General features: G+C 40.0%; 2 protein-coding genes and 1 long non-coding RNA gene across 4 annotated transcripts; 2 read left to right on the top strand and 1 right to left on the bottom strand.

The window, feature by feature from the left end:
- Nucleotides 1-3,893: 3,893 nt before the first annotated feature.
- Nucleotides 3,894-4,902, bottom strand: TAS2R42 (taste 2 receptor member 42). Its single transcript, XM_061417845.1, has one exon. It carries the CDS (start codon nt 4,900-4,902, stop codon nt 3,973-3,975), a length of 930 nt encoding a protein of 309 aa, XP_061273829.1. The 3' UTR covers nt 3,894-3,972.
- A 55,581-nt stretch (nt 4,903-60,483) lies between these two features.
- LOC133248100 (uncharacterized) lies at nt 60,484-85,208 on the top strand. The gene is made up of 2 exons (XR_009736611.1): nt 60,484-60,558; nt 83,306-85,208. It is a non-coding gene; the product is annotated as an uncharacterized LOC133248100 (long non-coding RNA).
- LOC133248099 (basic proline-rich protein-like) lies at nt 78,184-98,759 on the top strand. Of its 2 annotated transcripts, XR_009736610.1 has the most exons (5): nt 78,184-78,309; nt 79,186-79,221; nt 80,164-80,417; nt 95,244-95,446; nt 96,885-98,759. XR_009736610.1 is itself a non-coding variant. In XM_061417847.1 (4 exons), exons 1-3 carry the CDS (start codon nt 78,246-78,248, stop codon nt 80,385-80,387), a joined length of 324 nt encoding a protein of 107 aa, XP_061273831.1. In that variant the 5' UTR covers nt 78,186-78,245; the 3' UTR covers nt 80,388-80,417; nt 81,532-81,624. The 2 variants fall into 2 exon arrangements, 1 of the variants encoding a protein (XP_061273831.1); XM_061417847.1 differs by lacking the exons at nt 95,244-95,446; nt 96,885-98,759 and adding an exon at nt 81,532-81,624 and having other exon boundaries at nt 78,186-78,309.
- The last annotated feature ends 45,420 nt before the right edge of the window (nt 98,760-144,179 follow it).

Below are 144,179 nucleotides of genomic sequence, written 5' to 3'. Positions count from 1 at the left end.
CTTAATAGAACATAGATTACTCTAGACAACATATCCAGTGTCTTATATGACAGAATTGAGAATGACTGTGTGATAAGCAAGCACCTCTTCAAAGGATGTCCCTGGCTCAGAGGACATGGAATCTAATCAGGATCTTGCTAGGAGAAGCCACCTATTGAGAGAGAACAGATAAATGACATGAGACATTAGGAAATCTGCACACCTCTTTCTCAGACATCAGTGAAGTTATGTGTTTCTATCTGATCTGCACATTCAGCAGGGTTCAAGAAAACATGCCCTGATGTGCTTGATTTATGTCTTACCAGATGGGCTGCCCAGGTAGTGCTAGTGGTGAAGAATCCACCTGCAATGCAGGAGACTTCAGATATTTAGTTGGATCACTGGGTGGGGAAGATCCCCTGGAGAAGAAAATGGCAAGCCACTCCAGTATTCTTGCCTGGAGAATCTCCCCATGGACAGAGGAGCCTGGAGGGCTACAGTCCATGGGGTTGTAAAGAGTCAGACACGACTAAAGCGACTAAAAATGAACTGACTTCAGCACTAGTCTTACGGATCAATGATAACACTCTTCCATCCATAAAAAGTTTATTTTTCCCCTCCTACAAGTTGCTTGAGTGAACAAACTGAAATGAAAACGATTACACCCAGATTCTTAAAATGAACATTTATTTGGTGGATGAGAAAAGGGTGGTTAGTGAGAAATCAGTGTTAATCTCCCTCTTACCCCAACATTTTTTGTCACAGGGTAGGTTATTATCTGGAGAAGGAAATGGCAACACAATCCAGTATTCTTGCTTAGAGAGTTCTGTGAACAGAGGAGCCTGGTGGACTGCTGTCCATAGGGTCACACAGAGTCGGACATGATTGAAGCAACTTAGCAGCAGCAGCAGCAGCAGGTTATTATCATTCAGTCTTTCTTCTCCAGATTGCATGGGACCAGCAACATACATATTGGGAGTGGCTGTTCTTGTATTGTGGCTTGTCTGCCACTGAGTCACCCACAGAGGCTCTTTTTACAGGGCTGCCAAGCTTGATCTCATCTGCTATTCAAGCATACTGCTTATAATATCTATACACCAATTGTAATTACTCTAGCCTATGGCCTGGTCTTTTATTAGTCCTTTGGTATACTTCTTTTACAAAAATAGGGCTCTGTTCCTTATAATTCCATCTTCCTAAGGTTGCTGCAGAAGTATGGGCTTACTACTAGTTAGACATTTACACTGCAGGTTCACTTATTAGAAGCAAAGTTTACTTATTATTTTATATACTTTACCAAAGATAAATTTAGTAACTAAAAAAAACAAAGGTAAAACTTAGATGTTACTTTTGGTTATTATCTTAGAAAGAGTGCAAGATTATCTTTAAGTAATTTATATGAAAGACTATCCAAGACAAAACAAACTCAACTAAATGTATTCAGCTTGATTTGTACATTACTTTTTACCAATCCAAGATAACTACAATGATAATCTTTGGTAAAATACTAAGTTAGTGTCCAAAACAATATATGTACATTTTATTTTGTAAAATGAAAGTTACTTTTTATAACAGACACTCTATTTTTTTTTAAACTTTTTATTTTGTTAGAGTATAGCCGATTAATGTTGTGATAGTTTCAGGCAGACAGCAAAGTAACTCAGCCATACATATACATGTATCCATTTTCCCCCAAACTTTCCTCCTATCCAGTCTGCTACATAGCATTGAGCAAGACACTCTATTTCTTATCATTAAAACCATCATCAGAATCATTATTGTAACTGATACATAAAAGCACCACAGAGTCTAGACGTGCTAGCCATTTCAGTTCATTTCAGTTCAGTTCAGCTGCTCAGTCGTGTCCGACTCTTCGCAACCTCATGGACCTCAGCATGCCAGGCCTCCATGTCCATCACCAACTCCCAGAACTTACTCATATTCATGTCCATTGAGTCGGTGATGCCATCCAACCATCTCATCCTCTGTCATCCCCTTCTCCTCCTGCCCTGAATCTTTCCCAGCATCAGGGTCTTTTCAAATGAGTCAACTCCTCACATCAGGTGGCCAAAATATTGGAGTTTCAGCTTCAACATCAGTCTTTCCAAAGAACACTCAGGACTGATATCCTTTAGGATGGACTGGTTGGATCTCCTTGCAGTCCAAGGGACTCTCAAGAGTCTTCTCCAACACCACAGTTCAAAAGCATCAATTATTAGGTGCTCAGCTTTCTTTATAGTCCAACTCTCACATCCATACATGACCACTGAAAAAACCATAGCCTTGACTAGATGGACCTTTTTTGGCAAAATAATGTCTCTGCTAGCAATGTCTCTGTTGGCAAAGTAATGCCTCTGTTTAGTTTCCTACATATGATGTTTGAGGGTGGACATAAATATTACTAATTCTAACATCATTCCTAGCTTCAGGGAACAGCCCTAAAGCAGTGCCTTACCTATGGCTTTATTAAGATTAACTTACAGGTCACATATTTATCACCATCTAATTGCAGCTTTTTGTTTCTTTACTCTAATACAATCTGAAGATTATATCAAAGGTAAACCTTAACAAGGATTATTTCTAATAATTTCCATTATATATACAAGTATAGGATCTGTGCAATATTAAAATTCATACCATCATTTTGAAATTTTATAGTAAACTTTTTTATCCTTAACTTTATTTACAATTTGTAGTCACCTTATATAAATTCAGATAATTTTAGTCAAAACAACACTATACACATGCACAACCAAAATTTACACTAAACATGTAATGTTCTAATAAAAAATTTCTGTGTCTTTACTATTGACCTGTTTCCATTTGTTTCTCTAAGAACTCTACTGATCAGATTACAAGAAAATGTATCTGCACAGACAAAAATATATTCTCAAACTGTAATTATGATATTTTTGTAAAAGCAGTAGTGTGATTTTGAATTAAGGATAATTCTTCCATATATGTTTACTTCTATTACATAACATGATAGAAATATTGACTTCTACCACTCTGAAAATACATACCCCTTATCCTGGAATTTAGCAAAATTAGTAAGTGCCCAGATACATCATTTATGATTTGGGGTTTCAAATTAAGATTAATATTATAAGCATGTTTTGAACTTCTACTTAAATATAATTTATTTTATTTTGTACTATGAATATAATTCTTTTTCCCAAGGGAAATAAAAGCGATTTATTTGGATAGATGTCAAAAAGACTTCTGATAAAATTTCACCCTCAATCCAGATATAACCATTAATAGGCTTGGTCTAGGAGAACACTTCTTGAAGTGATAAAAACTATTGAAACCTCAAGATGGAGATGTCTGGTAACCTTGCTGTTTTTCAGTAGTGTTCTTATAACACTGATTGATGTAGGCATAAAGGATAAAGAAATATGGTAATTGATACCACATTGTAATATAAAAACAAACGAATATTGGAAAGGAAGAGGTCTTTTTCATTTTTTTGCAGATAACGTCTATATTGGCAGCAGCACTATGAATATCACTCTTATTCTGAAACATCTCATTCTTTTGTTATCAGTAAGACTCCCAATAACAATGCAAAGCCTTTTTTTCTTTTTAAGACTTTTGAGCTATGAGGTTATGTTTTTCCAACCTATGACTTTAGCTGCTTAGTTAACTTTTCTATCAATATTTTATAGATCTTCTACTTAGTCAAGTTTAGGATTTATCTTAATTTCTAAAGAGTTACAAGCCTCTTCTCCCATATACGAGTTGAAATTACACACATCTTTTTCAGAAATCTAATTTGACTCTCTTTAAAAGAATATTTGAAACTTTTAAATATTGGTAACCAATGAACATGTGTGAATTATCATCAAAAGCTACCTGTTCTAGGGAAAATTTCAGTTATGCTCAACAATACCTAAAGGAATCCAAGAGGAAAAACAAAATAGTAGAAATGAAAATTAACCCTCAAAATCTCCTCATAAAGTTTTCATCTTTGAAAAGACTCTGAAAGTGTTTCTATAAAGCCAATGGATTTTGTCTTTTCAAGGAGCTTTTAAGATGCTTCAGTACCTTCAAGGCTATCTGTCTTAACTGGCTATTTCCCAGAATCAACATGAACGAGTGGCCTGAAGGAAAGACATATAGTGCTAACATGATGAACTTTGTGAACTTATTGTCCAAAAACCTATGAAACATCCAATTTGCCAATTGTGTAAAAAGAAAATGAACCATAATAAGGAGGAGGAACGACGTCACCATTTTCATGGCTCTTTTATGGGCCTTTGTGCTGAAGTCCCTGGAACCCATAAAATTGAGCTGCAAATTTCTGGTGTGTTTCACCAAGGACCAAAATAAAAAAAACAATGAGAGCAGGGACAGAACAATAGGAATGAAATAGGAGAAACTAAGAAGACTCTCGCTTTTAATATAATGAGTTTTACTTTCAACTAAAGTCCAATTGCCTTCATTTATTAAATTCCAGAAGAGATCATTAAATGTTTCTAGCAAAAGAATATCCAAAATCAGAAAGACCAAAGAAAATGCAAGCATCGCAAGAATGACTCTGTTCATTCTCCACTTCAGCCAGAAAAAAAGAGAGTGGGAGAAATGAGCTATCTTAAGGAGATAGAAAATACTTAGACAGGTGACAAGCCAGGTAGTCAAATGATTAGATATTCTCCAAAGTAAAGTAATGGGTTTTGCTAGTTTAAAAATGGCAAATACCTGTGAATCTAGTCCCATCATAAGTGACTCCACAAAAAACACCAACAGTTGACTGATTCTGGAGATAGCCAAGCCAGTGAGAATGAAGTCAAATAAAGATGTCTTTTGGTTCTTAACACATTCAGAGCAGAGTACCAGTCCAATGAACACATTGCCTAGAATTCCGATTAAGAATTCCACTCCTGATAGTATCAGAAAGATTGTACTCAACCCAGGGAACATTTCCACTGGAAGAAATCCAGATTTCTAATACTACGTGTCAATGAAAAAATTAGAATGAGGCTACAGCAGAATAGGATCCATTTCTGATCCTTATCTTCAGTGCTTTTATTGCAGTTCCAGTCTGAAGAAGAATTCTTGCTGTTGGATACAGTCTCATACCTAGAAAACCTTTCTGCTTTGATTGTAATGCCAATATCAATCCAGAAAGATTTGCTAAGTTTTACAGTCTTAAGTACTTTCATGGAAATGGTTTTATTTCTTTGAGAGAGCTACTAATTTTCAAGCCAAATAGTTTGTCTGTCCATTTATCATGGGCAGAGACTGAAATTTTCCACTTGTGGTGGTGATGAAAATGTTAAAGGCAAATATGCATGCAAATATGGAGAGGTTCTTTTTCACTGATTGTACTTTCCTCCTCACCAGAAGTCCTATACCATTTGGATCAAAATATCTTAGCTTGCTTTAGAAATAAGCTAAATAATTTAGGTATCATTCAATGATTATATTTTATGAGTGCCTACTTTGTGTCAGAGTTTTTTCCAAATACAGAATAGATTAATACAAAAAAGAAGAAAGAAAGCATTAGGAAATCTATAAAATAGTCAAAACACAGAAAGAAATAACAATATAGAAGTAAAAATAAAATGTAATGTGAACATGGAAAAGGTAACTACAAACATTATTGTCAGGAGAGAAAAGGAGGTGATATTTGCCTTGGATTTTTAAGATATTTAGAATTTCATGAGAAAACTGGCAAGTAATTTGGACTGGTTGAACAATTACAAAAAGACACCAAAACTCACACTTTTCTGAAATAAAAGTCTAACTGAAAGTTTACTTTTAGTAACATGCACAATTAAATAGTAGGCAAAGAATAGATAGAAAACTGTTTTAGTTTAAATAAGAAAATAGTGAACAAATGTATCTGTTCTATATTCTAGGAACAATAATTTTGACCAAAGCCATTAATGCATTAGAGTGAGCTTTACAGCCTTTGTATCTTGGTGTGTTTGCAGGTATTCTATTGTTAGTGTTAATTATTCAAGCATTTAAGTGTTGCCAGATAACATCCCCCTAGAATGAATAAAATCATTAAAAAATTCAGCCTTTTCAATGCTGCTGTCACATGCCTCAGTTAAATTCTACTAATTTTTAAAGTGTATTTTTGAAGAACAATGATGTATAATGAACTGTTAGTAAGTTATTTTGTACAAAAAATATTTTTATTTAGGACAAATATTTAAAATTATAAGAAGAAAGAAAGAATGGAAGAAAAGGGGAAGGAAAGAACAGGAAGGAAGAAGGGAAGGAAAAAAAAGAGGAAGGAATTTATTGGCTAGAGCAAGAAATTTGTGTATATCTGTGGCAGATTCATTTTGATAATTGGCAAAACTAATACAATTATGTAAAGTTTAAAAATAAAATAAAATTAAAAAAAAATAATAAATAAATAAAAACTAGCAATAAAACTGCCATATGACCCAGCAAAAAAAATAATAAAAAATAAAAATAAAATTAAATTAAAAAAAAAAGCTAAAAATAAAAAATAAAGTCAAATGAATAAAAAAAAAAAAAAAGAAATTTGGTTCTGTTTTCAAGAGGAGAATGGTACACACAACTATTAATAAATTAATGTCTAGAGATAGAGAGAAATTCACAACAATGAGAAGCATCCGGGAAGTAGAATCCATAAGACTTGGTGATGGATTTGGGGGTTATAAAAAAGGAAGAGAAACCAACAATGACGGCAAGCTTGCTTTGCACCTGGATATGTGAAATACAGTGACCTGAGGGAATCGTTGGAGAAATAACAGGTTTAGAAGCCATTAGGGTAGAAAAACAGAGAAGGCAATGGCAACCCACTCCAGTACTCTTGCCTGGAAAATCCCATGGATGGAGGAGCCTGGTGGGCTGTAGTCCAAGGGGTCGCAAAGAGTCAGACACGACTGAGCGACTTCACTTTCACTTTTCACTTTGATGCATTGGAGAAGGAAATGGCAACCCACTCCAGTGTTCTTGCCTGGGAAATGCCATGGACAAAGGAGCCTGGAGGGCTATGGTCCATAGGGTTACAAAGAATCAGATGTGATTGAGTGAGAACATACCCTTTAACCAACACACTGTCCCCACTGAGATCAAAATTTATAATATGCCAAATAATGACCGTTCACTTTTATCTTTCTGCTCTCATATTGTTCCAGTGAACACAGAAACAGATACATTTTCAAAGGTAGTACTAATCATTTTACCTTTTATTTACCATTACCTAGCCTCATAAAAACCACTGAAATAAAAATCTATTCATTCATATCAGCAAATATTTATTGAATGCCTACTGTGTTCCTACCATGGAGAGGAAATGGCAACCCACTCCAGTATTCTTGTCTGGAGAATTCGCAGACAGTGGAGCCTGACAGGCTATGGTCCATTGAATCACAGAGTCAGACACGACTGCAGTGACTTAGCAAACCCGTAACATGTGTTAAATGTTATGCTAGATCTGAGGCCTCTTTTCCTAACACTTTTATTTTGATTAGCTCTGTTTTTTTCAAAAAATTGCATGTGTGGTATTTCTGGATCCTGGCATTTCCATAAAGGACTTGGTTTTACCTTCACACTAGAGCAATAGCGTCGCTGACAACATAAAGGTCACAACTCTTTCTCTTTGGAGATCTGTAAATACTACTTCCTTGTCTTCTAACTGGAGACCATCCAGCTATCTTCCCTTGGTAGGCAACCTTTGTTTTCATCCAGAAGCATGTGTGGTTTTTCTCTTTATCTTTGGAACATAGTACATTTGCTAGGATGCGTGAAAAAGTATGTTTATTTATTTTTTCAGTGTGCTTATCCAGGGCTCAGTAGTCCTTTTGAATTGAAAATCAGTCTTTCTTTCCACTCAGGAATATTTTTTCTAGTTCTTTGATTATCCTCTATCATTTATATTATCTCCATTTTGATCATTTCTTTTCATTCCCCACATCAGAATAAATGGCTAAGCTGAGGGATAAATAACCACCTAGCACAGCTATGTTTCTCTTGATTGTAAAGTAGCTAAAGATGTTAGAAAAATTTCCAAATAAAAGAAAAAGAAGAGAAAGCAATCAAAATGCTCATGGTCTCTCGTTGGCCTCTGTCCTTTGAGCCAGATGTCTGCTGTTTTCTCCACAGAGGGTTAACTGACAAGGAACGCAAGATGTGAGAAATCCTAAGTGAATAGACTTCAGGTTAACAAGAATCTGATCAACAGAAAACTGGGTTTCACTCACAGTGACCTTCCAATTAGAAGGTCATTTAAAAAGTCAAATTAGAAGAGAATACAATTCTCTTGTATTTCATTTTGATGACAAATCAAAATGAGAATGGAGTAATCACAGTTCAAGCATACACCAAGGGTATAAAATGACCATTGAGGATCTAATCTCAGACACCTCTGTCTCACTGAAAACTGGAACTTTCTTTGAACTGTACCAGATCCAAGATTATCACCAGTGGTATTCAGAACACCTGCCAGCTACAACCTTATGGTCTCACCATTAATAAGGAATGTGCAAAAGATTCAGAATACTTTGGAAGTGGTTTATGAATTGAAGCAGTGTATATGTTTACCATGAGTTATTCAGATAAATATTTTCCAGTGTTTATCTGGGTTTAAGGAAATACATTGGAGAAGGCAATGGCACCCCACTCCAGTACTCTTGCCTGGAAAATCCCATGGATGGAGGAGCCTGGTAGGCTGCAGTCCATGGGGTCGTGAAGAGTCGGATACAACTGAGCGACTTCACTTTCATGCATTGGAGAAGGAAATGGCAACCCACTCCAGTGTTCTTGCCTGGAGAATCCCAGGGACAGGGGAGCCTGGTGGGCTGCCATCTATGGGGTCGCACAGAGTCGGACACGACTGAAGTGACTTAGCAGTAGCAGCAAGGAAATACATATTTATTTTGAAAATTTAGATCAAATGCCTACCAGGTACAAGGCACAGTACTGGGTATGGTTCAAAGGCTCATATAAAGAAAACCATATTCTGTCAGTTCTAAGCATAATATTTCAGCCTGAAGTCCTGAAAATAATACTTAATCATTATTATCATTAAAATGCTTTCCCATGTATAAAAGCAATATCTTAAGAGTATGAGGAAAAATTACTTTACATCATTAATTATAATGGTTGTCACATTTTAAAGCTTCTATCCAGTAATAGCTACAGGTAAATATCTCATATACCCTGTATGTGCATGCCACATAAGAAGAGGATGGGAACTATCTGCTCCCATAAAGTGTGTTAGTCACTCAGTTGTGTCCGACTCTTTGCGACCCCACGGACTCCGCAGTCCATGAAATTCTCTCCAGGCCAGAATACTGGAGTAGGTAGCTTTTCCCATCTCCAGAGAATCTTCCCAACCCAGGGATCAAACCCAGGTCTCCCACACTGTAGGCGGATTTTTTACCAGCTGAGCCACAAGAGAAGCCCAAGAATACTAGAGTGGATATCCTACCCCTTCTCCAGTGACCTTCCTGACCCAGGAATTGAACCGGGGTCTCCTGTATTGCAGGCAGATTCTTTACCAAATGAGCTATCAGCTCGCGTGAAAGGAGTGTTTTATTGCTGAATTATAAGTGCATGAAGATCATAAAAAGTGGACTGACTTTTAGTTCATTGTATTACAGTTTTTAAATTCTCTAAAATCAGCCTTTTATTGTTTGTAGTAAGGACACTCAACTCTCATCCCTCCACACCCAATACTGTGATGCCCTCTACCTTAAGTCCTCCACAAAACTAAAGCTTATTTTATATCTCCATTGTACATAGAGGCAGCAGTAAAGTATAGGAAAGTCATTAGGGTTGCTGATGTAATTTCACTGCATGAGCTGAATACAATTATCCCCATGAAAGCAGTAAGAATACAAATAAGAGCTGACATCTACTGGGCTCTTGCTCTGTCTAATCAGTGTCTTCACTGTTTAATTATTTTACTTGTCTCAGTTCAGTCGCTCAGTTGTGTCCGACTCTTTGCGACCCCGTGAACCACAGAACACCAGGCATCCCTGTCCATCACCAACTCCCAGAGCCTATCCAAACTCATGTCCATTGAGTCGGTAATGCCATCCAAACTCACATCCTTTGAGTCGGTAATGCCATCCAACCATCTCATCCTCTGTTGTCCCCTTCTCCTCCTGCCCTGAATCTTTCCCAGCATCAGGGTCTTTTCAAATGAGTCAGTTCTTTGCCTCAGGTGGTCAAAGTATTGGAGTTTCAGCTTCAACATCAGTCCTTCCATTGAACACCCAGGACTGATCTCCTTTAGGATGGACTGGTGGATCTCCTTGCAGTCCAAGGGACTCTCAATAATCTTCTCCAACACCATAGTTTAAAAGCATCAATTATTCTGGGCTCAGCTTTCTTTATAGTCCAACTCTCACATCCATACATGACTACTGGAAAAACCATAGGTTTGACTAGATGGAACTTGGTTGGCAAAGTAATGTCTCTGCTTTTTAATATGCTGTCTAGGTTGGTCATAACTTTTCTTCCAAGGAGCAAGCATCTTTTAATTTCATGGCTGCAGTCACCATCTGCAGTGATTTTGGAGCCCCCAAAAATAAAGTCAGCCACTGTTTCCAGTGTTTCCCCATCTATTTTCCATGAAGTGATGGGACCAGATGCCATGGACTTAGCTTTCTGAATGTTGAGCTTTAAGCCAACTTTTTCACTCTCCTCTTCAACTTTCATCAAGAGGCTTTTTAGTTCCTCTTCACTTTCTGCCATAAGGGTGGTGTCATCTGCATATCTGAGGTTATTGATATTTCTCCCGGCAATCTTGATTCCAGCTTGTGCTTCTTCCAGCCCAGCGTTTCTCATGATGTACTCTGCATAGAAGTTAAAGAAGCAGGGTGACAATATACAGCCTTGACTAACTCCTTTTCCTATTTGGAACCAGTCTGTTGTTCCATGTCCAGTTCTAACTGTTGCTTCCTGACCTGCATATAGATTTCTCAAGAGGCAGGTCAGGTGGTCTGGTATTCTCATCTCTTTCAGAATTTTCCACAGTTTCTTGTGATCCACACAGTCAAAGGCTTTGGCATAGTCAATAAAGCAGAAATAGATGTTTTTCTGGAACTCTCTTGCTTTTTTGATGATCCAGTGGATGTTGGCAATTTGATCTCTGGTTTCTCTGCCTTTTCTAAAACCAGCTTGAACATCTGGAAGTTCACGATTCACGTATTGCTGAAGCCTGGCTTGGAGAATTTTGAGCATTAAAAAATGGCATTTAATTTGATGTGCTTTCCTGACTATTTACATATTAACAAAATAGGAGATAAATTTAAATTTTTAAATTTACAATCAGAAGCACATATAATGGAGAAAAAAGGCAGAGAAGTTGTAGCATACTAGGGAGATTGGTTTTAGGAGAAAGCAATTTGAATTCATGCTTTTTATAACAGCTCCTTACTACAACCCTACTTGTTCTAGGTGCTCAATTGTGTCCAGCTCTTTGTGATCCCATGGACTGTAGCCTACCGGCTCCACACTTGATGGAAGCAAGAATACTGCAGTAAGTTACCGTTCTCTTCTCCAGGGGATCTTCTCGACCCTGGGTTCAAACCCAGGTCTCATGCGTTGCAGATAGATTCTTTACCATCTAACCCAACTTAAGGTAATAAGTCAGGAGACAATGCTTTTTAAGCTACAAACCATAGTGATAAAGCAAATTGTAAGTGAGACAAAATTTGGAGGCAATAAAACAGACAAAGATGTAGTAAGGGCTGTGATTTAGCAAATGAAAAATGTAGAAAACCAGCTATAAGGAAAGCTGAGAAGCAACCTGATTTGTATTATAAAATATGATGAGGATGAAGGTGAGGTCAGAAACTGATTGGTTGAAAGACACATTGGGGTAATTTGATTTGGAAAGCCCCTTCAGGTTTCCACACAGCTGTGCAGCTAGCCCTCCCTTTGCAACCAGACTTTCCTTCTCTGGAGAGGTCACTTGTCTGGACTTGGGATTGGACACACTAAAGACAGAGAAAGAGTTCTGAAAACTGCAGATTCATTCAGTGTTAATGTCCTCAAAGTTGAAACAGAAACCTCTTTTCCTCCCAATCCCCCAAAATATTAGAGCCAGGGTTATTCCCTCCAGATGGATTGGAAATGTCTTCTTTAGGGATTCTGAGTGGATGTTTTAAAAATACCTAAAGATACTTTGTTTATATGCCAATGATAAGTTTCAAAATACAATTTTAAAAAAATACACACACTACAGCAACAATCAAAACTACCAAAAATATCCAGGAATTAGTTAAGAATTTACAGAATTGATTTGTAACAATACTTTAAAAGTCTACATGTGGGGCAAGTTCTTAATTAATAAAGTGACTTGCCTTGTTTCTTTTTAAAAAGACTAAACATTGTAAAGATGTTAGGCCCAAATCAATTGAGAAATATAATATCAATACATTGTTTTTATTAAAGATATTTTTAAATTATCATGATGTTCAACTGAAAAACTAAATAAGAGTAGCAGGAAAAAGTCTGAAACATAAAATCAATGGAAGCACAAATTCTATTCACACATTGAAAGATGACAAGTATGCGGTAAACGGAAAAATTTGGCTTTGATAGAGTAAACCAACAATACAAGAATGGAAAGTACAGATAGAAGAATATGTAAGAACTTATATGATAAAAGTGAATTTCCTAGTCAGTAGGAAAAAGATAAATGATTAAGTAGAGTAACAAATGACCAGTCATGTACTCAAAATTGAAGTTAGATTGATATATATTTTTTGATTGGGGTATAATTGATCTACAATGCTGTGTTAGTTTCAGGTGTACAGCAAAGTGAATCTGTTATACATAAACATATATCCATAGATTGATATGTTTCTGTAACATAGAAGCTGTCCAATAGTAGGTTTTAAATTTCAAAGCAAACTATTCTAAAGCATACTGGAAGAAAAATTAAATATATACAGATAAATTGCATGTAGATAAATTATGTACATATAATATATTAAAAATATATAGATATCTTAGACCAGAAAGTCTTGTTACAAGCATGCAATAAAATCAGAAGCCATAGAGAAGAAAATTCATAGATTGAATACATAATCAAATTTAATTTTAAATGGCACTGAAACATGTATAATATCATATATGAAATGAATCGCCAGTCCAAGTTCAATGCATGATACAGGATGCTTGGGGCTGGTGCACTGGGATGACCCAGAGGGATGGTACGGGGAGGGAGGTGGGAGGGGGGTTCAGGATGGGGAACATGTGTATACCCACGGCGGATTCATGTTGATGTATGGCAAAACCAATACAATATTGTAAAGTAATTAGCCTCCAATTAAAATAAATAAATTTATATTTAAAAAAATAAAATAACGAAGCTAACATTTATTCAGCCTGCATTATATGCTGAGTATGATGTTATTTCATTTATTCTTTACACCAGTGTTATGTTATATATTCTATTATTTCCATTTTTCAAACAAAGACACTGAGGTTCATCAAAGAAAGTGATCTGACCAAGATCATATAACCTTCAAGTGGTGCATGAAGCCAAATCCTACACTGATTATTCCTAACTGGTCATCCATGGGTTCTCTAGCCAGGGACCCACAGTCTGACGCCCTCATTACTCCAAGATCAGGAAGTGGAGGGAAGTAATTTTTGACAACTTCAGAAGTGATAGGTTCTTCAGGCACAGGCAGCTGAGGCTCAGGGATCTCCAGTGGGAAGGGGAAACCCTGATATCCAGGTGACACAGGGTGCAGGCTAAAGTCTGAATGAAGTAGATCTGAAGTCTTCACTGGTGACAAGACCCTACACGATCTGCCTACCACCTGCACCCAGCCCCCCTCATAGCTGGAAGATCTGCCCCATAGTCACACTTTTATTGTTGCACTGCCCTCCAACTGTTCCTCCAACACTCCAGGCTCCTCCAGCTTCACAGTCTTGAGGGATGGTCCCTCTGCCTGAAATCCACATGTTTCACTGCTAAGTACCACATGTCTTTCTGCAAAAGTTCCCTGATGTCTACCCAACCTGGTCAACCATCTCCTCCTTCCCCAATGTTTTTCCCTCCTTAGCACTTATTACTATCAAACATAGATTAGATTGGTTTTGGTTTTGTCTGTTGTCCTTCTTGCCCCTAAAAGGCAAATCCCATGAGAGCAGGAGTTTTCTCTATTTTGCTCACTTCTGTATTCCTGTGCTGTGCTTAGTTGCTCATTCATGTCATACTATTTGTGACCCCGTGGACTGTAGCCTGCCAGGCTCCTCTGTCCATGGGGATTCTTCAGGCAAGAATACTGGAGTGGGTTGCCATGACCTCCTCCAGGGGATCTTCCCAACCCAGAAATCGAACCAAAATCTCCCGTGTTGTAGGTGGATTCTTTACCAGCTGAGCCATAAGGGAAGCCCAAGAATACTGGAGTGGGTAGGTAATCCCGCTCCAGCATAACTTCTAGACCCAGGAATTGAAATTGAACTGGGGGGCTCCTGCATTGTTGGCAGATTCTTTACCATCTGAGCCACTAGGTCCTAACACTTAGGATATTCCTGAGAAATAAATTAATAACATGATTTTTTTTAAAGGGATCACTTCCCCAAACTGCAAATATTAGTGACTCTCTCTTTGAATTTTTTAAAAGTCTTGCATAAAAACCGACTGAGAAACAAGAAAATAAAAGGTGCTTAAAAATTATTTTTTATTTTTTTCTTTGGCTGTGCCAGGTCTTGGTTGTGGCAGGCAAAAATCTTCACTGCAGCAGGATCTTTAGTTGCAGCATGCAGGGTCTTGAGTTGTGGCATGTGGGCAGGATCAGTTCTCTGACCAGTGATCAAACCAGGCTCCTGCACTGGGAGCTCGGAGTCATAGCCCCTTGGTCACCAGGGAAGTCCCTAAAAGCTACTTCTGATCAGACTAAGATGTCCAAAACATCCAGCCAGTAATCACCAAAATGAGTCGAGGACCAGTATAAGAAAAGCAGCTGAAACAGGGATTTTGCCCACTTCAGGTACAGCTGAGTGTGAGGGTCCTATATGAGGTCTGAAGGGGTGGAAGCTGCTGTGTCACAAACACCCCTACAGCTCCCTTACAAACAGAGCCCTACAGTGAGCAGAAACTGCCAAAGTAATCAAAATTGAGCAGAATAGAGATAAAACAGACAAAGAGAGACAATCCAGACAAAAATGTAGGATAAGAACATGGCCAGGAAATGTCACAAAACAAACCATTACAATTTTTAAAATGATTTTTGTGTTAGATTTCAATACATGGTATTTAATGTTATTGACTGATTGATTTTGGCTGTGCTGGGTCTTCTTTTCTCTAGTTGCAGTGTGCGGGCTTCTCTTGTTGCAGAGCATGGGCTCTAGGCTCCTGGGCTTCAGTAGGTGTGGCTGTGGGCTCAAGAGTTGCAGTTCCCAGGCTCTAGAGCACAGGCTCAGTAGTTGTGGTTCATGAGCTTAGTTGCTCCATGACATGTGGGATTTTCCTGGACCAGGGATGGAACCCATGTCTCCTTCATTGGCAGGCAGGTTCTTTACTACTGAGCCAACAGGGAAGCCTCTACAATTTTCAATAACATGAGAAGAGTTAAGCTTTGTGAAGATAGGAAAGTTGTCTATCTGACCCATGCTTCCCTATAAAAGTTTAAGTATATATAAAAGTGATTTCATGTACCAATTTTTAACTCTAAAGAATGTAAGTCAAATCTCCTACAAAATTTTAATGAGGAAAAATGAGAATAATAAAAAGAATAACATCCCTAGGGATAATGAAAATACTTCAAAAAGATGAACACAGAAAAGATACAATAAAAAACAAAAACTCCAGAACCTTCTAATAGAAATGAGATAACAGGACTCAGGGAAGAATTAGAAATAAAAGGAAAAAAAAAATCAAACACTTCCTAGTCAAAGTCTGAAATAGAAAGAAAATGAAAATAATGCATATGACAAAAGTGCCTAAAAGAAATAAGAGCTGAAAAGGAAAAAAAAAAAACAAAAACTTAAAATCAAAAGGAATGAAGAGATTAATTAATTAAAAAAGGGATTTTAGAGAAAGTAAAAATTATTGAGAACTAGCCAAAGAAGAGCCAACCTACAGTTACTAGGAGGCCTTAAAAAAGGAAAATACAGCAAGGTAATAGAATAAATTCTAAAAGCACTAACTCAAGAAATGTTCCTGAAATTTCTTTTTAAAAGTTTTTTAAATTAAATTTATTTATTTTAATTAGAGGCTAACCACCCTTATGGCAGGAAGTGAAGAGGAACTAAAAAGCCTCTTGATGAAAGTGAAAGTGGAGAGTGAAAAAGTTGGCTTAAAGCTCAACATTCAGAAAACGAAGGTCATGGCATCTGGTCCCATCACTTCATGGGAAATAGATGGGGAAACAGTGGAAACGGTGTCAGACTTTATTTTTGGGGGCTCCAAAATCACTGCAGATGGTGACTGCAGCTATGATATTAAAAGACGCTTACTCCTTGGAAGGAAAGTTATGACCAACCTAGATAGCATATTCAAAAGCAGAGACATTACTTTGCCAACAAAGGTTCGTCCAGTCAAGGCTATGGTTTTTTATGTGGTCGTGTATGGATGTGAGAGTTGGACTGTGAAGAAGGCTGAACGCCAAAGAATTGATGTTTTTGAACTGTGGTGCTGGAGAAGACTCTTGAGAGTCCCTTGGACTGCAAGGAGATCCAACCAGTCCATTCTGAAGGAGATCAGCCCTGGGATTTCTTTGGAAGGAATGATGCTAAAGCTGAAACTCCAGTACTTTGGCCACCTCATGCGAAGAGTTGACTCATTGGAAAAGACTCTGATGCTGGAAGGGATTGGGGGCAGGAGGAGAAGGGGACGACAGAGGATGAGATGGCTGGATGGCATCACTGACTCCATGGACATGAGTCTGGGTGAACTCCGGGACTTGGTGATGGACAGGGAGGCCTGGTGTGCTGTGGTTCATGGGGTCACAAAGAGTCAGACACGACTGAGCGACTGAACTGAACTGAACTGAATTACTTTATAATATTGTATTGGTTTTGCTATACATCAACATGAATCCACCACAGGTGTACATGTGTTCCCAATCCTGAACCCCACTCCCACCTCCCTCCCCATACCATCCCTCTGGGTCATCCCAGTACACCAGCCCCAAGCTCCCTGTATCCTGCATCAAACTTGGACTGTCGATTCATTTCTTATATGATATTATACATGTTTCAATGCCATTCTCCCAAATCATCCCCCACCTCCCTCTCCCACAGAGTCCAAAAGACTGTTCTATACATCTGTGTCTCTTTTGCTGTCTCCCATACAGGGTTATCATTACCATCTTTCTAAATTCCATATATATGCATTAGTATACTGTATTGGTGTTTTTCTTTCTGGCTTACTTCACTCTGTATAATCGGCTCCAGTTTCATCTACCTTATTAGAACTGATTCAAATGTATTCTTTTTAATGGCTGAGTAATATTCCATTGTGTATATGTACCACAGCTTAAACTAGAAGTTGAAAGAACAAATTTGCCAACTGAGAATACTGACCCAGAACAACAAACATGAAGCCATGTCTTAATATGGTAATTGGACTTTAAAGAAAAAGAGAAAATTCCTTGAACATCTATAAAAAACTGCTAATGACTTACAACAGGAATAAAAATAGATTATTCTAAGAGTTCTTCACAGTAACACTCTTTGATAAAAGAAAGTGGAGTAACCTATTAAAGATGTGGAGAGAAAGCAAGTGTGATGTTTCTATATGAAAAAATAACACTCCAGTAAAAGGGTATAAACAGTTTTTAACTAAGGGACTGTTGTTCTCATGAGTCCTTCTTAATGAATTTATTGGAGAATGAGTCTCAGACAACCAAAATGCCTAGGGAAAATCAATATAAATATTGGTAGAGCATACAGTTATTTGTAGAACTAAAACAAATGAAAGTTAAAAGAGAGAAAATAATGGCTATATGATCTGACAATCCAGTTAAATGGAAAACCCAATTAAAAATAGGATAGGGAAATGGAGAGAGCATATGCAAAAAAATAAATTAAAATTTAATACTGTCAAAAATCGTGCAGCTGGTGGTAGTATTAATATTGTTATTCTGAGGCTACTTATGTAATGTGACAATATTCATTATCCATGGTTTCCCTAACTTTTTTAGTAAGTCAAGAATTCATATATTCTCAGACATTATTTTTAAAAGCCTCCCTTGCAAGGTGAAATTCATATGGTAACATCTAGTGTTGTATAATATTTCTTTGAGTAGAGAGCAGAGCAATGACAGAAGAGTCAGAATGACTGAAATGTCCACCTCATTGCTTATTTTAAAAGAACAGTCTTTGCTATCTGTTTTTTAATAGGCTCCAAAGACATCACAGTTGTCATATGATTTAATTTGAGGCCATTAACAATCTCAATATCTAGGACACTTAAGGCATGGGATCAGACATTCATTTCTCTTGGCCTTGGCTATTTGATAATCTGCAGTCTTCCAAGGTATAACGCCATCTTTCCCCAACAAGGAAAGGTCATGCTTTGGAACACTCTTGTTTCTCATGGCTGACTGTGACCATCGTTGGCAGAATTACTTTCCCCTGATCTGCTGCAACATTTAAGCAGGCATGTCCAAGCTTGAGAAACAACCATTACTTCTGTTCTCAATTCAATAGCAAGATTGACCGTTTCATGTAAGAGATTCCATCATTCAGGAAATTTATACTCTGAGATGTTGCTGCTGTTGTTCCGTCGCTAAGTCGTGCCTGACTCTTTTTTGACCCCATGGACAGTAGGCTGCCAGGCTCCTCTGTCTATGGGATTTCTCAGGCAAGAATACTGGAGTGAATTACCATTTCTTTCCCCAGGGGATTGTCCTGACCCAGGGATTGAACCCTCATTTCCTGAACTGTCAAGCAGATCCTTTACCACTGAGCCACTAGGGAAGCCCCAAAATCTGAGATATGAGTCTTTAAAAATTATCATCCATGCCCTTCTCTTTATTGATTCTTTCCTATAAATTACTAGGAAATGAATCTCTTTAGGAAACTCTGTCAAGGCTTCAGTTCCCTTCCCAAATCTTCTGACAACACTCACTATCTTTTCAGGATTACTAAAAAAAAAACTGGTTAAGTGTCCTTTCAGGTTGTCGTGTACCATCCTCTGATTATCACTAAAGGAAAAATGACTATTGCATTTTCACACTCATTTCTGTACATCTATTATGTGCTTGTTTCAGACCATTTTCCCCAAAATTTATGATCATTGTCTGCAAACAGCTGCAATTTTCTCTAGACCTATAATCTTAGATGTCTAGAGACTTTGGTGACTGTTAGATGTTAGAACAGAAAAAACATTCAGTATTTTAACCAAGAGATGAGTGCACTAGAGTTCTCTCTTTAGTATTGTTAGGAGAGGCAGAGTGTTGAAGATGTGGGCTCTCAATGCAAGTTATCTCAATTAACCATTGCAACATTTCCTTGAAGGCCACCTCCTACTCCTGATATCCACTCAATTTCAATACTGAGCCATTCTTACCTCCTTAACTGTCTCCTCTTGCATGTACTTTTAACTCTGAGGGTTTCCTTCCACTTCTCTCCATTAATCTACAGCTTATGTTACCTTCAGGAAGTCTTTATAAATTTCTACTTCTCAGTTAATAGTCTCAGCTAATGATCTCTGTTAATATTTTCAGTTAATGCTGTTAATTTTCATAAATGTTATGAAATCATTTTTTTGAAAGTATTTTCTATCATTTCAGAGAATTTGGGTCAAAAGGAAATGTAAATATATGTGTTCTATTTCATTTTCTTGATCAAATCTCATGACAAAGATATATATATATATATATATATATATATATATATATATATATATATATTCATATGGGCTTCCCTGGTAGCTCAGCTGGTAAAGAATCTGCTTGCAATGCAGAAGACCTGGTTCCACTCCTAGGTTGGGAAGTTCCCCTGGAGAAGGGATCAGCTACCCACTCTAGTATTCTTGGGCTTCCCTAGTGGCTCAGACAGTAAAGAATCTGCCTGCAATGCAGGAGAACTGGGTTCGATCCCTGAGTTGGGATGATCCCCTGGAGGAGGGATGGCAACCCACTTCAGTATTCTTGCCTAGAGACAGAGGAGCCTGGTGGGCTACAGTCCATGGGGTCACAAAGAGTGGAACACGACTGAATAACTAAGTATGTGTATATATATACATATGTATACATACATATATATATATACAGCCACACCACTTGGCTTGTGGGATCTTAGTTCCCTAAGTCACGACTGAGTGACTAAGTATGTGTATATATATACATATGTATATATATAGCTACACCACTTGGCTTGTGGGATCTTAGTTCCCTAACTAGGGATAGAACCCAGGCCCTCTGCTGAGCCCTAACCACTGGTGTGTGTGTGTGTGTGTGTGTGTGTGTGTGTGCGCACGCACACGCTCAGTTGCTCAATCATGTCCTACTCTTTGCAATCCCATAGACTGTAGCCTGCCAGGCTCCTCTGAACGTGGGATTCTCCAGGCAAGAACACTGGAGTGGGTTGCCATTTCCTTCTCCAGGAGATCTTCCCCATCCAGGGATTGAACCGAGTCTCTTGCATCTCCTGCATTAGCAGGCGAGTTCTTTACTTCTAGGGCCACCTGGGTAGCCCCTCCCCCCCCAACCACTGGACCATGGGGGGCTTTCCTCATGACAATGATTTTCGTGGTTACATTAAATGATTGAAGAGCAGCAAGATTGTTCTCAATGTTTTTGTTACTTTAAAAAAACTTAAAGGAATTTATAAGCATATATATTTGTTCATTTTTTGTTATGTAACTGTTACTTCATAAGAAACACTGGGCTGGAAGAAGCACAAGCTGGAATCAAGATTGCCGGGAGAAATATCAATAACCTCAGATATGCAGATGACACCACTCTTACGGCAGAAAGTGAAGAGGAACTAAAAAGCCAGATCATGGCATCTGGTCCCATCACATCACATCAGTGATCATATTCACATCAGTGGCTGACTTTATTTTGGGGGGCTCCAAAATCACGGCAGATGGTGTTTGCAGCCATGAAATTAAAAGATGCTTACTCCTTGGCAGGAAAGTTATGACCAACCTAGATAGCATATTCAAAAGCAGAGACATTACTTTGCCAACAAAGGTCCATCTAGTCAAGGCTATGGTTTTTCCAGTGGTCATGTATGGATGTGAGAGTTGGACTGTGAAGAAGGCTGAGTGCCAAAGAATTGATGCTTTTGAACTGTGGTGTTGGAGAAGACTCTTGAGAGTCCCTTAGACTGCAAGGAGATCCAACAAGTCCATTCTAAAGGAGGTCAGTCCTGGGTGTTCTTTGGAAGGACTGATGCTAAAGGTGAAACTCCAATACTTTGGCCACCTGCTGCGAAGAGTTGACTCATTGGAAAAAGACTCTGATGCTGGGAGGGATTGGGGGCAGGAGGAGAAGGGGACGACAGAGGGTGAGATGGCTGGATGGCATCACTGATTCGATGGACATGAGTTTGAGTGAACTCCGGGAGTTGGTGATGCACAGGGAGGCCTGGCGTGCTGCAATTCATGGGGTCACAAAGAGTTGGACATGAATGAGCGACTGAACTGAACTGTTACTTAGATATTTCTGCTTATACAGAATATTTTATTGTCAAAATAGTGATAGCTTTATGAAAATAAGTGGAATTTTCCTTTTTCTCTATGTTGTAGAGTGAATAGCACAGTTGTCTATTCCTGTAGATTTAAAAGAACTAACATTTAAAATGATATTGAACTGTCCTTTTTTTAGTTAATTAATTGGCTAATAATAATGATCAGCCAATTTAAAAAATATCTACTTTACTTACTGATTTAGCTGTGTCAGGGCTTAGCTATGGCACATGGCATCTTCGTTGCATCGTGCAGGATCTTTGTTGTGCTGAATGGTCTCTCTGGTTGTGTCCAGGCTCAGTAGTTCAAGGTGTGAGCTCAGGTGCCCTGCAGTATGTGCTATCCTAGTTTCCCAACCAGAGATCACACCCACGTCCTCTGCATTGAAAGGTGGGTTCCTAACCACCAGACCACCAGCGAGTTCCTGAACTGTCCTTTTTTAAAAGGGGTAATTTTTAATACTTTTGGGGCTTCCCTGGTGTTTCACATGGTAAAGAATCTGTCTGCCAAGCGGGAGACCTGGGTTCGATCCCTGGGTTGGGAGGATCTCCTGAAGGAGGGCATGCAACCCACTCCAGCATTCTTGCCTGGAGAATCCCCGTGGACAGAGGAGCCTGGCAGGCTACAGTCCATAGGGTCACAAAGAGTTGGACATGACTAAATATAGCAGAGCACACAACTTTTTAATAACTTTCTCAATATCATCTGTTGATATTGGTCTATTCATATAATCCTGACTTAATTGTATTCATTTATATTTATTGATAGTCTTTTTTATTCAGAATTTAAAATCAGTTGGCATAGAGTTGTACCATAAATTTTTTAACTGATTTCATTTAATCTCTCATGGGTTCTTCTATAATTGACTTAGCTTACTGTTTTATTTATTTACTGCAAATAACAGTCTTGGATTCATATAAAATTCGGTTTTCATTCTGACTTCAGCTTTATATTTTTGTCTCTTCTATTGGGTTTATGTCTTTGTGTTCCCTTTTTCTGTTTTCTTGAATTTAATATTTATTTCACTTATTTCCCTAATATCTTGTTTAGTAGTAAAAGTATTGAATTCCATGAAGTTTTACAAATAAAATGTTGCTTGAATTTTTAACACGTAGGTTTTAGCTTAAAATTCTAGACTTATTCCTTACAGATTTCCCTTAAAATCAAGTAGGGAAGGGTTGTTCATGATAAAGGATATTAGTCAATACATTTCTAATGAAGAAAATGTAAAATCAAAAAAGGCAGATTGTCACTTAGAATAAAACTTGAAGGATTGTTTGGAAGTCTCAACAAAGATTAAAGAACTTACGCTTCTCCAAGCAATTAATTGTTTCTACTTTCCTTCAACCTTAAACCTCATCCTTGGTGGGTGGTTTACATACCTCCTCTTCTGGTGTGTTTTTTTGTCTTGTTTCATTTCATCTAGGGATACAGTTTCTGATATTTATTCTGTTGTGGTACATTGATAACTTCTATTCACTCTCATTTCTTACGAAGTTGGGAAAAGTTCCTGAGTTGAAGGACATTTTTACAATGGGGATAACAAAACTGGTATTTAAAAGGAAACCTGACATTGGGGTTGTTGACATCAATAGAAAGTAAACATTTGGATTTCACTGAGCATTTCCATCTATCTTCAAATCACGTACAATGATGAGGATCTGTCCTGGTATATCTCTACAATGTCACGAAGCCCATTCATAAACTTATCTGAAAAAGACTGACAAACATCATGGATGGAGAAAAGAAAATCTGAGGAACATTCCTTCAGAGCCAGATTCATGATAACTCCAACTCTACTCACCATACTTCTATTAATGAATGTTGAGTATGATTTTATTTTCTTACCTACTAGATGACACTAGATTTTGCATAAACTGCTACTTGAGTAATTCACTTTTAAATCTAATAGAGAACTTCACAAACAGTTGATTGTATCTTTTTTTTTTCCTTCCAATTTTATTTTATTTTTAAACTTTACATAATTGTATTAGTTTTGCCAAATATCAAAATGAATCCGCCACAGGTATACATGTGTTCCCCATCCCGAACCCTCCTCCATCCTCCCTCCCCATACCATCCCTCTGGGCCGTCCCAGTGCACCAGCCCCAAGCATCCAGCGTCATGATTGTATCTTTGAACTTGGAGTATTCCCAAACTTGATTTCAGTATCTACCAAATGTGATAGAACCCTCAGCTTTATGTCCTCAAATTAGTAAATATTCTAATTCTTCTCAAAATAGACATGTACTTCATTTAATTTTAGCAAGTCTTAATAAGAACTTTTGGAAATTTTATTTGCTCTACCAGCTCTAACTAGAAAAGCTTACATTGTTCTCACTGCTAATGGCATTAAGCTAGAAGTACCTACATAAAGGCAGTTTGGAAAAAAATGACATGGAATATCCACTCTCTCTTCTACCTACCCCGCCCCAGAACAGCTCATCAACCAAAGGGAAGCCTGTCTTCGAGCAGGACCACTCCTTCCAAGCCCCTACTCAAGTTGGCTGCCACTTCCCTCTCTTCCTTATCTCTGATTTTTTCCCACCAGAAAGTTCTACCAAAAGTCACCAATCAGGACTCATCTTCTCCCCTTTCCTTTCCAAATTGTTGTCTGAGGAAACCAGAAACAGTCATCACAATACCGTAAGAGGACCTGTTTTTCCCAGGAAACTGCTCCTTTTCTCCCATGAAGCCCAGCTGAAACCATGTGCCTCATCAACTAGCTACATAGCTTTCCCACATTGCCAAATGTGGATACAGTCCCCATTCTGAAATAAATCCCTTTTTATGCCAGGAAAAGAAACCAATCTGCCCAGCCACCCTTCAAGGGCACAGTTATCTGTAGAAAACTCCAGTTATCAGGAAGCCTTCCTGTAATGTTATCTGCAACCCATCAGAAAGTCCCAGACTTGTATGCATAGCAAGGGACCTACCTATCCACACTGGTCAAGGGACCTGTTCTGTTGGATTTCCAGCTCACTATGTATATGGCTTTCCCTCAGATACCCCAAGCACACCATCATAAAATTTCACTAGGTGGCCAGAGTGTTAAATGAACCTGTTTCTGCCAGTACAGGAAACATAAGAGATGTGGGTTCAATCCCTGGGTGAGGAAGATCCCCTGGAGGAGGGCATGGCAACCCACTCCAGTATTCTTGCCTGGAGAATCCCATGGACAGAGGAGCTTGGTGGGCTACAGTTCATAGGATCGAAAAGAGTCAGACATGACTGAAGTGACTGAGCACACACACAAAAATTGAACAATATAAATGCTACACTAGTTCTGAAATAAGTGGCAGGTGATGATATTGATGAATCTCATTCTAAAATAAAATGACAAGCAGATAACTATTCAACATAATAGAATACTCAACTGAAAAGAAGAATGCAGATAATTTTTTTTTTAATTTGGAAATACAGTACTTCTGAAATACAAGCAACAGGATAGTGAAGAGGAGAAAGGCCTGATATAGATGATCAAATACAGGAATTCCTCCAAAATGCACAGGAAAAAAGCTAGACATAAGAGGGAAAACAACACAAGGAGAATTGATTCCAGATAAAATATCAACAAATAAGATTCAGATAGATAATGGGGAGATATAAGTGCAGAATACTGCACGGAAAAAATACTTTGTTGGAGAACAAAATGAGAAAATAGACTCTAGTGTAGAAACTAATTGCAAAATAGAAGATTCATGACATGCAATTGAGGCTTTAAAGCGGGTATCAGACTATCTTGCTGGAGTACACAATTGCAATCACTAAATTATCAGGGGGTAGGGAGTTAAAAATACTTTCTAGAAAAAATAAAACCTAACCAGAATCTTACAAAAGATCCTAGAAAAGGGAAGTGGCTTGGAAGAACTCTTAGAGACATGAAATGACATGATCCATGACCCAATCTAGGAGCTATGTATTCATTGATTTCTTCTGCAGGAGGCCCTGGGTCAGGAAGATCCCCTGGAGAAGGGATAGGCTACCCACTCCAGTATTATTGGGTTTCCCTGTGGCTCAGCTGGTAAAGAATCCATCTGCATTGCAGGAGACCTGGGTTCAATTCCTGGGTTGGGTAGATCCCTTGGAGAAGGGAAAGAAAACCCATGCTAGTATTCTAGACTGGAGAATTTCACGGACTGTATAATCCATGGGGTTGGAAAGAATCAAACATGACTGAATGACTTTCACTCTTAGACTCTGTCCTAGAAACTCTGTGGTGGATTTCCTATCTATATTTGCATTTAGTAAATACAACTTTCAAGAATTTTAATAAGAATAGAAAGCCTTAAGTTACATTTTTTTTTTTCTACAACATAAAGGTTTCCCAATTAGAGCCAGGGAATCTTGGATGATGGTTGGGGGCTTGAGTAGGTTGAGAGCCACCCTTCTGCCATGCATGTGAGTCCAAGTATGAGTTTTCCATGTATTTCTCAAAGTTAAACCAAAATGATCTCTATCATAAACATGTTTTGCTACATATCAGGTGGTGCTAGTGGTACAGAATCCACTTGCCAACGGAGAAGACATAAGAGACGGGGATACATGAATGATGGTGCTTCAGCCATAAAAATAGCCAGAAGTATTGATCAGTTCCATTATGGGCAAAAGGATCATTGCCAACAAACACACACACACACAAATACACATACATCTATACCCCATTCATGAGAAACACTGGGCTGGAAGAAGCACAAGCTGGAATCAAGATTGCTGGGAGAAATATCAATAACCTCAGATATGCAGATGACACCACCCTTATGGCAGAAAGTGAAGAAGAACTAAAAAGTCTCTTGATGAATGTGAAAGTGGAAAGTGAAAAAGTTGGCTTAAAACTCAGTGTTCAGAAAACTAATATCATGGCATCTGGTCCCATCACTTCATGGGAAATAGATGAGGAAACAGTGGAAACAGTGGCAGACTTTATTTTGGGGAGCTCCAAAATCACTGCAGATGGTGACTGCAGCTATGAAATTAAAAGACACTTACTCCTTGGAAGGAAAGTTATGGCCAACCTAGACGGCATATTAAAAAGTAGAGACATTACTTTGTCAACAAAGGTCCATCTAGTCAAGGCTATGGTTTTTCTAGTAGTCATGTATGGATGTGAGAGTTGGACTATAAAGAAAGCTGAGCGCTGAAGAATTGATGCTTTTGAGCTGTGGTGTTGGAGAAGACTCTTGAGAGTCCCTTGGACTGCAAGGAGATCCAACCAGTCCATCCTAAAGGAATCAGTCCTGGGTATTTATTGGAAGGACTGATGTTGAAGCTGAAACTCCAATACTTTGGCCAACTGATGCAAAGAGCTGACTCATTTGAAAAGACCCTGAAGCTGGGAAATATTCAGAGCAGGAGGAGAAGGGGATGACAGAGGATGAGATGGTTGGATGGCATCACTGACTCAATGAACATGAGTTTGGGTAAACTCCGGGAATTGGTGATGGACAGGGAGGCCTGCGTGCTGTGGTTCATGGGGTCGCAAAGAGTTGGACACGACTGAGTGACTGAACTGAACTGTACTGAACTGAATATACCCCACACATATGAACAACACTTTGGTAGAACAGAGAAACAGACCACTAAACAGACTGAAAATCACATGATGACAGAACAATTCTAAAATCTGCTCTGATTGCTTGGATATCCTTCCTTCAAAATCTTTGCCCAAGTCACATCCTGTACCTTTAAGAAATGACACACTGATAACACCTAACCTCTCAATCCTGTTGGGCTAAGTCCCAACTCTAACCGTGTCTATACAGCGACAAGTTCTGCCCAGTGTGAAACTCAAAAGATAACATTGTTCTGGTCCCCTTTATAAAGGAAGCTGCCTGGTTTCTCCTAGCCCAGAACTGAGAACATTCCAGAGCTTCCTCCAAGATGCTGCTGATCCTGCTTTCAGTGACCTTGCTGGCCCTGAGCTCAGCTCAAAGCCTGTTTGATGGTAAGAGAAGGAAAGGGGAGAGTCCTGAGACTCTGCTTGGGGCTTAAGGGATGGCACTGCAGTGAGGAAGACGGTAAGAGAGGGCAAAAATGAAAGATGAGGTACAGAGTTCTTAAGACAAGGATAAAGCCCTTCACATCCTCATTGACACCAAGGCCTCATACTTTATTTAAAGTGCAATTCCAACCCAATCCAGAATTTTAACCAGAGGAATGACAAGGTAAGTTTTTAACAAAGATCTCTCTATGTGTTATGAAGGATGCATTGGAAAAAAATAAAGACTGGAACAGAGATGTTTCTTTGTGAAGATGTTATGGTAATCAAAGTAGGCAGTAGATGAGGGTGACCCTGTTAGGAGGTGCCAGATGGATGGAGGAGGTGAAGCCCATTCAGAGCTATTTCAGAGAAAGAGACTAGGATAATCTCTCTATCTCTCTCTCTCTCTCTCCCCCCCCCCCATCTCCCTCTCCCTCTCCCTCTCTCTCTCTCCATGTAGATACAGAGATCCCAGGAACCAGTGGTCTCATTTTACCCCCATCCATATTTAATATTTCAGTACATTGCTCCCAATATGGGCAAACTTGTATCCACTTGTTTACTGCTGGTTGCCCCACCTTGAGAAATATAAGTAAAGGATTTCATGAATGGATATCTTAGAATTCCCATAGGATATAAGTCAATATAAGTAAAGGATTTCATTAATTGAGAGGGCAGAAGTCCACTAAAATATGACATTGAAATAGCCCAGCACTTCACCTAAATTAGCATTATGGTTTGAGGGATCCTAGGCTTCCCTTGTAGCTCAGTCAGTAAAAAGTCTGCCTGCAAGGCCAGAGACCCAGGTTCAGTTCCAGGCTCAGGAAGATTCCCCTGGAGAAGGAAATGGCAACCTACTCGAGTATTCCTGCCTGGAGAATCCCAAGGACAGAGGAGCCTGGCAGGCTATAGTCTATAGGGTTGCAAGAGTCAGACACGACAGAACAACTAAGCTACACACACACAGGGAGGACAAAACTGCCTTTTCTCTTAGAGTTTGTGATTGATCCTCAGCACAGGAGCAACCCTGCCATTGCTTCATGTCTGCTTCCCTTTGCAATAGCATCACAGACAGTGACTGACAAGTTAACTTCAGGGATATAGAGATGTAGTTGAAAAGTCCCATTCCCTGTACAACAGCTGTGAGCCCTGAACTTACTTTACACTTCATCTTCTGCTTCTTTCCCTAGAAGGCATCAGCGAAGACTTCCCTGCCCCATATATGGCAAGACTTAATTAGTTCTCATTCAACTGTTTTTTTTTTTTTTTTTCCATTAGCCACTTTTCATTTTTCCGGTGTCCTACTATCATCTTTGTCTTGTCAAGGACTGATTAATGCTAGAAACCCTTCCCAGGTGGCTCAGAGGTCAAGAATCTAGCTGCAACACAGGAGACGAGGGTTCAATCCCTTGGTTGGGAAGATTCTTTGGAGAAAGAACTCCATTCCATTCCATTCCATTGTTCCTGCCTGGGAAATCCCATGGACAGAAGAACCTAGCAGCCGAAAGACCATGGGGTTGCAAAAGAGTCAGATACGATTAAACAACAACAGCAATTAGCTCGGATGACACAGGAGAATTCTGCCTATATACCCTCAGACCAGAAATAACTGTTTAGTACCAACCACTCATCTTGTTCCTTCTTCCCTAATATTCCTCTCTCTAAATATATGGTTTAAGAAGAAATGTAAAGAAATGGAGTCTGGGTCCCTTTGTCCCTGTAATTAATTTTGCTCACTGTTATTTAGTCACTCTTAGGCAAACCATTATTTATGTTTCTCTCTATCTTTCTTTATTGTTGCTTATCAGGTCTTAAAAGAAGTGAATTCCACATATGCATTCAACTGGCCAGACTTGAAGTCACAGATGTCAGTTCACATCACTGACCCAAAATATAACCAGCAACATAACTGACATTGATAATCCATTTGCTTTCTTTTGTCTTTGGAAACATCCTCTGAGAATTCTAAGATATCCAATAACTTCATTTTTGCCAAATTGAGGACACCTATTTGTCTCAAGAACACAGAATTACTATTCAATATCACTAGTATGTGAGTGAACAGGAACCCTGCAAAATGAAGCTGAGGGTAAGAGGGAAATTGGTAGTTCACAAGCAGGTCCTAGGAGAAAGGGAATGTCTGATAAGGTGACCAGAGATCAAAATAAGAGGGGTGCCTTCCATCACCAAGTTCTTCTATTCCTGTGCTGTATCCTACAGATGCAGAAAACCCGGACCAGGGCTCCCCTGAGCACTTTCAGAGATCTACTGAGGGACCTGAAACACCACCACCTGGAGCCCCTCCTAATGGTGAAAACCTAGAAGGTGAATCTCAGCTAGGTCCAGCCTCACAAGATGGTGAACCTCAGCAAGGACCACCCCCAAAAGGTGATGGACCTCAGCAGAAACCACGTCCACAAGGTGATGGACCTCAGCAGAGACCACCTCCACGAGATGGTGAACCTCCGCAGAGACCACCCCCACCAAAGCAACGTTGTCATCACCATCCTCCCCCACTTTCTCCTGAAAGACATCACAGACCACCACCCCCAAGACGTGGACCACAAAGATCTCCCCAAGGCCCACCAACCCAGTAATCTGGAATTCAATGACAGGTATGACTCAAGCTCACTTTCCATAAAGGTCCTAACTACTACAAGTTTCACACTTTATTATGTCATTGAATCAACTGAAAATATGTGGAAATTGCCTACTCCTGGATTCCAGTCTAAATATTTCTGTTCAGATATTCTGGAATAAAGTAGCAAGACCTTGTATTTATTACATGCTATCCAAGGTGATTCTGATTTTAAGAAAGATGGACCATAGATTGCCTTTTCCCTGATGACTACCTGTCGTAAAGTGGGTTGGTGATGAGAAAGTAGAGCTGTGTTCTCCCTTGTCCTCTCCTATCCTCCTCCTCAGGCTCAATGACTTCTCTTCTCAAGTTTCCACCTGCCAGGCCTCTCAGGTCCTGTGTGCCTGATAAATGACACTTTAATTTTTATGCCTGTAATGTTACCCAGTTTTTAAAATATTGACTTTTGATTTAATATATGCTCAAAGTAAGAAAAAAGAAAACAAGACAAAAGTATGAGGTTAATTCTTAACAGCATATTACATCCTACCTTCCCACTTCCTTCCCCAAAGGCCACCACAATTAGCTCCTTTGAACATCCCCTTGGGAATATTTAGACTTCCCAGGTAGCTCAAATGGTAAAGAATCTGCCTGCAATGTGGGAGACCTGGGTTCGATCTCTGAATCAGGAAGATCCCCTGGAGAAGGGCATAGCAACCCACTCCAGTATTCTTGGCTGGAGAATTCCATGGACAGCGGAGCCAGGCGGGCTACAGTCCATGGGGTTTCAAAGAGTCAGACACAGCTGAGTGACTAACACACACACACACAAACATATGCTATCTTTTTATTTGCAAATGCTATACTATTTTATTTACATATCTATAAGTTCTTATCTCAAATAACATATTTTGGGGGATCTTTTATTTTTATTGAAACACAGTTGATGTACAATATTATACTAGTTTCAGATGTACTACTTAGTGATTCGACATTTATATACATTATAAATTGATCACTACCAGAAGTCTAGTAAGCATTTGTTAAATAACTTATTTCTTAGAAAAATTCCATATCATTTTGTAGAGCTATATGGATCTGTTTGCTCCTGGTTTTATTTTCATTTTAACTATATTCTATTCCTTTGTCTGACTGTGCCATGATTTCTTTAACTAAAGCTCTATCAATGGACACTTAGGCTAACCTCAGTTTTTTGCTATTATAGGATATGCTGCAGTAACCATCTTTGTAAATATAATGTATGTTTGAACATTATAAATAGCAGCCTAGAGACAAACAGCCTAAGAAAAAACTTTCTTAATCTTGCAAGCAACAATTTAGAACTCACTGTCTGTTACATGCATTCTAATCATAAACAAGAACATTTAGAAGATTACAGGACATGGAGGAAGAAGAGAAAGTGAGAAGTTGGGCTCTCATCAACTTCCTTTCAGTTACCAGCAGGGCTATGAACTCAGTTTCCAATACTCTCTGAACTTCCCTTTTTTTTGTTTCAGAAAATATGAAGATATGTGTCCTTCAGAAAGCCATGGAAGAAGGCAGTCTATCTTCCATTTATCAATAAAACAATCAGCATCTAATTTCTAAGTGTCATGTCTCATTCTGGGTGTTTGTGAGTCTGAAATTTGAGGGCCGTGAACCCAGCATAGGAGCATCAAAGACCCGTTCTCATCGATAGGTCCGGATGGCTTCCTCTGGGGCCACCTTCCTAGGAAACATTTTTCCTTCGTTCTTTGCTTGAGGACAGGAGTGTGTATCTCCTTTCAACCTGCTTTTGCCTCCTCCTTCCCCCTAGAACCATTACTCATAAGCCATATACCTCTTCCTCTCCCTCCATGGTTTCTATGGCATTAGGCCATATTTATTTTCTTTACACTTTTAACTAAGACTCTAGTAATGTTATGGAAATAAGGAAAATATTTCAAATGTAAGAAGTTGCACAGAATGGAAATTCTTAAAATTTCCGAAATAATTGATGCTATTGCTAGGGAAATGAGTGGTTCTAGGTCCTTACTCTCTGGAGTCTACTATATCCCACCTCCATATTTTTTTTAAACATTTCTCAGTTTTTTCCCTCCTTAGATCCCCGGCCTTTCTTTAACAAAACCTGAGTATATTTCATAAAGGAAGTGGTATGCTCCAAAGGAATTTGGAGTTCTTGAGACTTGAGTTTAAATCCTATCTCTTTATGTTAGCTCTGGACTCTTAGCAAGCTGCTTCAGGCCTCAGAGCCTTTGTTTACTCATCCATACAGTGAGGATAATAATAATATCTACCCTAGAGGATGAATATAATGAGTTAACATACATAAAGAAAACCATTTACATCAACAAGTTAACGTTATGGGGAGAAAGAGGATGTCCTTCTCTAGATTAAAAATGAAAAAACTGAATGTGGGAAGGAGCCAGATTTTAAGGAGCCAAAAGCTTATATAATTTAGATTGCTCTCTGTAAGGTAAATAGTTGTTGTACAGTTGCTAAGCAGTATCTTACTCTATGAGACCCCACAGACTGTAGTACACCAGGCTTCTCTGTCCTCCACTATCTCCCAGAGTTTGCTCTAACTGATGTCCACCGAGTCAGTTTTGCTAACCATTTCATCTTCTGTCACCCCCTTCTCCTTTTGCCTTCAATCTTTCCCAGCATCAGGATCTTTACCAATGTATTGGCTCTTCTCAACAGGTGGACAAAATATTGGATCTTCAGCTTCAGCATCACTCCTTCCAATGCATATTCAGAGTTGACTTCCTTTAGGATCCAACGGTTGATCTCCTTGCTGTCCAAGGGACTCTCAAGAGTCTTCTCCAGCACCACAATTTGAGCATCAGTTCTCTGATTCTCAGCCTTCTTTATAGACCAACTTTCACATCAATACATGACTAGTACAGTAAATAGGAAAACAGTACAAAATGATTAATACAAAATTCCCAGGCTTCTCCCAGGGCATTAAAAGAGGCCTGTGAAATAGGGGATCCCAAATTTTAAGTTGCATCAGCTTTGTAGAAAATGTAAAACTGACCAAATATAACACATAAACATTGTTCAAGTCCTCATTTAAATAAACCAGTATTTGTTGGACAAAAATGTACATTTTTCATATAGCCAGGATATTGTGAGTATAGACTAAGTTTAGCTAGAAGCAAAGAAATTTAGTGAAAATTTAAGAAAAATACAAACTTTTTATTTCCCTTAACATAAAGTTGAGTTTCCATCTAGATTAGTTTACTAAAAAGACAAATTGTATTCCTATAATGTTAAGAGGTTCATTTGAACAGTTCTCAGGACTGTTAAGTGGTAGGTTTGAAACTATGGAACTTTGCTGTAGAAAGCTATATTTGTTAATTGTTAAACAGAAAACAGGGCTAGTATACTTAAAATTATTATTCCTATGCTTGAAAAATATGTTATTTACTCATCAATCTTGTAAAAATTACCCAATTGATTCTGAACTCACAGTCATGTTTTATTTGATGCAGCCAATAAAAAAGCACTGTGCAGATTCTTCTCCTAAAATTATGAACATAGCTAACAGTTGTTTGCCTAGGAAAATAACTTAAAAGTGCAAAAAGACAAAACAAACAAAAAACAACGGAGCAGCAAAGGCTGATTTATACAAGTTCTTTTAATCTATCAAGGAATTTGCTCTTTTAACCTAATGATATTGAAATATTGGATATTGGAATGCTATCAGAATGTTAAGCCAGGAAGTTACAGGATCAGACTAGACATTTAAAAGATCATTAAGTTTTTATTTTAAATTAACAAGTTGCCAGTCCAGGTTCAATGCACGATACTGGATGCTTGGGGCTGGTGCACTGGGACGACCCAGAGGGATGGTATGGGGAGGGAGGAGGGAGGAGGGTTCAGGATGGGGAACACATGTATACCTGTGGCGGATTCATTTCGATATTTGGCAAAACTAATACAATTTTGTAAAGTTTAAAAATAAAATAAAATTTTAAAAAATTTAGTACATTGGACACCTATATTTATTTATGTTTTTACCAATGCCCAAATAAAACTATAATAATGAAATTTTAAAGTAATTAATGGCCAAGGATAAGAAGAATGTGAGAGAAGACAGCAAACAAAAAAGATGAACAAAATTCTGGAATTGGAATGACTAGATGAAAGTTAACATGGAAGTGAGAAGAGCAGTGCAGATCAAAGTACTTCAGAACCCCTGAGATATTGCCTCTTTTAGAATATTGAATTTCCCTCTCCAGAAGTTCATGTTTATCCACATTTAGTGAAGAACTTGTATTTCTAGTTGTTTGATCCTAGAAATTTTGATTTGTTCTTGTAAGTAAGGTTGTTCTCTCTTTCATTCTCTGTCCATTGAATCTCCTACTAATTTTGATACTTACAAAGTACATGGTGTGGGAAAGTCACTCAATCAGATTATGCCTTTATTCTTTGATCTGAAACGTGAACATGATGCCAAAAATCCAAAGGGATCTTGTGAAAGGTTTCAGCTATATATATGAAGCACTTATGGCTCTGCTGGACACAAAGGAATGATCAATAGACATGTAGCTATACAGCTGCTCATGTAAAGAAGCTTAATATGGGAAAAGGTTAACTTGTCAACCTGCATCTCTGATGCTGTTGCAAAGCAGAAAGACATGAAGGGATGGCAGGGTTGCTCCTGTTCTGAAAATTAACCACAAACTCAAAAGAGAAGAGGTCCTTTTGTCCTCCCTAGGATCTCTCAAACCCTAATGGTTAAGTGCTGGAGCAGTTCAGTGTCATATTTTTGTGTCCTTCTGCCCTCTTTCTTCATGAAATATTTTACTTATATTAACATACTTTCTCAGGGTAGTGGGACCAGAAGTAAATACATGGATACAGTCTGGCCTATATTCAGCAGAGCACATAGAAATATTAAATGTGGGTGGGAGTAAAATAAAACAAATGGGCCCCGGAATCTGTATATCTCCATGTAGAGAGAGAGGGGTTTATTACTGTAGTCTCTGTCTCTGAATTACCCCTGAGTGGCCATCCAGCCATTGATATCCCCTAACAAGGCCACTGCCTACTTTGATTACCATAAGTCTTCATGAGAGAACTTCTCTGTCACAGAGAGGCTTTTGTAAAAACACAAATTTTACTTTGTCATACCTCTGGTTAGGATTCTGTATGGGGCTGAAATTGCGCTTTAAATAAAATGTGAGGACTTGGTATCAATACAATGTTAAGGGCCTTATCTTTGTCTTAGGAACTCTGCAGATCATCTTTCCTTTCATTTATGTATGCCAGCAAATTTGGAAAACTCAGCAGTGGCCACAGGACTGGAAAAGGTCAATTTTCATTCCAATCCCAAAGAAAGGCAATGCCAAAGAATGTTCAAACTACTGTACAATTGAACTCATCTCCCACGCTAGTGAAGTAATGCTCAAAATTCTCCAAGCCAAGTTTCAGTAGTATGTGAACCATGAAATTCCAGATGTTCAAGTGGGATTTAGAAAAGGCAGAGGAACCAGAAATCAAATTACCAACATCCGTTGGATCATTGAAAAAGCAAGAGAGTTCCAGAAAAACATCTACTTCTGCTTCACTGACTATACCAAAGCCTTTGACTGTGTGGATCACAACAAACTGTGGAAAATTCTTCAAGACATGGGAATACCAGACCACCTGATGTGCTGCCTGAGAAATCAGTATGCAGGTAAGAAGCAACAGATAGAACTGGACATGGTACAACACACTAGTTCCAAACTGGGAAAGGTGTATGTCAAGGCTGTATATTGTCACCCTGCTTATATGCAGAGTACACCATGCGAAATGCCAGGCGTGGTGAAACAAAATCTTGAATCAAGATTAATGGGAGAAATATCAATAACCTAAGATATGCTGATGACACCAGCCTATAGCAGAAAGTGAAGAAGAACTACAAAACCTCTTGATGAAAGTGAAAAAGGAGAGTGAAAAAGTTGGCTTAAAACTCAGCATGCAGAAAATTAAGATAATGGCATCTGGGCCCATCAGTTCATGCAAATAGATGGGGAAACAATGGAAATAGGGACAGATTTTATTTTCTGGGCTCGAAAATCACTGTAGATGGTGACTTCAGCCATGAAATTAAAAGACACTTGCTCCTTGGTAGAAAAGTTTTGACCAACCTAAACAGCATATTAAAAAGCAGAGACATTACTTTGCCAACAAAGGTCCATGTAGTCAAATCTATGGTTTTCCCAGTAGTCATGTATGGATGTGAGAGTTGAATGCTAAGGAAAGCTGAGCACCAAAGCACTGATGCTTTTGAACTGTGGTGTTGGAGAAACTCTTGAGAGTCCCTTGGACTGTTAAGAGATCAAATCTGTCAATCCTAAAGGAAATCAGTCCTGAATATTCATTGCCAGGACTGATGCTGAAGCTCCAATATTTTGGTCACGTGATGTGAAGAACTGACTCATTGCAAAAGATCCTGATGCTGGGAAAGAATGAAAGCAAGGGGAAAAGGGGACAATGGAAGAAGAGATGGTTGGATGGCATCACCGACTTGATGGACATGAGTTTGAACGAACTCCAGGAGCTAGTGATGGACTGGGAACCTGGCATGCTGCAGTCCATGGGGTCGCAGAGTTGGACACGACTGAGCAACTGAACTGAAGTGATGTCCCTTTACCAGCTTCCTTGCTGCAATGTGATCTCCCAAGTCCCAAACAGAGTCTCAGCATCATCTCCCTTCATTCTTACCAGAAAATGGGCCTTGAACTGAGCTAAGGGCCAGCAAGGCCTCATAGAGCAGGACCAGCAGGTTCTTGGAGGAAGCTCTGGAATGTTCTCAACTCTGTGCTGGGAGAAACCAGGCAGCCTCCTTTATAAAGGGGACAAGAACAATGGAATCTTTGAGTTCTATACTGAACAGTCCTCATCATGGTTTATAGTTGGGACTTAGCCCAGCAGGATGGAGTGGGTAGGCTCTGCCTAGTGTCTCATTTTGAAAATGTTCAGCATGTGAGTTGTGCAAGGTTTTTAAAGGACCGGTGTCCAAGCAGTCAGCACAGATGCTAGAATTATTCTGTCATATTTGTATGTTCTGTGTGTTCCCTGAGACTCTTTCTCTGTCTCCCCTCTGTGTTTTTCATGTGTTTATGTGTGTATGTATGTTTATGTGTTGGCAGTGATCCTACAACCCAATGTGAAGTTGATCAATATCTCTGGCCATTATTATGACCAAATCCCCATCATTCATGGTATTTGGGTACCTATGTATATGATACATAGCAGAACATTCTGATGATATAGAGTTATTTCTGTTTATCTTTGAAGTGTGTGTGGAAAACCCATGCTTGTGCACACATGGAAGGCAGAAGGTTGACCTTCAGTCAGCTCAGGCCGCCAGAGGTCATCTAAGATTCCTCGGTTCTAAAACCAAAGCTTGTCATTTTTGAACAAAGATAACTTAAGACTTTCTATTGTTATTAATAGTCTTTGGATTTATAATATTAAGGAAAATAAAAATAGATACAAATACAACCATAGGATATCTAGAACAGAACAAGATGAATGCAGTTATTTGAACGTGTGTGCTGAGTCTCTCAGCTGTGTCCAATTCTTTGCAATGCCATGGACTGTATGTAGCCCGCCAGGCTCCTCTCTCGATGGAGGTTCTCCAGGCAAGAATTCTGGACTGGGTTGTCATGCCTTCCTCCAGGGGATCTTCCCAAATCAGGGATCGAACCCAGGTCTCCTGCAGTGCAGGTTGATTCTTTACTATCTGAGCCTCCAGGGAAGCCCAGTTTTTTTGATAGTTCATATTATTTTATGTTTTTAAGACTTTTTCCATGCTCTTTCTCTTTTTTGAAATCTGGGAGGTTCTAATTGGCTTTATTTCTGCTAGGAAATATTTTTAATCTCCCCTGTCCTGGCCCCCACTGATAATTTAGTGGCCACAATTATGCATTTCAACAAAACAGCCTGATACTCCCTTCAAAACCTTAAATGCATTGTCTTGCTTGATTTGTTGTTTTTCTGTCAGTCTGCATGTTAGAAAATATTTTTTCAGGTTGTTATTCAATACAGGGAAATCTCTCTATAATATTCTGACACTCATTTCTCCCCATTCTCTGTCTGAAGCTTTTTTGCTGCTATTTCCTGGTAAATCAATTCTTCTCCTGTTTATTAATTTTTTATGTGTAGCTGTTTTGCTATGCATTTGGGGCAAATTTTTACCTAATGACTTCATGAGGATCTATTCTATTCGTCACTATTCTTTTACATTTATTTCAAAAATTCAGCACAAGCTATTGTGTTTCCAAAATATTTTTAAATAAACTTTATTTTTTACCATTTATGTATTTGCCTGTACCAGGTCTTAGTAGCAGCATGTGGGATCTAGTTCCCTGCTGAGGAATTGAACCTGGGCTCCCTACATTGGGAGCTCGGAGTCTCAGCATCTGGACCACCCGAGAAGTCCCCCAGATATTTTTTGATTACCTGAATTCCACTTTTCAGTTGCTGGTTATTCTATAGTGTTTAGTATTTAACTTCTCATCCTGTTTTTTTCTTTTTTAGTAATTAAGATTAGTTAATATGATCAGTAGGAAGTTATTTCAGAACTAGTATAGAGTTTATGTTCTTGTTCATATTTTGACTTTCAGTTCAGTTCAGTTCAGTCACTCAGTCCTGTCTGACTCTTTGAGACCCTATGAACCACAGCATGCCAGGCCTCCATGCCCATCTCCAACTCCCGGAGTTCACCCAAACTCATGTCCATTGAGTCAGTGATGCCATCCAACCATCTCATCCTCTGTCGTCCCCTTCTCCTCCTGCCCTCAATCTTTCCCAGCATCAGGGTCTTTTCAAATGAGTCAGCTCTTTGCATCACGTGGCCAAAGTATTGGAGTTTCAGCTTCAACATCAGTCCTTCCAATGAACACCCAGGACTGATCTCCTTAGGATGGATTGGTTGGATCTCCTTGCAGTCCAAGGGACTCTCAGGAGTCTTCTCCAACACCACAGTTCAAAAGCATTAATTCTTCAGCGCTCAGCTTTCTTTATAGTCCAACTCTCAAATCCTACTTGACTACTGGAAGAACCATAGCCTTAACTAGATGGACCTTTGTTGGCAAAGTAATGTCTCTGCTTTTTAATATGCTATCTAGGTTGGTCATAACTTTCCTTCCAAGGAGTAAGCATCTTTTAATTTCATGGCTACAGTGACCACCTGTAGTGATTTTGGAGCCCCCCAAAATAAAGTCAGCCACTGTTTCCACTGTTTTCCCATCTATTTTTCATGAAATGATGGGACCGAATGCCATGATCTTAGTTTTCTGAATATTGAGCCTTAAGCCAACTTTTTCACTCTCCTCTTTCACTTTCGTCAAGAGGCTCTTCAGTTCTTCTTCACTTTCTGCCATAAGTGTGGTGTCATCTGCATATCTGAGGTTATTGATATTTCTCCGAGCAATCTTGATTCCAGCTTGTGCTTCTTCCAGCCCAGCATTTCTCATGATGTACTCTGCATATAAGTTAAACAAGCAAGGTGACAATATACAGCCTTGATGTACTCCTTTCCTATTTGGAACCAGTCTGTTGTTCCATGTCCAGTTCTAACTGTTGCTGCCTGACCTGCATATAGGTTTCTCAAGAGGCAGGTCAGGTGGTCTGGTAGTCCCATCTCTTTTAGAATTCTCCACAGTTTATTATGATCCACACAGTCAAAGGCTTTGGCATAGTCAATAAAGCAGAAATAGATGTTTTTCTGGAACTCTCTTGCTTTTTTGATGACCCAACTGATGTTGGCAATTTGATCTCTGGTTCCTCTGGGTTTTCTAAAACCAGCTTGAACATCTGGAAGTTCACTGTTCATGTAGTGCTGAAGCCTGGCTTGGAAAATTTTGAGCATTACTTTACTAGCGTTTGAGATGAGTATAATTGTGCGGTAGTTTGAGCATTCTTTGGCATTGCCTTTCTTTGGGATTGGAATGAAAACTGACCTTTTCCAGTTCTGTGGCCACTGATGAGTTTTCCAAATTTGCTGGCATATTGAGTGCAGCATTTTCACAGCATCATCTTTCAGGATTTGAAATTGCTCGAATGGAATTCCATCATCTCCACTAGCTTTGTTCATAGTGATACTTCCTAATGCCCACTTGACTTCACATTCCAGGATGTCTGGCTCTAGGTGAGTGATCACACCATTGTGATTATCTGGGTCATGAAGCTCTTTTTTTGTACAGTTCTTCTGTGTATTCTTGCCACCTCTTCTTAATATCTTCTGCTTCTGTTAGATCCATACCATTTCTGTCCTTTCAAGCCCATCTTTGCATGAAATGTTCCCTTGGTATCTCTAATTCTCTAATTTTCTTAAAGAGATCTCTAGTCTTTGCCATTCTGTTGTTTTCCTCTATTTCTTTGCATTGGTCACTAAGGAAGGCGTTCTTATCTCTCCTTGCTATTCTTTGGAACTCTGCATTCAGATGCTTATATCTTTTCTTTTCTACTTTGCTTTTTACTTCTCTTCTTTTCACAGCTCAGGCCCCCTCAGACAGCCATTTTGCTTTTTTGCACTTCTTTTTCTTCGGGATGGTCTTGAATCTGGTCTCCTGTACAATGTCACAAACCTCCATCTATAGTTCATCAGATACTCTGTCTATCAGATATAGTCCCTTAAATCTACTTCTCACTTCCACTGTATAATCATAAGGGATTTGGTTTAGGTCATCCCTGAATGCTCTAGTGGTTTTCTCCACTTTCTTCAATTTAAGTCTGAATTTGGCAATAAGTTCATGATCTGAGCTACAGTCAGCTCCTGGTCTTGTTTTTGCTGACTGTATAGAGCTTCTCCATCTTTGGCTGAAAAGAATATAATCAATCTGATTTCAGTGTTGGCCATCTGGTGATGTCTATGTGTAAAGTCTTCTCTTGTGTTGTTGGAAGAGGGTGTTTGCTATGACCAGTGCGTTTCTTGAAAAAGCTCTATTAGCTTTTGCCCTGCTTCATTCTGTACTCCAAGGCCAAATTTGCCTGTTACTCCAGGTGTTTCTTGACTTCATAGTTTTGCATTCTAATCCCCTATTTTGAAAAGGACATCTTTTTTGGGGTGTTAGTTCTAAAAGGTCTTGAAGGTCTTCATAGAACCATTCAACTTCAGCTTCTTTGCATTACTGGTCAGGGCATAGACTTGGATTGCTATGATATTGAATGGTTTGCCTTGGAAATGAACAGGAATCATTCTGTCATTTTTTGAGATTGCATCCAAGTACTGCATTTTGGACTCTTTTGTTGACTATGAGGGCTACTCCATTTCTTCCAAGAGATTCTTGCCCACAGTAGTAGATATAATGGTCATCTGAGTTAAATTCACCCATTCCAGTCCATTTTAGTTCTCTGACTCCTAGAATGTCGATGTTCACTCTTGCCATCTCCTGTTTGACCACTTCCAATTTGCCTTGATTCGTGGACCTGACATTCCAGGTTCCTATGCAATATTGCTCTTTACAGCATTGGGCCTTGCTTCTATCACCGGTCCCATCCACAACTAGGTGTTGTTTTTTTCTTTGTTTCCAGCCCTTCATTCTTTCTGGAGTTATTTCTCCACTGATCTCCAGTAGCATATTGGCCACCTACCAACCTGGGGAGTTCATCTTTCAGTGTCCTATCATTTTGCCTTTTCATACTGTTCATGGGGTTCTCAAGGCAAGAATACTGAAGTGGTTTGCCATTCCCTTCTCCAGTGGACCACATTCTGTCAGACCTCTCCACCATGACCCATCCATCTTGGGTGGCCCCATACAGCATGGCTTAATTTCATTGAGTTAGACAAGGCTGTGGTCCATGTGATCAGATTGACTAGTTTTCTGTGATTGTGGTTTCAGTCTGTCTGCCCTCTGATGCCCTCTATCAGTACCTACTGACTTACTCAGATTTCTGTTACTTGGATGTAGGGTATCTCTTCACAGCTGCTCTAGCAAAGTGCAGCCGAAGCTCCTGACCTTGGAAGTGGGGTAGCTCCTCTCAGCCACATTTTTAGGTAGGTTGATAAGAAGTCCAGGATCCCTGAGGAGAGAGGTGTCTGGGGTTTTAGAGGAGGAGATAGGAGTCTGGAATTCTCAAGGAGGAGGAAAGGACAAACTTTTTTTTTTCTCTCCATTCCTTAGTCTTAGTCACATAAAACTTTTTCTTTCTTCTTCTTCTTTTTTAAGCCTGGAACTGATGATTACACAACAAGCAACTCAGTTTAAACTCTGTTTATATGGATTATATAACAACAATGTATCCTGCTTGAGGACAGTTTCTCCTTCCTGAAAACTTTCTGACTGGTCCTGAAATTCTTAGAGTGTATATTATGGGAGTATGTCTGGTACAATCTTTCTATTGTTAACTTCTAATCCTGTTATCCTAAAATATAAATTGTGGGAGTGGGTCTGGTAAAATTTTTACAACCTTGAGACATTCTTTTGATTTATTGTAATAACCAGTTTAAAAAGTATATAACTCCCTTGCTTAGACTCATAAGGGGGGCACTCTCTGTCCACCTTTTGATGTCTATATCAGAAGCTTTCTCTGTCTCTTTTCTTACTTTAATAAAACTCTGCTACACAAAAGCTCTTGAGTGATCATGTCTGGTCCCAAAGCCAAATCTTCTTTGGAGATCATGAATCCAACATTTTTTACTGTAGGCTATCATCTTGGGGGCTCATTCAGGATCTTCAGGACAAGGTAAGAACACTCAGAGCTCTAGCCTCTCTGCTTTCTCAGTATACACATTATCTGCTTTACTTTACTAACTCTTCAGTGTGCTTGTGTGAGTGAATGACACACCCTGCATGAAGCAAGTTATGAGCCCTGCTCTGTGGTTTGCAGTGCCTCATAAGGACTGAAAGCAGCCCCCAAAAGGGGAGCCTTTATGTCAGGGGTTTATACCGACCTGCCAATGCCAAGGACACCTGCAAGCAAAGGGACCAGAAATGGGCAAAACGTGTGGGCCAAACTTTCCTTTCTTGGTCAGCTTTTCCTGCTCTCTTTGACCATTTCATAATTGTGTGGGAATTTAGAACTACCAACCTGATCTGTCGGATCATAGACTTTTAATGGACTCGTGATTCATGCTGTTACTATATACTTTTACTTAGATCCCAAGCTTGGTAGTTATGGAACCCAGACTTGCTAGGAGCATGTTTAGGAACTAATTGGAACTAGTGAGTCTTTGTCATAGCTGTTCATCCAGACTGGATGGAAGCTCTCCTAGCAAGCATGAGTTTTCTAAGAAAATACGTTTGAAATCCCAGTTTGGAAGTACCATGGGCTTCTTCCTTTGGTAGCACTAGCTCTTAGTATATTAGATAAAGCTCTGCAGTGGCTTACTGATGTGGCAATGATTCATCACTTCTACTGCAGTCAGGACTGTACTCAGGAATGTGAATGGGCACATGGAAGACAGAGGCTTCCCCTAGTAGTACAAGCTTGGGAAACATTCTGTGAAACTACTCTGCCAAATCAAACAAAGGTTGTGGTGGTATGGAAGTAGAAATCAATTCGGGATGCCATCAGGTCTACCCCAGGTGCATCTCCACACAACCTCAGGTGGTAGAACCTGAAGGGACTAGTAAGGCGTTTGGGTCGGTAAGGGACTGACTAAGTCCAGCCAGGGAAGGGAAGCTTCAGTGAAAACTCTGTCTACACCCCAACCTATAGCAGGGAGGGGCACCACCAGTGGAAGGAAGCAAAGGCGCTGGTCGCTGCTGTTTTCTCTCTTACAGATGAAAGCTACTCTCAAAGTTCCAGACTCACACCCTTGGATTGTGTCCTGAAAAATGGAAAAGTTTGACCCCCAGAGTTTAAAGAAGACATGCCTGACTTTCTTCTGCAAATCTGCGTGGTTTGCATCATCCATTGGAGGGCAGCAGACAATGGCCAGTTGAAGGGTCTCTTAATTACGATACTGTTTTACAACTAGACTGGTTCTGAAGAAGACAAGGGAAATGGGTAGAAGTGCCATTTGTGTTACCCTTTTTCCTTCTGCAAGATATGCCAGACTTATGTCCTAAGGCTACAGATTTGGATGTAAAGCCTTCAGATCCCTCCTGTCCTCCTACACTGCCTCTGCCTCTGTACCCAGGTCTCACAACTGGGCAAGCTGAAGGTCAAGGAATCCCTCCAGGGAGGGGTGCTTCTGTCTTGATAGAAGTTCAAACAACCCCAGGTCCAATGCAGCCTCAGACTACTTTGGTGTCAATAGGAACTCAGACAGTCAAAGTAGAGGAGGTACAGACAACCAAAAATAAGGATGAGACATAGGATGAGAAAGAGGATGAGGAAAAGCAGATTTCTCTAATCTATCCCTGGGAACATATGCGAAGGGTAGCTAGAAGGGCCACACAACTTACCACCTCTTCAGGAGCCTCCCCCCAAGAAAAATAACTAATCCATAAAAATCCATAAGCCCTTTTCTTACCTTGAGGTACAACAAATAAAGAGAAATCTGGGAGACTATCTAGAGGATCCTGAAAAATACATAGACACCTCTGCAGGACTAACTTTACTTTATGAGCTTACTTAGAGAGACTTAATGTATGTATGTATTGGGACACATGCTTACTCCTGACTCGAGAGCTCCAGTTTTGGGAGAAGCTACTGCCTTTGGAGATGGATGGCTTGAGTGTGAGGCAAGGGGAAAGAGGGACCCTCCTCCCTACAGGGAGCCGAGCAGTTCCCATAGCAGAGCCAGATTGGGATTATCACAAAGAGAAAGATAATTTTCATGAAGAGAAGACAGCATACATAAAGGACTTATTTTGGGATAAAGCATGGAGCTCTGGAAGAATAGAAAGTGTTTCAATGGATGGAACATGGGGGAAATGGGAGAGGGATTAAGACATAATTTCAATATGTATTGAGATGAAACTTTGTATCCAAAAGCCTTTAGAACTAACTTCTAGTAAACAGGTAATGCAGAGGATAGAGAATATGAAGTGAAATAACCACATAGCTTTCCCATATTGCCAAATGTGGATACAGCCCCCTTTCTAGAATGCATCCATTTTTGTGCCAGGAAAAGAAAGCAATCTGCTCAGTCACCTTGCAAGGGCACAGTTATCTGTAGAAAACCACAATTATCAGGAAGCCTTCCTGTAATATTATCTGCAACCCATCAGAAAGTCCCAGACTTATATGCATAGCAAGGGACCTACCCATCCACACTGGTCAAGGGACCTGTTCTGTGGGATTTCCAGCTCACTATGTAAATGGCTTTCCCTCACATACCCCAAGCACACCATTATAACATTTCACTAGGTGGCCAGAGCGTTAAATGAACCTGTTTCTGCCAGTACAGGAAACATAAGAGATGTGGGTTCAATCCCTGGATGAGGAAGATCCCCTGGAGGAGGGCATAGCAACCCACTCCAGTATTCTTGCCTGGAGAATCACATGGACAGAGGAGCTTGGCAAGCTACAGTCCATAGGGTCGCAAAGAATCAGACACAACTGAAGTGACTGAGCACACACACACAAATTGAACAATTATATAAAGGCTACACTAGTTCTGAAATAAGTGGCAGGTGATGATATTGATGAATCTCATTCTAAAATAAAAGGATAAGCAGATAACTATTCAACATAATAGAAAACTGAAAAGAAGAATGTAGATAATTTTTAAAAATTTGGAAGCACAGTACTTGTGAAATAAAAGAAACATAATAGTGAAGAGGAGAAAGGCCTGATTCAGATGATCAAAGAAAGGAATTCCTCCAAAATGCATAGCAAAAAAAGCTAGATAAGAGAGGGGAAAAAAAACAAAAGCAAACAGAGAATTCATTCCAGATAAAATATCAACAAATAAGGTCAGATAGAGAATGGGGAGATATGAGTATCAAAATATTGCACAGAAAATATACTTTGTTGAAGAACAAAATGAGAAAACAAACTCTAGTGTAGAAACTAACTGAAAAATAGAAGATTCATGACATGCAATTGAGGCTTTAAAGGGGCTATCAGACTATCTTATTGGAGTATGTGATTGCAGCCATTAAATTATCCAGGGGTGGGAGTTAAAAATACTTTCTAGAAAAAGAAAATCCAACCAGAATCTTACAAAAGATTCTAGAAAAGAGGAGTGACATGTTAGAATTTTTAGGGACATAAAATGACATGATCCACGCCTCATTCTAGGAACTATGTATTTATTCATTTCTTCTGTCCTAGAGTCTGTGGTGGATTTCCTATCTACATTTGCATTTACTCTGGGACTTCCCTGGTGGCTTAGATGGTAAAGCGTCTGTCTACAATGTGGGAGACCTGGGTTCGATCCCTGGGTGGGGAAGATCCCTTGGAGAAGGAAATGGCAATCCACTCCAGTACGATTGCCTGGAAAGTCCCATCGACAGAGGAACCTGGTAGACTATAGTCCATGGGGTTGCAAAGAGTCAGACATGACTGAGCAACTTCACTTTCACTTTCCTTTCCTTTTCTCAATATCATATCTTGCAAGAATATTATTAGGTATAGAAAGCGGTTCAGTTCAGTTCAGTCGCTCAGTCATGTCCGACTCTTTGCGACCCCATGAATCGCAGCACGCCAGGCCTCCCTGTCCATCACCAACTCCCGCAGTTCACTCAAACTCATGTCCATCGAGTCGGTGATGCCAGCCAGCCATCTCATCCTCTGTCATCCCCTTCTCCTCCTACCCCCAATCCCTCCCAGCATCAGAGTCTTTTCCAATGTCTTTTCAACTCTTCGCATGAGGTTCCCAAAATACTGGAGTTTCAGCTTTAGCATCAGTCCTTCCAAAGAACACCCAGGACTGATGTCCTCTAGAATGGACTTGTTGGATCTCCTTGCAAGGGACTCTCAAGAGTCTTCTCCAATACCACAGTTCAAAAGCATCAATTCTTGGGTGCTCAGCTTTCTTCACAGTCCAACTCTCACATCCATACATGACCACTGGAAAAACCATAGCCTTGACTAGATGGACCTTTTTTGACAAAGTAAAGTCTCTGCTTTTGAATATGCTATCTAGGTTGGTCATAACTTTACTTCCAAGGAGTAAGCGTCTTTTAATTTCATGGCTGCAATCACCATCTGCAGTGATTTTGGAGCCCCCAGAAATAAAGTCTGACACTGTTTCCACTGTTTCCCTATCTATTTTCCATGAAGTGATGGGACCAGATGCCATGATCGTTTTCTGAATGTTGAGCTTTAAGCCAACTTTTTCACTATCCACTTTCATTTTCATCAAGAGGCTTTTTAGTTCCTCTTCCCTTTCTGCCAAAAGGGTGGTGTCATCTGCATATCTGAGGTTATTGATATTTTTCCCAGCAATCTTGATTCCAGATAAAGTCTGACACTGTTTCCACTGTTTTTCCAGTGCTTCTTCCAGCCCAGCGTTTCTCATGATGTACTCTGCATATAAGTTAAATAAGCAGGGTGACAATATACAGCCTTGACGTACTCCTTTTCCTATTTGGAACCAGTCTGTTGTTCCCTGTCCAGTTCTAACTGTTGCTTCCTGACCTGCATATAGGTTTCTCAAGAGGTCAGGTGGTCTGGTATTCCCATCTCTTTCAGAATTTTCCACAGTTTATTTTGATCCACACAGTCAAAGGCTTTGGCATAGTCAATAAAGCAGAAATAGATGTTTTTCTGGAACTCTGTTCCTTTTTCCATGATCCAGTGGATGTTGGCAATTTGATCTCTGGTTCCTCTGCCTTTCTAAAACCAGCTTGAACATCTGGAAGTTCACGATTCATGTATTGCTGAAGCCTGGCTTGGAGAAAAGTGGTAGGTCACGTTTTTTTTTTTTTACACCATAAAGATTTCCCAATTAGAACCAGGGAGTCTTGGATGATGGTTGGGGTCTTCAGTAGGTGGAGGGTCACCCTTCTGCCATCCATATGTGCCCAAGTATGAGTTCTCCATGTATCTTTCAAAGTTAATCTGAGATGATTTCTATCATAAACATGGTTTGCTATGTATCATATACTAGGTATGGGGCTTTCCAGGTGGGGCTAGCAGTAAGGGACCCAGATGCAAATTTAGGAAGATTAAGAGACACAGATAAACAAATAAATGATGGCATTTTGGCCACAAAAATAGCCAGAAATATTGATGAATTTCACTGTGGACAATAGAACCATTGCAAACACACACACAAATATATATACATATATACCCCATACATATGAACAACACTTTGGTAGGACAGAGAAACAGACGACTAAACAGACTGAAAACCACATGGTGACAGGACAATTCTAATATCAGCTCTGATTGCTAGGATCTTGTTCCTTCAAAATCTTTGCCCAAGTCACATCCTGTACCTTAAGAAATGACACACTGATCACACCTAACCTCTCAGTCCTGTTGGGCTAAGTCCCAACTCTAACCATGTCTATACTATAGTGACGAGTTCTGCCCCGTGTGAAACTCAAAGATAACATTGTTCTGATCCCTTTATAAAGGAAGCTGCCTGGTTTCTTCTAGCCCAGAGCTGAGAACATTTTCAGAGCAGTTTCAGAGACCTCCTGAGGGACCTGGAACACCACTCACAAGACCTCATCATAATGGTGCAAACCTAGATGGTGAACCTCAGCTAATTCCACCCCCACAAGATGGTGAACCTCAGCAAAGTCCACCCCCACGAGATGATGGACCTCAGCAGGGACCATCTCCACCAGATGGTGAACCTCCACAGGGTCCACCCCGCCCCAGCACTGTTGTCATCACTATCCTATCCCACCCCCTGCTGAGAGGCATCACAGACGACCACCCCTGAGGAATGATCCACAAAGACCTCCCCACGGCCCACCATCCCAGGAATCTGGAAGTCAGTGAGTGGTATGACTCAAGCTCGCTCTCCAGCAAAGTCCTAACCCCTACAGTTCTCACCCTTTAGTGTGTCACTGAATCAGCAGAAAATATGTGGAAATTGCGTAGTCTTGGGCCCTAGTTCTAAAGGTGTTTATTCAGATATTCTGGAATAAATAGCAATACCTTTTGTTTATTACACGCTATCCAAAGTGATTCTGATTTTAAGAAACACTGACCATAAACTCTCTTTTCCCTGATGACTACCTGTCATAAAGTGGGTTGGAAATAGAGCTGTGTTCTCCCTTGTCCTTTTCTCTCCACTTCCTGGGCTCAGTAACTTCCCTTTTCAAGTTTCCACCTGACCAGTCTTCTCAGGGCCCTTGTGCCTGACAAATGATACATTAATTTTTATGCTTCTAATGTTAGCAAGTTATTAAAATATTGACTTTGGAATTAATGTATGCTCAAGATAAAAAACAGAAAAAAAGAAAACAAGAGAAAAGTATGAGGCTACTTCTTAATGGAATATCACATCCAGCCTTCCTACTTCCTTCCCCAACGGCCACCACAATTAGCTCCTTTGAACATACCCTTGGGAATATTTAAACCTCCTGGGTACCTCAAATGGTAAAGAATTGGCTTGCAATGTGGGAAACCTGGGTTCAATCCCTGGGTCAGGAAGATCCCCTGGAGAAGGGCATAGCAACCTACTCCACTATTCTTGCCTGGAGAATTCCACGGTCAAGGCGCCTGGCAAGCTACAGACCACGGGGTTGCGAAGAGTCAGACACGATTGAGCAACTAACACAAACATATATAATCTTTTTCTTTGCAAATGATATAGTATTTTATATACAGATCTATAAGTTGCTTATTCCAAATAACATAATTTTGGGATCTTTATTTTTATTGAAATACAGTTGATGTACAATATTATACTAGTTTCAGGTATTCTACTTACTGATTTGACATTTATATACATTACAACTATATTTATATATATTATACTACATTTATATGCATTATAACTATTATATACATTAATATACATCATAGCTTATAATAATAAGTTATAATTATTATAAATTTATAACTAATATAACTAAAGTTATATTATAAACTTATAACATAACTTCACTGCCAGAAGTCTAGTAAGCATTTGTCAAGTAACTTATATCTAAGAAATCTTCCATATCATTTCATAAAGCTATATGGATCTGTTTGCTCCTGGTTTTATTTGCATTTTAACTGTATTCTGTTTCTTTGTCTGACTGTGCCTGTGTCAGTGGACACTTAGGCTGGCCTCAGGTTTTTGCTATTATAGGGTATACTGCAGTAACCATCTTTGTAAATATAATGTATGCTTGAACATTATATATTTATAATGAGATAAACAACATAAGAAAGTTCTACTTCATCTTGCAAGCAACAACATAGAACTCACTGTGTTACATGCATAATAATCATAAGAAGATTAGAAGGTCCGGGACAAGGAGGAAGAAGAGAAAGTGAGAGGCTGGGCTCTCATTGACTTCTTTCCAGTTACCAGCAGGGCTATCAACCCAGTTGCCAAAACTCTCTGAACTGCCTTTTTTTTTTTTTTTTTTTCAGAAAATATGAATTTACAGGTCTTTCAGAAAGCCATGGAAGATGGCAATCTATCTTCCATTTACCAATAAAGCAATCAGCATCTAATTTATAAATGTCATGTTTCATTCTGGATATTTTTGAATCTGAAATTTGAGGGCCATGAACCCAGCATAGGAGAATCCAAGGCCAGTTCTCATTGATACGTACAGATGGCTTCCTCTGGGGCCACCTTCCTGGGAAAGATTTTCCCTTTGTCCTTTGCTTGAGGACAGGAATGTGTATCTCTTTTCAACATGATACTGCTTCTTCCTTCACCCTGGATTCTTTAATCATAAGCCAGGTACTTGTTTTTCTCCTTCCCTGGTTTCTATAGCACTAAGGCTATGTTTTATTTTATTTTATTTTATACTTTTCACTAAGACTCTAGCAATGCTAAGAAATGAGGGAAAATATTGCAAATGTAAGAAGTTGCACAGGATGGAAATTCTTAAAATTTCCAAAATAGTTGATGCTAGGGAAATGAATGTGGTTCTAAGTCCTTACTCTTGGAGTCCCCTATATCCCAGCTACATATTTTTTTTTAAACCTTTCTCCTTTTTCTCCCTCATTACATACCCTGCCTTTCTTTAACACAACCTGAGTGTATTTCATAAAGGAGGTGGTATGCTATATTTTAAATAGTAAGGAATTTGGAGTCCTTCAGACATGAGTTTAAATCCCATCTCTTTTTGTTAGCTTTGGACTCTTGGAAAGCTGCTTCAGGCCTCAAAGCCTTTGTTTACTCATCCATACAGTGAGGATAATAATAATATCTACGCTAGAGCATGAAGAGTAATGAGTTAACATACCTAAAAACCATTTATATCAATAGGTTAATGTCATGGGGAAAAGGAGGACTTCCTTCTCTTTAGATTAAGAAATGAAACAAGTGAATATGGGAAGGAGCCAAATTTTAAGGAGCCAAAATCTTATATAATATGGATTGCTCTCTTTAAGGCAAACAGTGTTGTTCAGTTGCTAAATCATGTCTTACTTACTCTTTGAAGACCCATGGACTGTAGCACATCAGGCTTCTCTGTCCTCCACTATCTCCCAGAGTTTGCTCTAATTCATGTCCATTGAGTCAGCTATGCTAACCATTTCATCTTCTGCCACCCTCTTCTTCTTTTGCCCTCAATCGTTCCCAGATTCAGGATCCTTACCAATGTGTCGACTCTTCTCAATGGGTAACCAGAGGATTGGACCTTTACCTTCAGCATCAGTCCTTTCAATGAATATTCAAGGTTGGTTTCCCTTAGGACTGACTGGTTTGATCTCCCTGCTGTCCAAGGGACTCTCAAGAGTCTTCTCCAGGACCACAGTTGAAAGCATCAGTTCTCTGATGCCCAGCCTTCTTTATGGCCCAACTCTCACATCCATACATGACTAGTACGGTAAACAGGAAAACAGTACAGAGTGATGAATACAAAATTCCCAGTCTTCTCCCAGGGCCTTGAAAGAGGCTTGTGCAAATAGGGGATCCCAAATTTTAAGTTGCATTAGCTTTGTAGAAAATGTAAATCTGACCAAATGTAACAGGTAAATCTTGTTCAGGTCCTCAACAAGCATTTAAATAAACCAGGATTTGTTGCACAAAAATGTACAAACACTTTCTATTACAGTCAGGAAATTTTGAGCATAGACTAGGTTTAGCTAGACAACAAAGAAATTTCATGAAAATTTGAGAAAAATCCAAGCATTTTCTATCTTTTAACATAAACTTGAGTTTTTATTGAGATTTGTTTACTATAAAGACAAACAGATTTCCTAAAATGTTGAGAGGTTTATTTTAGCAATTCTCAGGACAGTTAAGTGGTAGGCTTGAGACTATAGGACTATATTTCTTAACTGTTAAATAGAAAACAGGGTTGATACATTTAATATTTTTGTTCCTATGCTTGAAAAATATGTTATGTATTCATCAATCTTATGAAAAGTACCCAACTGATTATGAATTCACACTCATGGTTTATTTGATGGAGCAAGTAAAAAAGCACTGTGCAGATTCGTCTTCTAAAATTATGAACATAGCTAACTGTTGTTTGCCTAGGAAAATAAGTCAAGAGTGCAAAAAGACAAATAAATTTAAAAAAAAATGGAGCAGCAAAGGCTGATTTATATAAGTTCTTTTAATCTATCAAGGAATTTGTATTTTTAACCTAAAGATATTGGAATGCTATCAGAATGTTAAGCCAGGAAATCACAGGATCAGACTGGACATTAAAAAGATAATTAAGTTTTCATTTGAAATGTAGTACATTGGAAACATATATTTATTTATGTTTTTAGCAACGTCCAAATAAAGCTATAATAATGAAATTTTAAAGTAATTAATGGCCAAGGATAATAAGAATGTGAGAGGAGATGACAGCAAACAAGAAAGATGAAAAAATTCTGAAATTGGAACGACTAGATGAAAGTTAACAGAGGTAGTGAATGTGCAGAGGATGAAACCAGACATGGAAGTGAGAAAAGCAGTACAAATCAAAGTACTTCGGAATCCCCGAGATATTGCCTCTTTTAGAATATTGCATTTTCCTCTCCAGAAGTTCACATTTACCCACATTTATTGTAAAACCTGCATATCTAGTTGTTTGATCCTAGAATTTTTTTTTTTTGTATTAACATGTTTTTTTTTTTTAAATTCTTCCAATTTTATTTTATTTTTAAACTTTACATAATTGTATTAGTTTTGCCAAATATCAAAATGAATCCGCCACAGGTATACATGTGTTCCCCATCCCGAACCCTCCTCCCTCCTCCCTCCCCATACCATCCCTCTGGGCCGTCCCAGTGCACCAGCCCCAAGCATCCAGCATCGTGCATCGAGCCTGGACTGGCAACACCATACACAAAAATAAACTCAAAATGGATTAAAGATCTAAACGTAAGACCAGAAACTATAAAACTCCTAGAGGAGAACATAGGCAAAACACTCTCCGACATACATCACAGCAGGATCCTCTATGATCCTAGAATTTTTTATTTGTTCTTGTAAGTAAGGTTGTTCTCTCTCTCATTCTCTGTCCATTGAATCTCCTACTAATTTTGATACTTACAAAGTATATGAATGTGGGAAAGACACTCAATCAGATTATGCCTTTATTCTTTCATCTGAAATGTGAACATGATGCCAAAAATCAAAGAGCTCTTGTGAAAAGTTTCAGGTATATATATGAAACACTTATGGCTCTGCTGAACACAAAGGAATGATCAATGGACACATAGCTATACAGCTGTTCATGTAAAGAAGCTTAATATGGGGAAAAGGTAACTTGTCAACCAACATCTCTTATACTGTTGCAAAGGAAGACATGAAGGATGGCAGTGTGGCTTCTGTGCTGACGCTCAACCACAAACTCAAAAGAGAAGAGGTCCTTTTGTCCTCCTTCAGTTCAGTTCAGTTCAGTTCAGTCGCTCAGTCGTGTCCGACTCTTTGCGACCCCATGAATCACAGCAGGCCAGGCCTCCCTGTCCATCACCAACTCCTGGAGTTCACTCAGACTCACGTCCATCGAGTCAGTTATGCCATCCAGCCATCTCATCCTCTGTCGTCCCCTCCTCCTCCTGCCCCCAATCCCTCCCAGCATCACAGTCTTTTCCAATGAGTCAACTCTTCGCATGAAGTGGCCAAAGTACTGGAGTTTCAGCTTTAGCGTCATTCCTTCCGAAGAAATCCCAGGGCTGATCTAGGATCCCTCAAACCCTAATGGTTAAGTGCTGGGGCAGTTCAGTGTCATTTATTAGTGTCCTCTTGCCCTCTTTCTTCATGAAATATTTTACTTATATTAACATACTCTCTCAGGGTAGTGGAACCAGAAGTAAATATGTGGATACAATCTTGTCCATATTTGGCACATAGAAATATTAAACATGGGTGGCAGTAAAATGAAAAAACTGGGCCCTGGAATCTCTGTATCTCCATATATAGAGAGAGGGATTTATTTCCATAGTCTCTGTCACTAAAAGAGCCCTAAATGAGCATCGCCTCCTCCAGCCACTGGTATCCCCTAACAAGGCCACCCTCACCCACTGCCTATTTTGATTACCATCAGTCTTCATGAGGGAACTTCTCCATTCCTGTCTTGTCACTGTCAGAGAAGCTTTTATAGAAACACAAATTTTGCTTTGTCATTCCTCTGGTTACAGTAGTGTACCGGGCATAAATTGTACTGTAAATAAAATGTGAGGACTGGGTATGAACATCATGTTAAGGGCTTTATCCTTGTCTTAAGAAATCTGTGGGACCTAATTAACCTTAAAAGCTTCTGCACATCAAAGGAAACTATTAGCAAGGTGAAAAGACAGCCTTCAGAATGGGAGAAAATAATAGCAAATGAAGCAACTGACAAACAACTAATCTCAAAAATATACAAGCAACTCCTACAGCTCAATTCCAGAAAAATAAATGACCCAATCAAAAAATGGGCCAAAGAACTAAATAGACATTTCTCCAAAGAAGACATACAGATGGCTAACAAACACATGAAAAGATGCTCAACATCACTCATTATCAGAGAAATGCAAATCAAAACCACTATGAGGTACCATTTCACACCAGTCAGAATGGCTGCACAAATAGTAAATGCTGGAGAGGGTGTGGAGAAAAGGGAACCCTCTTACACTGTTGGTGGGAATGCAAACTAGTATAGCCACTATGGAGAACAGTGTGGAGATTCCTTAAAAAACTGGAAATAGAACTGCCTTATGATCCAGCAATCCCACTGCTGGGCATACACACTGAGGAAACCAGACACATGTACCCCAATGTTCATCGCAGCACTGTTTATAATAGCCAGGACATGGAAGCAACCTAGATGTCCATCAGCAGATGAATGGATAAGAAAGCTGTGGTACATATACACAATGGAGTATTACTCAGCCATTAAAAAGAATACATTTGAGTCAGTTCTAATGAGATGGATGAAACTGGAGCCTATTATACAGAGTGAAGTAAGCCAGAAAGAAAAACACCAATACAGTATACTAATGCATATATATGGAATTTAGAAAGATGGTAACAATAACCCTGTGTATGAGACAGCAAAAGAGACACTGATGTATAGAACAGTCTTATGGACTCTATGGGAGAGGGAAAGGGTGGGAAGATTTGGGAGAATGGCATTGAAACATGTAAAATATCATGTATGAAACGAGATGCCATTCCAGGTTCGATGCATGATACTGGATGCTTGGGGCTAGTGCACTGGGACGACCCAGAGGGACGGTATGGAGAGGGAGGAGGGAGGAGGGTTCAGGATGGGGAACACATGTATACCTGTGGTGGATTCATTTTGATATTTGGCAAAACTAATACAATTATGTAAAGTTTAAAAATAAAAAAAAATTAAAAAAAAAAGAAATCTGTGGCTCATCTTTCCTCTCATTTATGTATGCCAGCAAATTTGGAAAACTCAGCAGTGGCCATGGGGCTGAAAAAGGTCAGTTTTCATTCCAAGCCCAAAGAAAGACAATGCCAAAGAATGTTCAAACTGCTACACAATTGCGCTCATCTCACACGCTAGCAAAGTAATGCTCAAAATTCTCCAAGCCAGGCTTTAGCAGTATGTAAACCATTAAATTCCAGATGTTCAAGCTGGATTTAGAAAAGGCAGAGGAACTAGAGATCAAAATGCCAACATCCCTGGATCATCAATAAAGCAAGAGAGTTCCAGAAAAATATCTACTTCTGCCTCACTGACTAGGCCAAAACCTTTGACTGGGGGATCATAGCACACTGTATAAAATTTTTAAGAGATGGGAATACCAGATACCTTACCTACCTCCTGAGAAATCTGTATGGATGTTTAGAAGCAACAGTTAGAACTTGACATGGAACAACAGAGTGGTTACAAATTAGGAAAGCATTATGTCAGGGTAATATTTTGTCACCCTGCTTACTTAACTTCTATGAGAGTACATCATGTGAAATGCCGGGCTGGATGAAGCACAAGCTGGAATCAAGATTGCTGAGAGAAATATTAATAACCTCAGACATGCAGATGATACCACCCTGATGGCAGAAAGCAAAAAAGAACTGAAGAGCCTCTTGATGAAAGTGAAAGAGGAGATTAAAAACATTGCCTTAAAACTCAACATTCAGAAAACTAAGATTATGGCATCTAGTCCCATCACTTCATGGCAAATAGATGCGGAAACAATGGAAACAGTGATAGACTTTATATTTGGGGGCTCCAAAATCACTCTAGATGGTGACTGCAGCCATGAAATTAAAAGATGCTTGCTCTTTGGAAGAAAACCTATAACCAACCTCGACAGCATATTAGAAAGCAGAGACATTACTTTGCCAATGAAGGTCCATCTAGTCAAAGCTATGGTTTTTCCAGTAGTCATGTATGGATGTTAATGTTGGACCAAAAATGAAACTGATGTCAAAGAATTCATGTATTTGAACTGTGGTGTTGGAGGAGATGCTTGAGAGTCCCTTGGACTGCAAGGAAATCAGACCAGTCAACCCTAAAGGAAGTCAGTCTTAAATACTCATTGAAAGGACTGATGCTGAAGTTGAAACTCCAATACTTTGGTCACCTGATGCAAAGAACTGACTCACTGGAAAAGACCCTGATGCTGGGAAGGATTGAAGGCAATAGGAGAAACAGGGGACAGAGAATGAGATGACTGGATGGCATCACCAACTCGATGGACATGAGTTTCAGCACGCTCTGGAGGTTGGTGATGGAAGGGAAACCTGGTGTGCTGCAATCTGTGGAGTCTCAGAGGGTCAGATACTACTGACTGACTGAACTGAACTGATGTCCCTTCTTTACCAGCTTCCACACTGCAATGTGATCTCCCAAGTCCCAAGCAGAGTCTCAGCATCGTCCTCCTTCATTCTTACCAGAAAATGGGCCTTGAACTGAGCTAAGGGTCAGCAAGGCCACTGAGAGCAGGACCAGCAGCTTCTTGGAGGATGCTCTGGAATGTTCTCAATTCTGTGCTGGGATAAATCAGGCAGCTTCCTTTACAAAGGGGACAAGAACAATAGAATCTTTGAGTCCTCTACTGAACAGTCCTCATCACTGGATAGACATGGCTTATAGTTGGGACTTAGCCCAGCAGGATGGAGTGGATAGGCTCTGCCTAGTGTCTCATTTTGAAAAGGTTCAGCATGTGACTTGTGCAAGGTTTTTGAAGGAACATTGTCCAAGCAGTCAGCACAGATATTTGAATTATTGTCATATTTGTATGTTCCATGTGTTCCCTGAGACTCTTTCTCTGTCTCCCCTCTGTGTTCTTTATGTGTTTATGTGTGTATGTATGTATATGTGTTGGCAGTGATCCTACAACCCAATGTGAAGTTGATCAATATCTCTGGCCGTTATTATGACAGAACTCCATCATTCATGGTATTTGGGTACCTATGTATATGACATGTAGCAGAACATTTTGATGATGTAGAGATTATTTCTGTTTCTCTTTGAAGTGCATGTGGAGAACCTATGCTTGTGCACACATGGAAGGCAGAAGATTGACAGTCAGCTCAGGCCCCAAGAGGTCATCTAAGATTCCTTGGTTCTAAAACCAAAGCTTGTCATTGTTGAACAAAGATAACCTAAGACTTTCTATTCTTATTAATATTCTTGGGATTTATAATATTTAGGAAAATAGATACAAAAACAACTGTAGGGTTTATAGAATAGAACAAGATGAATCCATAGTTCTTTGAATGTGTGTGCTGATTCACTCAGTCGTGTCCGACTCTTTGCAACCCCATGGACTGTATGTAGCCCACCAGGCTCCTCTGTCCATGGAATTCTCCAGGCAAGAATACTAGAGTGGGTTGTCATTCCCTCCTCCAGGGGATCTTCCCATACCAGGGATTGAACCCAGGTCTCCTGTAGTGCAGGCTGATTCTTTACCATCTTAGTCTCCAGGAAAGCCCAGTTCTTCGGATAGTTCATATAATTTGATGTCTCTAAGACTTCTTCTATGTTCTTTCCCTTTTTTTTTAATCTTCTGTAAGATTCTCTTTGGCTTTATTTCTGCTAGGAAATATTTTTAACCTCCCCCTGACCCTGGCCCCCACTGATAATTTAGTGCCACAAGTATGCACCCAACACGACATCTGATATCTCTTCAAAATCTCAAATGCATTGGCTTGATAAGCCCTTTTTCTGTCAGTTTGAATGTTGCCAAATGTTTTCAGGTTGTTTTCAACACAGGGGAATTTTCTCTACAATATTCTGACACTATTTTCTCCCCATTTTCAGTCTGAAACTTTTTTCCTGTTTTTCCTGGTAAATCAATTCTTTTCGTGTTTATTTTAATTTTTGTATGTAGCTGTTTTGCTATGCCTTCAGGGAAATTTTTACTTAATGACTTAATTAGGGTCTATTCTATTCTTCACTAGGGTTTTTTACATTTATTTGAAAAATTCAGCACAAGCTATTATGTTTCCAAAATATTTTAAAATGACATTTATTTTTTTATCATTTATTCAGTTGGCTGTACCAGGTCTTAGTTGCAGCATGTGGAATCTAGTTCCCTATCCAGGGATCGAATCTGAGCCCCTAGCATTGGCAGCTCGGAGTCTCAGCCCCTGGACCACCAGGGAAGTTCTCCCAAATATTTTTTGATTACCTGCATTCCACTTCTCAGTTGCTTTTTATTCTACTGTACTTACTAGTTTTCTACTCATCCTTTTTTTAATATAATTAAGATTAGTTAAGATAATCAGCTGGAAGTTATATCAAAACTAGTGTAATATTCTTGTTCATATTTTGACCGGGGCTAGTGTTAATGTTAGAATGGTATGCTTGGGGTTTCAGAAGGTGAAAGTGAAGGTGAAATTCACTCAGTCGTGTCCAACTTTTTGTGACTCCATGGACTGTAGTCCATGGAATTCTCCAGGCCAGAATACTGGAGTGGGTAGCCTTTCCCTTTTGCAGTGGATCTTCCCAACTCAGGAATTGAACCAGGGTTTCCTGCACTGCAGGCAGATTCTTTACGAACTGAGCTAGAAGGAGGGCCACATAACTGGAAGTCCTAAACACAGTACCCTTGACCAGTGTGGATGAGGGGCTCCTTGCTCTACATATGAGCATCTTCATCTGTGCCTTTGTGAAACTTGCAGATAATTAGCACAGGAAGGCTTCCTGATATTTACAATGGGTTTTTCTACCTTGCTCTTGCAGAGTGACAGTGCAGATTGGTTTCTTTCCCTAGCATAATAAAGGATGTATTTCAGAAAGGGGACTGCATCTGCAGTTAAAGGAAAGCTATGTGGCCATGTGGTGAGGCAGAATGCTTCCAACTGAGTTTGGTGGACTAAAAGGAGATAACAGGCCCCCTTTATTGTATTGGGATGACTGTCTCCGGTTTCCTCAGACAATAATTTGGAAAGGAATGGGGAGAAGAACAGTCCTGACCAGGTGACATTTGGTAGACCTTCTAGTGGGAAAGGAGGGTCAGAGATAAGGAAGAGAGCGAAGTTGCAGTCAACTTGAATGGGGGGTGGGAAGGAGCAGTCCTGCTGGAAGCCAGGCTTCCCTTTGTCTTTTGATGACTGGAAAAGGGCAGGTGATTCTTCAAAATATCACTCAGTTCAGAACATTTTACTAACCTTCTACAATGTCAACAACACAGGGAAGAGATTAGTGTGCTGTGACGGAAAAAATATCAGCCTTGAAATCACCAAAACAACAAAAACAGATGAAATGGAAGAGATGAAAGAGAAGGCTGCCATGCAGGAAGGATGGGGAGGACTCAAAGAGCATGATTGCAGCAGAAGCTTGGGTACCTGAAAAGGAATGGAGGGAACCAAGCAATGCACTTGCCTAATATGGACGCTTAATTTAACATGTCCCCAGGAGAATTTCTAATTTTTTTCCCTAAAACCTGCTCTCCTACAATCTTTTCTCAGTTAAAAAGAGCTGTTTCATCCTTTTGTTTAAAACTTGGGGATTCATTCTTTTTTTTTTTTAATTTTATTTTATTTTTAAACTTTACATAATTGTATTAGTTTTGCCAAATATCAAAATGAATCCGCCACAAGTATACCCACGTTCCCCATCCTGAATCCTCCTCCCTCCTCCCTCCCCATACCATCCCTCTGGGTCGTCCCAGTGCACTAGCCCCAAGCATCCAGTATCGTGCATCGAACCTGGACTGGCAACTCGTTTCATACATGATATTTTACATGTTTCAATGCCATTCTCCCAAATCTTCCCACCCTCTCCCTCTCCCACAGAGTCCATAAGACTGTTCTATACATCAGTGTCTCTTTTGCTGTCTCGTACATAGGGTTATTGTTACCATCTTTCTAAATTCCATATATATGGGTTAGTATACTGTATTGGTGTTTTTCTTTCTGGCTTACTTCACTCTGTATAATAGGCTCCAGTTTCATCCATCTCATTAGAACTGATTCAAATGTATTCTTTTTAATGGCTGAGTAATACTCCATTGTGTATATGTACCATTCTTAACTATTCATCCCCAATACTTGCCAATCAGCAAGTCCACTTGGCTGGACCATCAAAATATAGTCCGAGTATGAGGCCATCCTTAATCTCCACCACAGGAATCTGGTGCAGAAAATGTTCCTTTCTCTCCTGGAGGTGTATAATAGCATCAAAGTTGGTCTCACTAGCATTCTTGCCCTCCGCCTCATCCCATATCAGTTATCCACCCAACAACCAGAATGATCTCTGAAAAAAAATGTAAACAAGATTATATCAAGTTCTTGCTTAAGATCCCCCAATTTTTCCCTTACATATGTAATCAGCTATGCATTTCCTTGTAGCTCAGTTGGTAAAGAATCTGCCTGCAGTGCAGAAGACCCGGGTTCGATCCCTGAATTAGGAAGATCCCCTGGAGGAGGAAATGGCAACCCACTCCAGTATCCTTGCCTGGAAAATCTCATGGACAGAGGAGCCTGGTGGGCTGCAGTCCATGGGGTTGCAAAGAGTCAGGCACAACTGAGCAACTAATACTTACTTATACATTTCCTACCTCAGCGTTCAATAACTGTATTGATCTGTGACAGAAAAAGAAGCTCCAAAAGGGGCAGAATATGACTCTTGTTGCATCGAATCCTCCACCTCTAAAAAGTCCAGCTAACAGATGAACGTGAGTCTGGGTGAACTCCGGGAGTTGGTGATGGACAGGGAGGCCTGGCGTACTGCGATTCATGGGGTCGCAAAGAGTCGGACACAACTGAGCGACTGAACTGAACTGAAATGAACAGATTTGAAAGAACTATCCTTGGTTGTTTCACAAAATACCAGCTTTTTATAGGTAAGTCAAATACCCATTGATTCTTGCAGAACTATTTCATTTTTCTGAGATATTTTGTATACTGCAAATAGCATTCTTTTTTTCCCCACCAAGATCATTTTAGTTTCAAATGCAAGAAACCACGCTAAATTTACCTTTAGGAGAAAAGGAAAATTTAATATGAAAATAACAGGGACCTCAAATGAGTGAATCAGTGGCTCAAAAATGTTACCAAAAGCCTTCTGTCCAGGGGTCTCCAAACTTGGACTTTGGACCAGTACTGGAGTACTGGTGTGTACTTGGTGTGTTAGGAACCACACTGTACAGCAGTAGGTGAGTGCTGGGCAAGTGAGTAAAGCTTCATCCATATTTACAGCAACTCCTCATTCCTCTCATTACCGCTTAAGCCTCATCTCCCATCAGATGGGCTGCAGCATTATATTCTCATAGGAGGGAGAACCCTACTGTGAAATGCAGATGGGAAGGCTCTAGATTGCATGTTCCTTATGAGAATCTAATGTCTGGTGATCTGAGGTGGACCTGAGGCAGTGATGCTGACACTGGGAAGTGACTGCCACTGTCTCCCATCATCTGTCTAGTCGCAGGAAAACATACTTGGGGCCCTCACTGGTTCTGCAATATAGTGCATTGTATAATATTTCATTATATGTTAAAATGTAATAATAATATAAATAAAGTGCACAATACATTTAATGTGCCTGAATCATCCCCAGAACATCCCACCCCACACTGGTCTGTGGAAAGGATGTTTTCCAGGAAACTGATCCCTGGTGCCAAAAGGATTCTGGACTGCTGCTTTGATCAATTACTCTCTTTTACTATGTGGCTGCCCATGGCTCCATACCTCATCCTCTCATCTTAGGAACTCATTCCTATATTTTCCTATGGAAGTATTTCCTACAATTAAATCTCCCTCTCATTCTTTCTTTCACTTTCCACTGTATTTCCTAAGTATGCTCATACTCCTGTTTCTTATCTGTGCTGATGCTCATTAAGTGTAGGGGTTTGTGAAAGTCACTGATCTTATTATGCTCAGATTCCCTCATATGAAAAGTGAACATGAGGCAAACAAATCAGGAGCGATTATGAAACTAAAGAGCTAATGAATTTTTAAGATTTGTGTCTGTGCTGGGCACAGAGGAATGATCATGGAAATTTAGCTATACAACAGCACATGTAAAAATTTTGTTATGTGACAAAGATGCAATTCAAGTCAAGGACAGAGATAGAGTTATTCCATAGAGTTTAAGAATGATTATCCAATTATTTTTAAACACTAATTTTAGAGCATTAGAGACAAAGAACAAATTTATTCATAAGAACCTGAGAAGGAGGATGGAAGAAGATCAAGAGAGAATCAAAATCTGCTTCCTCATTACTGAACAACTTTAAGATAAGCAGCTTGGGGTCCATGTTTTTCAAAATCGGATGCACCATGGATATCTCGTCAAAAACACAAAGTTCTACTACCCTATTCCATATATCTGAACAGAAATCTCTAGAACTGGGATTAAGGACTATGCAGTTTCTTTGTGGTTCCAGTTGATTCAGTGACTCATTAAAGTTTGAGACTTGTAAGGGTTAGGGCCCTTGATGGAGAGTAAGCTTGAATCACACCTGTCATTGAATTCCAGATGACTCGGGTAGTGGGCCTTGGGGAGGTCATGGTGATTCATGCCCTGGGAGTGGTGGGTCCTGATTCTTCCTAGGACAGGTGTTTGAGAAGAGCAGTGACCAAGACCTCTTTGTGGTAGTGGTCGCTGTTGAGGGTGACCATTTTGTGGGCATGGTCTCTGCTGAAAAATCACCTTCTGGTGGAAGTGATCTCTGTTGAGGTTCAGCACCTTGTGGGAGTGGTTGCTGCTGAGGTTGACCTTCTTGTGGTTGCGGGTTCTCTGCTGAGGCTCACCATTAGGATGGGGTCTAGATGGTAGTGCACCAGGTCCCCCAGAAGGTGGTCTCTGAAACTGTTCAAAGGAGCCCTGATCTGGGTTCTCTATATCTGTAGAATACAGCACAGAAATAGAAGAACTTGATGTTGGAAGGTTCCCCTCTCAATTTGATCTCTGGTCACCTTATATAGTCTCTTTCTCCCAGGACCTGCTTTTGAACTATCAACTTCCCTCTTACCCTCAGTTTCATTTTGCATTATTCCTGTTCATCCATATGCTAATGATATTGAATTGTAATTCTGTATTCTTGAGACAAACATGTGTCTTCAATTTCACACAAAAAAAGAAGGTGTTAGATACCTTAGAATTCTCAGAGGATGCCTCCAAATACAGAAGAGCTAAGGGATTATCCATGCAATCATGTTGTCATGTCAGTTATATTTTGGGTCACTGACATAACGTAACAACTATGATTTCAAGTCTAGCCAGTTGAGTGGATATGTAGAACCATCTGCTCTGAGACCAGGTGGAGCAATAATAAGAGTGAGAGAAAGACAACATGAGGGCCCACACAGGAATCACTGAATAACCATAGGCATATTATATAACTACAGGGACACAGTTGAGTGGAGAAACATAAAGGAAAGGTACCCAAAGTCCATTTCCTTGCATTTTTCCTTAAACCATATATGCAGAAGACATAAGAGATGTGGGTTCAATCCCTGGGTTGGGAAGATCCCCTGGAGAAAGGAATATCAATCCACTCCAGTATTCTTGCCTGGAGAATCCCCATGGACAGAGGAGCCTGGTGGGCTGCATTCCATGGGATCACAAGGATTCTGACATGACTGAAGCAAAATGGCACCACAAAGACAGAAATATTGGGAAAGAAGAAAATAGTTGAAGGGTTGGTTCTCAGGAGTCATTTCTGCACAAAGGGAAATGGCAGCATACTCCTGTGTCATCCAAGATAGACATCTGAGCTATTCGAGTTAGGGCCATGCTCATAGTCCTGAGATCAAGATTGGGTAAAGGGTTGCCTATGTCTTTAGGAGCTCAGACATTAATCAGTTCTTGATCAGAGACTAATGCTAGTAAGACGCCAGAGAAATGAAAAGTTTTTAAGGAAAAAAAAAAGAATTGATTGAGGATTAATTGAATTTTATAATACATGCAGCTGAGAAACCTTCACTGTTGTCTTCTAGGAAAAGAAGCAGAAGATGAAAGACAAAGTAAGTACTAAATCCTTCAGGGCCAACAACTATTCTCCAGGAAAAGGCGTGCTTCAAACACTCTTATATTCCCTAAGTTAACTTGTCAATCACTATCTGTGATGCTTTTGCAAAGGGAGGAAGACCTGAAGGGATGGCAGGGTTGCTCCTGTGCTGAGGATCAACCACAAACTCAAAAGAGGAGAGACCCTTTTATCCTCCCTAGGATCCCTCAAACCCAAATGCTAATTTAGGCTAAGTGCTGGAGCATTTCAGTGTTGTGTTTTCATACATCTCTGCCTCTTACATCTTTTAACATGCTTTCTCAGGGTGGGGCAACAGGTATTAAACTTGTGAATACAATCTTGACCATAGTGGACACAGTGCATTGAAACAACGGATGTGGGTGGGAGTAAAATGAGAGCACTGGGCACTGAAAACTCTATATCTTCATGTGGAGAGAGAGGGATTTATTATGATAGTCTCTGTTTCCGAAATAGCCCTGAATGGGCTTCACCTCCTCCATCCATCTGGCATCCCCATCCATCTGGCAAGGCCACCTTCATCCCCTGCCTACTTCAGTTACCATAACATCTTCCTGAGAGAACTTCTTTGTTTCAGTCTTGCTTTTTTGCAAAGCATCCTTCTTAGCACAGTCAGAAAGACTTTTGTAAAAATGTAAATTTTGCTTTGTCTTTACTCTGGTTTAAGTTGTGTATTGGGCTCAAATTGCACTTTAAATAAAATGTGAGGACTTGGCATCAATGAGGATGTGAATGGCCTTATCCTTGTCTTAAGAACTTTGAAGGTTCACCTTTCTTTTCACTTATGTCCCCTCCTTACCAAGCTTCCTCATTGCAGTGTCATCTCCCAATCCCAAGCAAAATCTCAGCAACCTTGCCCTTTATTCTTACCAGAAATGGGGCCTTGAGTTGAGTTCCGTGGTAGCAAGCCCACTGAGAGCAGGATCAGCAGCATCTTGGAGGAAGCTCTGGAATATTCTCAGCCCTGTGCTGGAAGAAACCAGGCAACTTCTTTCACAAAGGGGAGCAGAACAATGTTAACCCTGAGTTCTATACTGAACAGTCCTGGTCACCAGGTTTTGTTGTTGTTCAGTTGCTCAGTTGTGTCCAACTCTTTGCCCACCCCATGGACTGCAGTATGACAGGCTTCCCTGTCCTTCAGCATTTCCCAGAGCTTGCTCAAACTCCTGTGAGTTGAATCAGTGATGCCATCCAACCATCTTGTCCTCTGTCATCCCCTTCTCCTCCTGCCTTCAATCTTTCCCAGCATCAGGATCTTTTCTAGTGAATCAGCTCTTCGCATCAGGTGGCCAAGGTCACCAGGTAGACACAGTTATAGTTGGGACTTATCCCAGCAGCACGGAGTGGGTAGGCTGTGCCTACTGTCTCATTTCCAAAAGATACAGCATGAAACTTCGAGGGAACTATGTCTAAGCAGTCAGCACTGATACTAGGATTGTTCTGTCACATTTGATTTTCACTGGGTTCCCTGGGACTTTGTCTTACCATTTGTTCTTCTTGTGTTTATGTGTCTGTTTCGGGGTTGACAGTGATCCTATAGCCCAAAGTGAAGTTGGTCAATGTCTCTGGCCATTAGTATGACCAAAGTCCATCATTCATGTATTTTGGGAACCTGATATATCATATGGTGCATAAGATGTATAGCAAAATAGTTTAATGATCATCTCTGTTTATCTTTGAAATGTACACATGGAAAGTAGAAGGTTGACCCTGTGTCTGCTCACACTCTGAGGTTGTCTAAGAGTTTTTTTGTTCTAATAGAGAAGCTTGGTGTTGTTGAACAAATATGACCTAAGACTTTCTATTCTTATCAGTATTCTTGGGATTTATAGTATTTAGGGAAACAAAGGTAGACACAGAATCCACCACAGGCTATCTAGGACAGAACAAGATGAATACCTAGTCCCTTGTATAATTCATGTTATTTTATGTTTTTTAAGACTTCTCCCATGCTCCTTCCCTTTTATGAAATCTTCTATAAGAGTTTGTTTGGCTTCATTTCTGCTGCAAAATATTTTTAACCACCCTTTGACTCTGACCACCACTGACAGTAGTGGCAACAATTATGTTCTTTAACACGACAGTCTACTACTCCCTTCAAATCCTCAATTGCATTGCCTTGATCCTCTACTTTCCTGTCAGTATGCATGTTAAAAAAATGTTTTTTCAGATTGTTATATAACACAGGGAATTTTCTGTAGAATATTTTGACACTCATTTGTCCCTATTTTCTGTCTGAAATTATTTGGTGATATTTTCTCTGCTTAATCAATGCTCCTTGTGTTTCCTTTAGCTTTTATATGTGGTGGCTTTGCTGTGCATTTGTGGGGAATATTTATTAGAGCACTAAATTAGGACCTATTCTAGCTTCTCTGGTTTGGTTCATTTTAATTTTAAAAATTTGGTGACAAAAATTTATTTGCAAAATTTTTTTTATTATCTGCATTCTGCTTTTCAGTTGCTTGCAAATCTGTTATATTTAGCAGTTGTCTCTCCCTCCTTTTATTTGGTGACTGGAATTGTTAATATTATCAGTTGGAACTTATTTCAGAACTATTAATACTATATCTTATGTTCTTATTCAGATTTTGAGTGGGGCTAGTGGTAATTTTAGAATGGTGTACTTGGAATATCAGGAGTGTCACATGGCTGGAAATCCTAAGAACAGTGCCCTTGACCAGTGTGGATAATCCAGTAGTTTCCTTTCCCTGCATATGAGTGTTCTGATCTTTCTGAAAGGTTGCAGATAATATTACTGGAAGGCCTCCTAATACAACGGATTTTTCTACAGATAAAAAACCCTTGTGCCCATGCGGGGTGATTGCAGATTGTTTTCCTTCCCTGGCATAATAATGGATGTATTTGAGAAAAGGGACTGTATCTGCAGTTGGCAATGTAAGAAAGCTATGTGGCTGTGTGGTGAGGCAAATGGTTCCAGTTGAACTTGGTGGAAGAAAGGGAGTAGTTTTAGGGATAAGCAGAGACCCCCTTTATGGTATTGGGGTGACTGTTTCTGGTTTCCTCAGACAATAATTTGAAAAGGAAAGTGGAGACAAACTAGTCCTCACTAGGTAGCTTTTGGTAGACCTTCCATCAAAGGAGATAAGGGTCAGAGATGAGGAGAGGGAAGTGGCAGCCAACTTGAGTGGGGGCTGTGAAGGGGCGGTCCTGTTGGAAGGCAGGCTTCCCTTCTGCTTGGTGAGAACTGGAAAAGAGCAGGTGACTCTTCAAAATGTCACTCAGTTCAGAACCTTTCAATAACCTTTTCCAGTGTCAGCCACGCAGTAAGAGATTAGTGTGCTGTGACAGGAAAAATATCAGCCCTGAACTCACCAAACAGAACAAAAACATAGGAAACGGAAGAGCTGAAAGAGAAGGCTGTCCATCAGGAAGGGCAAGGAAGAAGCAAAGAGCATGACTTCAGCAGAAGCTTAGGTAACTGAAAAGGAACAGACGCTCTCAAGCAATGGATTTGCCTCCTGATACAGACGCTTAACTTGACATGTGCAAGGAGAATTCCTAATTTCCTTCCCTGAAACCTGCAAACTTTTCTCAGTTAAAAACAGCTGTTTCACACCCCAAGACACATATTAACCAAATTAATGAAGAGCAAACTCAAATAACAAATATTAAAAGCAGCAAGGGAAAAACAACAAATAACTCATAAGGGGATTCCCATAAGGATAACAGCTGATCTCTAAATAGAAACGCTTCAAGCCAGAAGGGAATGGCAGGACATATTTAAAGTGATTAAAGAGAAAAACCTACAACCCAGATTACTGTATCCAGCAAGGATCTCATTCAAATATGAAGGAGAAATCAAAAGTTTTACAGACAAGCAAAAGCTCAGAGAATTCAGCACCATCAAACCAGTTCTTCAACATACACTAAAGGATCTTCTCTAGACAGGAAACACAGAAAAGGTTTATAAACTGAAAACCACCCCCCACCCACCCAAAAAACAACAACAACAACAAAGTAAATGGCAACAGGATCATACTTATCAAAAATTACCTTAAATGTAAATGGGTTGAATGTCCCAAATAAAAGACAAAGACTGGCTGAATGGATACAAAAACAAGACCCTTATATATGCTGTCTACAAGAGACCCACCTCAAACCTAGGGACACATACAGACTGAAAGTGAAGAGCTGGAAAAAGATATTTCATGCAAATGGAGACCAAAAGAAAGAAAGAGTAGCAATACTCATATCAGATAAAATAGCTTTGAAATAAAGGCCATGAAAAGAGACAAAGAAGGACATTACATAATGGTCCAAGGATCAATCCAAGAAGATATAAGAATTATAAATATATATGCACCCAGCATAGGAGCACCACAATATGTAAGGCAAATGCTAACAAGTATGAAAGGGAAAATTAAGAGTAACACAATAATAGTGGGAGACTTTAATACCCCACTTAACACCTAGGGATAGATCAACTAAACAGAAAACTAGCAATGAAACACAAACTTTAAGTGATACAATGAACCAGTTAGACCTAATTGATATTTATAAGACATTTCACCCTAAAACAATGAAAACCACCTTTTTCTCAAGTGCACATGTAACCTTCTCCAGGATGGATCACATCTTGGGCCTTGGTAAATTTAGCCTTGGTAAGTTAAAAAAAATTGAAATCATCTCAAGCATCTTTTCTGATCACAGTGAGATAAGATTAGATGTCTACAACAGGAAGGACTGATGCTGAAGCTGAAACTCCAGTACTTTGGCCACCTCATGAGAAGAGTTGACTCATTGGAAAAGACCCTGGTACTGGGAGGGATTGGGAGCAGGAGGAGAAGGGGACGACAGAGGATGAGATGACTGGATGGCATCACCAACTCGATGGACATGAGTTTGAGTAAACTCCAGGAGTTGGTGATGGATAGGGAGGCCTGGCGTACTGCGATTCATGGGGTCGCAAAGAGTCGGACACGACTGAACAACTGAACTGAACTGAACAGGAGAAAAACTAGTAAAATACAAACATATGGTGGCTAAACAACACACTTCTGAATAACCAACAAATCACAGAAGAAATCAAAATATGCATAGAAATGAATGAAAATGAAAACCCAAAATCTATGGGATTCAGTAAAAGCAGTGCTAAGGGGAGGGTTCATAGCAATACAAGCCTACCTCAAGAAACAGGAGGGAAATCAAATAAATAACCTAACTCTACACAAAAGCAACTAGAAAAAGAATAAATCAAGCACCCCAGAGTTAGTAGAAGGAAAGAAATCTTAAAAATTAGGGCAGAAATGAATGCAAAAGAAACAAAAGAGACCATAGCAAAAATCAACAAAGCCAAAAGCTTGGCTCTTTGAAAAGATAAATAAAATATACAAACCATTAGCCAGACTCAACAAAAAAAAGGGGGGGGGGGGATCAAATTAACAAAATTAGAAATGAAAATGGAGAAATAACAACAGACAACACAGAAATACAAAGGATCATAAGAGACTACTATCAGCAACTATATGCCAATAAAATGGACAACTTGGAAGAAATGGACAAATTCTTAGAAAAGTATAACTTTCCAAAACTGCACCAGGGAGAAATAGAAAATCTTAATAGATGCATCACAAGCACGGAAATTGAAACTGTAATCAGAAATCTTCCAACAAACAAAAGCCCAGGTCTAGACAGCTTCACAGCTGAATTCTACCAAAAATTTAGAGAAGAGCTAACACCTATCCTACTCAAACTCTTCCAGAAAATTGCAGAGGAAGGTAAACTTGCAAATGCATTCTATGAGGCCACCATCACCCTAATATCAAAACCTGACAAAAATGCCGCAAAAAAAGAAAACTACAGGCCAATATCACTGATGAACATAGATGCAAAAATCCTTAAAATTCTAGCAATCAGAATCCAACAACACATTAAAAAGATCATACACCATGACCAAGTGGGCTTTATCCCAGGGATGCAAGGATTCTTCAACATCTGCAAATCAATCAATGTAATACACCATATTAATAAATTGAAAAATATGGGGAACACATGTATACCTGTGGCGGATTCATTTTGATATTTGGCAAAACTAATACAATTATGTAAAGTTTAAAAATAAAATAAAATTGGAAGAATAAAAAAAAAAAAAAGGAAAAAAAAAATAATAAATTCAATTAAACATAAAAAAAAAAAAAAAAGAAAAATAAAAGCCATATGATTATCTCAATAGATGCAGAGAAAGCCTTTGACAAAATTCAACATCCATTTATGATAAAAACTCTCTAGAAAGCAGGAATAGAAGGAATATACCTCAACATAATAAAAGCTATATATGACAAACCCACAGCAAACATTATCATCAATGGTGAAAAATTGAAAGCATTTCCCCTAAAGTCAGGAACAAGACAAGGGTGCCCACTTTCACCACTACTATTCACCATAGTTTTGGAAGTTTGGGCCACAGCAATCAGAGCAGAAAAAGAAATAAAGGCAATCCAGATTGGAAAAGAAAAAGTAAAACTCTCACTGTTTGCAGATGACATGATCCTCTACATAGAAAACCCTAAAGACTCCACCAGAATATTACTAAAACTAACCAATGAATATAGTAAAGTTGCAGGATATAAAATCAACACACAGAAATCCCTTGCATTACTATACACTAATAATGAGAAAATAGAAAGAGAAATTAAGGAAACAATTCCATTCATTTTATTCAACGAAAAGAATAAAATACTTAGGAATATATCTACCTAAAGAAACTAAAGACCTATATATAGAAAACTATAAAACACTAGTCAAAGAAATCAAAGAGGACACTAATAGATGGAGAAATATACCATGTTCATAGATTGGAAGAATCAGTATAGTGAAAATGAGTATACTACTCAAAGCAATTTATAGATTCAATGCAATCCCTATCAAGCTACCAACGGTGTTCTTCACAGAGCTAGAACAAATAATTTCACAATTTGTATGGAAATACAAAAAAAACTCAAATAGCCAAAGCAATCTTGAGGAAGAAGAATGGAACTGGAGGATTCAACCTGCCTGACTTCAAGCTCTACTACAAAGCCACAGTCATCAAGACAGTATGGTACTGGCACAAAGACAGAAATATAGATCAATGGAACAAAATAGAAAGCCCAGAGATAAATCCACGCACCTATGGACACCTTATCTTTGACAAAGGAGGCAAGAATATACAATTGATTAAAGACAATCTCTTTAACAAGTGGTGCTGGTAAAACTGGTCAACCACTTGTAAAAGAATGAAACTAGAACACTTTTTAACACCATACACAAAAATAAATTCAAAATGTATTAAAGATCTAAATGTAAGACGAGAAACTATAAAACTCCTAGAGGAGAACATAGGCAAAACACTCTCCAACATACATCACAGCAGGATCCTCTATGACCCACCTCCCAGAATATTGGAAATAAAAGAAAAAATAAACAAATGGGACCTAATTAACCTTAAAAGCTTCTGCACAACAAAGGAAACTATAAGCAAGCTGAAAAGACAGCCTTCAGAATGGGAGAAAATAATAGCAAATGAAGCAACTGACAAACAACTAATCTCAAAAATATACAAGCAACTCCTACAGCTCAATTCCAGAAAAATAAATGACCCAATCAAAAAATGGGCCAAAGAACTAAATAGACATTTCTCCAAAGAAGACATACAGATGGCTAATAAACACATGAAAAGATGCTCAACATCACTCATTATCAGAGAAATGCAAATCAAAACCACTATGAGATACCATTTCACGCCAGTCAGAATGGCTGCGATCCAAAAGTCTACAAGCAATAAATGCTGGAGAGGGTGTGGAGAAAAGGGAACCCTCTTACACTGTTGGTGGGAATGCAAACTAGTACAGCCACTATGGAGAACAGTGTGGAGATTCCTTAAAAAACTGGAAATAGAACTGCCTTATGATCCAGCAATCCCATTGCTGGGCATACACACTGAGGAAACCAGAATTGAAAGAGACACATGTACCTCAATGTTCATCGCAGCACTGTTTATAATAGCCAGGACATGGAAGCAACCTAGATGTCCATCAGCAGACGAATGGATAAGAAGGCTGTGGTACATATACACAATGGAGTATTACTCAGCCATTAAGAAGAATACATTTGAATCAGTTCTAATGAGGTGGGTGAAACTGGAGCCTATTATACAGAGAGGGGGAGGCCAGAAAGAAAAACACCAATACAGTATACTAATGCATATATATGGAATTTAGAAAGATGGTAATAATAACCCTGTATACGAGACAGCAAAAGAGACACTGATGTATAGAACAGTCTTTTGGACTCTGTGGGAGAGGGAGAGGGTGGGATGATTTGGGAGAATGGCATTGAAACATGTATAATATCATATATGAAACGAGTCGCCAGTCCAGGTTCGATGCACGATACTGGATGCTTGGGGCTGGTGCACTGGGACGACCCAGAGGGATGGTACAGGGAGGGAGGAGGGAGAAGCGTTCAGGATGGGGAACACATGTATACCTGTGGCGATTCATGTTGATGTATGGCAAAACCAATACAGTATTGTAAAGTTAAAAAAATAAAATAAAATAAAAAATAAAGGAAAAAAAAAAAGTCAGAGGAACCAGACATCAAATTGCCAATATCCGTTGGATATCAGAAAAGCAAGAGTTCCAGAAGAATATCTATTTCTCCTTTATTGACGATGCCAAAGCCTTTGACTGTGTGGACCTAACAAACTATGGGAAATTCTTCAAGAGATGGGAATACCAGACCATCTGACCGACCTCTTGAGAAACCTGTATGCAGGTCAGGAAGCAACAGTTAGAACTGGACATGAAACAACAGACTAGTTCCAAATCAGGAAAGGAGTACATCAAGGCTGTATATTGTCACCCTGCTTATTTAACTTATCTGCAGAGTACATCATGAGAAACGCTGGGCTGGAAGAAGCACAAGCTGGAATCCAGATTGCCGGGAGAAATAGCAATAACCTCAGATATGCAGATAACACCACCCATACGGCAGAAAGTGAAAAAGAACTAAAGAGCCTCTTGATGAAAGTGAAAGAGGAGAGTGAAAAAGTTGGCTTAAAGCTCAACATTCAGAAAACTAAGATTGTGTCATCCGGTCCCATCAACTTCATGGCAAATAGAGGGGGAAACACTGGAAACGGTGGCAGACTTTATTTATGAGGTCTCCAAGATCACTGCAGGTGATGATTGCAGCCATGAAATTAAAACACAGTTACTCCTTGAAAGAAAAGTTATGACCAAACTAGACAGCATATTAAAAAGCAGAGACTTGACTTTACCAACAAAGGTCCATCTAGTCAAAGTTATGGTTTTTCCAGTAATTCTGTATGGATGTGAGAGTTGGATTCTAATGAAAGCTGAGCCCAGAAGAATTGATGCTTCTGAACTGTGGTGTTGGAGAAGACTCTAGAGAGTCCCTTTGACTACAACCAGTCCATCCTAAAGGGGATCAGTCCTGAATATTCGTTGGAAGGCCTAATGCTGAAGCTGAAACTCCAATACTTTGGCCACCTGATGCAAAGAACTGACTCATTTGAAAAGACCCTGATGCTGGGTAAGATTGAAGTCGGGAGGAGAACGGGATGACAGAGGATGAGAAGGCTGGATAGCATCACCGACTCAGTGGACATGAGTTTGAGTAAACTCCGGCATTAGTGAAGGACAGTGAGACCTGCATGCTGCAGTCCTTGGGGTCACAAAGAGTTCGACATGACTGAGTGAGTGAACTTAACTACATAGGAATCACAAAAAGTACCATTTTGGATTAAAGAGGTAAATGTGATTTATTGCCTCAAAACAAATGTGTGTCTACATGATGTTGAAGTAGAGAAGCAGGAAGGGAATATATGTAATAGTGGGATGGGGAATAGGGGTGTTTATGGTAGTAAGATAGGCAAAACAGTCTGAACCAGGACATAAAACACATAGACATAAAAGAAAAAAGAAGCTTAATTACATCAAAATTTGAAGTATTTATTTAAAAAAACCCAAAAACAAAATTAAAAGACATTCATATTAGGAACTAGGAGCAAATATTTATAGACTATATCTCATGCACTGTGTAGATATCCATAACATATGATAAACCCAACAATAATAATACTTCAAAAAATATGAAAATGAATAAATATGATTACACACCTGGCACACTAGCTGCTAGAAGAGACTGTCAGCAGGATTGCCAAACCAAATGGGTTTTTGATCATTGTTTCAAGTTTGAAGCTCTTTGTCTAGAAATGTGCTGAACCAGCCTAGACTAAGCTGAGAAGCTAAGGGTGAAAGCTGTGTTCATGCCTGGGTGTATGCTTCCTTACTCTGAAGTCATCTTGAAAACTGTTAAACTATGAGATGGATGGTGGCCCTACTCATAGGAGTTGTGCACGGCTTTAATCTACATTGACCTCTACACTCACACAGCCATCTCAGCCTGACTCGTGTACTGCTGAAACCTGGAGGCAGCAATTCATACTCCAGGAAATCTGACCTTCACTTATTCAGATTCATCACCCAACCAGGAACACACTACAGAGGCTTTGGCAGGGTCTGATCATTGGACCTTTGCTGTCTTAAATGATAGTGATTATTGCTCTTTAGGTATTAATACTGTCTGCACTCTGTATTCTTGGAACAGTTTAGCCTCATATACTTTATTCAAAATGTATCTTTCTACCAGTCAGAGATAGATATGAACTCTAAGTACACACACACAAGGACACATAAAAAGGTCAATAATCATACAAAAGGAATTTAACTGTAGCTGATATCAAGAAGAGACACAATTAGATTAAGTATTTTTGTGCATATTAGAGTTATAAAAAGATAAAAGTAACATATCAAGGACTTGAGAGGATGTGAGCAAGCCAGTACTTTCATGAACTGCTCCTATTTCTTTAAATTATCATAGTTATCTTTGAGAGGTTAACACTTGCTACCTGCATACATTTTGACCCAGAATTTAAATTTTGGTATACACTGGTTATATACAGAGTATTCTCCATAAAATACACAAAAATGGGACTTCCTTGGTGGCACAGTGGATAAGAATCTGCCTGCCAATGCAGGGGACACAGAGTCAATCTCTGGTCCAGGAAGTTCTCACATGGGGCGGAGCAACTAAGTCTGTGTGCCACAATTACTGAGTCCACATGTTGTAACTGCTGAAGCCTGTGGATCTAGAGCCTATGTTCTGCAACAAGAGAATCCACTGCAATGAGAAACCCACACACTGCAACGAAGAGTAGCCTCTGCTTGCTGTAGCTAGAGAAAGCCCACATACATCAAAGACTCAGTGCAGCCAAACATAAATAAATAATTTTTTTTTAAAAGATAAGTCCACCTGGAGGAAAAGTGAGTCATTCGTTAACCATTTCAACAAAATCCTTCTTTTAAGGATATCTGCTTCCTTCCTTCTTCCATGTCTTCATACAACTAGGAGGGAGATATGTGTTCCTTTAGATTCCATATAGAAGAAGTTATGGTTTTATTTCTCTTTGAATTCAGAGGAAGAGCCATTGAAAGTTTCAGACCCCGCTATGCTGCTCATAGTGGTGAGCAGAATCTACAGACACTTGGACACGGAGATGGTGAGAAATGCCTTCTGCGGCTGTCATCGCTGGAGACCAGAACCTGGGAGACACTCTCAGGCAAAAGACTGAAAGCAGTGCAGGAGATTTACAAATACACATTTTGATAGACAATTCCTTGGCCAGGCTTTCTCTCTGGGCTTTCTAAAGTTTAGAGTTATTGTGATTAAAGAATCAAAGTTTTGCCCAGCTAAAAGAGGCATCCACAATTTTAACCAACACTATGCCTCCCCAGAGAAATTCGTATCATTGTGCTCAAAGTTGCAAAGACATGATCTTCATTGTCGTGGTGTTTGTACCAGCAACCAAAAAAAAAAAAATTTCTATAAAGCTTCTTTTTATGAAGCCAGAAGAATAAGATACTAGAAACTTGTGTGAATGTATTGCTGATTTTAAAGCAAACTAATGTATATGGGGAAAAAATTTTTTTTCAACTCACCTGTTAAGATCAGAGGAAAAGTTTAGCAACTGTAAAGAGGAATGCAGATAATCAAAAAAAAAAAAAAAAGTTTGGAAACCCAATACCTCATTATGAAATTTTTAAATAAAAGTCAACAAATCTAGTGAAGAATAGGCCTTAATTAAACAATAACACAAAAATCCTCCAAAATGCATAACAAAAAATAAGCTACAAATGAAGGTTAAATACAGTGGCTGGATTAAGGAGCGAAAATATCAAAAAATAAGTTTCATGGAGACAGTGGGGAGAATGAGTGTCAGAATATTCTAGACAAAATTCCTTGTGTTTAAGAATAATCTGAGAAAACATGTTCTAACATGGAAACTCACTGAAAAATATAAGATCAAGGCAATGAAACCAAAGATTTGAAAGGAATATAAGACTGTCTTTTGGGAGTTCATAAGTGTGGCTATTAAATTATCAGTGGAAGACAGGGAGGTTAAAAATATTTCATCACAGAAATAAGCCAAAAAGAATCTCACAAAGAATCTAGAAAAGAGAAGAAGTCCTAGAGATATAGAATAACATGCTCCATTCAAGGAGTGTATATTCATTTCCTTCAGTCCTACAAGTCCTGTTGTAGATTTTGTGTCTACCTTTGCTTTTACTAACTATTGTAAGTCCTAAGATATTGAAAAGAATAGAATGTCTTAGGTTACCTTGTTGGACAACTCCAATAATTTCCTATCAGGGACCAGATAGACCTGGATGATATCTGGTGGCCTGAAAATGCTGAGGGTCAGCCTTCTGCTGTCCACGTGTGCCCAAGGATGCTATCCACATATATTTCATAAATAACTTGAAATGATCTCTATCATCAAAATGTTTTGCAATGTATCATATACATAGGTAAACAAATACCAAAATGATGGAGTTTGGATGATATGAAGGCCAGAGATCACAGCCAAAACACACACAAATAATACTTGGAAGGACAAAGAAATGCATTCACCAAAAAGACTGAAAATCAAATGATGACAGAGCAGTTCTGTATCTGTGCTGAATGCTTGGACATTCTCCCTCAAACGCTTTGCCCACATCACATGTTGTATCTTTTAGAAATGACACAATAATAACATTCTATCCATTCCATCCTGCTGGGATTAGTCCCAGCAATAACCCTGTCTAACCGGTGACAAGATCTGCCCAGTAGAGAATTCAAAGATACCATTGTTATGATCCCTTTTATAAAGGAACCTGCCTGGCTTCTCCCAGTGCAGAGCTGAGAGCAAATCCAGAGCTTCTTCCAAGATGCTACTGATCCTGCTCTCAGTGGCCTTGCTGGCCCTGAGCTCAGTTCAAGGCTCAGATTCTGGTAAGAATAAAGGGGGATGGTGCTGAGACTCTGTCTGGGGCTTGGGGGATCACACTGCAGTGAGAAAGCTTGTAAAGAGGAGAAATAAGTGAAAGATGTGGCTGCAGTGTGCTTAAAATAAGAGGAAGGCCCTTCACCTCCTCTATGATGTGAAGGCCTCAAACTTAGTACGACTGGAAACCAGCACTGAATTTTTAACCAGAGGAATGATAAATTAAGATTTATCTCTGTGCTATGAAGGATGCATTGCAAAAAGACAAGACTGGAACAGACAAGGTCCCTCATGAAGATGCTATGATAATCAAAGTAGGCAGTGGATGAAAGTGGCCTTGCGAGGGGATGCCAGATGGATGGAGGAGGTGAAGCCCATTCAGAGATATTTCAGAGACAGAGATGAAAGTAATAAATCTCTGTGTCTACATAGAAATATGGGGATTCCAGGGCACAGTGGTCTCATTTTACTCCCACCAATATTTAGTATTTCAGAATGTTGTGCCCAATATGGCAAGATTGTATCCACATGTTTACTCCTGGTCCTTCTACCTTGAGAAGCCATGTTAATATAAGTAAAGTATTCCATAAATTGAGGGCAGAAGGATACTAAAACATAACACTGAAATATTCCAGCACTTAACCTAAACTAGTATTAGGGTTTAAGGGATCCTAGGAAGGATAAAAAGGCCTCTTTTGAGTTCAAGGTTGATCCTCAGCACAGTAATAACCCTGCCATGCTTTCATATCCTCTTCCTTTTGCAAAGGCATCAGAGATGGTAGTTGAAAATTTATAATATCTTAGAGTATATAGAGTGTGCCCTTTTACTGTAGAACATTATGAACCCTGAAGGATATAGGCTCATCTTCTGCTTCTTTTCCTAGAAAGCAGCAGTGAAGAGTTTCGGAGAACCGTATTAGGTAAGTCGCAATTAATCCTCCCTCATATTTCTTTTTTTCATTAGCAACTTTTCAGTTCTCCGATGTCTTGTTATCATCATTACTTTGTGAAGAGTTATAATCAGTGATAGAAACACTAAAAATAAAGGCAGTCCTTTCTAACCTTGGTCTTGGGCACCACGAGCAACACTCTAACATGATGTCTAGCCTGGATGACACTGGCTATGCTGCCTGTTCCCTCAGGCCAGAAATGATTGTTGAGAGAGGACAACAAAGGGAAGGAGTCACAATTCTGACTCCTGCAGCCTACTGAGAGCCAACCCCTCCATTGACTGTTTCCTTCTTCCTCAGTATTCTTCTCTTTAAATGTATGGTTTAGAAAAAATGCAAAGAAGCTAGGTCTGGTTCATTTTTCCTGTTTCTCTGCTCAGCTGTGTCACAGTACCTAATTAAAATTGGCAAGTTATTTAAAGATCCAGTATAGGCCATCGTGTTCTCTCTCTCTCTCTCTCTCTCTCTCTCTCTCTCTCTCTCTCTCTCTCTCTCTCTCCTATTATTGCTCCACCTGGTTTTAGAGCCAGAGGGTTCCATATACACTCTCCACAGGCCAGACTTGGAGTCACAGTTGGCAGGTTACGTCAGTGACACAAAATATATCTGGAAGCATAACTGACATGATTAATCCCTTTGCTTTTCTTCTGTCCTTGTAGATATTGCCTGCCAATTCTAAGATATCCATCACCTTTTTGTCAAACTGTTTTTCTCCAGAGCAAAGAACTAAGACTCAATGTCACTAGTATGTGGGTGAACAGGAGTACTGCAAAAACAAGTGAATAGGAAGGAAGCTGGTAGTTGAGAGATGGGTTTTGGGGAAAGGGACTGTCTGAAAAGTTTATGAGAGATCAAAATGAGAGGGGAGCCTTCCATCACCTAGTTCCTCTCTTTTTGTGCCATACCCTGTAGATAGAACCAGCTCAGACTCAAGCTCAGATGAGGATTTTTTCATACGACGTCCTGGAAAACACAGAGAACGCAGAGGACCACCACCTTCTCCTAATGATGAAAACGAAGATGAGGAAGCTCCACCAGGGCCACCCCCACCAGGGCCACCCCCACCCAGTGATGAACCTCAGCCAAATCCACCCCCACCAGAGGAGCAACCTGAGCAGAGTTCAGATGAAGACTGACTATCCAAGTAATCTGGAAGTCATTGACAGGTACGACTCCAGCTCACTCTCCATCAAGGGCCCTAACCCTACAGATCTCACACTTTAGTGAGTCACTGAATCAACAGAAAATATGTGAAAATTGCATAGTCCTGGACACAAGTTTTAAAGATTTCTATTCAGATAGTCTAAAAAAGGTAGCAAAACCTCACATTTATTACAAGCTACCCAAGGTGATTCCCATTTTGAGAAACAAGGATCATATATCGCCTTTTCCCCGATGACCACCTGTCTTAAAGTGGGCTGGTGATGAGGAAGTACAGGCACGTTCTCCCTTGTCCTTTTCTCTCCTACTCCTCTGGTTCAATGACCCTCTCTTCTCAAGTTGCCACCTGACAGGCTTCTCAGGTCCAGGGTCCCTACTAAATGATACTTTAATTTTATGTTGCTAAATTTATCTAGCTAAAATATTTCCTTTTCAATTAGTATATGGTCAAGGTAAAAAAAAAAATAACTGAACAGAAAAGTATGAGGCTAACTCTTAAAGGCATCCACATCCTACCTTCCAACTCCCTTCCCCAAAGGCCACCACAGTTAACTCTTGAACATCTTCTTGGAAACACTTACACCCTTTAAAACATAACTATACATTTTATCCACAAATGATGTCTTACTTTATGCAGATTAATAGGTTGCTTATTTCAAATAACATAGTTGTTAAAAATATTCGTAACAGTTCATTGAGCTATATGGGTCCGTTTAATCCTCATTTTGTTTACTTTTTAATTTTGCTATTCCATTGTCTGGCTGTGCCATGATTTCTTTAACCAACGCTTTATCAATGGACATTTAGGCCAGTTTCAGTTTTTCACTAGTTAAAAATTGGTTGCAGTAACCATCTTTGTAAATACATATTTGAACACTTTAAATAGCAACCAAGAGATAAACAAGCTAAGAACAACCTTTTATCTTGAAAGCAAGATTTTAGACCACATGATCCATTTGGTACATAAAAATGACAAATCAAAAGAAATTTGTAAGGAAACAGGAAAGGGAAGAAGAAGAGAAGGGAAATGTGGGCTCTTGGCTACTTCCCTTCACTGTTACCTGCAAGGATTAGAAACCACCTGCCCACTTTGTGTCAATCTCCTCTTTTGCTTTTCAGAGCATGAGTGTGAACATACCAGTCCTTCAGAAAGCCATGACATTGGAAGAAGGCACTCTGTCTTCAATTTACCAATAAAATAATCAGCATCCAGTTTCTAAGTGTCACGTCTCATTCTGGGTGTTTGTGAGTCTGAAATTTGAGGGCCATGAACATCCAAGACCAGTTCTCACTGAAGCTTCCAGCAGCATTCTTCCTGGACTGTCTTCTTAGAAAAATTTTCCCTTTGTTCTTTGCTTGGGGACCGGAATGTGTGTCTCCTTTCTTCCTCCTGTTGCCTCCCCCTTCCACCTGACACCTTTATTCAAAAGCCAGGTGCCTTTCCTGTCCTTCCCTGGTTTCTATTAGTACTAATGTGATGTTTTTATTATTTTCACACCTTACTAATAATTTTAGGAAAATAAAGAAAATATTGCAAATGTGAAGAAGTGGCAAGAGCTGAGGGAAGCCTTAAAATTTCCAAAAGAATTGATCCCGGTTTCTAGTAAAATAAACGTGATTCTAGGTCCCTATTCCCTCAAGCCCATTACCACATCCCCCTCTTTTAAATCATTTCTCAGTTTTCTTTCTAGATCCTCCACCTTTCTATAACTGTGAGTCAGTTTCATAAAGGAGATGACATGTTGTTTCTAAAAAGCAAGGAAAATTGGGGGTTCTTCAGACATGAGTTTATCTTATCTGCTTTTATTAGCTCTGGACTTTTAGAAAGCTACTTCAACTCTCAGAGCCTTAGTTAGGGTAATATTAATACCTATCCTAGGCACGAAGAGTAACAAATACCACACATAAAAAACTAGCAGAGGAACTTCCCTGGTGGTCTGGTGGCTAAAACTTTAATCTCCCAATGCAGGGGACCTGGTTCGATCCGCGGTCAGAAAACGAGATCACACATACTCAACTGTAGATTCCCATACTGCAACTAAGACATAGACAGCCAAATAAATAAAAATAAATACTCCTTTTAAACACCGGCAAAGATTGCCTTCACCACTTCCTAATAATTATTATAGGGAAGGCTAGTACATGTGAAATTGTAAGAAATTAAATACTTCTCAAATTAAACTGTTCATATTGCTTTGTCAGAAGGTCAAATGACAATATTTTCTCTTTTTTATTATTTTTTATTTAAATTTATTTATTTTAATTGGAGGCTAATTACTTTACAATATTGTATTGGTTTTGCCATACATCAACATGAATCCGCCACAATATTTTCTGACAATGCCTCTTCCAAATTCAAAAACAATGAAAAATGCTTTGCTCTCTGGTAGCACTTTCTGGTGTCTTTTCATCTGTGTGATACTATTTCTGATACTGATTCTGTCATGGAATATTGATAACTTCCACTCACTTCCATTTCTTAGAGGTTGGAAAATATTCCTGGGTTGAAAGACACTCTTAAAATGAGCATTAACAAAATCAATATTTAAAAAGAAACCTGACATTGAGGCGGTTGACATCAAGTGAAAAAACAAATGTTTCCATTCCATCAAAGGCTCCCCTACCTTGAAATCACATAGAATGAGAATCTGCCTAGGATGGAAAGCAGCCCATTCATGAACATCTCTGGCAAAGACTGACAAGTCTTATGCACTAGAAAGAGGGGATGTCAGGAACATTTCTTCAGAGCCAGATTCATCCTAACTCCAGGTCTACTCGCTGTACTTCTGTGAATGAATGCTGAGCATGATTTTATTTTTTACCTACAAGCTCAGACTATTATGCTGAACTGAAGTTAACTGAAACAAACATTTTACTTGAACTGCTTCTTGAGTTATTCGTGTTTAAATGTAATATAGAACTTCTCATGGTGGATTGTAGCTTTGGACTGTATTTTCAATTCTGATTTTGGCATCTACTAAAAGTAATAGAACCTCAAGCTTTCTGTCAGCAAAATGATAAATACGTTCTCTAATTTCAAAAAACTAGAATGCATTTCATCATTTCATTTAAATATGGCAAGTATTTTTTCCTATATTTAAAAAAAATTTTGTCTAAAAAAAAATACTGCACCCCTCAACGACAAACACACACACAAGGGTGAGGTACTCTCAGAGGCTGCAGCATAGGCACCAGTGGTCACAGCAGGCTTTGAAAGTGTGGCAGCTGTGGGGTCTGGTACCCTGAGACTCCCTCCTGGACCGCTTCTGCTGCTAAGTCGCTTCAGTCGTGTCCGACTCTGTGCGACCCCATAGATGGCAGCCTACCAGGCTCCTCCGTCCCTGGGATTCTCCAGACAAGAGTACTGGAGTGGGTTTCCATTTCCTTCTCTTGGAGCACTAGAGGAGGCTTAATCACCAAGACTCCCATGGTGCCCCATCCTTAGGCCCCCTTTCAGCCCCACAGATGCACTTCAAGTGATGCCAGTTTGCAGCTGGACTGGGATTCTGCAGTGTGGGTCTCACTAGGGCCAGCGTGTGCCTTTGCAGTCAAGGCCAGGAAACAACTGCACTGACTCTGAAACTATGACAGAGCCCACTTCGCTTCACCCCCACACACACCGTGGGTGGGTCCACTGGCGAGACAGGCCCTGGGGCTGCTGGCGGAGAGTGCCAGGGTTTGAGTGGACACAGGCCTGCCCACACTCTTGAGGAAGGGGTGGGAGACTGAGGGAAGGGGGAGTCCGCAGTCCACCTTCCACACAACACCTCCAGGTGGGCAGGAGAGTCAAGGGACCCGAGGGCAGAAGAACGAGAGCCATCTGCTTCCCCAGACATCCATCACTCCTGTGGGACGGCCTAACCCCAGCCCTGGAGAGCAGACATCACCACATCCAGCACTTCTGCAAGTCTTAACAGACCTTCATCAATTGCTTGTGTTCTACCCAGCTCTGACTTTCATGTAGTGTTCCTACTGAAAATGGCATAAAGCATAGAGAACTCAATTAACCCAGGTTAGAAGAAAATAATGTGGAAAATCTTCTCTCTTCACCCCTACAAGGCTCCAGCTGTGGACCTAACACTTGTAACACTGATCTGTGACAGAAAAAGAGGCTCCAATAGGGGTTGAAAATGATTTCTTGTTTCAGCCAGTCTTCCACCCTCAGCAAGACAAATTAGTAGGTTTTGACAGGACCCTCAGTTGTTTCACAAACTATGTGCTGCTTTCTTATTGAGGAAATTTCAAAACTCTGCTTTTTAGAAATGTTTCAAATGTGTTTCACAATTAGCACCCTTTTTACTACCAAGATAATTTTTGTTCCAAAGCCAAGAAACCCAACTAATTGGCTCATGTGGAAAAGAAACAAACAGAATATCAAATAAAAGGGACATCAAACATGAGTGGATTCAAAGGCTCAATATTTTCAAAAGGCTTTAATCAGCCATGATTATTTTCATCTGAACCCCCCTCCCATCTCCCTTCCCATCCCATCCCTCAGGGTTGTCCCAGTGAACAGGCCCTGAGCACCCTGTCTAATGCATCGAAGCTGGGCAGATGATATATTTCACTTACGGTAATATACATGTTTCAGTGATATTCTCTCAAGTTCATCCCACCCTCGTCTTCTCCCACAGAGTGCAAAAGTCTGTTCTTTACATCTGTGTCTCTTTTGCTGTCTTGCATATAGGGACACAGGTACACCCATGGCTGATTCATGTGAAAGTATGGCAAAAATCACTACATATTGTAAAGTAACTAGCCTCCAAATAAAATAAATAAAAGGCTTTAAATAATCAGTCTTCCCATGTGACTTTAATTTTTCCACCAGGCATATTGACAGCTGAGCGTCATTCTCCCTCTGGCCCAGTCACTTCATTTTTCCTGGAGCTATGAGTAATTGCCCTCCACTCTTTCCCAATAGCATATTGGACACCTTCTGACCTGGGTGCCTTATCTCCCATTGTCATATCTTTTTGTGTTTTCATACTGTCCATGGGGTTCTCCAAGCAAGAATACTGGAGTGGATTGCCTTTACCTTCTCCAGTGGACCACATTTTGTCAGAACTCTTCCCTATGACCCATCTGTCTTGGGTGTCCCTGCTTGGCATGGCTCAAAATTTCATTGAGTTACGCAAGCCCCTTTGCCATGACAAGGCTGTGATGCATGAAGGGGATCAGCTGCAGGCAAGAATCCCTTAGAAGAAACAGAGTGGCCCTCAGAGTCAACAAAGAAGTCAGAAATGCAGTACTCCGGTGCAATGTTAAAAAGGACAGAATAATCTTGGTTCATTTCCAAGGCAAACCATTCAACATTAAAGTAATCCAAGTATTTGCCCTAACCAAAGAAGCTGAAGTTGACTAGGTCAACAAAGACCTATAATACCTTCTAGAACTAACACCAAAAGAAAATGTCCTTTTCATCATCAGTTCAGTTCAGTTCAGTTCAGTTGCTCAGTCGTGTCCGACTCCGTGACCCCATGAATCACAGCACGCCAGGCCTCCCTGTCCATCACCTACTCCCGGAGTTCACTCAGACTCATGTCCATCGAGTCAGTGATGCCATCCAGCCATCTCATCCTCTGTCGTCCCCTTCTCCTCCTGCCCCCAATCCCTCCCAGCATCAGAGTCTTTTCCAATGAGTCAACTCTTCGCCTGAGGTGGCCAAAGTACTGGAGTTTCAGCTTTAGCATCATTCCTTCCAAAGAAATCCCAGGGCTGATCTCCTTCAGAATGGACTGGTTGGATCTCCTTGCAGTCCAAGGGACTCTCAAGAGTCTTCTCCAACACCATAGTTCAAAAGCATCAATTCCTAAGCGCTCAGCCTTCTTCACAGTCCAACTCTCACATCCATACATGACCACAGGAAAAACAATAGCCTTGACTAGACGGACCTTTGTTGGCAAAGTAATGTCTCTGCTTTTCAATATGCTATCTAGGTTAGTCATAACTTTCCTTCCAAGGAGTAAGCATCTTTTAATTTCATGGTTGCAGTCACCATCTGCAGTGATTTTGGAGCCCAGAAAAATAAAGTCTGACACTGTTTCCACTGTTTCCCCATCTATTTCCCATGAAGTGATGGGGCCGGATGTCATGATCTTAATTTTCTTAATGTTGAGCTTTAAGCCAACTTTTTCACTCTCCACTTTCACTTTCATCAAGAGGCTTTTGAGTTCCTCTTCACTTTCTGCCATAAGGGTGGTGTCATCTGCATATCTGAGGTTATTGATATTTCTCCCAGCAATCTTGATTCCAGCTTGTGTTTCTTCCACTCAAAGTAGGAAGTCAAGAGATACCTGGAATAACAGGAAAATTTCACGTTGAAGTGCAAAATGAAGCAGGGCACAGGCCAACAGAGTTTTGTCAATAGAACACACTAGTCACAGCAAACACCCTCTTCCAACAACACAAGAGACAACTCTACACATGGTCATCACCAAGTAGTCAATACCAAAATCAGATTGATTATGTTCTTGGCAGCTGAAGATTGAGAGCCTCTATACTGTCAGCAAAAACAAGGCCAGGAGCTGACTGTGGCTCAGATCATGAACTCCTTATTGCAAAATTTAAGCTTAACTTGAAGAAAGTAGCGAAAACCACTAGGCCATTCATCATCACTACGCCATGATCTAAATCAAATCCCATATGATTATACAGTGGAAGTGGAAATTAGATTCAAGGAAGTTGGTCCGATAGATCCAGTGCCTGAAAAACTATGGACAGAGGTACATAACACTGTGTAGGAGGCAATGACAAAACCATCTCAAAGAAAGGTTTTACAATGAAAAACACCATGAACAACATTAAAAGATATTCAATATTTAGAAGAAAAACATTTATTAAATATATATCATACAGGACTGATACCCACAATATATAAAGAAAACAAACAATAAAACTACAAAATAACCAACATGAATATGGATAAGTATGAAATCAGACCAGGCACTCTGGCTGCTATAAGAGACTGCCAGGGTGATTCCCAAAGGTGTCTGGGTTCCTGGTCATTGTGTCAAGTCTGCAGCTTTGTTTGGAAATTTATTGAATCAGCCAAAACTAGGCTGAAAGGCTAAGGATAATAATTGTGCTGGTGTCTGGATGTATGCTTCTTTACTTGCAGTCCTTTTAAAAACTATAAAACTATGAGATGGATGATAGCACGGCAATAGGAGGTGTGCATGTTTTTAATCCACATTGGCCTCTACACTCACACAGCCATCTCAGCCTGACTTGTGAACTGCTGAAGCCTAGAGTGAGCAGTTGATCTTTCAGAAATTCTGGCCCTTATAGTTCAGGCTCTTCATCCATAAACAGGAATGCACTGGAGAGGCTGTGTGGGACTCCAAACATTGAACCTCCACTGTGGAGTGCTGATCGCTGAATGAGATATTCTGATTGGTCTTCCATCTCTATTCTTAGAAAAGATTTGTCTGATATGAGTTACTCAAATTCTTTGATTTATACAATACACCTTGGTACTTCTTTTATGAGATACATACAGTTTTGTTAAAGAATGGTAGGGCATCTAGGGAGGGAAAAAATTGAGTAATAATTTTAAAAGGGAAATGGGATGTAGTGGGCTCAAAGATATGGGGACTTGGGAAAACATTCATTTTCTTAGCAAGAAGATTAGTTATTTTAGACTTTCTTTTTTGTTTGTTTGTTTTTCTTTAATTTTTATTGTGTATTGGTCTATAGTTGATTTCACTCTCCTCTCCTTTTTCACTCTCTTTCACTCTTTCACTAAGGAGAGTGAAAAAGCTGGCCTAAAACTCATTATTCAGAAAACTAAGATCATCGTATCTGGTACCATCGCTTCATGGCAAACAGATGGGGAAACAATGGAAACAGTAGGAGACTTTATTTTTTGGGCTCCAAAATCACTTCAGATGGTGACTGCAACCATGAAATTTAAAGATGCTTCCTCCTTGGAAGAAAAGCTATGACCAAACTAGACAGCATATTAAAAAGCAGAGATATTACTTTACCAATAAATCTCTGTCTAGTCAAATCTATGGTTTTTCCAGTAGCCATGTATGGATGTGATAGTTGGACTGTATAGAAAGCTGAGCGCCAAAGAAGTGATGCTTTTTAACTGTGGTGTTGGAGAAGACTCTTAAGAGTCCCTTGCACTTCAAGGTAATCCAAATAGTCACTCCTAAAGGAAATTAGTCCTGAATATTCATTGGAAGGACTGATGTTAAAGCTGAAACTCCAATACTTTGGCCACCTGATGTACAGAATGGACTCATTGGAGAAGACCCTGATGCTGGGAAAGATTGAAGGCAGAAAGAGAAGGTAACCACAGAGGATGAGATGGTTGGATGGCATCACCCACGTGATGGACAGGAGTCTGATTAGGCTCCCGGAGATGGTGATGCACAGGGAAGCCTGGTGTGCTACAATCCATGGGGTCACAAAGAGTAGACATGAGTGAACAATTGAAATAAACTGATAGTTGATTTACAATGCTCTGTCACTTTCACGTGTACAGCAATGTTATTCACATGTCAGTCAGTCAGTTCACTCACCCAGTCTTGTCCGACTCATGCAACCCCATGGACTGCAGCACGCCAGGCTTGTTTAGTTCCTTTTCACTTTCTGCCTTAAGGCTGGTGTCATCTGCATATCTGAGGTTATTGATATTTCTCCCGGCAATCTTAATTCCAGCTTGTGCTTCATCCAGCCCAGCATTTCTCATGATGTACACTGCATACAAGTTAAATAAGCAGGGTGAAAATATACAGCCTTGATGTACTCTTTTTCCTGTTTGGAACCAGTCTGTTGTTCCATCTCCAGTTCTAACTGTTGCCTTCTGACCTCCATACAGATTTCTCAAGAGGCAGATCAGGTGGTCTGGTATTCCCATCTCTTTCAGAATATTCCACCGTTTGTTGTGATCCACACAGTCAAAGGCTTTGGCATAGTCAATAAAACAGAAATAGACATTTTTCTGGAACTTTCTTGCTTTTTCAATGATCCACCGGCTGTTGGCAATTTGATCTCTGGTTCCCCTGCCTTTTCTAAAACCAGCTTGAACACCTGGAAGTTCACAGTTCATGTATTGTTGAAGTCTAGCTTGGAGAATTTTGAGCATTACTTTACTAGCGTGTGAGATGAGTGCAATTGTGTGTTAGTTTGAGCATTCTTTGGCATTGTCTTTCTTAGGGATTGGAATGAAAACTGACCTTTTCCAGTGCTGTGTCCACTTCTGAGTTTTCTAAATTTTCTGGCATAGTGACTACCACACATTTACAGCATCATCTTTTAGGATTAGAAATAGCTCAACAGGAATCCCATCACCTCCACTAGCTTTGTTCATAGTGATGCTTTGAACACTTTGGATACTGGAATGACAAACCACTCCAGTATTCTTGCCTTGAGAACCCCATGAACAATATGAAAAGTTATTTGCATATACATATACAAATGTCTATTCCTTTTCAGATTCTTTTCTCATGTAGATTATTGTATATTATCGAAACAAGTTCCCTGTAGATCCTTATTGATTATCAATATTATATATAGTATATATAGTAGTGGGAATATGTTAATCCCAAGTTTGGCCCTGCTCATAGCCCTGCAATTCAGGTTGGGTAAAGGATTAACTTTATTTTTAGGAGCTCTAACGTGAATCAGTTCATGACAAGACAGTGATGTTAATAAGATGCCAGAGAAATGAAAAGTTGTTACCAGAAATAAAAGGGATTGATTTGATTAAGGATTAATTGTTGTACAATTGTGCAGTTGAAAAACTTTCATTGTTGTCTTCTAGGAAAAGAAGTGGTAGTTTAAGAACAGAGCAGTTTCTAAATCCTTCAGGGCTCACAGCCATTCTACAGGGAAAGAAACATTTCCAGCCACAACCTGTTTGTTCTCTAAGTTAAATTTTGAACCCCAATCTGTGATGCTGTTGCAAAGGGAGGAAGATATGAAGGGGTGGTAGAGCTGCTTCTCTTTTGAGGATCAATCCTTTGAGGATTCAGCTCTCTTGTCCTGCCTGCTGCTGCTGCTTCTGCTAAGTCACTTCAGTCGTGTCCGACTCTGTGCAACCCCACAGACAGCAGCACAGGAGGCTCCCCCATCCCTGGGATTCTCCAGGCAAGAACACTGGAGTGGATTGCCATCTCCTTCTCCAATGTAGGAAAGTGAAAAGTGAGAGTGAAGTCGTGTCTGACTTTTAATGACCCCATGGACTACAGCCTATCAGGCTCCTCCTCCATCCATGGGATTTTCCAGACAAAGATACTGGAGTGGGTTGCCATTGCCTTCTCCACTTGTCCTGCCTAAGATCCCTCAAAACCTAAGGCTAATTTAGGTTAAGTGCTGGGGTATTTCAATGTCATATTGTAGTGTCCTTCTGTCCTCTTAATTCATGAAATACTTTACTTATATTAACATGGTTTTCTCAAGGTTTCAGGACCAGGAGTAAACATGTGGATACGATCCTGCCCATACTGGGCACAGCACATAGAAATATTAAATGTGGGTGGGAGTAAAATGAGAGCATTGGGCCCTGGAATCTCTGCATCTCCATGCAGAGAGAGAGGGAGTCTCTCCCTCTGAGAAAGCTCTGAATGGGCCTCACTTCCTGCACCCGTCTGGCATTCCCTAGCAAAGCCACCCTTGTCCACCTCCTACCTCAATTACCATAGCATCTTCATGAGGGAATTTTGTTATTCCAGTCTTGCCTTTTTGTAATTCATCCTTCATTACAGTCAGAATGACCTTTGTAAAAAACAGATTTTTCTTTGTCATTCCTCTGGTTAAAGTTCTGTGTTGGGCTCAAACAGCACTTGAAATAAAATGATAGGCCTTGGCATCAGTGAGGATGTAAAGGGCCTCGTCCTTTTCTTAAGAACTTTGAAGTTCACCTTTCCTTTCATATATGTCTCGTCTTTACCAGCGTCCTGACTGAGGTGTGATCTTTCAAGTTAGAAGCAGAGTCTCAGCACTCTCTCCCTTTATTCTTACCAGAAACTGGGCCTTGAACTGAGCTCAGGACCAGCAAGGCCACTGAGTAGCATCTTAGAGGAGGCTCTGGAATGTTGTCAGCGCAGTGATGGGAGAAACCAGGCAGCTTCCTAAATAAAAGTGAACCAGAACAACGGTATCTTTGAGTTCTATACTGAGCAGCCCTTGTCACCGGATAGACATGGTTATAGTTGGGAATTAGCTCAGCAGAATGGAATGGATTGGATGTGCCTAGTGTCTTGTTTTCAAAAGGTGCAACATGCAACTGGGGAATTTGTATAGAATCAGTTTCCAAGCAGCCAGCACAGATACTAGAATTCTTCTGTCATGTTTGATCTTCTGTCTGTTCCTTGACACTCTTTCACTATCTTGCCCTTGTGTTCTTCATGTGTTTATGTGTGTGTTGACAGTGATTCTATAACCCAAAGTGAAGTTGGTCAATATCTTTGGCCATTATTATGACCAAAATCAATCATTCATGGTATTTGGGTACCTATGTACATGACACATAGCAGAACATTTTGATGATGTAGAGATTATATTGGTTTATCTTTGAAGTGTGTGTGGAGAACCCATGCTTGTACACACCTGGAAAGCAGAAGGTTGACCCTCAGTCAGCTCAGGCCCCTAGAAGTCATCTAAGATTTTTTCATTCTAATAGGGAAGCTTGTCATTGCTGAACAAAGAAGGCCTAAGACTTTCTATTATTATTATTATTGTTATTAGGAATTATAATATTTAGAAAAACAAAGGGGTACACAGAACTCACCATAGGATATCTAGGACAGAACAAGATGAATATAATTCCTTGAATAGATCATGTTATTTTATGTGTCTAAGGCTTCCTCCAGGCCCTTTCCTTTTTCTGAAATCTCCCATAAAATTCTATTTGATTTAATTTCTGCTAGGAAATATTTTTACCACCCTCCTGACCCTGCCTGCCACTGGGAATTTAGTGACCACAATTATGCACTCCAATTATGACAGTCTGATCCTCTCTTCATATATACAGTGGACTATTCCTCAGCCATTAAAAATTATAAAATAATGCCATTGACAGCAACATGGATGGACCTAGAGAGTGTCGTAAGTGAAGTAAGTCAGAGGAGAAATATTATATAACATCCCTTACTGGGTAATCTAAAAAGAAATGAAACAAATGAACTTGCAAAACAGAGAGACTCACAGGTTGAGTCCCCTGGTAGTTCACCTGAAACTACCACAACATTTTAAAGCAGCTATGCTGCTTTAAGTCGCTTTAAGTCGCTTCAGTCGTGTCCGACTCTGTGCGACCTCATAGACGGCAGCCCACCAGGCTCCCCCATCCCTGGGATTCTCCAGGCAAGAACACTGGAGTGGGTTGCCATTTCCTTCTCCAATGCATGAAGGTGAAAAGTGAAAGTGAAGTCGCTCAGTCGTGTCCAACTCTAGTGACCCCATAGATTGCAGCCCACCAGACTCCTGGAGTGGGGTGCCATTGCCTTCTCTGATCATATACATAGGTAAACAAATACCATGAATGATGGAGTTTGGGCCATATACATCCCAGAGATCACAGCCAAAACACACACAAATGACAAGTGGAAGGACAAAGAAATGCACTCACCAAAAAGACTGAAAATCAGATGACAGAGTAGTTCTAATATCTGTGCTGAATGCTTGGACATTCTCCCTCAAAAGCTTTGCCCACGTCACATGTTGTACCTTTTACAAATGACACACTAATAACATTCTATCCACTCCATCTTGATGGGATAAGTCCCAACTCTAACTGTGTCTGTCTGGTCACAAGATCTGCCCAGGATAGAACTCAAAGAAACCATTGTTCTGGTCCCCTTTATAAAGGAAGCTCTCTTGTTCCTCCCAGGACAGAGCTGAGAGCAAATCCAGAGCTTCTTCCAAGATGCTGCTGATCCTGCTCTCAGTGGCCTTGCTGGCCCTGAGCTCAGCTCAAGACCTGGTTTCTGGTAAGAATAAGGGGGAGGGTGCTGAGACTCTGCTTGGGGCTTGGGGGATCACACTGCAGTGAGGAAGCTTGTAAACATAAGGAGACATAAGTGAAAGATGTGTCTGCAGGCTGCTTATAAGAAGAGGAAGGCCCTTCACCTCCTCTACGATGTGAAGGCCTCAAACTTAGTACCACTGGAAACCAGCACAGAATTTTTAAGCAGAGGGATGACAAATTGAGACTTTTCTCTGTGCTGTGAAGGATGTGTTGCAAAAAGGCAAGACTGGAACAGACAAGTTCCCTCATGAAGATGCTACGATAATCAAAGTAGGCAGTGGATGAAGGTGGCCTTGCGAGGGGATGCCAGATGGATGGAGGAGGTGAAGCCCATTCACAGCTATTTTGGAGACGGAGACAAGAGTAATAAATCTCTCTGTCTACCTAGAGATATAGAGATTCCAGGGCACAGTGGTCTCATTCTACTCCACCCACAGGTAATATTTCAGAATGTTTTGCCCAATATAGACACGATTATATCCACGTCTTTACTCCTGGCCCTTTTACCTTGAGAAAGCATGTTAATATAAGTAAAGTATTTCATAAATTACAAGGGCAAAAGGACACTAAAATATCACGCTGAAATTTCCAGCATTTAACCTAAACTGGCATGAGAGTTTGAGGAATCCTAAGAAGGACAAGAAGGTCTCTCCTGTTTTGAGTTTGTGGTTGACTCTCAACACAGAAACAGGTCTGCCATGCCTTCATGTCTTCATCCTTTTGCAACAGCATCAAGATGGCATCAAAACATTATAATATCTTAGAGTATATATAGAGTGCATCCCTTTTCCTATACAGCATCGTGAGCCCTGAAGGATATAGGCTCATCCTCTGCTTCTTTTCCTAGAAAGCAACAGTTAAGAGTCTCTGAGTACCGTACTAGGTAAGTTGCAATTAATCCTCCATCATCTTTCTTTTTTTCATTGGCAACTTTTTGTTCTCTGGTGTCCTATTATCATCATTATTTTGTGAAGAGTTATAATCAGTGATAGAAACACTAAAGATAAAGGCAGTCCTTTCTAACCTTGGTTTTCAGGAACATGAGCAAGGTCCTAACATGAATAACATGATGTCTAGCCTGGATGACACTGGCTATGCTCCCTGTTCCCTCAGGCCAGAAATGATTGTTGAGAGAGGACAACAAAGGGAAGGAGTCACAATTCTGACTCCTACAGCCCACTGAGAGCCAACCCCTCCACTGACTGTTTCCTTCTTCCTCAGTGTTCTTCTTTCAATATGTCGTCTAGTAAACCTGCAAAGAAGCCAGGTTTGGTTCATTTTTAGTCTGGTTTTCTGCTCAGCTGTGTCACAGTACCTAATTAAAATTTGCGAGTTGTTTAGTGACCCCTGTGTGGGCCATCATGTTGTCTCTCTCTCTCTCTCTCTCCTTTTCCTAGTATTGCTCCACCTGGTTTTAGAGCCAGAGAGTTCGACATATACTCTCAATGGGCAAGGCTTGGGGTCATAGTTGGCAGGTTATGTCAGTGACCCAAAATACATCTGGCAAGCATAACTGACATGATTAATCCCTTTGCTTTTCTTCTGTCCTTGTAGACATATTCTGGGAATTCTAAGATATCCAGCACCTTCTTTTTTGCCAATTTGAAGATACTCTTTTTCTCAAGAGCATAGAGCTAAGACTCAGTTTCACTAGTATATGGGTACTGCAAAAAGAAGTGATAAGGAAGGATGTTAGTAGTCGAGAGGAGTACAGCAGAAAGAAGAAGTGAGTAGGAAGAAAGCTAGTATTTGAGAGTTGGGTTCTGGAGGAAAGAACTTTCCAAAAGTTTATCAAAGATCAAAATGAGAGGGGAGCCTTCCATCACCTAGTTCTTCTCTCTTTGAACCAACTCAGATTTAAACTCAGACAACGATTTTTCCAAACCACCTCCTGGAGGACCTGGAGGGCCACCACCTAGACTCCCTCCTGATGATGAAGATGAAGGTGAGGAACCTCCACCAGGACCACCTCCACAAGGGCCACCACCACCAGAGGAGCAACCTGAGGAGAATCCAGATGAAGACTCACCATCCAAGTAATCTGAAAGTCATTGACATGTACGACTCCAGCTCACTCTCCATCAAGGGCCCTAACCCTAAAAGTCTCACACTTTAGTGAGTCACTGAGTCAACAGAAAATATGTGAAAATTGCATAGTCCTGGACACATATCCTAAAGGTGTCTATTCAGATAGTCTGAAATAAGGGAGCAAAACATTATAATCATTACCAGCTATCCAAGGTGATTTCAATTTTGAGAAGCAAGGACCATAAATACCCTTTTCTCCAATGACCACCTGTCCTAGAGTGGGTTCCTGATGAGGAAGTACACCATGTTCTCCCTTGTCCTTTTCTCTGCTCCTCCTCCAGCTCAATGACCTCTCTTCTCAAGTTTGCACCTGACCAGGCCTCTCAGTGGAGAAGGCAATGGCAACCCACTCCAGTACTCTTGCCTGAGAAATCCCATGGACAGAGGAGCCTGGTTTCGAAGACTCAGACATGACTGAGCGACTTCACTTTCACTTTTCACTTTCATGCACTGGAGAAGGAAATGGCAACCCACTCCAGTTTTCTTGCCTGGAGAATCCCAGGGATGGGGGAGCCTGGTGTGTTGCCATCTATGGGGTCGCACAGAGTCAGACACAAATGACATGACTTAGCAGCAGCAGCAGCAAGCCTCTCAGGTCCACTGTCCTGACTAAACAATACTTTAATTTTAGGTTGCTAAATTTATCTAGCTAAAATATTTCCTTTTCATTTAGTATATGGTCAAGGTAAAAAAATAACTGAACAGAAAAGTATGAGGCTAACTCTGAAAGGCATCCACATCCTACCTTCCCACTTCCTTTCCCAAAGGCCATCACAGTTAACTCTTGAACATTGTCTTGGAATCACTTACACCCTTTTAAACATAATTGTCTTTTTTTTTCCTTTTTTTAATTTTATGTTTTAACTTTACAATATTGTATTGGTTTTGCTATATATAAATGATGTCATACTTTAAGAAATTTTATAGGTTGCTTATTTAAAATAACATAGTTCTTAAAAATAGCCGTAACAGTTCATAAAGCTATATGGGTCCGTTTAATCCTCATTTTGTTTAGTTTTAAATTTCTGTAATTCCATTGTCTGGCTGTGCCATGATTTCTTTAACCAACCCTGTATCAGTGGACATTTAGGCCAGTTTCAGCTTTTTGCTAGTTAAAAATTGGTTGCAGTAACCATCTTTATAAACACATATTTGAACACTTTAAATAGCAACCAAAAGATAAACAACCTAAGAACAACCTTTTATATTGCAAGCAACAATTTAGAGCTTGCAATAAAACATTATTTATTAGGTGCACAAAAATGACAGATCAAAAGAAATTTGGAAGGAAACAGAAGAGGGAGGAAGAGAAGGGAAATGTGGGCTCTTGGCTACTTCCCTTCACTGTTACCTGCAAGGATTAGAAACCACCTGCCCACTTTGTGTCAATCTCCTCTTTTGTTTTCAGAGCATGAGTGTGAACATACCAGTCCTTCAGAAAGCCATGACATTGGAAGAAGGCAGTCTGTCTTCAATTTACCAATGAAATAATCAGCATCCAGTTTCTAAGTGTCACATCTCATTCTGGGTGTTTGTGAGTCTGAAATTTGAGGGCCAGGAACCCAACCTAGGAACATCCAAGACTGGTTCTCACTGATGCTTCCAGCAGCATTCCTCCTGGACTGAATTCTTAGAAGACATTTTCCCTTTGTTCTTTGCTTGGGGACCGGAGTGTGTATCTCCTTTCTTCCTCCTGTTGCCTCCCCCTTCCACCTGACACCTTTATTCAGAAGCCAGGTGCCTTTCCTGTCCTTCCCTGGTTTCTATAGCACTAAAGCGATGTTTTTATTATTTTCACACCTTTCTAGTAATTTTAGGGAAATAAAGAAAATATTGCAAATGTGAAGAAGTGGCAAGAGCTGAGGGAATCCTTAAAATTTCTGAAAGAATTGATCCTGGTTTCTAGTAAAATAAATGTGATACTAAGTCCCTATTCCCTAAAGCTCATTACCATGGTCCCCCCTTTTAAATCATTTCTGTTTTCTTTCTAGATCCCCCACCTTTCTATAACAAAATATGAGTCATTTCATAAAGGAGATGGCGTGTTGTTTTTATAAAGCAAGGAAAACCCCATTTGGGATCTTCAGACATGAGTTTATCTTATCTGTTTTTATTAGCTGGACTTTTAGCAAGCTACTTCAACTTTCAGAGCCTTGGTTTCCCTATCCATATGACGAGGGTAATATTAATACCTACCCTAGTACACGAAAAGTAACAAATACCATACATAAAAACCTAGCAGAGGAACTTCCCTGGTGGTCCAATGTTTAAAACTCTAACCTCCCAAAGCAGGGGACCTGGTTCGATCCATGGTCAGAAAACTAGATCCCACACACTCAACTGTAGATCCCTATGCCACAACTAAAACATAGCACAACCAAATAAACAAAAATATATATTCCTTTTAAACACTGGCATAGAATGCCTCCAACACTTCCTAATAATTATCATAGGGAAGACTAGTACATGTGAAACTGTAGGAAATTAAATATTTCCCAAATTAAACTGTTCATATTGCTTTGTCAGAAGATCAGATTACAATATTTTCTGACAATGCCTCTTCTAAATTCAAAAAACAATGAAAAATTATTGGTTTTTTGGTAGCACTTTCTGGTGTCTTTTCATCTGTGTGATACTCTTTCTGATACTGATTCTGTCATGGAACATTGATAACTTCCACTCACTTCCATTTCTTACAAAGTTGGAAAATATTCCTGGATTAAAAGACACTCTTACACTAAGCATAACAAGATCAATATTTAAAAAGAAACCTGACATTGAGGCTGTTGACATCAAGTGAAAAACCAAATGTTTCGATTCCATCAAAGTCTCCCGTACCTTCAAATCACATAGAATGAGAATCTGTCTAGGATGGAAAGCAACACATTCATGAACATCTCTGGCAAAAACTGATAAGTCTTATGCACTAGAAAGAGGGGATGTCAGGAACATTCCTTCAGAGCCAGATTCATCCTAACTCCAGGTCTACTCACTCTAATGCTGTTAACGAATGCTGAGTATGATTTTATTTTCTTACCTATGAGATCAGACCAGTATGCTGAACAGAAGTTAACTGAAACAAATAGATTTTATTTAAACTGCTTCTTGAATTATTCATCTTTAAATGTAATATAGAACTTCTCATGGTGGATTGTAGCTTTGGACTGTGTTTTTGATTCTGATTTTGGCATCTACTAAATGTAATAGAACCTTAAGCTTTCTATCAGCAAAATGATAAATACATTCTCTAATTTCAATAAAATAGAATGCATTTCATTTTAAATTTGGCAAGTCTTATTTTCTATATTTAAATAAAATTTGTCTTAAAAAAATGGAGCACAACCCCCCCTGCCCGCCAACAAACACACACACAAGGGTGAGGTATTCTCAGAGGCTGCAGCATAGGCACCAGTGGTAACAGCAGGCTTTGGAGGTGTGGTGGCTGTGTTGTATGGTACCAAAGACTCCCTCCTGGACCACTAGAGGAGGCTTTCTCACCTAGACCCCAGTGGTCCCCCATCCTTAGTCCTCCTTTCAGTCCCTCAGAGGCACCTCAAGAGATGCCAGTTTTCAGTTGGGCTGCATTTCTGCAGTGTGGGTCTCAGTAGGGCCAGCGTGCACCTTTGCAGTCAAGGCCAGGAAACAGCTGCACTGCCTCAAGCTCATCTGTCTGCAGAAGAGGTGGGGGAACTCTGAAACTATGACAGAGCCCACTTCGCATCACCCCCAGCCCCACCTTGGGTCCTCTCGACAGACAGGCACTGGGGCTGCTGGCGGAGAGTGCCAGGGTTTGAGAGGAACCATGCCAGCCCACATTCTCAGGAAGGGGTGGGAGACTGAGGGTAGGTGGGCATCCACAGTCCACCTTCCACACACCACCTCCAGGTGGGAAGGAGAAGCCAGGGACCCAAGGGCAGAAGGAGAGCCACTTGCTTCCCCAGACATTCATCACTCCTGTGGAACAGCCTAAACCCAGCCCGGAAGGTGCGACATCACCACATCCAGCAATTTTGCAAGTCTCAGTAAGATCCTGATCAATTGTGTGTGTTCTACTCAGCTCTGACTTCCGTGTAGTGTTCCTACTGAAAATGGCATAAAGCAGAAAGAACCAATTTAATCCAGGTTAGAAGAAAATAACGTGGAATGTCTCCTCTTTCACCCCAAGACAGCATCCAGCTGTGGACTTAAAACCTCTAATACTTTGATCTGTAACAGAAAAAGAGGCTCAAATAAAGGCTGAATGCGATTCTTGTTTCAGCCAGTCTTCAGCCTCAGGAAGTCAAATTTAGAGATTTTGACAGGACCTTCTGTTGTTTCACAAACTATGTGCTGCTCACTTATTGAAGGAACTTCAAAATTCTACTTTTTTAGAAAAGTTTCAGATGTGTTCCACTTTAAGCACCCTTTTTTCCACCAAGATTATTTTGGTTCCAAAGGCAAGAAACCCAACTAACTGGCTCATGTGGAAAAGGAAAAATGGAATATTCAAAAAAAGGGACATCAAACATGAGTGGATTCAAAGGCTCATATTTGTAAAGGCTTTAATTCGTCTTCCCATGTGACATTACTTTCTCCAGTAGACATATCTACAGCTGAGTGTCATTCCCTCTTTGGCCCAGTCACTTCATTTTTCCTGTATTAGTAACTGCCTTCCACTCTTCCCCAGTAGCATATTCGACACCTTCCGACCTGGGGGGCATATCTATTTGCGTTTTCATCCTGTCCAGAGAGTTCTCCAGGCAAAAATACTGGAGTGAGTTGCCTTTTCCTTCTCTAGCGGACCACATTTTGTCAGAACTCTTCCCTATGACCCATCTATCTTGGGTGTCCCTGCTCCGCATGGCTCAAAACTTCATTGAGTTTTGCAAGCCCCTTTGCCATGACAAAGCTGTCTTCCATGAAGGGGATCAGCTGCGGATGTGTCTGCTAGTGAAAGTAAAGAATAATACTGATAAAAATCTGTAAGGTTATGTCCATAAATCAAGGTAAATTGAACATTGTCAAGAAAGAGATGGCAAGACTGTAAAAAGACATCTTAGGAATCAGTGAACTAAACTGGACAGCAATAGTGAAGTGAAGTCGCTCAGTTGTGTCCAACTCTTTGTGACCCCATGGACTATAGCCCACCAGGATCCTCCATCCATGAAATTTTCCAGCCAAGAATACTGGAGTGGGTTGTCATTTCCTTCTCCAGGGGATCTTCTCAACCTAGGGATCGAAGCCGGGTCTCACACATTGCAAGTGGACGCTTTACCATCTGAGCCACAGGGAAACTGGACAGGAATGGGTGAACTTAATTCAGATGCCTATTATATCTACTACTACTTTATATCCTGGTGGCTCAGCTGGTAAAGAATCCACCTACAATGTGGGAGACCTGGGTTCGATCCCTGGGTTGGGAAGATTTCCTGGAGAAGGGCAAGGTGTCTCTCTTTCACTCCAGTATTCTGGCTAGGAGAATTCCATGGACTGTATATAGTGCATGGGGTCGCAAAAAGTCGGGCACAACTGAGCAACTTTCACTTCACATTATCCCTACTACTGTGGGCAAGAATCCCTTAGAAGAAACAGAGTGGCCCTCAGAGTCAACAAAGAAGTCAGAAATGCAGTACTGGGGTGCAATGTTAAAAAGGACAGAATAATCTTGGTTTATCTCCAAGGCAAACCATTCAATATCACAATAATCCAAGTCTTTGCCCCAACCAAAGAACCTGAAGTTGACTAGTTCAATGAAGACCTATAAGACTTTCTAGAACTAACACCAAAAGAAAATGTCCTTTTCAACATAGGGGTTTGGATGCAAAACTGGAAAGTCAAGAGATACCCGGAATAACAGGTAAGTTTGGCCTTGGAGTACAAAATGAAGCAGAGCAAGGGCCAACGCAGTTTTGTCAATAGAACACACTGGTCAGAGCACCCTCTTCCAACAACACAAGAGATGACTCTACACATGGACATCCCCACATATTTAATACCGAAATCAAATTGATTATGTTCTTTGCAGATGAGATTGAGAACCTCTGTACTGTCAGCAAAAACAAGGCCAAGAGCTGACTGTGGCTTAGATCATGAACTCTTTATTGCAAAATTCAGGCTTAAATTGAAGAAAGAAGGGAAAACCAATAGGCCATTCAGATATGACCTAAATCAAACCCCATATGATTATACAGAAGAAATGACAATTAGATTCAAGGGATTTGGTCTGATAAAGTGCCTGAAGAACTATGGACCGAGGTATGTAACACTGTATATGAGACAATGACAGAAACCATGCTAAAGAAAGGTTTTACAATGAAAAACCATCATGAACAAAGTTAAAACATACTCAAGATTTAGAAGAAAAATATTTATAAAATATATATCATACAGGACTGATACCCACAATATATAAAGAAAACAAGCAATAGAACTACAAAAATACTAACATGAGTATGGATAAGTATGAAATCACACCAGGCACTCTGGCTGCTATAAGAGACTGCCAGGGTGATTCCCAAAGTTGTCTGGGTTCCTGGTCATTGTGTCAAGTCTGCAGCTTTGTCTGGAAATATATTGGATCAGCCAAGACTAGGCTGAAAGGCTAGGATGATAATTCTGCTGGTGTCTGGATATATTCTGCTTTACTTGTAGTCCTTTTGAAAATTATGAGATGGATGGTAGCCTGCTCTTAGGAGGTGTGCATGTCTTTAATCCACATTGGCCTCTACATTCACACAGCCATCTCAGCCTGACTTTTGAACTGCTGAAACCTGGAGGGAGCAATAGATCTTCTGGAAATTCTGACGCTTACAGTTCAGGCTCTTCATCCATAACCAGGAACACACTGGAGAGGCTGTGGGGACTCCAAACACAGAACCTCCACTGTGGAGTGTTGATCACTCTATAAGGTATTCTGACGGCCTTCCATCTCTATTCTTAGAAAAGATTTGTCCAATATGACTTACCCAAATTCCTTGATTTATACAGTACACCGTGTTACTTCTTTTATGAAATACAGGCAAGTTTGTTATAGAATGGTAGGGTATCTAGGGAGGGAAAAAATTGAGCAATAATTTAAAGGGAGAAATGGCTCAAACAAATGGGGACCTTGAAACACATTCATTTCTTAGCAAGAGGTTCAATTATTTTGGAGTTTCATTTTTACTTTTCTTTAATTGTTATTTTATATTGCACTATAGTTGATTTCAGTCTCCTCTCCTTTTTCACTCTCTTTCACTCTTTCACTGAGGAGAGGGGAAAAGTTGGGAAAAACTCAAAATTCAGAAAAATAAGATCATGGAATCTGGTACCATATCATCATGGCAAATAGGTGGGGAAACAATGGAAACGGTAAGAGACTTTATTTTGGGGGGCTCCAAAATCACTGAAGATGGTGACTGCAACCATGAAATTAAAAGATGCTCCCTCCTTGGAAGAAAGGCAATAACCAAACTAGACAGCATACTAAAAAGCAGAGACATTAGTTTACCCACAAAGGTCCGTTTGGGAAAATCTATGGTTTTTCCAGTAGTAATGTATGGATGCAATTGTTGGACTATAAAGAAAGCTGAGCACTGAAGAATTGATGCTTTTGAACTGTGGTGTTGGAGAAGATTCTTGAGAGTCCTTGCACTGCAAGGAGATCCAAACAGTCAATCCTAAAGGAAATCAGTCCTGAATATTCATTGGAAGGACTGATGTTGAAGCTGAAACTCCAATACTTTGGCCACCTGATGCAAAGAACGAACTCATTGGAAAAGACCCTGATGCTGGGAAAGATTGAAGGCAGGAGGTGAAGAGGAAGACAGAGGATGAGATGGTTGGATGGCATCACCAACGCGATGGACATGAGTTTGAGTAGACTCCAGGAGATAGGGATAAACAGGGAAGCCTGGCGTGTCGCAGTCTATGGAATCACAAAGAGTCAGACATGACTGATGGACTGAACTGAACTGATAGTTGATTACAATGCTCTGTCACTTTCATGTGTATGGCAATGTTATTCACATATACATACACAAATGTCTATTCCTTTTCAGATTCTTTTCTCATATAGGTTATTGCAGATTATTGAATCAAGCTCCTTGTAGGTTCTTGTTGACTATCAGTTTTCTGTATTGTATATATTGTAGTGTGTATATGTTAATCCCAACATCCAATTTATACCTCCACTCCCAGCTTCCCCTTTCGGTAACCACAAGTTTGCTTTCTAAGTCTCTACATATATTTCTGTTTTGCAAAAAGTTCATTTATATCATTTTTAAAATTCCACATATAAGTGATATCATGTGATATTTGTCATTCTCCTTCTGACTTACTCAGTATGATAGTTGCTAGGTTCATCCCTGTATCTGCAAATGACACCTACTCTTTTTTATGCCTGAGTAATATTCCACCATTAGAGGTACCACATCTTTATCCACTCATCTTTTAATGGATTCTTAGCTTGTTTCCATTTTTTGGGTATTGTAAATAGTGCTGCAGTGAACACTGGGGTGCATGTATATTTTTGAATTATGATTTTCTCCAGATATGGGACTGCTGGATCATATGGCAGCTGTATTTTTAGTTTTTTAAGGAAACTCTGCACTGTCGTCCACAGTGGCCTTACCAGTTTACATTCCCACCAGTGGTGTAGGAGGGTTCCCTGTTCTGCAAACCCTCTCCAGCATTTATTATTTGTAGACATTTTGATTATGGCCATTCGGGCTAATGTGAGGTGAACCTCACTATTTTTGATTTGCATTTTTCTACTAATTAAAGGTGTTGAGAACAAACTTTAAAAGTATCCAGGCCTCCCCAGAGTGAGGTAGACTCTTGCTAGCTTCTCCAGCATTTACCGTTGGTATTTTAGGGATTTTCTCACTCTGCAACTTCTTCAAATTTGCAGTATTTTCCATGTTCACTATAATTACTGGAATATCAGAAAGGTGTGAAAAAATTGCATTGTTTCTATAAAATCCAGGGAAGGAGAAAAACAGTGGAGGTATGTCACCTGACAACTGGTTTGTGAATAAAGGTGTCAGAAGAACAGAGAGGCAATAGCAGGTAGAAAAATAGAGATCTAGCCCTGCCCTCAGGCAAAGAACAAGGGAAAATGTTTTCCAGGAAAGTGGCCAGAGAGAAAACCTGTGGGAAACATCAATGAGAAGGGGTCTTGGATGTTCCTATCCTGGGTTCATGGCCCTCAAATTTCAGATTCACCCAGAATCAGTAATGGCACTTAGAAACTGGATGCTGATATTTTATTAGTAAATTGAAGATATACTGACTTGCTTCAGTGTCCTGGCTTTCTGAAGGACTGGTATCTTCTTGTTCATTTTCTGAAAAACAAAAAAGGAAGATCAGACAGAATTGGCAAAGGGTTTCTAATCCCTGCTCCTCACTGAAGGGATGTAGGTGAGAGCTCAACATTTCTCCTCCTCTTCTTCCTCATTCTCCTCTTTCATTCTTAATTTCTTTAAGGTTTATATGTATCTAACAGATACCAGGTTCTAAATTTTTGCTTGTAAGATGAATAAAAAGATTCTTCTGAGATTATCTCTTGACTGTAATGTTCAAATATGTACTTACAAGGATGATACATACCATATATCCTATATTAACACAAATGAAAAACCAGCTTATATATCCATTCATGGAGGTTGGTTAATCATGCCATAGCCAGACACTTGATATATACAATGGTAAAACAAAACAATACCACCAACAACAACAAATAAGATCAAATAGATCCACATAGATCTATGAGCTAAAATGGAAGTTTTCAAAGAATTATGTTATTTGAAATGAACAGCAAGAGATCTACATAGAAAATACGATGTCATTGGTGCATTAAAAAGATTATATGTGTGTGTTTGTTGCTTAGTCAAATCTGACTCTTTGTGACCCCACAAACTGTGGTCTGCCAGGCTCCGCTGTCCATGGGGTATTTTCCCATCAAGAATATTGGGGTGGGTTGCCATTTCCTACTCCAGACGATCTTCCTGACCCAGGGATTGAACCCACATTTCCTGTGTCTCCTCCATTGCAGGTGGATTCTTTACTGCTGAGCCACCTGGGAAGCCTGTTCTTGCATATTAAGTTGCTTTGCTTATGTCAAACTCATTGAGAACCTTTGTACTATAGCCTACCAGGCTCCTCTGACCAGAGGATTCTCTAGGCAAGAATACTGTAGTGGGTTGCCATGCCCTCCTCCAGGGGATCATCCTGACCCGGGGATTGAACCCGCATCTCCTGCAACTCCCACATTGCAGGCAGATACTGCATCACTGAGCCACCGGGGAAGAACCATATATATATATTGTGCTTCCCAGTGGCTCAGCACAAAGGCAAGTATGGAGAATGTAACATGGAAACAGACATTACCATGTGTAAAATAGATGTGGCTTCCCTGATGGAGCAGATGGTAAAAATCTGCCTGCAATGCTGGAGACCCACGTTCGATCCCTGATTAGGAAGATCTCCTGGAGAAAGGAATGCCCAACCATTCTACTATTCTTGCCTGGAGAACTCCACAATTCCATGGAGAGAGTAGCCTGGTGGACTATAGGGTTGCAAAGAGTCAGACACGACTGAACGACTAACACTTTCACTTTCATGTAAAATCGATAGCCAGTGGAAATTTGCTGTATGACTCGGGTAACTCAAACCAGTGCTCGGTAACAACCCAGAGGGGTGCGATGGGGAGAGAGGTGGAAGGGATGTTCAAGTGGGAGGGCACATAGGTAAACCTATGACTGATTCATGTTGATGTCTGGGAGAAACCAACACAATACTGTAAAGCAATTATCCTTCACTTAAAAATAAGTTAACTGAAACAATCATCCTGCAAAGCAGAAAATGCCAGTTCAATCCTGAGTGGGAAGATCCCATAGAGACAGGCTTTCCTGGTTTCTCAAATGGTAAAGAATCCACCTGCAATGCAGGAGACCTGGGTTCGATCCTTGAGTTGGGAAGATATCCTGGAGAAGGGCATGACAACCCACTCCAGTATTCTTCCTGGAGAATCCCCATGGACAGATCACCATGGGCTGTAGTCCACAGGGTCACAGAGAGTTGGACACAACTGAGCAACTAAGCAGATGTGCATGTGGAGAAGGAAATGGCTACCCACTCCAATATTCTTTCCTGGGAGATCCCAGGACAGGGAAGCCTGGAGGGCTACAGTCCATGGTATTGCAAAGAGTCTGACACAACTTAGCAACTAAACAACAACAAGGCACAACTGCTTTCAAGAGGATGTCCAAAGGAGCTAACTGTGGTGGATCTGGGGTAAGGAACTGGAGAGGTAGGATATGATAAGCCTTTAAGAGCTAGTCTCATACTTTATGTTTAGTTTTTTCCTAACGAGCATATATAAGCAATATTTTTAAATTACATAACTTAGCAGTAAAATTTTTCAGTATCAATCATCGGGGACACTGGACCTGAGAGGACTAGTCAGGTGGAAACTTGAAATGGTAAATGAATGAAGCTGAGGAGGAAGACAAGAGAGGACCATAAGGCACCACCACTCTATTTCCTCATTACCAAACAGCTTTAAGACAAGTAGTAATCATTAGGGGAAAGGCAGTTTATGGTCCATGTCTCTCAAAATCAGAATCAACTTGGATACCTTGTTAAAAATACACAGCTGTTGTTCAGTTGCTCAATTGTGTCCAACTATCTGCGACCCAATGGACTGCAGCATGCCAGGCTTTTCTGTCCTTCACTATCTCCAAGAGCTGCTCAAATTCATGGCCGCTGGGTCACTGATGCCATCCAACAATCTCACCCTCTCTTATCCCCTTCTCCTCCTGCTTTAATCTTTCCCAGCAACAGGGTCTTTTCTAATGAATATACCCTTCACATCAGCTGGCAAAGTATTGGAGCTTCAACTTCAGCATCAGTCCTTCCAATGAATATTCAGGTTTGAGTCTGTAGGATTCATTGGTTTGATCTCCTTGCACTCCAAGGGACTCTCAAGAGTCTTGTCCGACCTGACAGCTCAAAAGTATCAATTCTCGCCATTCAGCCTTCTTTATTTTCCAAATCTCACATGCATACATAACTACTGGAAAAGTCATAGCTTTGACTAGATGAACCTTTGTCAGCAAATATATGTCCCTGCTTTTTAATATGCTGTCTAGATTTTTCATAGCTTTTCTTCCAAGGAGCAAGCATTTTTTAACTTCATGACTGCAGTCACAATCTGCAGTGATTTTGGAGCTGAGGAAAATGAAGTCTGTCACGGTTTCCATTATTTCCCCATCTATTTGCCATGAAGTGATGGGACCAGATGCCACGATCTTCATTGAATCATGGCTGTCTGAGGAGGCCTTGCAAACAGCTGAGAAAAGAAGAAAAGCAAAAGGCAAAGAAGAAAGGGAAAGATATACTGATGAATGCACAGTTCCAAAGAAGAGCAGGGAGAGATAAGAAAGCCTTCCTAAATGAACAATGCAAAGTAACAAAGGAAAACAATAAAATGGGAAAGACGAGATATCTTTTCAAGAAAATTAGGAGATACCAAGAGAACATTTCATGCAAAGATGGGCACAGTAAAGGACAGAAATGGTATGGACCTAACAGAAGCACAAGATATTAAGAAGAGGTGACAAGAATACACAGAAGAACTATACAAAAAGATCTTCACGACACAAATAACCACAGTGGTGTGATCCCTCACCTAGAGCCAGACATCATGGAGTGTGAAGTCAAGTGGGCCTTAGGAAGTGTCACTATGAACAAAGCTGGTGGAGGTGATTCAATTCCAGCTGAGCTATTTCACATTCTAAAAGATGATACTGTCAAAGTGCGGCACTCAATATGCCAGCAAAATTGTAAAACTCAGCAGTGGCCACAGGACGGGAAAATTCAGTTTTCATTCCAATTCCAAAGAAAGGCAATGCCAAAGGATGTTCAAACTAATGCACAATTGCACTCATCTCACACGCTAGCAAAGTAACGCTCAAATTTCTCCGAGCAAGGCATCAACAGTACGTGAACCATGAAACTCCAGATGTTCATGCTGGATTTAGAAAAATAAAATAAAATAAATGGAAAAAAAATTAAAAATAAAATTTAAAAAAAAAAAAAAGAAAAGGCAGAGGAACCAGAGATCAAATTACCAACATCCACTGGATCATAGAAAAGTCAAGAGACTTCAAAAAAAAAACTCTACTTTTGCTTCATTGACTACGCTAAAGCCTTTAACTGTGTGGATCACAACAAACTGTGGAAAATTCTTCAAAAGATGGTAATTCCAGACCACCTACCCTGTCTCCTGAAAAATCTGTACTCACATCAAGAAGCAACAGTTAGAAACAGACATGGAACAATAGACTGGTTCCAACTTGGGAAAGGAATACATCAAGGCTATATATTGTCACTCTGCTTGTTTAACTTCTGTGCAGAGTACATCATGTGCAATGATGTCCTGGATGAAGCACAAGCTGGAATCAACATTACCGGGAGAAATATCAATAACCTCAGATATGCAGATGACACCACCCTTATGGCAGAAAGTGAAGAGGTACTATGGAGCCTCTTGAAGGTGAAAGAGGAGAGTGAAAAACCTGGCCTAAAAATACATGGTATTGCTATTCTATACCAGATTTCTGAATAGAGATCTTTAGAACGGGATTTACTACTATGAAATGTCCACATGTTTCTAGTTGATTCAGTGATTCACTAATCACTGAATCATTTGATTCTCAAAAATGTTTGAGACCTGTAGGGATTACTGACCTTGAATTATACCTGTTATTAAATTTCCAGATTGCTGGGTTTGTGGGCCTTGTGGAGGTCTTTGTGAGCTATCCCCTAGGGATAGGCGTTGCTAATCCTTCCCAGCAGGAGGTGGGGGAGAATGTCGATTACGAGGACCTCTTGATGGGGGTGGTCCATGTTGAGGCTGATCTCCTTGTGGAGGTGGTCTCTGCTGAGGTTCACCATCTAGGTTTTCACCACGAGGAGGGGATCCAGGTGGTGATGCTCCAGGTCCCTCAGGAGGTCTCTGAACCTGCTCTGAGGATCCCTGGTTTTGGTTCTCTACATGGCACAAGAATAGAAGAATTTAGTGATGGAAGACTCCCACCCCTCATCTCTTACCAGAGATGACCTTATCAGATAGTCGCTTTCTCCCAGGACCTACTTCTCACCTATCAACTTCCCTCTTACCCTTAGCTTCATTTTGAAGTATTCCTATTCATCCATATACTGTGATATTGAATGTTAGTTCTTTGATCCTGAGACAAACATGTGTCTTCAATTTGGCTAGGAAGATGTTGCTGTACATATGAGAATTTTCAGAGGATGCCTCCAAAGACAGCGGAAAAGCAAAGGGATTGTCCATGTCAGTTATGTTGCCAGTTGTATTTGGTGTCACTGACATAACCTGAAAACTAACTCCAAGTCTCTCCAGTTGAGTGCATGCATGGAACCCTCCTGCTCTAAGACCAAGCAATAATAAGAGAGAGAAGAAGATAAAGTGAAGGTTCACACAGGAGTCACTAAATAACTGTGGGTAATTTTAATTAAGTACAGAAACAAAGTTGCATAGAGAAACATAAAGAAAAGGGACCTAAAGCCCACCTCTTTGCTTTTCCCTTAAACCATATATTTAAAGAGATGAACAGTGAAGAAGTAGGAAAGTGTTAATAGTTGGTTCTCAGGAATCATTTCTGCACAAAGGGAAAAGGCAGCACATTTCTGTGTCATCCAAATTAGACATCTCTGTTACTAAGGTTTGGCTCCACTCATAGCCTGGCAATCAAGGTTGGGTAAAGGATTACCTTTATCTTTAGGAGCTCTAACATGAATCAGTTCATGACAAGACAGTGATGTTAGTAAGATGCCAGAGATATGAAAAGTTGTAGCTCAAAATAAAAGGGATTGATTTGATTAAGGATTAATTATTTTACAATTTTGCTGTTGAAAAACCTCATTGCTGTCTTCTAGAAAAAGAAGTGGAAGTTGAAAAACAGAACACGTTCTAAATCTTTCAGGGCTCACAACCATTCTACAGAGAAAGAGACATTTCCAGCCACAACCTGTATGTTCTGTAAGTTAACTTTTGAATCCCAATTTATGATGCTGTTGCAAAGGGAGGAAGACATGAAGGGGTGGCAGAGTTGCTTCTGTTTTGAAGATCAGTCCTTTGAGGATTCAGCTCTTTTTTCATGCTGAATTTGATATCTGAAACCCTAATGCTAATTTAGGTTAAGTGCTGGGGTGTTTCAATGTCATATTGTAGTGTCCTTCTGTCCTCTTAACTCATGAAATACTTTACTTATATTAACGTGGTTTCTCAAGGTTGCAGGACCAGGAGTAAACATGTGGATACAATCTCGCCCATATTGGGCACAGCACACAGAAATATGAACTGTGGGTGAGAGTAAAACAAGAGCAGTGGGCCCTGGAATCTCTGTATCTCCATGCAGAGAGAGAGGGAGTCTCTCTCCCTGAGAAAGCTCTGAATAGGCTTCACTTCCTCCATCCATCGGGCATTCCCTAGCTAGGCCACTGTCATCAACTGCCTACCTCAGTTACCATAGCATCTTCATGAGGGAATTTCTCTGTTCCAGTCTTGTCTTTTTGTAATTCATCCTTCATTTCACAGTCAGAGTGACTTTTCTAAAACCACAGACTTCCTTTGTCATTCCTCTGGTTAAAGTTCTGTGTTGGGCTCAAACAGCACTTGAAATAAAATATGAGGCCTTGGCATCAGTGAGGATGTAAAGGGCCTTGGCCTTGTCTTAAGAACTTTGAAGTTCACCTTTCCTTTCATATATGTCTCCTCTTTACCATCTTCCTCACTGTAGTGTGATCTTTCAAGTTAGAAGCAGAGTCTCAGCACTCTCTCCCTTTATTCTTACCAGAAACTGGGCCTTGAACTGCCACTCAGGACCAGCAAGGCCACTGAGTAGCATCTTAGAGGAGGCTCTGGAATGTTGTCAGCGCAGTGATGGGAGAAACCAGGCAGCTTCCTTAATAAAGGTGACCAGAACAATGGTATCTTTGAGTTCTATACTGAGCAGCCCTTGTCACCAGATGGACATGGTTATAGTTGGGACTTAGCCCACAGAATGGAATGGGTTGGCTGTGCCTAGTGTCTTGTTTTCAAAAGATGCAACATGCAACTTGGGAAGCTTTTTATAGGATCGGTTTCCAAGCATTCAGCATAGATACTACAAGTCTTCTGTCATGTTTGATTTTCTGTCTGTTCCTTGAGACTCTCTCTCTCTCTCATGCCCTTGTGTTTTTCATGTGTTTATGTGTGTGTTGATGGTGATCCTATAACCCAAAGTGAAGTTGGTCAATATCTCTGGCAATTATTATGACCAAAATCCCATCATTCATGGTATCTGGCTACCTTTATATATGACATGTAGCAGAACATGTTTATGATGTAGAGATTATCTCTACATCTCTTTAAAGTGTGTGTGGAGAATCCATGCTTGTGCACACATGGAAGGCAGAAGGTTGACCCTCAGTCAGCTCGGGTCCCCAGAGGTCATCTAAGATTTTTTGGTTCTAATAAGGAAGCTTGTCATAGTTGAACAAAGCTGGCCTAAAACATTCTGTTATTATTATTATTATTATTACTGGGAGTTATAATATTTAGAAAATCAATGGGATATACAGTATCCACCATAGGATATCTAGGACTGAACAAGAAAAATATAGTTCCTTGAATAGATCATGTTTTTGATGTGTCTAAGCCTTATTCCATGTCCTTTCCCTTTTCTGAAATCTCCCATAAAATTCCATTTGACTTTATATCTGCTAGGAAATTTTTTTACCACCCCACCGACCCTGGCTGCCACTGGTAATTTAATGACCATGATTATGCACTCCAATTATGACAGTCTGATACTCTCTTAATATATAGAGTGAAATATTACTCAGCCATTAAAAATCATGAAATAATGCCATTGAGAGTAATATGGATGGACTGGGAGAGTGTCGTAAGTGAAGTAAGTCAGGGAAGGAGAAATACTCTATGACATCCCTTATTGTGGAATCTAAAAAGAAATGAAACAAATGAACTTACAAAACAGAGAGACTCACAGGCTGAGTCCCCTTGCTGTTCACCTGAAACTACCACAACATTGTTAATCAGGGAGACAGGGATCAAGACCATCCCCAAGAAAAAGAAATGCAAAAAACCAAAATGGCTGTCTGAGGAGCCTTACAAATAGCTGTGAAAAGAAGAGAAGTGAAAAGCAAAGGAGTAAAGGAAAGATATACCCATTTGAATGCAACATTCCAAAGAATAGCAAGGAGAGATAAGAAAGCCTTCCTCAGCAATCAATGCAAAGAAATAGAGGAAAACAATAGAATAGGAAAGACTAGAGATCTCTTCAAGAAAATTAGAGATACCAAGGGAACATTTCATGCAAAGATGGGCTCAGTAAAGGACAGAATGGTATGTTCCTAGCAAAAGCAGAAGATATTAAGAAGAGGTGGCAAGAACACAAAGAAAACTATACAAAAAAGATCGTCATGACCCAGATAATCATGATGGTGTGATCACTCTCCTAGAGCCAGACATCCTGGAATGTGAAGTCAAGTGGGCCTTAGGAAGCATCACTATGAACAAAGCTGGTGGAGGTGATGGAATTCCAGTTGAGCTATTTCAAATCCTAAAAGATGATACTGTGAAAGTGTTTCACTTAATATATGTTAGCAAATCTGGAAAACTCAGCAGTGGCCACAAAACTGGAAAAGGTCAGTTTTCACTCCAATCCCAAAGAAAGGAAATGCCAAAGAATGCTCAAACTACTGCACAATTGCACTTATCTCACATGCTAGTAAAGTAATACTCAATTTTCCAAGCCAGGCTTCAGCAATACGTGAACCATGAACTTCCAGATGTTCAGGCTGATTTTAGAAAAGGCAGAGGAACCAGAGATCAAATTGCCAACATCCACTGGATCATGGAAAAAGCAAGAGAGTTCCAGAAAAACATCTATTTCTGCTTTATTGACTATGCCAAAGCCTTTGACTGTGTGGATCACAATAAACTGTGGAAAATTCTGAAGGAGATGAGAATACCAGACCACCTGACCTGCCTCTTGAGAAATTTGTATGCAGGTCAGGAAGCAACAGTTAGAACTGGACATGGAACAACAGACTGGTTTCAAATAGGAAAAGGAGCACATCAAGGCTGTATATTGTCACCCTGCTTATTTAACTTATATGCAGAGTACATCATGAGAAATTCTGGGCTGGATGAAGCATAGGCTGGAATCAAGATTGCCGGGAGAAATATCAATAACCTCAGCTATGCAGATGACACCACCCTTATGGCAGAAAGTGAAGAAGAACTAAACAGCCTCTTGATGAAAGTGAAAGAGGAGAGTGAAAACAGTTGTCTTAAAGCTCAACATTCAGAAAACTAAGATCATGGCATATGGTCCCATCACTTCATGGGAAATAGATGGGGAAACAGTGTCAGACTTTATTTTTGGGGGCTCCAAAATCGCTGCAGATGGTGATTGCAGCCATGAAATTAAAAGACGCTTACTCCGTGGAAGAAACGTTATGACAAACTTAGACAGCATATTAAAAACCAGAGACATTTCTTTGCCAACAAAAGTCTATCTAGTCAAGGCTATGGTTTTTCCAATGGTCATGTATGGATGTGAGAGTTGGACTATAAAGAAAGCTGAGCACTGAAGAATTGATGCTTTTGAACTGTGGTGTTGGACAAGACTCCTGAGAATCCCTTGGACTGCAAGGAGATCCAACCAGTCCATCCTAAGGAGATCAGTCCTGGGTGTTCATTGGAAGGACTGATGTTAAAGCTGAAATTCCAATATTTTGGCCACCTGATACGAAGAGCTGACTCATCTGAAAAGACTCTGATGTCGGGAAAGATTGAAGGCAAGAGGAGAAGGGGATGACAGAGGATGAGACGGTGGATGGCATCACCGACTCAATGGACATGAGTTTGGGTAAACTCCAGGAGTTGGTGATGGACAGAGAGGCCTGGTGTGCTGTGGTTCATGGGGTCACAAGGAGTCGGACATGGGTGAGCAACTGAACTGAACTGAACTGAACCCCAATACAAAATAGAAAGTTTAAATTTTGGAGGAAAAGAAGCCTCAGTTGCATTGCCTGTATCTGCTATTTTCTTTTAACAGTGTAGATTTATTTTATTTTTTAACTTTACAATATTGCATTCGTTCTGCCATACATCAACATGAATCCACCACAGGTATACATGTGCTCCCCATCCTGAACCCTCCTCCCTGCTCCCTCCCCATACCATCCCTCTGGGTCGTCCCAGTGCACCAGCCCCAAGCATCCAGTATCGTGCATTGCTATTTTCCATCAATTTTCCATCAGTTTAGAACATGTTACAAAATGTTTTCTCAGATTGTTACTTAACACAGGGAATTTTCTGTAGATATTTTGGATACTCATTTCTTGCCATTCTCTGTCTAAAAACTTATTTGTTGATATTTTCTTGGCTTCAGTAATCATCCCTGTGTTTTTTTAACTTTTGTATCTTGGTAGTTTTGCTATGCAATTGCAGGGAATATTTCTCTGATCACTTAATTAGGGCCTATGCTAGAATTCACTAGTTTTGTTGACTTTAATTAAAAATTTGACCCCAAGGTATTGTATTACCAAATTTTTTATTCTACCTGCATTGTGATTTTTAGGTGCTTGTTATACTGTTATATTTAGTAGTTGTCTGCTCATCCTTTTATTTTTTATTGAAATATTTAATATCATCATTTGGAGTTTATTTCAGAACTAGCATAGGGTTTATGTAATTATTCAGTTTTTGACCATTGCTGATGATAATTTTTGCCAAGATCATACCACATGGGTCTTATCACTTCATGGCAGATAGAAGGGAGAAAGTAGAAACTGACAGATTTTATTTTCTTATGCTCCAGAATCACTGCAGACAGTGACTACAGCCATTAAATTAAAAGATGCTCTTCCTTGGAAGAAAAGCTATGATAAACATACAGGGTATATTGAAAAGCAGAAACATCACTTTGCTGACAAAGTCTGTATAGTCAAAGCTGTGGCTTTTCCAGTAGTCATGTACAGATGTGAGAGTTGGACCATAAAGAAGGCTGAGCACCAAAGAACTGATGCTTTCAAATTCTGGTGCTGGAAAAGACTCTGGAGAGTCCCTTGGACTGCAAGGAGATCAAGCAAATCAATCAGAAAGGAAATCAACCCTAAATATTCATTGGAAGGACTGATGCTGAAGCTGAAGCTCTAATACTTTGGCTACCTGATGCAAAGAGCCAACCCATTGGAAAAGACCCTATTGCTGCGAAAGATTGAGTGTAGGAGGAAAAGGGACAACAAAAGGTGAGATGGTTAGATAGCATCATCAACTCAACAGACCTGAATTTGAGCAAATGCTGGGAAATAGTGAAGGACAGAGGAGCCTGGTGTGCTACACTCCATGACGAAGGAGAGAGTCAGACAAGACCTAGAGACTGAACGACAACAACAAAGTCGTAATTTTAGAATGATATTCTTGAGTTATCACAAGGAGAGTCACATAGCCGGAAGTCCTAAAGGCAGTGCCCTTGACTGATGTGAATGAGTGAGCCATTTGCTCTATATGAGTGTCTGGGCCTTTCTGAAACATTGCAGATAATATGCAGTAAGGCTTTCTGATACAGTGAGTGTTTTAGTAGATAACTGTGCTTTTTCAGGGTGACTGGGCAGATTGGTTTCCTTTCTTGGCATAATAATAGATATATTCCAGAAAAGGGACTGTATCCACAGTTGGCGATGTGGGAAAGCTCAGTGGCTATATGGTGAGGCAGAAAGAGTCCAGCTGGGCTTGATGGGAGAGAAGTAGTTTTAGGGATAAAAAGACCCCTTTAGGCATTGCGATGAATGTTTCTGGTTTCCTCAGATGATAATTTGGAAAGCAAAGTGGAGACAAACAAGTCCTTGCCATGTGGCTTTTGGTAGACCTTCCAGCAACAGAGAAGAAGGGTCAGAGACAAGGAGAGGGAAGTGGCAGCAAACTGGAGTAGGGGCTGGGGAGGGGCAGTACTGCTGGAAGGCAGGCTTCCCTTTGGCTTGGTGAGAACTGGAAAATAACAGGTGGCTCTTCAAAATATCACTCAGTTCACAACCTTTCAATAACCTTCTCCAGTGTCAGTCACAAAGGTAAGAGATTAGTGTGCTGTGACAGGAAAAATGTCAGCCCTGAACTCACCAGTCAGAACAAAAATAGAGGAAATGGAAGAGCTTAAAGAGAAGGCTGTCCATCAGGAAGGGTGGGGAGGAAGCAAAGAGCATGACGGCAGCAGAAGCTTGGGTACCTGAAAAGGAGCGGAAACTCTCAAGCAATACACTTACCTCCTGATATGGATGCTTAACTTGACATGTACGACGAATTCCTAATTTCCTTCCCTAAAACCTGCTCTCCTGCAAGCTTTCCTAAGTTAAAAACAGCTGTTTCAGAAAAATTAAAAAATAAAAGAGAGCTGTTTCATCCATTTGTTTAAAAATTAACTGGGGATTCATTCTGGACAACTCATACCCCATACTTCCCCATTAGCATGTCCATTTGCCTGGACCATTAAAATATACCCCAAATATGAGTCCATCCATAATATCTACCACAGGAATATGATGCAAGAGATGTTTCTTCTCTCCTAGAGGAGTGTAGCAGCCTTCCAGCTGGTCTCAGTAACATTCTTGCCTTCCACCACATCCCATATCAGTTCTCCACTCAACAATCAGAGTGACCTTGAAAAAATACAAATTAGATCATATACTTTCTTGCTTAAGCACCATCGTTTTCCCCTTACAGGTGTAGTCAGGTATACATTTCATACGTTAACTTTCAACAGCCATATTGTGTATGACAGAAAAAGAGGCTCTAAAAGGGGCACAATACAACCATTGTTCCATCTAATCCTCCAACTCTGGGAAGTCTAATTAAGTGAATTTGACAGAATTACCCTTGGTTGTTTCACAAAACAACTGTGCTGCTTTTTTTTTTTTTTAATCTTTTGTTGATGGATAATTGCTTTCTACAATTTTGCTGTTTTCTATAAATTTCAACATGAATCAGCCATAGGTATACATATATTCCCTCTCTTTTGAACCTCTCTTCCATCTCCCTCCCCATTACACCCCTCTAGTTTGATACAGAGCCCTTGTTTGAGTTTCCTGAACCATACAGCAAATTCCCTTTGGCTCTCTATTTTACATATGCTAATGTAAGTTTTCATGTTACTCTTTCCACACATCTCACCCTCCTCTCCCCTCTCCCCATGTCCATAAGTCTGTTCTTTATGTATGTTTTTCCAATGCTGTCCTGCAAATAAATTCTTCAGGACCATTTTTCTAGAGTCCGTATATATGCATTAGAATATGATGTTTATCTTTCTCTTTCTGACTTACTTCACTCTGTATAATAGGTTATAAGTTCATCCAACTCTTTAGAACTAACTCAAATACGTTCCTTTTTATGGCTAGGTAATATTCCATTGTGTATATGTACCTCTACTTCTTTATTCATTTTTCTGTCGGTGGACATCTAGGTTGCTTCCATGTTCTGCTACTAAGTCACTTCAGTCGTGTCCGACTCTGTGCAACCCCATAGACGGCAGCCCACCAGGCTCCCCACCCCCCAACCCATACTGGAGTGGGTTTCCATTTCCTTCACCATGTTCTAGCTGTTGTAAATAATGCTGCACTGAACAATGGGATACATATGTCTTTTCCAATTTTGGTTCCCTCATAGGTCATATGGTGGTTTTATTCCTAGTTTTTTAAGGATTCTCCATACCGTCTTCCATACTGGCTGTATCAATTTACATTCCCATCAACAGTGCAAGAGCATTTCCTTTTGTCCACACCCTCTCCAGCATTTATTGTATGTAGACTTTTTGATGATGGCCATTCTGACCAATATGAGGTGATATCACATTTTGGCTTTGATGTGCATTTCTCTAATAATGAGTTTTGTTGAGCATCTTTACATGGGTTTGTTAGCCATCTGTATGTCTTCTTTGGAGAAATATCTGTTTAGGTCTTTTTCCCACTTTTTGATAGGGTTGTTTGTTTTCCTAGTATTGAATTGTATGGGCTGCTTGTATTTTTGGAAATTAATCCATTGTTGTTTGTTTCACTTGCTATTCTTTTCTCCCATTCTGAGAGTTGTCTTTTCATCTTGCTTATAGTTTCCTTTGCTGTGAAAATGCTTTTAAGTTTAATTAGGTCCCACTTGTTTACATTTGTTTCTATTTCTGTTAGTCTAAGAGGTGGGTCTTAGAGGATCTTGCTGTGATTTATGTAATTGAGTGTTCTGTCTATGTTTTCTGCTAAGAGTTTTATAGCTTCTGGTCTTAATTTAGGTCTTTAATCCATTTTGAACTTATCTTTGTGTATGGTGTTAGGAAGTGTTCTAATTTCATTCTTGAACATGTAGCTGTCCAGTTTTTCCAGCACCATTTATTGAAGAGGCTATCTTTGCCCCATTGTATTTTCTTGACTCCTTTGTCAAAAATAAGGTACCCATAGTTGCATGGGTTTATTTCTGGCCTTTCTATCTTGTTCTATTGGTCTACATTTCTGTTTTTCTGCCACTACCATGCTGTCTGTCCACTGGAAAAGGGAATGGCAAACCACTTCAGTGTTCTTGCCTTGAGAACCCATGAATAGTATGAAAAGGAAAAATGATAGGATACTAAAAGAGGAACTCCCCAGGTCAGTAGGTGCCAAATATGCTACTGGAGATCAGTGGAGAAAAAACTCCAGAAAGAATGAAAGGATGGAGCCAAAGCAAAAAGAATACCCAGCTTTGGATGTGACTGGTGATAGAAGCAAGGTCCGATGCTGTAATGAGCAATATTGCATAAGAACCTGGAATGTCAGGTCCATGAATCAAAGCAAATTGGAAGTGGTCAAACAAGAGATGGCAAGAGTGAATGTCGACATTCTAGGAATCAGCGAACTAAAATGGACTGGAATGGGTGAATTTAACTCAGATGATCATTATATCTACTACTGCGGACAGGAATCCCTCAGAAGAAATGGAGTAGCCATCATGGTCCACAAAAGAGTCCAAAATGCAGTACTTGGATGCAATCTCAAAAACGACAGAATGATCTCTGTTCGTTTCCAAGGCAAACCATTCAATATCACAGTAATCCAAGTCTATGCCCCAACGGTAACGCTGAAGAAGCTGAAGTTGAACGGTTCTATGAAGACCTACAAGACTTTTTAGAACTAATACCCAAAAAAGATGTCCTTTTCAGTATAGGGGACTGGAATGCAAAAGTAGGAAGTCAAGAAACACCTGGAGTAACAGGCAAATTTGGCCTTGGAATATGGAATGAAGCAGGGCAAAGACTGATAGAGTTTTCCCAAGAAAATGCACTGGTCATAACAAACACCCTCTTCCAACAACACAAGAGAAGACTCTACACATGGACATCACCAGATGGTCAACACCAAAATCAGATTGATTATATTCTTTGCAGCCAAAGATGGAGAATCTCTATACAGTCAACAAAAACAAGACCAGGAGCTGACTGTGGCTCAGATCATGAACTCCTTATTGCCAAATTCAGACTGAAATTGAAGAAACTAGGGAAAACCACTAGACAATTCAGGTATGACCTAAATCAAATCCCTTATGATTATACAGTGGAAGTGAGAAATAGATTTAAGGGCCTAGATCTGATCGATAGAGTGCCTGATGAACTATGGAATGAAGTTCGTGACATTGTACAGGAGACAGGGATCAAGACCATCCCCATGGAAAAGAAATGCAAAAAAGCAAAATGGCTGTCTGGGGAGGCCTTACAAATAGCTGTGAAAAGAAGAGAAGCGAAAAGCAAATGAGAAAAGGAAAGATATAAACATCTGAATGCAGAGTTCCAAGAATAGCAAGAAAAGATAAGAAACCCTTCTTCAGTGATCAATGCAAAAAAATAGAGGAAAACAACAGAATGGGAAAGACTAGAGATCTCTTCAAGAAAATAAGAGATACCGAAGGAACATTTCATGCAAAGATGGGCTCGATAAAGGACAGAAATGGTATGGACCTAACAGAAGCAGAAGATATTAAGAAGGGATGGCAAGAATACACAGAAGAACTGTACAAAAAAGATCTTCACGACCCAGATAATCACGATGGTGTGATCATTGACCTAGAGCCAGACATCCTGGAATGTGAAGTCAAGTGGGCCTTAGAAAGCATCACTACGAACAAAGCTAGTGGAGGTGATGGAATTCCAGTTGAGCTATTCCAAATCCTGAAAGATGATGCTGTGAAAGTGCTGCACTCAATATGCCAGCAAATTTGGAAAACTCAGCAGTGGCCACAGGACTGGAAAAGGTCAGTTTTCATTCCAATCCCGAAGAAAGGCAATGCCAAAGAATGCTCAAACTACCACACAATTGCACTCATCTCACATGCTAGTAAAGTAATGCTTAAAATTCTCAAAGCCAGGCTTCAGCAATATGTGAACCGTGAACTTCCTGATGTTCAAGCTGGTTTTAGAAAAGGCAGAAAAACCAGAGATCAAATTGCCAACATCCGCTGGACCGTGGAAAAAGCAAGAGAGTTCCAGAAAAACATCTATTTCTGCTTTATTGACTATGCCAAAGCCTTTGACTGTGTGGATCACAATAAACTGTGGAAAATTCTGAAAGAGATGGGAATACCAGACCACCTGATCTGCCTCTTGAGAAATTTGTATGCAGGTCAGGAAGCAACAGTTAGAACTGGACATGGAACAACAGACTGGTTTCAAATAGGAAAAGGAGTTCGTCAAGGCTGTGTATTGTCACCCTGTTTATTTAACTTATATGCAGAGTACATCATGAGAATCGCTGGACTGGAAGAAACACAAGCTGGAATCAAGATTGCCGGGAGAAATATCAATAACCTCAGATATGCAGATGACACCACCCTTATGGCAGAAAGTGAAGAGGAACTCAAAAGCCTCTTGATGAAAGGGAAAGAGGAGAGTGAAAAAGTTGGCTTAAGGCTCAACATTCAGAAAACGAAGATCATGGCATCTGGTCCCATCACTTCATGGGAAATACATGGGGAAACAGTGGAAACAGTGTCAGACTTTTCTGGGCTCCAAAATCACTGCAGATGGTGACTGCAGCCATGAAATTAAAAGATGCTTACTCCTTGGAAGAAAAGTTATGACCAACCTAGATAGCATATTCAAAAGCAGAGACATTACTTTGTCAACAAAGTCCGTCTAGTCAAGGCTATGGTTCTTCCTGTGGTCATGTATGGATGTGAGAGTTGGACTGTGAAGAAGGCTGAGCGCCAAAGAATTGATGCTTTTGAACTGTGGTGTTGGAGAAGACTCTTGAGAGTCCCTTGGACTGCAAGGAGATCCAACCAGTCCATTCTGAAGGAGATCAGCCCTGGGATTTCTTTGGAAGGAATGATGCTAAAGTGAAACTCCAGTACTTTGGCCACCTCATGCGAAGAGTTGATTCATTGGAAAAGACTCTGATGCTGGGAGGGATTGGGGGCAGGAGGAGAAGGGGACGACAGAGGATGAGATGGCTGGATGGCATCACTGACTCGATGGACGTGAGTCTGAGTGAACTCCAGGAGTTGGTGATGGACAGGGAGGCCTGGCGTGCTGCGATTCATGGGGTTGCAAAGAGTCGGACACGACTGAGCGACTGAACTGAACTGAACTGAACTGAATGTAATTTATCAAATTCAACTCAAAAAGCTTAGGAAAAGTTGAATAGAAAATAAACATGAGGAGGCGGTCCTAATATGGTGGAGGAATAGGACGGGGAGACCACTTTCTCCCCCACGAATTCATCAAAAGAACATTTGAACGCTGAGTAAATTCCACAAAACAACTTCTGAATGCTGGCAGAGGACATTAGGCACCCAGAAAAGCAGCCCATTGTCTTTGAAAGGAGGTAGGAAAAAATATAAAAGATAAAAAGAGAGATAAAAGCGGTAGGGATGGAGATCTGTCCCGGGAAGGGAGTCTTAAAAAAGAGCGAGGTTTCCAAACACCAGGAAACACTCTCACTGGCGAGTCTGTGGCGAGCCTTGGAACCTCAGAGGGCAACATAACTGGGAGGAAAAATAAATAAATAATTAAAACCCACAGATTCCGTGCCTAAGTCAACTCCCAGAGGAGAAGCAGCACAGAGGCCCGCATTCACCACTAGCAAGCTGGGGCTGGGCAGGGAAGCCCGGGCTGCATTTCCAGTAAGGACCTGGCCTGAATGCCCCAGGGCAACCTGAGGGAACTAACTTGAGATAGTAAACCAGACTGTGGGATAAGTACCCTGTGAAAAGCCCTAACCTAAGACACCACCAGGCCCGCTCACAGAACAAAGGACTTACTAGAGCTAGCTGGCTGCGGACAGGCCCATCCCCCCAGGAGACAGGCAGAGGAGGGCAGCCAGAATCGGAAAGGGGCAATCGCAGCCCCAGAGAGGCATCATCTACCAAACTGCAAGCAGGCTTCATTGCTAACCAAGACTTTTTGGGATTCTGGACAGTCGACATCCACCTGAGAAGGTGCGCCGGTTGTACAACCAGAAAACCGAGCACCAGGGACGGGGGAAGGTGATAAATCACAATGACAGCGCTTGCAAAACTCCTGGTCACCTGAGCTGTTTGGACCTGGGAAGGGCACAAAACGCAGGCCCAACGGAGTTTGCACCTTTGTGGAGTACCCCAGTACCTGAACCTGAGTGGCTTAGACCTGGGGAGTGCAGGCAACCCAGGGCTGGCCTCAGACAGTTCACGGCAGAGCAACCTAGAGCCTAAGCAGTGTAGACAGGGAAAGCACACACGTCATGAGCTGGGGCAAGCCAAGTGTGCCCAAGACACTGGGAGCACTCCCCACAGATGCCAGTGTCATTTGTTTGCAGCGTTCCTCCATCGCCACAGCCCAAGTGAACAGATCAGATCAGTTGCTCAGTAGTGTCCGACTCTGCAACCCCATGAATCGCAGCATGCCAGGCCTCCCTGTCCATCACCAACTCCTGGAGTTCACTCAGACTCACGTCCATCGAGTCAGTGATGCCATCCAGCCATCTCATCCTCTGTCGTCCCCTTCTCCTCCTGCCCCCAATCCCTCCCAGCATCAGAGTCTTTTCCAATGAGTCAACTCTTCGCATGAGGTGGCCAAAGTACTGGAGTTTCAGCTTTAGCATCATTCCTTCCAAAGAAATCCCAGGGCTGATCTCCTTCACAATGGACTGGTTGGATCTCCTTGCAGTCCAAGGGACTCTCAAGAGTCTTCTCCAACACCACAGTTCAAAAGCATCAATTCTTTGGCGCTCAGCCTTCTTCACAGTCCAACTCTCACATCCATACATGACCACAGGAAGAACAACAGCCTTGACTAGACGGACCTTTTTTGGCAAATTAGTGTCTCTGCTTTTGAATATGCTATCTAGGTTGGTCATAACTTTTCTTCCAAGGAGTAAGCATCTTTTAATTTCATGGTTGCAGTCACCATCTGCAGTCATTTTGGAGCACAGAAAAATAAAGTCTGACACTGTTTCCACTGTTTCCCCATCTATTTCCCATGAAGTGATGGGACCAGATGCCATGATCTTTGTTTTCTGAATGTTGAGCCTTAAGCCAACTTTTTCACTCTCCACTTTCACCTTCATCAAGAGGCTTCTGAGTTCCTCTTCACTTTCTGCCATAAGGGTGGTATCATCTGCATATCTGAGGTTATTGATATTTCTCCCGGCAATCTTGATTCCAGCTTGTGTTTCTTCCAGTCCAGCGATTCTCATGATGTACTCTGCATATAAGTTAAATAAACAGGGTGACAATGTACAGCCTTGACGAACTCCTCTTCCTATTTGGAACCAGTCTGTTGTTCCATGTCCAGTTCTAACTGTTGCTTCCTGACCTGCATACAAATTTCTCAAGAGGCAGGTCAAGTGTTCTGGTATTCCCATCACTTTCAGAATTTTCCACAGTTTATTGTGATCCACACAGTCAAAGGCTTTGGCATAGTCAATAAAGCAGAAATAGATGTTTTTCTGGAACTCTCTTGCTTTTTCCACGATTCAGCAGATGTTGGCAATTTGATCTTTGTTTCCTCTGCCTTTTCTAAAACCAGCTTGAACATCAGGAAGTTCAGAATGATCTCTGTTCATTTCCAAGGCAAACCATTCAATATTACAGTAATCCAAGTCTATGCCCCAACCAGTAACACTGAAGAAGCTGAAGTTGAACAGTTCTATGAAGACCTACAAGACTTTTTAGAACTAACACCCAAAAAAGATGTCCTTTTCAGTATAGGGGACTGGAATGCAAAAGTAGGAAGTCAAGAAACACCTGGAGTAACAGGCAAATTTGGCCTTGGAATACGGAATGAAGCAGGGCAAAGACTAATAGAGTTTTGCCAAGAAAATGCACTGGTCATAAAAAACACCCTCTTCCAACAACACAAGAGAAGACTCTATACACGGACATCACCAGATGGTCAACACCGAAATCAGATTGATTATATTCTTTGCAGCCAAAGATGGAGAAGCTCTATACAGTCAGCAAAAACAAGACCAGGAGCTGACTGTGGCTCAGACCATGAACTCCTTATTGCCAAATTCAGACTGAAATTGAAGAAAGTAGGGAAAACCACTAGACCATTCAGGTATAACCTAAATCTAATCCCTTATGATTATACAGTGGAAGTGAGAAATAGATTTAAGGGCCTAGATCTGATAGATAGAGTTCCTGATGAACCGACTGAACAAGTGAGCCTAAAAAAGTGTCCACCACCGCCCCCTTGGGTCAGGGTGGAAATTAGACACTGAAGAGACCAGCAAACAGAAGCTAAAACAGAGGGAACCACCTAGGAAGTGACAGGTGCAATAGATTAAAACCCTGTAGTTAGCATTGACTACATAGGATGGGGCCTATAGATCTTGAGAAGTATAAGCCAGATCAAGGAACTATCTGAAAATTAAATGACCCCACACTGTCCACAACAACACCAGAGAAAGTCCTAGATATATTTTTACTATTATCGTTCTTTAAATTAAAAAAAAATTTTTTTTTATTTTTAAGTACCCTACTACTCCTTTCATTTTCATTTTTATAACCTACTAGTACTTTGCAAAAAAAAAAAAAAGGCTCTATTTTTTAAAGCAAACTTCATATATATTTTTTCTAATTTTTGTGACTTTTTTTCTTTAATATTGTATTTTTGAGAATCCAACCTCCACTCTAGATTTTTTATCTTTGCTTTTTGGTATTTGTTATTAATTTTGTACCTTTAAGAACCCAATCTTTAGTACCCATTTTACTTCAGAGTGAGATTACTGGCTTGACTGCTCTCTCCCCCTTTGGACTCTCCTTTTTCTCCAGCAAGTCGCCTCTATGTCCTCCCTCCCCCTTCTCTTCTTTAGCCAACTCTGTGAATCTCTTTATATTTTCTGGACTGTGGAGAACACTTAGGGAACTGATTACTGGCTGGATCTGTCTCTCTCCTTTTGATTCCTCCTTTTATCCTCCTGGCCACCTCTGTCTCCTTTCTCCTTCTTCTCTTCTCTGTATAACTACATGAACATCTCTGAGTGGTCCAGACTGTGGAGAGCACATAAGGAAGTGATTACTGGTTAGCTTGCTCTTTCCTCTTTTGATTCCCCCTCTTCTCCTCCTGGTCAACTCTATCACCCTCCTCCCTCTTCTTTTCTCCATGTAACTCTGTGAACCTCTCTGGGTGTCCCTCACTGTGGAGAAACTTTTCATCTTTAATCTAGATGTTTTATCATCAATGCTGAATAGATGGAGAAGTCTTGAGGCTACTGCAAGAATAAGACTGAAAACCAGAGGCAGGAGGCTTAAGTCCAAATCCTGAGAACTCCTGACTCCAGGGAACATTAATCAATAGTAGCTCATCAAACGCCTCCATACCTACACGGAAACCAAGCACTACCCAAGGGCCAACAGTTCCAGAGCAAGACATACCATGCAAATTCTCCAGCAACACAAGAACATAGCCCTGAGCTTTAATATGCAGGCTACCCAAAGTCACTCCAAACCCATTGACATCTCATAACTAATTACTGGACACTTCATTGCACTCCAGAGAAGAAATCCAGCTCCACCCACCAGAACACCAACACAAGCTTCCCTAACCAGGAAACCTTTACATATCACCTGCCCAACCCACCCACAGTGAGAAAACTCCACAATAAGGAGAACTCCACAAACTGCCAGAATACAGAAAGGCCACTCCAAACACAGCAATATAAACAAGATGAAGAGGCAGAGAAATACCCAGCAGGTAAAGGAACAGGATAAATGCCCACCAAACCAAACAAAACAGGAAGAAATAGGGAATTTACCTGATAAAGAATTCCAAATAATGATAGTGAAAATGATCCAAAATCTTGAAAACAAAATGGAGTTACAGATAAATAGCCTGGAGACAAGGATTGAGAAGATGCAAGAAAGGTTTAACAAGGACCTAGAAGAAATAAAAAAGAGTTAATATATAATGAATAATGCAATGAATGAAATCAAAAACACTCTGAAGGGAACCAACAGTAGAATAATGCAGGCAGAAGATAGGATAAGTGATGTAGAAGATAGAATGGTAGAAATAAATGAAACAGAGAGGAAAAAAAGAAAAAGGAATTTTAAAAAATTAGGACAATCTCAGAGACCTCTGGCACAATGTTAAACACCCCAACATTCTAATCATAGGAGTCCCAGAAAAAGAAGACAAAACAAAAGACCATGATAAAATACTTGAGGAGATAATAGTTGAAAACTTCCCTAAAACGGGGAAGGAAATAGTCACCCAAGTCCAAGAAACCCAGAGAGTCCCAAACAAGATAAACACAAGGAGAAACACCCAAAGACATATATTAATCAAATTAACAAAGATCAAACACAAAGAACAAATATTAAAAGCAGCAAGGGAAAAACAACAAATAACACACAAGGGGATTCCCATACGGATAACAGCTGATCTTTCAATAGAAACTCTTCAGGCCAGGAGGGAATGGCAAGACATACTTAAAGTGATGAAAGAAAATAACCTACAGCCCAGATTACACTACCCATCAAGGATCTCATTCAAATATGAAGGAGAAATCAAAGGCTTTACAGACAAGCAAAACCTGGGAGAATTCAGCACCACCAAACCAGCTCTCCAACAAATTCTTTTTTTTTTTTTTTTAATTTATTTTTTTAATTTTATTTTATTTTTAAACTTTACAATATTGTATTAGTTTTGCCAAATATGGAAATGAATCCACCACAGGTATACCTGCGTTCCCCATCCTGAACCCTCCTCCCTCCTCCCTCCCCTACCCTCCCTCTGGGTCGTCCCAGTGCACCAGCCCCAAGCATCCAGTATCATGCATCAAACCTGGACTGGCAACTCGTTTCATACATGGTATTTTACATGTTTCAATGCTATTCTCCCAAATCTCCCCACCCTCTCCCTCTCCCACAGAGTCCATAAGACTGATCTATACATCAGTGTCTCTTTTGCTGTCTCGTATACAGGGTTATTGTTACCATCTTTCTAAATTCCATATATATGCGTTAGTATACTGTATTGATGTTTTTCTTTCTGGCTTACTTCACTCTGTATAATAGGTTCCAGTTTCATCCATCTCATTAGAACTGATTCAAATGTATTCTTTTTAATGGCTGAGTAATACTCCATTGTGTATATGTACCACAGCTTTCTTATCCATTCATCTGCTGATGGGCATCTAGGTTGCTTCCATGTCCTGGCTATTATAAACAGTGCTGTGATGAACATTGGGGTACATGTGTCTCTTTCCCTTCTGGTTTCCTCAGTGTGTATGCCCAGCAGTGGGATTGCTGGATCATAAGGCAGTTCTATTTCCAGTTTTTTAAGGAATCTCCACACTGTTCTCCATAGTGACTGTACTAGTTTGCATTCCCACCAACAGTGTAAGAGAGTTCCCTTTTCTCCACACCCTCTCCAGCATTTATTGCTTGTAGACGTTTGGATCACAGCCATTCTGACTGGCGTGAAATGGTACCTCATAGTGGTTTTGATTTGCATTTCTCTGATAATGAGTGATGTTGAGCATCTTTTCATGTGTTTGTTAGCCATCAGTATGTCTTCTTTGGAGAAATGTCTATTTAGTTCTTTGGCCCATTTTTTGATTGGGTCATTTATTTTTCTGGAGTTGAGCTGTAGGAGTTGCTTGTATATTTTTGAGATTAGTTGTTTGTCCGTTGCTTCATTTGCTATTATTTTCTCCCATTCTGAAGGCTGCCTTTTCACCTTGCTAAAGACCTATATATAGAAAACTATAAAACACTGGTGAAAGAAATCAAAGAGGACACTAATAGATGGAGAAATATACCATATTCATGGATTGGAAGAATCAATATAGTGAAAATGAGTATACTACCCAAAGAAATTTATAGATTCAATGCAATCCCTATCAAGCTACCAACAGTATTCTTCACAGAGCTAGAACAAATAATTTCACAATTTGTATGGAAATACAAAAAAACCTCGAATAGCCAAAGCTATCTTGAGAAAGAAGAATGGAACTGGAGGAGTCAACCTACCTGATTTCAGGCTCTATTACAAAGCCACAGTTATCAAGACAGTATGGTACTGGCACAAAGACAGAAATATTGATCAATGGAACAAAATAGAAAGCCCAGAGATAAATCCACGCACATATGGACACCTTATCTTTGACAAAGGAGGCAAGAATATACAATGGATTAAAGACAATCCCTTTAACAAGTGGTGCTGGTAAAACTGGTCAACCACTTGTAAAAGAATGAAACTAGAACACTTTCTAACACCATACACAAAAATAAACTCAAAATGGATTAAAGATCTCAATGTAAGACCACAAACTATAAAACTCCTAGAGGAGAACATAGGCAAAACACTCTCCGACATATATCACAGCAGGATCCTCTATGACCCACCTCCCAGAATATTGGAAATGAAAGCAAAAATAAACAAATGGGACCTAATTAAACTTAAAAGCTTCTGCCAACAAATTCTAAAGGACCTTCTCTAGACAGGAGACACAAAAACGGTGTGTAAACTCGAACCCAAAACAATAAAGTAAATGGCAATGGGATCATACTTATCAATAATTACCTTAAACATAAATGGGTTGAATGCCCCAACCAAAAGACAAAGACTGGCTGAATGCATACAAAAACAAGACCCCTATATATGTTGTCTACAAGAGACCCACCTCAAAACAGGGGACACATACAGACTGAAAGTGAAGGGCTGGAAAAAGATATTCCATGCAAATAGAGATCAAAAGAAAGCAGGAGTAGCAATACTCATATCAGATAAAATAGACTATAAAACAAAGGCTGTGAAAAGAGACAAAGAAGGACACTACATAATGATCAAAGCATCAATCCAAGAAGAAGATATAACAATTATAAACATATATGCACCCAACATAGGAGCACCACAATATGTAAGACAAATGCTAACAAGTATGAAAGGGGAAGTTAACAATAACACAGTAACAGTGAGAGACATTAATACCCCACTCACACCTATGGATAGATCAACTAAACAGAAAATTAACAAGGAAACACAAACCTTAAATGATACAATAGACCAGTTAGACCTAATTGATATCTATAGGACATTTCACCCCAAAACAATGAATTTCACCTTTTTCTCAAGCACACATGGAAACTTCTCCAGGATAGATCACAATCCTGGGCCATAAATCTAGCCTTGGTAAATTCAAAAAAAAATTGAAATCATTCCAAGAAACTTTTCTGACCACAATGCAGTAAGATTAGATGTCAATTACAGGAGAAAAACTATTAAAAATTCCAACATATGGAGGCTGAACAACACACTGCTGAATAACCAACAAATCACAGAAGAAATCAAAAAAGAAATCAAAATATGCATAGAAACGAATGAAAATTAAAACACAACAACCCAAAACCTATGCTGCTACTGCTGCTAAGTCACTTCAGTCGTGTCCGACTCTGTGTGACCCCATAGACAGCAGCCCACCAGGCTCCCCCGTCCCTGGGATTCTCCAGGCAAGAACACTGGAGTGGGTTGCCATTTGCTTCTCCAATGCGTGAAAGTGAAGTCGCTCAGTCGTGTCCGACCCTCAGCGACCCCATGGACTGCAGCCTTCCAGGCTCCTCTGTCCATGGGATTTTCCAGGCAAGAGTACTGGAGTGGGATGCCATTGCCTTCTCCCCAAAACCTATGGGACACTGTAAAAGCAGTGCTAAGGGGAAAGTTCATAGCAATATAGGCATACCTTAAGAAACAAGAAAAAAGTCAAATAAATAACCGAACTCTACACCTAAAGCAACTAGAAAAGGAAGAAATGTAGAACCCCAGGGTTAGTAGAAGGAAAGAAATCTTAAAAATTTGGGCAGAAATAAATGCAAAAGAAACAAAGAGACCATAGCAAAACTCAACAAAGCCAAAAGCTGGTTCTTTGAGAGGATAAATAAAATTGACAAACCATTAGCCAGACTCATCAAGAAACAAAGGGAGAAAAATCAAATCAATAAAATTAGAAATGAAAATGGAGACATCACAACAGACAACACAGAAATACAAAGGATCATAAGAGACTACTATCAGCAATTATATGCCGATAAAATGAACAACGTGGAAGAAATGAACAAATTCCTAGAAAAGTACAACTTTCCAAAACTGAACCAGGAAGAAATAGAAAATCTTAACAGAGCCATCACAAGCACAGAAATTGAAACTGTAATCAGAAATCTTCCAGCAAACAAAAGCCCAGGTCCAGATGGCTTCACAGCTGAATTCTACCAAAAACTTAGAGAAGAGCTAACACCTATCCTACTCAAACTCTTCCAGAAAATTGCAGAGGAAGGTAAACTTCCAAACTCATTCTATGAGGCCACCATCGCCCTAATCCCAAAACCTGACAAAGATCCCACAAAAAAAGAAAACTACAGGCCAATATCACTGATGAACATAGATGCAAAAATCCTTAACAAAATTCTAGCAATCAGAATCCAGCAACACATTAAAAAGATCATACACCATGACCAAGTGGGCTTTATCCCAGGGATGCAAGGATTCTTCAATATCCACAAATCAATCAATGTAATACACCACATTAACAAATTGAAAAATAAAAGCCATGTGATTATCTCAATAGATGCAGAGAAAGCCTTTGACAAAATTCAACATCCATTTATGATTTAAAAAAAACCCTCCAGAAAGCAGGAATAGAAGGAACATACCTCAACATAATAAAAGCTATATATGACAAACCCACAGCAAACATTATCCTCAATGGTGAAATATTGAAAGCATTCCCTCTAAAGTCAGGAACAAGACAAGGGTGCCCACTTTCACCACTACTATTCAACATAGTTTTGGAAGTTTTGGCCACAGCAATCAGAGCAGAAAAAGAAATAAGAAATAAAAGGAATCCACATTGGAAAAGAAGAGTAAAACTCTCACTCTCTGCAGATGACATGATCCTCTACATAGAAAACCCTAAAGACTCCACCAGAAAATTACTAGAGCTAATCAATGAATATAGTAAAGTTGATTGATATATATCAACTTTATATAGTGAAGTTGATTGATTTATATCCTTGAATCATATGACAGGATATAAAATCAACACACAGAAATCCCTTGCATTCCTATACACTACTAATGAGAAAACAGAAAGAGAAATTAAGGAAACAATTCCATTCACCATTGCAATGAAAAGAATAAAATACTTAACGAATATATCTACCTATAGAAACAAAAGACCTATATATATAAAACTATAAAACACTGGTGAAAGAAATCAAAGAGGACACTAATAGATGGAGAAATATACAGTGTTCATGGATCAGAAGAATCAATATAGTGAAAATGAGTATACTACCCAAAGCAATCTATAGATTCAATGCAATCCCTATCAAGCTACCAACAGTATTTTTCACAGACCTGGAACGTTTTTATAGAAATACAAAAAAATCTTGAATAGCCAAAGCAATCTGGAGAAAGAAGAATGGAACTGGAGGAATCAACCTGCCTGACTTCAGGCTCTACCACAAAGCTACAGTCATCAAGACAGTATGGTACTGACACAAAGACAGAAATAGAGATCAATGGAACAAAATAGAAAGCCTAGAGATAAATCGACACACCTATGGACACCTTGTCTTTGACAAAGGAGGCACGAATATACAATGGAGAAAAGACAATCTCTTTAACAAGCGGTGCTGGGAAAACTGGTCCAACACTTATAAAAGTATGAAACTAGAACACTTTCTAAGACTATACACAAAAAATAAACTCAAATGGATTAAAGATCTGAATGTAAAACCAGAAACTATAAATCTCCTAGAGGAAAACATAGGCAGAACACTCTCTGACATAAATTACAGCAGGACCCTCTATGACCCACCTCCCAGAGTAATGGAAATAAAAGCAAAAATAAACAAACAGGAATTAATTAAAAGCTTTTGCACAAGGAAGAGAACTATAAGCAAGGTGAAAAGACAGCCTTCAGAATGGGAGAAAATAATAGCAAATGAAGTAACTGATAAATAATTGATCTCAAAAATATACAAGCAACTCCTGCAGCTCAATTCCAGAAAAATAAACGACCCAATCAAAAACTGGGCCAAAGAACTAAATAGACATTTCTCCAAAGAAGACATACAGATGGCTAACACATGAAAAGATGCTCAACGTCATTCATTGTCAGAGAAATGCAAATCAAAACCACAATGAGGTACCATTTCACACCTGTCAGAATGGCTGCTATCCAAAAGTCTACAAGCAATAAATGCTGGAGAGGGTGTGGAGAAAAGGGAACCCTCTTACACTGTTGGTGGAAATGCAAACTAGTACAGCCACTATGGAGAACAGTGTTTAAGGAGATTCCTTAAAAAACTGGAAATAGAACTGCCATACAACACAGCAATCCCACTGCTGGGCATATACACTGAGGAAATCAGAATTGAAAGAGACACATGTACCCCAATGTTCATTGCAGCACTGTTTATAATAGCCAGGACATGGAAGCAACCTAGATGCCCATCAGCAGACGAATGGATAAAGAAAGCTGTGGTACATATACACAATGGAGTATTACTCAGCCATTAAAAAGAATACATTTGAATCAATTCTAATGAGGTGAATGAAGCTGGAGCCTATTATACAGAGTGAAGTAAGCCAGAAAGAAAAACACCAATACAGTATACTAACACATGTATATGGAATTTAGAAAGATGGTAATGACAACCCTGTATGCAAGACAGCAAAAGAGACACAGATGTATAGAAGAGTCTCTTGGACTCTGTGGGAGAGGGTGAGGGTGGGATGATTTGGGAGAATGGCATTGAAACATGTATATTATCATATGTGAAACAAATTGCCAGTCCAGGTTCGATGCCTGATACAGGATGCTCGGGGCTGGTGCACTGAGATGACCCAGAGGGATGGTATGGGGAGGGAGGTTGGAGGGGAGTTCAGGATGGGGAACACATGTACACCCGTGGTAGATTCATGTTAATGTATGGTAAAAACCAATACAATATTGTAAAGCAATTAGCCTCCAATTAAAATAAATAAATTTTTTTAAAAGAAAAGAAACATGAAAGAAATGGAAGTTAGATACAGGAAGCTTGGGGCTGGTGCACTGGGATGACCCAGAGGGATGGTATGGGGAGGAAGGTGGGAGGGGGTTTCAGGATGGGGAATACTGTGTACACCTGTGGCGGATGCATTTTGATGTATGCCAAAACCAATACAATATTGTAAAGTGAAAAAAAAAATAATTAAAAAAAATTTTTAACTGCAACAGCCTATCTCTATAACCTCCAATATCAATGGACATAGCAAATTTTAGTATCAAGCTTTTTGTATCATTAAAAACATAATTCTGGGACTTCCCTGATGGTCCAGTGGTTGAGACTTCATCTTCCAAAGAAGAATGTGTAACACATTCAATAAAGATTTTTTTAAATGGTCCACATTTAAAAAGAAAACTTTTAAAAAACATAATTCTTATATAAATTATTCCAAAATAATATTAGTACATTTCTAAATTCATCCTGTGAGGCTCACAAAACAAAACATATACCGGCAAAAATATTTCACTAGGAAAACCTCTCAGTAATATCTAAAGTAGTCAACACTGTGTTAGAAGACTAATACATCATGTTGAAAGAGGATTGCAGGGTGGTTCAGTATTAGGAAATGGACCCTCTCCCCACTACTGATGGACTCAAAATTTTTACTGAGAAGTTCAAGAAAAATCAGAAAAGAACTCTTTCACCTGAACAACCACCAAGTTGACTAACCCACAGTCACTTCTAGCTCTATTTGCTGGCTTCTCTCCCATTGCAGTTGAAGTCTTCTTCCTCCTTTTACTTCTACTCTGAATTTCAACCCATACTGGCTAGTCAAAGGCTTTGCTGCTACAATTATGTCGCTTTTCTCCCCCTGCATCTTCCATTTCTACTTTTCTACAGGACCAGTCCAATCAGCACAAACCCATGGTAACATCTCCCATTTTTACAAACCTCTCCCTAGACCCTTAATTTAGCCTCTCCATCTACCACACTGTGTGTCTGCCATCTTTATTGCAAAATTCCTTGAAAAATATGCCTAAAGTTAGTGCCCCCCGCTTTCTCACCTCCCATTTTTCTCTTCCAATCATTCCATTGTTGTTGTTTAGTCATTCAGTTATGTCCAACTCTGCAACCCTATGGACTATAGCCCACCAGTGTTCTCTGTTCATGAGATTTCCCAGGCAAAAATACTGGACTGGGTTGCCATTTCCTACTCCAGTTGATAGAAACTTGTGTACTCACCATTCCCCTTTTTTTAAGGGTTATCCGTGACCTGCATTCTACTAAATTTAATGGTCGGTTCTCAGGCCTCATCTCACCTAACTCAGCAATTTGGCAACATTGATCATACCCTTCTTTAGTGAACACTTTTGTAATAGCACCAGTGACTTCATGCTCTCTTCTAGGTTTTCTCCTACCCTACTGCTTACCTCCTACAGTCACAACGTTATATTTGCCTAACTTTTCTCCAGTTTAGTAAATAGCACCTACATTCACATATTTGCTGAAGTTAACTAGGAATCATTCCTGACTCTTCTCTTTTCCTCACACATCACATTACATCTCATCAAATAGTAAATTCTATTATTTAGAAACTCAGCCGTCAAAATAAACCTGAAATACAGCCATTTTCCATCACTTTCATTGCTATTTTCCCATGTAAGCAAGCACTGTCTCTAGCTTACTCCCATAGCCATTCCACTCTTGCTCCAAAAGTCAGTTCTCCACCCCAGACTCTTCTGTCCATGGAATTCTCCAGGCAAGAATACTGGAGTAGGTAGTCATTTCCTTCTCCAGGGGATCTTCCCCACCCAGGAATCAAACCCAGGTCTCCTGCATTGCAGGCAGATTCTTTACCATCTGAGCCACCAGGGAAACCCAACAGTCATTTTAAGATCACATTACTCTTCCATTTCAAAATTTCCAATGGATTGCCACTATTTTATCCCATCAGAAAAAAAAAATCCAAGTTTGTTACTATGGTCAGCACCATGCATTGGAGAAGGAAATGGCAACCCACTCCAGTGTTCTTGCCTGGAGAATCCCAGGGATGGCAGAGCCTGGTGGGCTGCCGTTTACGGGGTCACACAGAGTTGGACACAACTGAAGTGACTTAGCAGCAGCAGCAGATGACATGTGATGTGGAGGATCTCGTCATATGCTTGTTGCCATCAGTTTTCTTTGCTGAGTTATATGCTATGGTTTTTGGTTCATTTTTAATCAAGTTGTTGTTTTATTATTGTTGAGCTTTAAGAATTCTTTGTATATTTTGGATAATGGTCTTTTATCAGACGTGTCTTTTGCAAATATTTCTCCCAATCTATGACTCCTCTTCCAACTCTCTTGACTGTCTCTTTTCAGGGCAAAAGTTTTTAATTTTAAAGAATCCAGGTTATTAGCTATTTTTTTCATGCATTTTATATTTGATGTGATATCTAAAAAGACATGCTTTAAAAAAAAATTAAAATAGTCATCACTGGCAGATAGCCAGCATTCAAAATCCCCACCTCTTTGAAATCACCCTCTAGTGTAATTTCTTACTATATCACACCAGAATTAGCCTGTGTGACTAATAAAATATGGCAGAAACGGTAGCATGTCCCTAGTAAGATTGAGCTATAAAGGACATTGTGGCTTCATCAGGGTCACTCTTTCTTGCCCTGTCTGTCTGTCTCTCTCTCTCTCTCTCTCTCATCAGTTGCTTTGGGAGAAGCCAGGAGTCTGAGCCCTGTAGAGAATACCCATCCTTTACAAGTGAGTCCCTTGGAGGCTCCCTCATTTGGTTTCACAGAAGGGAAAGCACAAGAGGGGAAAAGAAGAAAAAATCTTGTACCTCCAGTACTTCCCACTTGACTTCTTTTCTTTTACTTTCCTTTTGTTGTTGTTGTTGTTGTTGTTGCAATGGGTCTTCATAGCAGCATGCAGGTTCTCTAGCTGTGGCATGGGCTTAGTTGCCCTGCCATATGTGGAATCTTAGTTCCCCAACCAAGGATTGAACCCACATCCTTGCATTGGAATGTGGATTTTCAACCACTGAACCACCAGGGAATTCCCCTACCTGACCGCTGATAACACCTTCACTGTCCCCAAATTGTTTCTAACCTGGACTGAGGTGGGGTGAATGACAAGGGTGGGTCTGCTTCCTCACAGTAAGCCCTACACTAAGGTGTCAAGCTCCAGGTACTAAAGAGTCTTTGGGGTGTGTGTGTGTGTGTGTGTGTGTGTGTGTGTGCTCAGTTGTGTCTGATTCTTTGCGACCCCATGGACTATAAACCTCCAGGCTCTGCTGTCCATGGAATTTTTCAGGCAAGAATACTGGAGTGGCTTGCCATTTCCTCCTCCAGGGGATCTTCCTGATCCAAGGCTAGAACCCACAGCTCCAGTGGCTCCTGCGGCTCCTGCATTGGCAGGCGGATTCTTTGCCACTGGACCACCTGGGAAGACCAAAAGAGTCTATGGTAGTGACTATTTTTAGAATGAGAAAGGTTTCGTTTATAAGTGTATCCTATAATCACCAAGGTAAACTCTACTCCGTAACTAAAATCACCTGTTAATTACTTACAGTTCCTTCCTTGAAAACCTTTTTGTTTTCCTGGAGTTAATAATTATCTTTTTCTTCATTTGCTTGGTTTTCTTTAACATCTAAGTCTTCCTGCAACTGTCAACAGACCCATAAAAATCTCTCTCAACACAATTTTCCTCACCTTTAAACTTATCAGATAATTTGCTTTTGTCCTGGAAATTCCCTTTTCTCCTTCTTAAGTAGGATGATGTACATCTTGAGTTAAAGCCTTTCTCTTTCTTGGTTTTCTTCTTTGTTGGGTGAAATACATCCTACCATATCTTCTTACAAATGAGTGCAAGACAAGCAAAGTATTTTGAGATTTTTAGTCTGAGAATGACTTTACCCTAGCCTCATGCTCAATTAATAATCTGACTAGATATAAGATCCTAGGTTAAAATTATTTTTACTCAGAAGTTTTACAGGACAAATCCCTGAATTCCCACTGTTTTTCCACTATCATTCTGATTCTCGATTCTTTGCATATGACTGCTTTTCTCACTGAGAACTTCAGTATCATCTTTTTATCCCTAAAATTTAATTGGATATAAATTGGTTGATGTGGATTATTTTTCCATTTATTGTACGGGGCACTCAGTATTCCAAGATGGTCTCCTGTCCTGTGGTCTGCACTTCAGAAGGGGTCCCATGCAAACACCAGAACAAAGGCATTATTTTTTTCCTTTCATTCTCATTAGAAAATATTTTTAAAGTTCAGCAAGTACATTTAAAAACAAGAATTGTGAGAGAGAGGCACAGATTGAACATGGGACCCCCAAGGCCTGAGTACACAGGATTGAGCATGTGTTAAAAGGTTCAGCATAAGTGCACATCTTCTGTCCTGGTACATCAGGCAACAACGACAAAAATTACTTTTGCATAAATTTAGTGAAGTGAAGTCGTTCAGTCATGCCCGACTCTTTGCGACCCCATGGATAGTAGCCTGCACCAAGCTCCCCTGTCCATGGGATTTTCAAAGCAAGGGTACTGGAGTGAGTTGCCGTTTCCTTCTCCAGGGAATCTTCCCAACCCAGGGATTGAACCCAGGTCTCTTGCTTTGTAGACAGATGCTTTACCATCTGAGCCACCAGGGAAGTCCTTAACTTCCCTGTGCATAAACTTAGTCACCTCAAATCAACCAAAAACACATCCAGACAGACAGGTTCGCCCACCCCCCCTACTGTAACTACTCTCCCAGTCGCCCCTGTGCTCAGTGGTATATTTAGGAGAGATGCTTAAAAATTCCTGGAAATCCTTTTCCAGAACTGAGACAAGAGGAAGGGAAACTTGTCCAGCAAGTTCCCACAGGAGCTTAACCAGGTCAGTCCTGGGCCTGACTGGCCTCCAACCTGCTGTTCTGCAGACACCCTGCCCCGACCCCCCTGAGCTTGCAGAGACGACCCAAGGGAACTCATGGCTCACTTGGTCTCTGGGCTTGGTCAAAAGGACAGTTTTCAAGGAACAGGCTTTGGGAGTCAGACAGCATAGGAAACTCAACCTGAACCTAGGGTCTAACTTAGCTTGTAACATGTGAATATTCAGAGTTATTTATGCAGGCCTCCATTTGTATTCCTGCACTGGATTCTGCAATGTTAAATGTAAGACTGTGCATAATAATTGGACAGTTTCAGCATGGAGGAACATCCTAAGTTCTTGAAAATGTATCACACCACTTCACTTATCATTTCTTTCCCACTATATTCTATTTTCTCTGAACTTTGTGTTAGTTTAATTTTTTCTCACCTGTTGACCATGCCTTTGAATTTCTGTTCTATTTTAATGAAGGAGTTCCTTAACTTCATGTTCCATTTAACTTATCATCAACTGTATTTACAAGGGCCAATATTTCTTTTCATCTTCTGGTTGATTATTTAGCAGCATCCCATTCTTCTTTCAAGGATGCAATGTGTATTTTTGTCTCTCAGAATATATTAATTACAGCTTCTTAAAGGCTAGGAGCTGACTGTGGCTCAGACCATGAACTCCTTATTGCCAAATTCAGACTGAAATTGAAGAAAGTAGGGAAAACCACTAGCCCATTCAGGTACGACCTAAATCAAATCCCTTATGATTATACAGTGGAAGTGAGAAATAGATTTAAGGGCCTAGATCTGACAGATAGAGTGCCTGATGAACTATGGAATGAGGTTCATGACATTGTACAGGAGACAGGGATCAAGACCATCCCCATAGAAAAGAAATGCAAAAAAGCAAAATGGCTGTCTGGGGAGGCCTTACAAATAGCTGTGAAAAGAAGAGAAGTGAAAAGCAAATGAGAAAAGGAAAGAAATAAACATCTGAATGCAGAGTTCCAAAGAATAGCAAGAAGAGATAAGAAAGCCTTCCTCAGCAAGCAATGCAAAGAAATAGAGGAAAACAACAGAATGGGAAAGACGAGATATCTTCAAGAAAATCAGAGACACCAAAGGAACATTTCAGGCAAAGATGGGCTCAATAATGGACAGAAATGGTATGGACCTAACAGAAGCAGAAGATATTAAGAAGAGATGACAAGAATACACAGAAGAACCATACAAAAAAGATCTTCACGACCCAGATAATCACGATGGTGTGATGACTCCCCTAGAGCCAGACATCCTAGAATCTGAAGTAAATGGGCCTTAGAAAGCATCACTATGAACAAAGCTAGTGGAGGTGATAGAATTCCAGTTGAGCTATTTCTAATCCTGAAAGATGATGCTGTGAAAGTGCTGCACTCAATATGCCAGCAAATTGGGAAAACTCAGCAGTGGCCACAGGACTGGAAAAGGTCAGTTTTCATTCCAATCCCAAAGAAAGGAAATGCCAAAGAATGCTCAAACAACTGCACAATTGCACTCATCTCACACGCTAGTAAAATAATGCTCAAAATTCTCCAAGCCAGGCTTCAGCAACATGTGAACCGTGAACTTCCAGATGTTCAAGCTGCTTTTAGAAAAGGCAGAGGAACCAGATATCAAATTGCCAACATCTACTGGATCATGGAAAAAGCAAGAGACTTCCAGAAAAACATCTATTTCTGCTTTACTGACTATGCCAAAGCCTTTGACTGTGTGGATCACAATAAACTGTGGGAAATTCTTCAAGAGATGGGAATACCAGACCACCTGATCTGCCTCTTGAGAAATTTGTATGCAGGTCAGGAAGCAACAGTTAGAACTGGACATGGAACAACAGACTGGTTCCAAATAGGAAAAGGAGTACGTCAAGGCTGTATATTGTCACCCTGCTTATTTAATTTATATGCAGAATACATCATGAGAAACGCTGGGCTGGAAGAAACACAAGCTGGAATCAAGATTGCCGGGAGAAATATCAATAACCTCAGATATGCAGATGACACCACCCTTATGGCAGAAAGTGAAGAGGAACTAAAAAGCCTCTTGATGAAGGTGAAAGAGGAGAGTGAAAGTTGGCTTAAAGCTCAACATTCAGAAAACAAAGATCATGGCATCCGGTCCCATCACTTCATAGCAAATAGATAGGGAAACAGTGGAAACAGTGTCAGACTTTATTTTTCTGGGCTCCAAAATGACTGCAGATGGTGACTGCAGCCATGAAATTAAAAGACGCTTACTCCTTGGAAGGAAAGTTATGACCAACCTAGATAGCATATTCAAAAGCAGAGACATTACTTTGCCAACAAAGGTCCGTCTAGTCAAGGCTATAGTTTTTCCTCTGGTCATGTATGGATGTGAGAGTTGGACTGTGAAGAAGGCTGAGCACCAAAGAATTGATGCTTTTGAACTGTGGTGTTGGAGAAGACTCTTGAGAGTCCCTTGGACTGCAAGGAGATCCAACCAGTCCATTCTGAAGGAGATCAGCCCTGGGATTTCTTTGGAAGGAATGATGCTAAAGCTGAAACTCCAGTACTTTGGCCACCTCATGTGAAGAGTTGACTCATTGGAAAAGACTCTGATTCTGGGAGAGACTGGGAGCAGGAGGAGAAGGGGACGACAGAGGATGAGATGGCTAATGGCATCACTGGCTCGATGGATGTGAGTTTGAGTGAACTCCGGGAGTTGGTGATGGACAGGGAGGCCTGGCGTGCTGCGATTCATGGGGTCGCAAAGAGTCGGACACAACTGAGTGACTGAACTGAACTGACTGAAAGGTTTCTTCTACTCCTCATATTGTCTACTTCCTCTTAATTCTTTTACTCTTTCTTTACTTGAGCTTTATTTGATAGAGATTTTCCTCAGATGTCTGATGTTTGTTTTCTGTTCACATGTCAGAGTTAGATACTAAGATGATCAGAAAACTCTGTGTGCATGAAAAGAATTTTTGTAGAATCTTGTGCCTCACAGTAGGATGATTGAATGGCATGATAGCTTGTTGAGACTTATTTCCAGGTGCTGTCTCTCAGATAGCCCTGAATCTTCAGAAGAATCTTCTGTCTCCTGTTTGGGAAGCATAATCCTCATACTGGCATTTGGAGCTGGCTAGAGGTTGGACATCCTCCATTTATTATAATTTTTATTTATTTGTAAAGGTTTTTTTTATATACTTAGTCACTCAAGTCATGTCTGACTCTTTGTGACCCCATGAACAGTAGCCCACCAGGCTCCTCTGTCCATGGGATTCTCCAGGCAAGAATACTGGAGTGGGTTGCTATTTGTTTCTCCATTTTTTGATGTAGACCTTTTTTAATTTAAATTTATTTATTTTAATTGGAGGCTAATTACTTTATAACATTGTATTGGTTTTGCCATACATCAACATGAATCCGCCACGGGTGTACTCATGTTCCCCATCCTGACACCCCCTCCCACCTCCCTCCCCGTACCATCCCTCTGGATCATCCCAGTGCACCAGCCCCAAGCATTCTGTATCTTGCATCGAACCTGGACTGGCAATTCATTTGTGTAGACCATTTTTAAAGTCTTTATGGAGTTTGTCATAATATTGCTTCTGTTTTCTGTTTTGACTTTTTGGCCCTGAGGCATGTGGGATCTTTTCTCCCCAGCCAGGGATCAAACCCATACCCTGTGCATTGGAAAGTCAAGTCTTAACCACTGGACCACCAGGGACATTCCATCTCCATTTATTTTATAGGCTTTCATTGACTGTCCAGTTTTTTAATAGAATCTCACTTGTATCTTCTAATGTAACAGTTGTCCCCAAGTCTAGTGCCCCTTTGATTCAGTTTTCCTATAGAATAAACCTACTCTCTCCACTGCAACAAGAGAGGATATGAACCTGTTTCCTACCACCTGTCTCCCCACCATCATCACTCCTCCTTTAATCTAATCTCACCAGGGTTCTGTAAGACCATCTGCTTACTTCTATTTGGTACCACTGTACCCACCCTCAGATGTGCACAGCTAACGGAGTGTTACCTTTCTCCTTTCTGGTATATCACTAGCCAATTTGCCAGGTTCCCATCTGTGTGTGTGTGTGTGTATATATATATATATACACATATATATGTATATACATATATATATATGTTTATATATACATATATATATATATATATTTACAGCCTGAATATATTATGGCTTTTAATTGTACTATATATTTTATCAAAAATGATATTGCATTTCTGTTTCTTTACCTGTTGTTTTTGTTTAGACTTTGAGGGAAAAAAGGATAGGAAATGTTTTACTATTAACCGTTAAGTCACTCTCAGCTATATTTTAGGAAAGCAGTTGACCAATAGGCTAAGAAAGCAAAGCAAAATGGCTGCCTGCCAAAGGCTTATAAACAAAGGCTCCTGTTCCCATCCTTCCACTCAAACAAGTCACACTAGGGTAATGAATGACTTTCAAGTTGCTGAAGTCAATGGACATTTTTCAGTCATTATATTAACTTGCTTCTCAGGAATAGGACATTTCATCCTATTTAAACACTCTTCCCTTTGGCTCCATGATGCTGTATATACCTGTTTCATATCTAACTCTCTGATTGCTCTTCTTACTTCTTTCATTTATCAAATATTTATCAAATATTTCTTGAGTCCCTCCTATATACCAGCTATTCCACCAGGAGTTTAGGATGTAAGGATGAATACAAAATCCTGATTCCTACTATCTAGGATTTAAAGCCTTGCATGTCCTTTGCAGATGCATCTCCTTACATTTAGCCATGAAATTATGAAATTCCTCTAATTTTGTTTTAGATTATTTTCTCATTATATACTATCATCTTAGAAATTTTCATCCTTTAAAAAAAACAGTGACAGGTATGTTAATCAACTTTATTGTGGTAATCATTTCACTATGCATGTGTATATCAAATCATCATACACTTTAATTCTATACAATATTTTTTATGGAACTTTTACAAACTTTTGTATCATTCTTGCCCAACGAATATGTTAAATTACACAGCAAAGGGAGGAATAAAGGTCATTAGTCAATTGACCTTGAAATAGAGATTTTCCTAGATTATCCAGGTAGGGGCTCAGATGTGCAAGACAAGGGACAGCATGGTACGTGTTGGTGACTCTGTGATATATTATGAGAATCAGTCAACTTTTGCTGGCTTCAAAGACATAAGAGCGCTATGGGAAGTGGGAAAGGAAATTGATTCTTCCAGAAAGTATCCAGAAAGAAACTCACCCCTGCCAACATGTTGTCTTTTTTTTTTTAATATAAATC

The sequence above is a fragment of the Bos javanicus genome, chromosome 5 (assembly GCF_032452875.1).
Source record: "Bos javanicus breed banteng chromosome 5, ARS-OSU_banteng_1.0, whole genome shotgun sequence".
In the NCBI taxonomy this organism is placed as follows: domain Eukaryota; kingdom Metazoa; phylum Chordata; class Mammalia; order Artiodactyla; family Bovidae; genus Bos; species Bos javanicus.
This window is presented reverse-complemented; position numbering and strand designations above follow the sequence as displayed.

Coding starts and splice junctions, on each gene's coding strand:
- TAS2R42 (XM_061417845.1), bottom strand. CDS start 4,902: ATGTTCCCTGGGTTGAGTACAATCTTTCTGATACTATCAGGAGTGGAA.
- LOC133248099 (XM_061417847.1), top strand. CDS start 78,246: ATGCTACTGATCCTGCTCTCAGTGGCCTTGCTGGCCCTGAGCTCAGTT. Junction 78,310..79,185: donor AGTTCAAGGCTCAGATTCTG/GTAAGAATAAAG, acceptor TTCTTTTCCTAG/AAAGCAGCAGTGAAGAGTTT. Junction 79,222..80,163: donor GTTTCGGAGAACCGTATTAG/GTAAGTCGCAAT, acceptor CATACCCTGTAG/ATAGAACCAGCTCAGACTCA.